The 144,179-nt window shown below is 39.5% G+C and overlaps 4 protein-coding genes across 6 annotated transcripts; 1 reads left to right on the top strand and 3 right to left on the bottom strand.

Moving 5' to 3' along the window:
* Positions 1-11,668: 11,668 nt before the first annotated feature.
* On the bottom strand, positions 11,669-45,128 carry fbln1 (fibulin 1). 2 transcript variants are annotated; one of them, XM_061035854.1, is made up of 17 exons: positions 44,872-45,125; positions 39,317-39,425; positions 37,021-37,150; positions 34,954-35,113; positions 33,675-33,737; positions 33,485-33,571; positions 33,252-33,389; positions 33,033-33,170; positions 31,562-31,705; positions 31,121-31,246; positions 30,860-30,985; positions 30,098-30,217; positions 29,678-29,809; positions 29,420-29,543; positions 23,852-23,997; positions 22,540-22,680; positions 11,669-12,330 (listed from the first exon to the last, which is right to left on the bottom strand). In XM_061035854.1, the coding sequence occupies exons 1-17, from the start codon at positions 44,924-44,926 to the stop codon at positions 12,191-12,193; spliced, it is 2,079 nt and encodes a 692-aa protein (XP_060891837.1). In that variant the 5' UTR covers positions 44,927-45,125; the 3' UTR covers positions 11,669-12,190. The 2 variants fall into 2 exon arrangements, with proteins under 2 accessions (XP_060891837.1, XP_060891838.1); XM_061035855.1 differs by lacking the exons at positions 11,669-12,330; positions 22,540-22,680; positions 23,852-23,997 and adding an exon at positions 26,776-27,884 and having other exon boundaries at positions 44,872-45,128.
* Positions 45,129-47,793: 2,665 nt separating this feature from the next.
* LOC132972801 (transcription intermediary factor 1-alpha-like) lies at positions 47,794-58,627 on the bottom strand. Its single transcript, XM_061035897.1, has 18 exons — positions 58,212-58,627; positions 57,861-57,979; positions 57,416-57,563; positions 57,045-57,177; positions 56,647-56,763; positions 56,273-56,387; positions 55,909-56,055; positions 55,600-55,714; positions 54,820-55,196; positions 52,687-52,821; positions 52,496-52,601; positions 52,345-52,402; positions 52,011-52,143; positions 50,867-51,222; positions 50,452-50,581; positions 49,492-49,566; positions 48,881-49,030; positions 47,794-48,773 (listed from the first exon to the last, which is right to left on the bottom strand). The coding sequence occupies exons 1-18, from the start codon at positions 58,486-58,488 to the stop codon at positions 48,534-48,536; spliced, it is 2,931 nt and encodes a 976-aa protein (XP_060891880.1). The 5' UTR covers positions 58,489-58,627; the 3' UTR covers positions 47,794-48,533.
* A 1,319-nt stretch (positions 58,628-59,946) lies between these two features.
* On the top strand, positions 59,947-63,858 carry LOC132972800 (aldo-keto reductase family 1 member D1-like). The gene is made up of 9 exons (XM_061035896.1): positions 59,947-60,068; positions 60,274-60,441; positions 60,535-60,651; positions 61,087-61,164; positions 61,822-61,944; positions 62,459-62,568; positions 62,703-62,868; positions 63,031-63,113; positions 63,327-63,858. Exons 1-9 carry the CDS (start codon positions 59,976-59,978, stop codon positions 63,367-63,369), a joined length of 981 nt encoding a protein of 326 aa, XP_060891879.1. The 5' UTR covers positions 59,947-59,975; the 3' UTR covers positions 63,370-63,858.
* Positions 63,859-65,399: 1,541 nt separating this feature from the next.
* On the bottom strand, positions 65,400-94,618 carry si:ch211-272n13.3 (ankyrin repeat domain-containing protein 26). 2 transcript variants are annotated; one of them, XM_061035856.1, is made up of 46 exons: positions 94,543-94,618; positions 93,179-93,468; positions 91,755-91,869; positions 91,497-91,670; positions 91,138-91,244; positions 90,894-91,031; positions 90,279-90,439; positions 90,127-90,153; positions 89,805-89,841; positions 89,647-89,716; positions 89,513-89,564; positions 89,225-89,421; positions 86,505-86,694; positions 86,160-86,221; positions 85,979-86,078; positions 85,623-85,727; positions 85,121-85,194; positions 84,966-85,032; positions 84,826-84,870; positions 84,629-84,640; positions 84,181-84,447; positions 83,990-84,091; positions 83,830-83,900; positions 80,880-81,746; positions 79,092-79,267; positions 78,505-78,720; positions 77,876-77,900; positions 77,648-77,789; positions 77,250-77,463; positions 76,669-76,852; positions 76,262-76,408; positions 75,504-75,966; positions 73,895-74,400; positions 73,608-73,760; positions 73,212-73,387; positions 72,941-73,034; positions 72,731-72,757; positions 72,222-72,299; positions 71,667-71,801; positions 71,442-71,554; positions 70,930-71,077; positions 69,937-70,227; positions 69,603-69,838; positions 69,227-69,470; positions 67,330-67,375; positions 65,400-66,685 (listed from the first exon to the last, which is right to left on the bottom strand). In XM_061035856.1, the coding sequence occupies exons 2-46, from the start codon at positions 93,376-93,378 to the stop codon at positions 66,555-66,557; spliced, it is 7,185 nt and encodes a 2,394-aa protein (XP_060891839.1). In that variant the 5' UTR covers positions 93,379-93,468; positions 94,543-94,618; the 3' UTR covers positions 65,400-66,554. The 2 variants fall into 2 exon arrangements, with proteins under 2 accessions (XP_060891839.1, XP_060891840.1); XM_061035857.1 differs by lacking the exon at positions 85,623-85,727.
* Between the last annotated feature and the right edge of the window lie 49,561 nt (positions 94,619-144,179).

The raw sequence follows: 144,179 nt of genomic DNA on the forward strand, positions 1-144,179 counted from the left end.
TACAATGTGAAAGAGTCTACTGGTGTTATCTTCATCTTATTATTGTCAAATCTACAAACATATAAAATTTATCTTATGTCTTGCTGAGTTGCTTGTTCACACATAAACCTGAAAGCAGGAGACTATCCTTATCTGACAATAGGGAGGACTCTAGAGGCAAGGTATGACATTAAAAGGAACAATGCAGAACTGTTTCCACGCTATGATGAAATTTGTTGTCTTTTTATCAATGCTATTCAACAAGAAGGAGGAGAAGAACACAATGGCGAACAGAAAACATAATGAAGAAGCTTCATAAATTGCACGGAGATCACACCAGTCGTGTGCATTCAATGGTTGTGTGCCCCTCTCAGGATATAAACCTCATCATCCTCTCGCGCTCACTTGCAGTGAATTTTCATGAATATGTCCTGCCTATTTTCACATGGGTTCAACCCAACTTCACTTGTAAAATGTATTACCCTGAACATTTACAAAGGGTCTGTGCAAACTTGGAGTGAAATTTTATGCTGTTTGCATTCACACATGCAACTCACCCTGACAATTTCAGGAAGTTTTCAGGACTTTTGTGCAAGTGCAAAAGTACCATTAAAGAGGATTACTGCAGCTGTTGCAACAAAAGCACTGCTTGATGAATATTTTAATACACAGAAAACACAGAGGTCACATGGGTTCATACTGAAAACAGAAAGGTGTACCACAAACTAGAGGTGTAGAAATAAAACCAAATGGAAAATTGTGTATTTTGAGAACTTACGCAGATGGATCACCCTTAAGTAAAACAATCAGTGAAGAAAGCTCAGTTTCTTCCTGTGTCTTTTAGTCTTTCCTACAGTGGCATACTGTGTGGTCTTGAACCCTATTTAGAACTAGTGGGTGACCACTGTACAATTAGGTATGCCATGTTTCACAGCAGAAAGTGGAATTCCTGTCAATGGTGCAGACCTTCTCAAGAATAATGCTCACAGCCTTTCATGGCATTTCACCCAAACTTGCTTATGGTTATTGGTGTTATGCAATATAATAATTATATTTTAAAAAAGACACTTAAGATTCATGTAACTGCAGTTTAGAGAGAAATGTGTTTCTTGGTTTGAAGATGTTTAGCACAACTAATTTAAGGAAGTCGTGGGTTGATGTCAGGTAAAATGGGTCAGCATCTCGATTTTGTGATTAGTTGATTAGACTTATAAAATTTAAAATTCATAATTTAAAATAACCAATATGAAAAGTGCATCTCTATCTGCAAAATGTTACGTTAGGTGCTGCTAGGGTGTTCCCTTGTCACCAATACTTGGGGGGATGCTACTTTCAAAATCATGCTAGTTTTTTGAAAATTACCAACCCTGCCTTTAAGCCTTTTGTCAACTAAAAAGCGCAAGACAGCTTGTTTTTTGGTGGCATTAACAGAATTAGTCCTGGGCGATATGGCCTAAATTTGATATCACGATATTTTTTTGCTATATATATTTTTTTGCTCTCTCCTTATTTCTTCTCTGTGAGAAACTCTTCATACTTTACTTTAGGAGCTCTCTTAAGGGCTAATATGCTTTGTGAATAACTTTTATCTTTACCATGATCTAGTCTTTAACTTTAACGTGTTCCAGCTCCTCCAGCTGTCTGCCACTGTTTCACGGCTGAAACTTTATTCTGTTCTGTTTTCGTCACGCCCTGCTGTCACTCTCAACTTTTCCGGTAATTTCTATTCTTTGAATGCTGATTTTAGCTCAGCTTTTGTCAGGATATGATGGTTTTAAAACCGTTTTACCAAACGTGTGTTTTAGTAGAGAAAACCTGCGCTAAAATCTGTGTGGGAGTGTACAATTCGAGTGTAGCGTGTAGTGCGCTCGCGGAAGTGACAGCAGTGAAGCTGCCAGCAGAACGTGCAATCAGCTGGCCCAGACTCTGTCAATCATTCATCCGGGCCAGCGGGCCAGTTATAATATCGAGCCCTGCGTTGTGCCTTTTTTTGGAAGTAATTTGGCCTCGCTCGCATCTTTCTCTTGCTCCTCCGTGTTGGTCGCTTACAAGAGCTAGGCTACTCAGCGGCAGGAGTGGAGTCTCTTCCGCCCTTTTGTCTCCGCGCAACAAGCGCTGCCGCGGAAATCTCGCGGAGCAACGAAATATCACGAGAAAACTTTGAAGTAGTTTAAAAAATAAAATCGATGTTCCCTTTTCCATATCAAGCATTAATTAAATATCGATCAAATCGAGCTTCACGATATATCGCCCAGCACTAAACAGAATTTAAAAAATGTAAAACGGAAATAACTTACAAGGGCAACTTTACGTCGGATAGAGGTTCTGAATGATGGTTCCGATTCATTTTCGATTCATTTTCCTGCTCTACTTACAACCATAAGCTCATAAGCTAGGAGGAGCCAGAAAACATTTATAGGATCAGTTTGGTAAACTTGCCTAGCCTGCCAATGTAGCCCAGCCATGGACAAGCAGTAAAAATGGATGGATGAAGCATCACATCATTTACATGAATATCAAAGAAAAGACTAAAGGTTAAAAGATCTTGAAGCAAAGCTTCTAGGCAGAAAAGTCAATGCTGATGAATGACAGCTGACAAATTTCCCAACGACCAACAAAAAATACCTTGTCTTTAATGAGTGGGTTAGAAATTTAGGGGGGAAAATGAACGACAATGGAAAGGAAATCACATTATGGTTCAAGATGTTCCAAATGGTGCCATGCTTCATTCATGATGGTGGAAAGAAGACTCAGAGCCTCAATTTGCAGAGGGAGATCTTACACCCTTGTTCGTTTTGAGAAAACCCAGCAAAAGCCACAGCTCTAGAGTCATATGTTAAAACTGTTAAAGGGTAAGGCCCCTTACCACTGTGTTGGTGGGAGGTTTGCTGACAGACCCTTGCAAAACTACTACTGCTTCAACACCCTGCAGCCTATCCTAAAGATTTAACTCTAGATGCCTCCATAGCAGCTCAGCAAAAGGCAAACCAAATGCAATGGCTTCCCAGAATCCACAGTACATTCCAACTGGGCCTACTCGCTCTATACCACACACACAGTCCATTTCAAAAAGAAGCCAATATTAATTATAGACTTTGACTGAAAGGCAATGAGCTCTTTTGCTCAAGTAGTCATCCAAACCTGACAGTCTGTTCAGATCACAAACAATATAGTAATACATTACGGTAATACACACTCGTTAGTCCTTGACCCATTATCAATGAAACATCTCAAAGTCAAATTTGCTCTCAAATGTATTCTGTGTCTTTCCACATAACCAATCTATGGCTTCCTGGCAGCTCCATCTGTTGGACAGTGCTGATCAATTAGATTAATGGTGGTCACTGTCGGTACCACCCTCTCCCCACAATTTGAGGAAGTGTGTACTGGACAGTATAAGTTCTGGGCAAAGAGCTGTGTGTGGTCCATTGAGCTCCCACGACAGTCCAACGTTATTTTAAAAAGAAGCCAATGCCAAATTCACAATATACGTAAAAAAAAACACACAACATTTCCTCAACTTTGGGAAATCAAACATGAAAGTATTGTTTCTCTTACTTTGTAAATGACAATTTATGTGCCATCCAAATTCAATATAAAAATGGAGTATTGTCCTTGTAGTCATGTGTTGGGGGGAAGGCAAAGGCTGCTTTTCGACTTGTGCGTTCCCCAGCCCTTGGGTCTGCTCTTAATTGTCAGAGAGAACATCAGCAAGACTCATTCTATTCTTCATTTCATCCCACAGACACACCAGAAAACAGCTAGTAGTTTCTGCAAGCTTCATTTTCCACGGCAGACAGCCACAAGCCCAAAAAAGCAAAGCGCGATGTCATCACCCAGGAATCCAAGAAATACCAGAAAGTCTGACTTTTATTACAAAAATCATCTGTGAGTACAAACAAATGCGGAGCACAAACATGTCTTTTAATTGAGAAGGCAGATGGTCCCATCGCGGGCGGGACAGCAGTCAAAAAGGACTTTGGAAAACAAAGCATCGGCAGTGACCGCGGCCCTCCATTTGTGCCGATCCAACTGGGAGACAGGGTCTGGGGTTGGAACCCACAAGACTCAAACAGAACTCACCATTGTTGCCTTAGCGAGGCACACGGACAGACCAATTCACAGGAACAAGTTGTATTGGGTTTCCGGGGGGAATATTGTTTATCCACTTCATCATCATTGTTGTGTTTGTCGTCTGCTGGTTCTTTGATAGCTTTGGGAATGTAGCCACTTCAACCCTGACTTGAAATCCAAAATGTGAATAGATATTGGGGGAACAGTTGGTCAAAGCACAACATTTACATTGAAATAAACACAGCAAAGACTCTGGAAGTGAGCTACAGAGCAATCATAACATATAATCATTTTTTCTTTATTGTAATTTGAAAAATTTTGCCAGTTGAAATGCTGTAGATGATTTGTTTAACATATGAAACGTTTTCTGTTGCCTGGGATTTTAACCTACTATTCTGAGGAACTAAATCTCCCCTAAAAGCTGTTTTCCCTCCCAGACTGGGTCATAGTAACTGAATCCCCTGTTTAATAGTTTGCTGTAGCAGGGGACTGCCTGAGTGGTTTCCATTCCGCTGGGCTGTAACCGATTGTCCCAGCGACCACAACAAAGGATATAAAAAGGAAGGAGGGCAAGGGTATAGAGAATAACCCGGGGCTCAGTACAGATTGGAGAACCCTGAGATCAATGACTCAATGGCTTCCAGAATCTCCTCTGGCTTAACTACATTTTAACCCTGGCCTTATCTGCAGCATCTGTGTCCTTACCACAAAACAAGTATGCATAGTTTTTAGAATATTATCATACACTCCGGATATGGTGTCAAACAACCAGTCTGGTTTCTCTGAACTCCATACTAATAGGTCAGAATCAGGAAGGCTTGATGTATTTAATTCATCCAGACATAAGAGGAAAGAGAAAAAGACATCATTACGGCGGTCTACCAACAATGTAGGCCATATGTCCATTAAGTTGGCATTTTGTTCTGTGTTGTGAAGTAAATGTGTGTGTTAATAAGGGTGACTTCTGAGACGATGAAGTGGCTTATATTGTCAAGCCTGCTCTACATGCATCCATACTGTTGCTGGTAACCATTAACTAAACCTACATTGTGTGTATTACAGAGTACTCATAGAAGGAACATTATGATAGATTTCCCCAACCCTGTGAAGTTACAAAGGCTGAAAACACCCTATTGAAAGACAACATGTGATATTAATTATAATTGGAAATGTTGAGCTCTGCTTAGTCAGACAGAGAAAGCTCCATCCTAGTGTGTTAGATTCATAAGCCTTCTACTCATTAATATCACAGATGACCTTTATCTCATTGTGATTCCTAGAAAACGTCATGATCTCATAGCACAACGCAAAAAGTGAAATGAAGTTTGGATCAGACAAAGACAAAATTATTTTAATGGGAAGGAAGGCAAATGTATTGTGTCTGTCACCAAATTACAAATGAGCCTTTTGTTGCCTTAAATCTTCCTCATGATAATTCCCCCATCAATTGGATAAATAATTCTCAGAATATTTTTTGTTAAAATGTGAGTGTATGCAGAGACGGTGGTTTAGGAACAATGACATACAGATGTGCTCTTGACAAATCAGTTTTGAGTTACAAACCCATAAATATAATATCTATCCAAAAGAAAATCCTTTCTTATTAAGATCAGAAAAAGGAATTATTTGTTTCATTTCATCTCATAGTGTCAAATGATTGATCATACTCCCCTCTACTAGTGAAGAGAACAAACTAAGCAGGATTTGTTCTGTTTAATTCATTTGTGTTATTTGTGGTAATTCGAAAGCCAGTTTTTCCAGATTTTTTATATTTAAGGTGTTATCCAATGTCTGCTAATAGGAACTAAGCAGTTAAAGCTTGGTTCATTACACATTCTGTTGAGTGATGTAGTGGTGAATTACAGGGTGTAATGCTGACCACTGAAAGTGATGATTGTAACTGTGAAACTCAAAGGGCAAGTGCAAAGTGAGTTCCTGATGATTACATATTTGACACCTCATATCAAAACATACAGTTGTAATGGTTTCCCTTGTTACAAATGTGCCAAAATCCACTGACAACTCCCTGGGTTTAGAGAGCAAATCTCCTTTCTGCTGATCTGTTCTCTGTCTGGTCACCGCTCAGGGACCCAAAGACATCTGACACGGTACAAGCTGTCCACTGAGAGGTGACAGTTGGGTGTGTGTACTCAGCCACAGACAAAACAACACTTTGGCAGACACAGCAAACTCCCAGCTCATTTTCACCTTCAATGAGCGCTCAAACATTAAAGGTCTGAAGGCCACTTATGTCGGTGAAGCCTTTCACAGACTTGCTTTACAATCATGGCCATTGTCAGGGTGTATGGCTAAAGTCCTCAAGGTCCAGGTCTCACCACTGGACTAATTTTTCAAAGTGAAGACAGCTCCTTTATGATGTGTGTTTGATTTGGGAAACATATCCCCTCAAAACCCTAATCTACAAAAAACTGAAAAATAGCATGGTTGCCTTATCATTAGGGGTGGCAGTCTGATCTTATTCAAAAAGTTGGGTCAGGTATCGGGGACAATGGAACAATCTATGTTGCCGATCTATACAACCCAGTTCTATGCTATTCTTAACAGCAAAGAGGTGTGTAGGTCAGTGTTTAAACAGTGCACTGGTGAGCCTGTGCATTTTGCAAGGTGAAGCTAACATAGCACAGTGGATGCTAACAACAAAGGCTAAGCAGTTTGGATGTATGTGACACTCGTTACACCAACAAGTGATATCTGCACAGCTCATGTTTCAATGGGTGTCGGTTTAACGATGAGTTAAAACAAACGAAGAAGGCAGATGACATGAAAATCAAGGCTTCCCAGAGATGTTTTGAAAGCTACAAAACACTTGAGACCACAGTACAGTTTGCCATCACGTCAATAATTTCTAAAAGCGTTCTGCCTGGCTTCTTATAGAACGTATGAGAAGCTACTAGCTTCACTGCAGATATCTGAAGCTATGACATTACCGTACAGTGCAGTGCTAAAAAATGTCCACGGATCACAAACCAATGACTCAATTTTAACTGCCATTAAGGAAATGCTGTATCAGTTTACTAAAGTTCATGACAATTTGAGAGACATTGCTAGCAACATGAAAAAGCCATGAACAACAAAGAGCTGCTCACCTTCAGGCTGCAAGTGGAACACAGAATGTGGGTCAGATTTTGTAGTCAGTTTAGTATTTATTTATTTTACTTTTTTTTTTTTACAAAGTTTGGAAAAATCTCACAGCTAGTGTGTTTTTTTTTATAAACAATGTGCTTTTTGTCTTTATGAAGTTTTAAAATGCAACAACATACAGTAACAGTAGACTGTACCAAATAAATGCCACGTTAGAATCCACCATTCCATTTCAGAAAAGATGACTATAAGGTCACAGACTATTTTTGGTGGCCATCACACCGCTGTTGTATGTGGTTGGAATTGTTTCCCTTCCTTCCCGATGATATGTATACACTAAAGCACTATAGACGTCACAGTGTTTTAAGAGCTCCTTGTAACAACAGAGAGACTGCACACTGAATTTTCATGAGTACAGTCTCGGTCTATATTCCCAAATGTGATTGATCCTCTGTGTACTCTGGCAACAGGTCAGGTTCAGTAGCGGTTGTAAATGGTTACGTTTAAAATCTGTAAGTTATGGACGGGCACACTTGTGTGCTTTGTGTTTTTCTTTGGGTCAAGGTGGAGCCCCTGTATAATTGGTGGACTGTCTATCACCCTTAACCTCAAAATATTTAATTGATTTAAGGGGAGGCAATAATAGGACTTCCTGGATCACACAGACTGTATAGAACTTCTAATGAAATATAGCCCTGTGGAGCCAATCATTTCTGATCCTATTTCAGGGGATGGTCCCCTTCTACTGTTGTGTAACACTCAGATCAGACCCTCAACATATGCAATCCATCACTTTGTTAAACTTAAATCTGAATCTTAGAGGGTTTTAATGTTGTACTGTTAAGGTACCAATGGAATAAATTCAAAAATGATGGGCATGAATTTCAGTGAGTTTAGATTTTATAGCAAAGTTTGTCCTACTGGATGAAAGGTTAGATTTACAAGGGGATTTTCTTTTTTACAGAAAAGTAAAAAAGAAAAAAAAGAACTGGTCTTATGTTGGCTGTTTCTGTCATTGTAATGTAAAGTGGTGACAGTTGTCTGAGGAAATACACTGTTAAAACTCTCTGCCTGTCGCCTGCCTGTGCACTGTTGTGTTGTATGTGTCTGCCATCTATTGGACTTCCATGAAATACCACTTTGCATGTTCATTTAAAAGCAAACAGACTACAACAATTTGACACAGGTGAATGTGTAGGAAACATGCTTATCATTGGAGATAATGATACTTTGGTAAATGTTTCTTGATATGGGGTGCGAGATGGCACAGAAGCCAAATTTAAAGGAAAAGGCATCTAGAAAAAAAGCGTATCAACACATCATACATAAAAAGAAGTTAATCTATTATCTTTGTGAACATGAAATGAACAGCGAATAAGAGTATCTCATGCAGACGAGAGCAAAACCACACTAAGCTGGTATTGCCCATCTAAAAAGAAACATTTCTGTGTTTATGGTAATGAGAAACAGTGGTTTGTAAAATAGAGGAAAAAAATAAATACCCCCAAATTTATTAAAAGAACTCACTTATATCCTATAACATGTGTTGCGGTGGGAACTGGGGTAGGACGCCAGGAAAAAGAGTGGGTGAGACCAGGAGTCGGCCGAGCACGTGCCTTTCGGAGGTCCTCTGGTCTCTGTCTGGATCAGTCTGCCTCGGCAAGCCCTGGGCTAGACTCTCATCAGACCCATACCCCGTCTACTCTGGGCCAGACACCGCCATGACCACTTGTATTGAGAGGCTTGACCACTATTGTGCCACAGTAGTGTACACAAACAAACAGTGCAGACACACACAGGTCTGCTCCACTGCCATTACGTCGACTCATCAAGCCCACTCAGCTTAGTCATACAATCGCCTTCCAGTGCAAGCAGCTCCCTCTTGGCTTTCAGATGGACAATCTGGCAGAAGACATTTGCTCATTTGTCCCCACACATGTATGTGGTTTGGTAACGCTGCTAGGGACTGCTGCCCTAGCTTTTCTAACTGTCCAGATTCAGAGGCAGCCAGGCCTTTCCTGCGTAACGTCCTACCACATTGTCTGCCTGTATGGCTTTTTAGTGCTCTTTTTCAGCTCTTTTTGTCCTTACAATGTGTTTCAGTTTTGGTATGGAGTAAGAAGGAAACAAATTCCAAGCCTTGTTTCACATTGTTGCTCGCAGCCAATTTTGTTTAAAAGTATTTCTTGACTACAGTATGATTGAAATAAACCTTCTCATTGTCTCACATGAGCAACTGATAAAGAAAGAGTAAAGAAAATGTTTTTGCCTAGTTCTTGTACAAAGGGATGTGGCCTTAATTCTTCTTAAATATGTGTACAGCTCTTTATAGAATAACTTGGTTTTTCGTCCTGTAGATGGATAAAAACGGACACGTTTCGTGATTCTTATAAGCATGAAAAAGAACAATCAATAATTGTACCAAGATCTTGGCATCATCGTGTTTACTTCCTTTATGAATTACCATTAAATCCTTGTGGATTGGGAAAAAATATATATTTCACCTCTTTTCTTGGCCATTTCTAGTAGTTTATATTATCACATAAGTTTGGTTATTTACTTTTAATAAGCATAAAGTAAGTCAATTGTATTAAAGGCCTTGGAAAACATAACCTATAAAACTTTGACTGAAACTGTGTGGTTTTAGGGCTCCTGAGCTAACAAACACACACACACACACACACACACACACACACACACACACACACACACACACACACACACACACACACACATCCAAGCACACACAAAGCATTTCTTCCCTCTTTTCATGTCGACCACAAGGATGACCTGCTGGCCTCTATTTCCGCTGAAGAGGATATCCCCCTTCAGTAGAGCCTTAAAATCCATCACAGCAGACGACTTGAAATCCTGATGTATGCGCCTCCTCCTCCATTGTCTTTGAAGAGTTGGGAGGCTTTGGCTCTGCCCGGGCACAGTGATGATTAGAGTCTCATAGTTAAGACCTTTACTGACATGTGTTCAGCTCACTTTCTGTCAGATTCCCCTCCCCCCCATGTTTGATGGAAAGAGGAGTTCTGGTTCACTGATAAATCTAATTAGGAATGTGGTTGCTGCTATCCATGCCCATGGTCTTTAACTACTACTGCCACCTTGCCCCCCTTCTTTAGTCATTCGACAAAAGAGGATTTCCTGAAAATCCTACCCCCAAACCCCCAAAAAGCCAAAAAAGACCATGAATGAAACCCACAGTCAACATGCACGCACAGTGAGTATCTTGAGTAGAAGCTTATGTGCGTCCTAACTTAACTGAGGGCATTCTGAGGACAAGCTGTGAAAATAAAATGTTACTGCCCTTCAACAGATAGCCTATCATTGGGAGCAAAATACACATAAGATGTCACCATGGAAAACTGACCGCCAAGAATGAATGAAGTAAACTGGCTGAGATAGTTCTATTTGCATGTCTTTTGTTTGTTGGCTAATATTGACATTTTTAAATTTCCTGTCACTGGGTTATGACTGTTTGATACTAATGAAATAAAAGAAAATGTAGGTTATCATATGGGCAAAATTTCAATAAAAACAGTTAAAACAACTGTTATTTTTCCCTATAGTGAACAGTTGATAAAAATTAAGACTCTATGAAATGCTATGATTTGGTGTTTTAATTGGCAGATGTGGTGCACACATTTTGAGGTTACTCTATACGGTTTTTACAACACCCCCCCACACACTCAGTTTTTCAGGGACTCCTTGTTAGCAGCAAGGCACCACAGTGAGCATCTGTGGATTTACAAAGTCATTCAGCTGTCACCATACTGACTGCAGGATTTCTTGAGTTGATTTCATAATAGGAAAAGAGATACACCTGCGCAATAGCTAACAGCTGCGGTAGCTAATATTAGTCATAGAGACACAGCACATGACAACAGTAGCTTACTTTCAGCACAAAACGCTAACTTATAGTCTTAACGCAGCCCGGTCCGACAACAATCTTCCTCGTCATCCTCCTCATTATCCTCCGTCCAATGTCCTCCACCATGTTAGCATCCATACTGTCAGAAGTTTGTGCAACTTACATATGGACTTGTTTCCTTCGTTTTCAGAGGCAAAAGAAAAAGGTAACGCTGCCAATTATGAGCTGGTTAGCTTTAACACACTTGAACGCACAAACTTCTTGAGTTTAAAAAAACTCAACACTTGTTTTAACGCCAATACAAGAAGCTAGTAGAATTGTGTATGTTTGTGTTATCCCTGACATGCAACTCAAACAAACCAATCAAAATGCAGGTACGAGGCTAGGTCAAAGGTAATCATCACTGGCGTTCCAGGGACATCATGGCGTCATTACGCAAAAAATACACAATTACATTTTTATTCCACAGCTCGGTATTTTTCGTGGACTAATGTGTCTCAAGTATTTTGTGTATAAATATATTTTAGCTGGAAAAAAAAAGGTTTTGTATTAAGAAAATAATTTCAGAAAATATGTGTATTTTTTTCTGTAAGTAGCATTGCAAGTGGAATATGTTTATTTATTAACTCCATAAACCCATAAGTGTATATTTATTTAAAAAATAATGTACACATTAATCTTTTCAAGGACATAAAAAATACAAGTACAGTAAATAAAATAGCGTTTATCCATAGAAAAAAATACCTCATTTAATGCATACAGTAAGAAAGGAAAAGTGAATGTTACAAAACAAAGGCTTAAAATGTTTTTTTAAATGAATATTATAGAAATAAATCATCATATCCTTTCTAAATGCATGCACTGTCGGTTTAAATATGTTATGGAAGCCTCAATTTATTATAAGATAAAGCTTCCCATATTGAGCTCCATACTTCCAGATGCAACACAGAAGTGAACTTCTGGCTGAGCTTGTCAAAACATCACAACCTTTCATCAGAAGCAGCGTGTAGCCTTTCATGTCAGAAACTGTCAGAAGTGATCAAACATAACATTAAAACCTTAACACTGATCTATGCATGGCTATAGCAAAAACCAATGTGCACAGCGTTGACAATGTATGTCTCAATAAATGTTGTACAATTTTGAATCCTCTTCTCAGAACCAGAACTCAGAGACAAAAACATGAACATTGACAATGTTCTGGCCGGAGTCCCCCTGAGTTGTCAGGTTCCGCATGGAGAGTTTGAGCACTGTAGTTACCGGACCAATCAAAGGCTTCACCTGGCGAACAACACCTGGAGACAGAAAGGAGAAAAATTACATCAGATAGCAGAGGAAATGAGGGGAATAACTTGGGCATTAAGATACAATGATTGTCCTAACTTTTTTTAAGTATTGGGGATAAACATTCTTTGTAGTTTTTTGTTGATTTCACGACCAGCAATATAAATTTTGCCTTTAATTTTTTTACAGAATCAAATTTATCTAAAAGAAAGACTGTTATGCAGTTTTCATTGAACATACAACTGTCTTTGTGCTTGTTTATTGGGATTATATTGTGAAGGTTTGAGTGTTTGTATGACTATGCTGGTCAAGAACAACCAAACTATTGTCTCTGTTTTCCCTTAACGGTACCAAGAAATGTAGATAGTTTTGGTTTGAGTGCTAAAAAATCACTGACACCACGATACAGTTGAGGCCAATAAAATTGTTTGTGCTCTTGAAAAAATACGAAAATATGAGGATTGGAAAAATACATTTGCCTTCAATGTGTCTTTTCAAAAACAATATGTCTGGTCACAGGCTGTGTTATCCAGACATGCATTTGTTAATAGAGTGTCTCAAGAACATCTGACAAATCATTAGATTTTATTCATTTCAGTTTTACTCAATGCAGCTGTCTTTATTGGTTGGATACCAACTTGCACTTTGTGCTGTAAGACCAAAGCACATCTTTAAGCTGTAGGGCCTTCATTCGTCTGTTTTAAATATGTATCAAGCAACAAGGGTTACCTAGACTCAAGACTCTTTAGAGTTTTTATCACTACTTGGACTGAGTCAACATAACTTGAGATGCAAAGATTTCAATCTGCTTCTTTTGCTAGTTGGTTTATACAAGGCAGTTTTAATAAGACTATGTTGAAAGAAATCTGACCCATAAACTAGATGACCTGTTAAGGTAATACTTGGTGGGTGCTGTGATTAAAAGGGAACAAAAAATGGTCAACGGACTCTAGTAATGCTAACATCACTTACTAACAAAAACTCCTGTGTTCAGGTTTGCCTTGGTATTAGCTTAGTCCTCAAAGCAGGTGGCCGGTTTGATTCCGACCCTTGGCACTTTGTTGCATGTCACTCCCCACTCTCTCACCCCAGTTTCCTGGTCTATTCACTTGACCTCTACAACAACAGTCATACGAAAGCCAAAAAAAAGACATTTGAACGGAGCTGTTGACAACTAAACAAAAGTCCAGTGATGTAAGAACTTTTCATGACAATCTGAATTTGTTTACGCCATGTTTCCAACTTTAAAAGTATTCATGAACAGGAGACCCTCCATCATGTTAAAAACAGATGGGAGAATAAACATACAGCGACAGAGCATTACTTAATGCCCATGGAATCCATTGGGGGCTCTTTTTAAGTGAACATGAGATTACAGGGAGAGAGAGAAAAAATGTGTTTATACAGGCTGTCAGTGGGCCTTTTCTCTGCCGAGAGCTGGTGACATTTCAGCTCTGGCCTGTTTGAACAGCCATCCCCAAAGTTCAGTCAGGCTGAAAAATCACTCCACTGTCCTCCTATCACACCTTTAACACTCCTAATTCTTCTCATGGAGACCTTCTGGTTTCTCTTAATCATCAATGAGTCAGTGATGTGTTGAAGTATTTTGTATGATGACTCATCATGGATTAAAATGACGACAAATCACTGCTTCCATCGATCTGAATTGTGACACTCCCCTCTGTGGTCCTCGAACAAAGCAGTAAAACCCCTTTGGTTGTTGTTCACCACAGGACAAATGATGATCCTTTATGCGCCATCCGCCACGTCCTTTGGGACCCTGGCATTGTGTGACTGAAGATCCCTCCACCCACTCATTCCTTCTCTTCCTCCCCTCTCTTCCCTTGCTGAGGGGGGGCTGGTGTTTGTGGCACCATCACTACGGCCCACAAGGGTAAATGAGTCCCATGTGTTTGATGGAGGGGAGCAGTCGCAGTCACGCGATTCAGCCATGGAGGCATTCCTCCAGGAATCCATCTTTAACTCAGGGAGTGCCGAGCAATGGGAGCTCATACCCTCTCTCTTTCTGTCGCTTTCTTCTGCTCTACCATCCCTTTAAGAATCTGTGGGCGCTCAACAGATTCCAGTAGATTCTGGCGATAAGCACTTGGAGGAGTGTGGGATGGGGCCCATTTCTACCAGGGTTGCCCCCTTGTTTTGGTGTTTTGGTACTCTGTTGCATAGTGACTATACATGGAGGGGAGCAGGGCTCAGATTTGACTGTTTCCGAAGCGTCAGCACCATCAGAACGGGCTGACCTTTGCTTCAACCCAACAACAGCAATATATAAGAATCATCAACATGGAAAAAGAGATTACATTTTGAGCCTGAAAATTATTCTCAGACATACCCCAATTGAGATGGCACGCAACTGACAATAGTTGACAGGAGCAAACTCAAAATGAGTTCAGAAGGTTCATGGATTTTTTTTTTCATGTTCTTGAACCAAAGAACTCTGTTAAAAAGCTTCTGCGCTGGGTTGAGCAAGCGCACAGTAAGGATGAGTAAGATATCATTATGAGCACAATATGGACCACCGCAAAGACAGATGGGCTTCAGTCCACATTAAGGCTGTTTAAATTGCAGGAAGTGTGGACTGTGAGGACTCTAATGAGGACCAAACACTCGGTAATGAGGATCAACTAAGGGCAACTTTTTCCACTGACAATGTTAACGATTTTGTTTCAATGAAAAGAAGCAAAACAATTTTACCGCATAAATATATGATAAAAGTTCGGACAAACTTTGTGTCTTAAGTGTTTAAGTATTTGGTACAACTAAATAGTGCAATATGTGGAATGTGTTTGCGGCTAATTAGTGTTTTGTAAATTTGTTTGTGGTCAAATTAGCACATACAGAGAGAAATACTATTCTCTGAGGAACACAAATTCTGTTACAGTTCCCGATTGCGCCACCAAATACTTAAATTTCAATCAAGCTTACTCTTTGTTGGAGGCATTCCGTGTTTTTTATTTATTTGTATTCATTTTCACACCTAGTAACACAAGCATGTATCACGGAACATGGAGTGGAGCCTAAGTTTATGGTGTGTACAAGAAGATTGCATCGGGTGTGAATTGAAAGCAAGCTGTTTTTTTAAACTTACATGGCATGCTGCATTGTCACCAAGAGTTTATCTTATCGCTTTGTTTGTCATTTCGGATTTGACGAATGGAACCTCGTTGTCTTGAGTAAGCGACAATAGGCTGGTGAGACTGTTAATAAATGGAAAAAAATAAATCACAGAATCCAATCCACGTTCAAAGTCTTGAACACAAGTCTGAAACTAGGTCCCCAGTTCTTCCTTCAGTGTCTTATTTACAAAAATGTCATTTGTTTGAAAGTCACTTCACACTTGATTTGATGATTTGAAACTGTGTACACATTTCCTTACATTTCATACTTTTAGGCATGACAAACCAAGGAGTCTATCTTCACATTTGAGGTGTATCATGGTTACTGTGATTTAGTGATAGAGTAAGAAGCACATCAAATGTCGAAACATGTTTTATTTAACTTTCAGCCTTTTTTTTGTGCTCAGCCTTGAGGGCGAGAAAGCTAATTATGTTATTATGATGTGGGCTCATTTGCTCAATTCTGCACAAAGGAGGTTGATACTGAAGTCAGTGTGTGTGTGTGTGTGTGTGTGTGTGTGTGTGTGTGTGTGTGTGTGTGTGTGTGTATCATGATGACTCTATGTTTCCGTAAGCCTCTCATCAAAAGCACAGTGGTACTGAATGAGGGGAAAGCATCAGCTAACAGCTGGGCCTCTACATACTCACAGTGAACCTGAGGTGAAACCACAACCCGCAAACTCATCTTTAACTTTTTCATCCGGGAAGTGAGGCAAAAAGCCAACAGCAACACAACAGGTATACTTTGATTGGCTGCCATACCACCTGAGATTCAAATAAATAAACACGGGGAAGTTTCCAAAAGCCCTATAGCTGACAGTTTGCCCTGTGTCTGGGTTGCAAGGTCATGCCATTCAGGGGCCTGTAGTACCCGCTCAGGAGATCCAGTTGTTGAGCTGGAAAGGTTTGTGGCGTCTTTCCATCCCACTGAGGTATCTGCAAATGTGACTGCGTTGGCCTGAACGGCAACCATCAAACAAACAGCTGTATAATCTGTCTGTTCTCCAAAAACATGCTGCCACACCATAAAGTAGCCCTTTAAGTAGAAAATAGCCTTAAATAAATGCATGCTGGTGGCAGAGACACTGCCACAAAACAAAGTCCAAAGCCAATGCCAGGAGGCATTTGTCATCCTTCATGGCTATGGGGGCTGCAGTATTGAAGGGTTACATGTAAACAGAACAATTTCAGGGTTTTCTGGTTTCTACAACTCATCGAGGAAGTGTATGACAAAATCCAAAATGAACGGGTTTAACACCAGAGACAAATGAAAAATATGCATTGGCCTCACCACAGTATTGCATAATGACACACTGGTTGTGGCGCTACGCATGCTCACTGCAGTGAAACCACTGGAGAGTGTCCAGGTGGTGTACAAAGTTACAGTTTTGCAAAGACGGTACTGGAGGGCATTCTGCAGCATCATTATGGCTATAAATGTGTTTTGTTTTGAATCTAGCCATACCACTGATGCTTGCCTGAGTATGGCTGCACTTTCTTTTTCAAGGGTTCTTGACTTACTGCATGGAGCTTTTTCTCCAAAAAGTCCATAAAAGCTAAGAGATGTGCCAAGAAATGGCTAACTAGCTCCCTTGTTACCCTATTAGCAAAGCAAACAATTTAAGTTCTGATTATCTGTCTGCCTTGTTACTATATAATCCCTTCAAATGACTGGCTTGATTTTGATGACGATTTGGCTTGGTCATTGGTCACTGGTCTAATGATGTCCAGTCAGGTCAGACTACCCAAACACAACTCTGAACAGTCCAAAGAAAGGTCTGAAGCTATGCCCACCCCTGCTCCAAAAGATCAGCATTGGTTGCTTGATATATGAAGGTCACAGCTGAGCCATATCTAGTTACAGATCTCTCTATTTGCCAATGGGTCATTGTTGGACAGTGTCATTCACTGGGCACTGACATCATTAAATAGTAGTGGGGCATTGGACGTTTCTTTTCTTGGACTTTCTGTTTTAGTAGTTGTGGGCCTGTGCAGCTGAGATGACATAACATGCACTATTATCTTCGCCACAACCTTTTTCGCTGCAATACAAGTGACCGTTCAAAGCCTAAGACCAATAACCAAGGAGCAGAAAATAAACTTGAAAACAAATGGCGAAGAATCGGCAGGAAACATCTGCTATGTTTGCAGTTGCATATCAGGATCTGACTTATATTCATGCCATGTATATAATACATGGAATGAGTTTCTCAGTAAGCTGTTTAAGTACTTAGCTATCTCTTTTGGCATGTTCCTACATGAACATGGATAAAACAAACTCATTAATTTTGAGCTATTACTTAAACAAAGTTACATTTTCTAAGAATCACAGGGCCAGACAGCAGAGAATGAATGGAACAACCAAACCAAGGGAGATAAGTATAACTTGTGAGTTATTGAGACAGTTTTATTGCAAGGAATTATGCTCTGTGTGTACATACCAGTGTGACTTGGACTGTGGTATGTCTCTGGGAGCGTGAAATATCTGAATCACTATCTCTTCATCAGTACATCGATAGGGGACCACCCGAGGGGAGTTTTGTGTGTGTGTGTGTGTGTGTGACTATGGGGATGCTGGGAGGAGGAGATCCTGTTTTGATTAGCTGTACTGTTCAGAGTCCTCATGGGTTTGGCGCTCTCTGGTGGGCCAGCCGCTGCCAATGTCATGATTCATCCCAACGACAGCGGCTCAAACTTGAGGTGCTAGTTGTCTGCTTATCTCCACTGCTGTCTTCAGCTCCTCAGCAGCACAGCCACAAGCCAGAGCCACAAGCTGCACCGACTCTGAAGAAGTCATGTCTCGCACAGTCAGCTCACATTCCTCCAGCATCTGTGGACGGCTGCACTGACTACCTGCACAGAGACAAACTTCCTCCTCCATTCATCTTTCTGTCTGGCTCACTGGCTGCCAGCCCTGTACCCATGGTAATTCAAAAAGAGTTTAGTCTCTGCATAGGATATAAACCGCAAAGGCATATTTCCACCTGCATTAAAAAAATGAATGGAATTTAGCTGCAGTGTCTCAGATTTACAAATTCACCAGAGGTTGGGTGTAATTCACGAATACAGGATGTATTACATGTTGCTATTAAATAATACTAAAATAAAAACGACATAATGGGTATATTTCCTGCAACAAAAAGGGGGATTTATGGCACAGTAGAATCCAAGACATATAATAACCCATTACAAGTCATAAAGTCAAGAGATAGTTCATCATGTTTGACTGCTGATGTAATTGTAGTTTTATTTTTTCACATTGATACTCCTCAACCAATCTCAGAACCATCAGCTATCAGGCACAATGACCATTTTTTAAAGTCTGGAAAAGCCATGAAGGAAATGGAGGCTGAAGCCTTTTTTCCACGCATGTACTCCAGAAAATTTTCGAGGAAATTTCAGGACAGGCTGCCCCTGAAATCTTCCCTGACTTGTTCTCATATGCACCACACAGCACGAGGCTTTCCCAGTCAGACTGGGGGGGGGGGGGGGGGGGGGGGGGGGGGGGGGGTGGCGTTCATAGAGGGAAAAAACATGATTTTACAGGACGTGGTAAAGTGTTGCATAAGCAACAGTGTCTGATGCTATAATGAGAGTTTTTGCCTTTATATCAATGCTTCAGGTAATTTGACTTAAACAAAGTATCAATGAGTGGTAAAGAAAATACTGCAAATAGAAAAGAATATGGAGCGGCTTCATTCCGTGCACAACATTCAGTGCATTGCTGGCCACTGAGAGCGGCTGTGGGCCAGTGGTAGAGTCAGTCGTCTCTTGGCCGAAGGGTTAGGGGTTAGATCCCCAGCTCCTGCAGCAACATGTCCTATGTGTCCTTGGGCTGTGTACTGTATGAATGTGTCTGATTGGATTAGTTAACACTGATGGACACTTTACATAGCAGCCACTGCGATCAGTGTGTGAATGGGTTGGTGTGACCTGCAATATAAAAGCACTTTGAGTAGTCAGAAGACTAGAAAAGTGCTACACAAGTTCAATTTACCTTTTAAGGGCCATGTGGTAGGTAATGTAACATATCAGTGCAGGGCATTAGGGCACAATTAAGATGAGAGGTTTCTTCAATATTGGATAAGTGGTTTGTCAGTCATGTCTTTTCCATACATATAAAATATTTTTCAACCAGTACTTTGTAAAGGTTCAAGCAAAGCTGAAAGAAAACATGAATGCTCAGAACGCTGACCTTGTTACATGAATGTTAAAAAATGCTTCACTAGCCCATGAAACCTTTACCGAGAGTTTTTAAAGACAATATTGATCCCCACAATGATGTATGTTTCTGACAGATTAGAAAACAGGAGACGCAGCAGCATTTTGTCAGAGGTGAGAGACTCAGCCTCGGACTCAACCCTGTGCTTCCAGCAGAGACCACACTGTTCTCCAGTGTTTTCAAAGGGAGGACTCATCCATCCACCTGCTGACTGCCAGAATCAATCATCCCATTATCAACCCAATCCAAACAACCTGTCGCCAATCAGAAGTGGATGACAGCGTTAGCATGAGTAATGCCTTCACTGTTTGTGTTTCTGATTTTGTGTGTGATATGTGTGTTTGTCTTTGTTGCAAGGATGATAAAGACAACTTTGGTGTCTACATAACTGCAGGGATTTTGTGTGGTCGCCCAAGTCCTACTGTTGTTGTCACGAGAATCTGTAAATGTGAGTCAGTTCTGATTGTGTTTCCCGAGTGCTAAAGGAATGGTTGTGTTTGAACAGATGCGTAAGGGTTGTCTTCCAGATGCGATAGTGCTGGGAAAGCCAGTGATGGATGACCTGAACTAGGAAAGACTGATACGGTTCTTACACAGTTTGGTGTACTGTCAGCCTCTATGTGCATTTGCATAAGTCGATAAAGACACTGCATGATTGTGTGCGCAACAGACGGTGTTTAAAACAGCATAAGTGAGCAGAACGGAAAAGAGCGTCAGCCGATCAAACCTTTTCAGATTACATTTTTCATCTTAGTAACAGATTCTTGGGATCGCTAATTGCCTCCTTTGTCCCTTTCGAAAACACGAAAGGGGGCCAAAAACAATGGACCAAAGTTTGCACGAGTTCACGCACTTGTTCATTAGTGGAGCCTCAAAGTCTGCTTCTCCTCACATCCCACCAAGCTGTAATACCACTGTTGGAGACACTGGAGATACTGGAAACTAAGCTTCCTTAAGTGACACGTCAGCGGGCTTCATACAATGGTTACGCAACAGCAGCATCTGCGGGCCAAAGCACCAGCAGCACGGCCCACTAAATAAAACCAAACCAAGAGGGCCTTCACTGCACCGTGGACGCCACACTTCACGGCGTGCAGGCGGTGACCGAAAAGGCTCCAGTGCACAGGGCTTCAATTTGAATATGTGATGGGGAAACTGGTGCTAACATGCAAGAGCTGCGTCCAATAAGCATCCATCAAACGGGTTTGAGAGAGAAGTGGCTCCTCACAAACACGCCTTTCATGTGGTCGTCGGTTTAAGTGCTCTAATGCTCGGCGAGACACTGAGGCCTAGCATGGGGAAATGGAACAATACATTTAACCACATGAAGCAAAGCACCCAGGATTACTTCTGCACATATTTCTCTTTCTCTCTCTTTCCTCTCTCATTGAATCACAATTTCTCTCTTTGTCTTTCTCTCTCTGGAATTTTATTCTCTCTCCTTTTGCACACACACACACACACACACACACACACACACACACACACACACACATATATACTTGCCCTTGCAAACGAGCACCACTATAAACAGGGAATTTCTCCTAAATCCTTTTTACGCACACATAAAGACACACACAGTCAATGAAATATTACAAAATAAGGCTTATCACTAATGCAGGCTGTTCCAGCTAAAACAAACTATTATAGGACAGTATAATATAATTTCAACCGCTTTACGTAACCGTAAATTTTGTCAATTATTGCTTTTTTTTCCCCTCTCATTGCTTTGTCAGAATGTTGGTACATCTGATGAGAATACATCTGTTTCTGCACAAGTGTACAACACTTGCGTGCACCCACAATCCAGCCTGAACCAGCGACAGTCACACTTTCTCCTCCTCCCTCCTCTTCATCTCATTCTGTGAAGACAGATGTGCATACCAATGGGCCATCCCTTCATCCATCAGCGAGAGAAGAAGAAGAAGCAGATGCTGTCCTTCCACTACCACCCTGCCTGCATCTCTGCACGTAACTAAAACAAAAAAAAAAACACCTAGATGGACCCAACAACCTCATCCACGAAAAGCTGAGGCTCAGATCAGCTCTCCAACAGGACAGCCCTGGGTCATCCCCAGACTAAAGGATGGGAAGGGCTTCCACCCAAGAATGGGTTGATGTTACACACCACTGTAGGTGGTATCTGCTGCTACGACTTGAGAGCTACTCCAGAGCTTCTTTTTTTGCACTCTATCCGTGGCTGAACAGGTAGTTATGATGAATGCTATGCTTGTCAAAAGTAATCAATCATGCAAATGTGCATTTGAATACCAATTGCCGGTTTATACACTCCATTACTGTTCATTCAGACCACACTAAGTTATTGTGGAGAGTAACGATCTGCTCTGGATATGCATAGCCATAGATAAGTGAATTAAATTCTGCTTTGTCTGACCACAAGACTGTAAAAATCGATGCCAAATATTTGGTTGGACAGAAACAGGCCTGCGCCTGTCTAGAAGAGCCACTCAGAGGACAACCTTGTAGAGACACAGACGCTGAGATACCCCCATGAAGACGATGACAGCTACATGATGCCACCAGACTGCACAGACTGTAGCAGGCTGTAACTAGCAGATGTAGTTTAGTCAGGGCATCCAGACATTCCTCAGGGGGAGATTTCTCTGTGTCCCTTCTCAGTGTGCACATGTGAGTTTGATTTGCAATAAAAAAAAATAAAAAAACACGTATGTATTTCAAAATGAGGATTGGAAAGGAAAAAAATCCTCCTTTGTTAAAAAAAAAAAACGCAATTTCCAGTCAAGGAGCCTGTCAGGCTGCCTGTTAAAGCTGCTTTTGTTGCTAATGTTTGCACTAGCTTGTTTCATCCAGACTTCACAGCAAAGTCAAATCTCCGTACTCACCCACATACATTCCATTCTCCACCCGCTTTAAGATGTCGAAGGCGTTCTCCACGTTGCCCTCCAGGATCTCAAACTTGACGTCGTAGCTTCCTAAGTGATAGGACCCGTAAGCCGGCACCGTCGTTCTCAGGAAGACAATCTCTGTTGGAAGATAACAAGGAGACACAAAAGCTTTAGTAGCATGAAGCTCTATGGTCACATTGGGATTGCCGCTTAGCTAGTACCAACTCTTTCTTTTCTCCTTCTTTTTTTTCCTTTTTAAGACAAAGGCAATAAAAAGGGAAATGGAAAAGTGTGTGTTTGTTGTACACTGAGAGGGTCACATGAAGGTTGAGGCTTTTCAATGCAGTTTGGCTGAAGGGCCTTGGGTTCTTTGCACCCATTCTCAGAGCTTACGAGAAATGAGCTAAACTTCCCATGACGTTGAGCAAGAGTGTGTCTGAAACATGGTCTACACTCCGGCCAATAGATGCTTGTCAGCTGTCACTTTTTTGCGAGTGATTACCAAGCAGCATGGAACTTACTCTCTGACTGCATGGAGGACATCATGGAAGAGTTAATTCTGGGGTCAGAGGGAGAAGTATGGATTCTGACAACTGCAGGGAAACACATTTGATGGGAGCTTGGCGATTTAGGGAGAGATAGAGTCGAGCTAAAGAGAAAAAAAAGGAGGAGGAACACATTGACACTAGGAAAACACAAGATAGCATGTTGTTTTCAAACTTGTTTCCAAAGAATGTAACAGGATGTTCTATCAGTAATCGAAGCCACAAATTTTGTGTTTTGAGGGATAGTTAAAATGTAGAAAAGCAGGACACAAAGAAAAAGATGATCGGTTGTTTTAAGGCTTGGTTTTTAAAGCTTCCAAGGGCGAGCTGCTGGCTGTGACCCACGGCCTGCGACTGTCCTTTAATCATGTTTTACCATTGATAACCTGGTGCTCTCTTTTGATGTAGCTCTATTGTGTCTGTTTTAATAGGAATATGTTGTTGTTTAAATGTCATTTTTGCACATGCAAGACAAAGACACATTTTCTCATTTTGAACAAAAGAAAGTATCGACAATAAAGCATATTTTATTCTCAAACTCAAGATTTTGGAGGGGGAAAAATTTGCTTCCTCTCTAAAAAATGATTTTATCAGATAGGACGGCTGAAGAAAGACAGGAAATGTTGGGATGAGAGAGTGGGGGGTGACATACAGCAAAGGATCAAGGCGGATTTGAACCCACGGCCGCTGCAGCAAGGACTACGTCCTCTGTACATGGGGCATGCATCAGAACCGCTAGGTTAGCTGGTAAGTCTCCTTCTTACCCTCTGGCCTGAGGAACTCTCTGAAGGTGGGCAGGGAGATGAAGGTGTGGGAGACAGAGTGCGTGGGGTTCAGAACACAGGCGACGTCATTGGGCTGACAGGTCTTTATACAGCGGATGGTGTCAGAGCGTTCAAGCCGCGCCACTCTAAAGGAGAGAACAAACATACACACCCACAAAAAAAAAGGAAAAAACAAACACATGGCCTCTGACCTCTAGTAAATGTCTGCATAAAGACCAAAGAATCAACCACCTTTTAGTTTTCAAAACATCCTTAAGAGCACCCCATGGCGTAATCATGAACTCAGTGGGATAACTCAAATGGCCCACCATGGATAATGGCTATAGCAGTCAACATTAAAAACAATCAGATTTCTTCGTGGTTTGGAGGAATATTAAACCAACAATGGCCCAAAAGTTCATGCTGAAGCCAAACTTTGCAGCCTGTGGAGACAAGCACTGCCATTGATGCGTTTCTGATGCACTTTTTTCAAGCATTGTGGGAAATGAATTACTCCACTCACAGAGAATGATCCACAACCTGCTCAGGAAAATATTTGGATTTGCTGAACATCCCCGGCTTCACATCAGATAATCTCTTGAGGAGGATTTATGTGGCGGGGGAGTGTTCTAAAAGTCTCCTAAATTGTGAGCAACATGACTAGACAACTCCCCAACCTCTCCCCGGGGCAGCTCTCATCCTATTATTTAGGGCTTTGTTTATTCCACAGACTAATCACTGACAGGTCGGAGGGAATGGAGGGCCCCTGCTGGCTCCTAAGGCTAACACCACCTGAAGTATCGCTATTCACTACCTGTCTGCTACATAAGACTCTGAGAGAGGCTCATGCGGCATTAACAAGCTCATACATCAAGGGTTTGTCTTTGAAACCATGTGGAACTTGTGAGCATAAAGCGCTATTGAATCTAAATAAAAGCCCCGACTTTGACATCCAAGATCTTAAATTGAAGCTTTGTCTTCGCAGAGGAGACAAGTCAGTACATGGTTATATTGGGTTATAAAAACAGCCAAGCTGCCATGTATAAGTCCACTTAATGTGCATGGCAGCCTTATAGCCTCATTGTGAGTCATGTGAGCCGTAGATCTCTGGAGTTCCTCAGGGGACCTATAGGCTGCAGCTCAAAGCACAGGCCCGGCTTGGGTTGCAGGGCTCCTTCCATGTTGAGCGAGGAGAGAGAAGCCCCTGACAAAAAGTCAAGCCGCCACTGGGTAGGGGCTTGTAATTAGCAATTAGCGGGTGGGTCCAAGTTTTGCTTTGGCCCAGGCCAAACCCACAAAATGTTCTTCTAGTTTAAAATACTGCAGGCTGAGCTGCAGAAAGGCCAGAGCGGGGCTCTAGAGGACAAGGTGAAAGCTCTGTTGGGGTAGAAAGTAAATTTACGACAAGATAATGACCCAGGGTGAAATGCCCCCCCCCCCCCCCCCCCCCCCCCCCCCCCCCCCAAACACAGATGGGCACTTCAAAGCAGGGACAGCAAGTTGCGCTTACTACAGCCCCATTTGTGTGTTTGTGCACATGTATCTCTGTGACAAGATTGCATGTTTGTCTGTATGAGTGTTTGGTCATTTGTGCATGCAAACATGCTTGTGTATGTATATGAGTGTATATGTGTGTGTGTGTGTGTGTGTAGATGCACAAATGCATGTCTTCTACATCGCTCCATGCCTCACGTGGCCCAGCCCAGGAGAAAAACCCCAATACTTTCAGCCCAGAAAGAAAAACAGACTTTTTGGATGAAAGTCCTCTGGTCAAGCGTAAGGCCTTTTATTTTTTTGGTAATTATTATTTATAGTCGGCACATTGATAACGCCCCAACACAAACACTGTAGGGCATCATTCATTCTGTGCACGGTGATGTTGCTGTACCACAAATTGTTCAGACCACCGGCCAGAGCCCAGAGCCCCATAACTCAATGTCAGAGTGGAGGAAAAAACCTTCTGCGCGCCACTATGTTCTTATTTTAAGGATATCCCCACCAGGGACCGAGTGCATCCTTACTGGCCCTGACAGCTTAGGACAGGAGGAACCTAGGACATCTGAATTTACAGTTATTATAAGCCACAGCCCTCAGGCAGCAGCCTCACAGCATGTCAGACTATTTATACCTTCTCCTGCTGGTGCACATTTCCCTTTCTGTTGCCACTGCATCCCATCGCATGTCACTTACTCAGCCTTCATTTGGATTATCAGTCTGCTTTGGGGTTTACACCCGCAGAATGCAGTGGAAAACTGTGCATTTTACATTAAGCTGAGAATATGACATGAGGTAAAGAGATGGGCATGAAAAAACCTGCCACAGAAAGATGAATTTGCGGTGCAAAGTAACCGATGTTTAGGAAGTGGAAGTAAGAAAGCAATAAAAGCCCCAAACTGGCTCAGTTTTGACTTGATTATTGGAGGTGTAGAGTCGCTTGGTTGATTCCCCCCCCCCCACCCACCCACCCCTGTAAATGCACACATTGAATATTACTCAAGAGTTTGGCTTAGAGATGCTAATATGTATATTTTTAAAGAAAAAGTTTGACACTGTCATTAGAAACATAATTGTTGCGGGAAAACTTGTTCATCAAGAAGCAACGCAAACTTTGTATCAGAAATGTCATTAATATCAATAAAAGCTTTTATGTGGTTGTTTTAAGACCTTGTATCGGGTTTTAAATTACCTTATTTATAGGTTTTTATAGCTGAGCAACTTCCGACGAAAGTAAATGTAACTTTTAAGCTACAGATCATTTGATATCCTTTTCATCAATGTTGTCTGGACAATAATAAGATGATGCAATGTGAGAAAATCTTCATGCCCCCATCTGGGATTCGGCCCTCACATTCCTCACAGCTCCCTTTTCTGAGTAAACTCCACAATGCACCATGATCAAAAACAGGATTGGACTTGAACATGTGTTACTTCTATTTCAGTTTTAATAGAAAACTGTTCATCCAACACAAAAACCATAAAATGCTGAAGAAACGTCAGACTTTATCATGCAACCACCATCCAATTACACTCAGTCACAGGCAGACTTGGGACTTCTTGTTATTTACCCTGACCTAGAATGCCACCTAGAGGCTGTCACGATGCCCTTCCTCCAAGACAATACATTCAAGTGGACCCCATTCCTACTGCTGAATGATGATCCTTAATTCTAGCGTTTAAAAGTTGATTAGGTAAGATGCTATAAAATTAAAAAAAAAAAATAGTGCTTTTGATTTTGTGTGTCAACTATTTTTTTAACCACACTTAAAAAATGATGTGTCAGCTTTGACACAACTTTCAGGCAATGAGCCGAAACATAACAGTCACAAGTAGCATAAATCCATGCATGACTGTTGGATGTAAGGATAATATTCAATAATCAAGAACTGACTTTATATGCACCTGCCATTTCCACCTATGACTGTGGATTTATACAGATAAAGAATTAAATCTATATTTTCCTGCATCTATCTATGCAGTTTGTTCTGCAATCATCCATACACTACAACACATGATACTCAATGTTTCAAAGAACATAATCTATGGTTGTCTTGGATGCATTTTGCGTAATTTTTTATGCAAATTTTGTAGGTGCTTATGACACATCTTTTTTTTAAGAGTGTAGTAACTTGTGTCAGCTTATAACTCTTGTGTTTATTCTAGAAGGGGATTGTAAGGAACTCTGGGCTCCTCCTGGGTAACAAACACCAGCACCTTAGCCAGGTAAGTGCTGAGCGTGCCGTAGCGACGCAGCCTTAGCTCCAGAGACAGATCAAAGTCCTGCGGTTGGTCGATGAGCTTTCCCACTGACATCACTCCGCCAGTGGGCACCCGTTCTGTCTTGAAGAAACCGCCCTCGTTACCGGCGACGATAGCAATCTGGATGTCATCGCCGGGCGCGGTGTGCGAGGGGCCCATGCGGAAGATGTTGGTGAAGACGGGGATGTTGGTGGGGAAGGTGAGGTAGTAGTAGGTTATTCTCAGGGGCATGGTCAGGCACTCGACAGACTCATTGCAAAGCAAGCGTTCGCATCGACTGCAAACAGAGAGGAGGTTGGGGGACAAAAGAAAAAAGGGACGAAACACGACAGAAAACAGGCACAGAGAGAAAGAAAAAGAGAGACCAGGTGTAAATTTCATTTGCCGTGCATGACATGCAGTGGGAGGAACATCAGTCTGCAGCGTAACACTTCACAGGGCAGTCGTGGTGCTCTTTGTGGGGTCATGCAGGAACTTCTGTCACCGGGTGATCAAACGCAGCCTCTAACGTAAACGAGCCAATGAGAAAATATCCATATGCATTTCATCATTCTAAAACAACACAACATGCTACAGCCGAAAACGCTTTTGAAGTCATTCCAGCTGTGTGCAAACTGGACATGCAGAGCCTTGATCCATACATATGAACACGTGTCAGTTTTAAAAGGCCTGGAAGTGTTTACTGGTGTTCAAAGAGCTCTTGATGGGATGATCATTCAGACTTGGCTGTGAGGTGCATGGGCCTTTTATGTGTGACGTTTGTGTTTTCAACATCTATTATTTCTCATTTTACTGTAAGAACAGGCAACGCATAAGATCACATCATCAAAAAAAAAGAAAAAAAGTGCTTCGTTTTGATCCTATATTAAAGGAAAAATGTGCGAGAAAATGTGCTGATTCTGAAGCCTCCGCTCTCCTCCAGCGGCACACCTCCTACACCTCTCCCATCGCAATTGCACAAAGGATTTATCAACAAGAACGCACAATAATTTAGCACCTTTAGGCGCAAGCAGCGGAAAAAATGTACCTTGGCTCGAGCTGCAATTCTTTTTGCCTGCATTGTTGTGTTAGTAGGCTAATGTTAGCACACTTTGGTTCACTCACAGCTTCCTATTGTACCTAAATTGATAGGGAACGACACTTGGGTGACATCCAAATAAGCAGTGAGTAGGTTGTGTTATTCTTCTTTTCTCTAGTCCTAGACTAAAACAGCTTTATATGCAATGTAAACATGATGTTAACACGTCTCTGACAACGGTACAGCTGGCGGGACTCGGGCTTCTCACTCATGTAGGCAGTCATGACTCAGAGAGGAAATTTAATGTGATGATCTCTTGATTAAAATGTAAAAACAAATTCATACATTTTTCAATCATCAGGCTTAAAACGAGCTTTTGGTGGGGATTGGGATAATTTTCTGTTCAAAGGATTGATTTGTGGAAAACTTGATCTGCAGAACTGAGAGTGGGATCATTTTAAACTCAAACTGAAAGGGTTATTTTTAACAGGTGTCAGTTATGTTGTCTTTTATAATCAGGTAGCTTCATGGTATGTGGTGTCTCATTTAAGTACAGTTCTTATTTTGGATTATATAGTTTTTGTAATGTAACTTGTTTTGTTGATTACTTTGTACTGTATTCAAAGGCCTGCCCACATACAGTAGGGAGAGGCATTCACAAATAACTTGTATGCATGGTTTTGGGTCACAAGTTCCTTACTTGTCCCTACAAAAATAATTATCAAGTTAAATGTGTGTCTGTGCGATCTTTTCAGTGACATTGCGTGACACCTAGACAAAATGAAGGTACTCACATCTCTCCAACACGTCTGTAGTTGTTCGGACACTCAAAGGACAGACATTTGAATCCTCCCTGTACATTAAAGCAGCTCTCATTTACGGTGCATGTGTGTGTGCCCGTCACACATTCATCGATATCTGCAAACAAAACAGACAAAAGCTAGAAAAAAAGCAATATTCATAATAGTCAAAAAAATATATTTGTATTAAAAGTGATGTAAGCCATCACATGTTAGTGACTAGTACGTGACAACCCATTAAAGATAACTTACCCTGACAGCTGCGTCCGTTAGGAGCCAAAGTGTAGCCAGTGACAGGACAGGAACAGTGGAAGCTGCCAGGACTGTTGTGACAGCGATAAGAGCAGATATGACCTCCAGTGGGCAGAGCACACTCGTCTATGTCTACAAGTGTCACAGAAACAAAAAAATTCAAGACAAACCAGAGAGTACAATTCAAATATTTATCTCAACTTCATCATTTTTGATATTCAACTCGTTTTGCATCTATTTCCATGAAGGTAGTTACTTAAATGTATGTTTAAACAGATGCAGGCTTTCTTTATTGTAGATTTGAGCAGCGGGAACCCACTGTACTGAATACAGGACAAACTGTCGTAGACTTTGGAATACAAAGGATGAAATATTTTCTCATGTGTTGCTGTAATTTCCTGTTAAAATGGCTGTCTGTACCTTCACAAGTCAAGCCATCGATGTCACTGAGCTGATATCCGCGGCGGCAGTAACACTGATAGGAGCCGTACACGTTGGCACACTCTTGACTGCAGGGGTTGGCCTCACATTCATTCAGATCTACACAGAAAAAAAAGACTAGTATGAACTATTCGTTCATGTACAGATATGATTAGAATGAAAACAAAACTTCACCTTCATAGCAGGGGATCCTATTTGAAAAAAGTACTGATACAAGAACAGCCAAAGTCAAATAGATCACTGAGACACACAGAGTATTTTTATTTCAAATAAACGAATAAGCTAAAAACTAAACTTAAACTTTATAATCCTATTCCTGGAAAGTTTTAATTGTTGTATTTTGATTTTTATGCATATCCTCAAGTAAACAACCAAACCAAAACAGCTTGATTCCATTGCAGGTATTACAACTGATCTGTCAGCCGGGATTGAAGCCAAAAGGTTGTCTACCTCGGATCTGAACAGAAGTAATTATTTTCTGTCACTGGTAATATCTGCTCAGTAAAGTCTAAAGCACACAAACACACTCTGTAGAAAAAGTTGCACTTCTTCTTTAGCCTGAGTTGCATATATCATATATCAAACTGTATTGTGGGCTCATGTTTTTTTGTATGGGTGGGATATGTATGTATATATGTGTTGTGTGTTTGTATGTATGCTGGCTGCTGGAACACCTAAATTTCCCTGCTGGGATGAATAAAGTATATCTTATCTTATCTTATCTTAGGAAATTTATCTTACCGTCACAATTCCTGCCGTCAGGAGATAGTTTAAAGCCGGTGGTGCAGCTACATTTGTAGGATCCCAGAATGTTCTCACACTTATGGGCACACAGACGGCCGGGGTAGTGCCTGCATTCATTGATGTCTAAAACACAGAGTCCAAAAAATGACAAAGTAAGAGTAAGTCAATTCTGATAAGATTGATTTATGTTGTATTAACATGCCAGGAACATTGAGCCACCTATTTGGGTAGTTTAAGTGTTATCTATCACATTCTTACCCTCACAGATCCGACTGATGCTGTTGAAGATGTATCCAGGCTCACACTCACAGCGGTAGGAACCCACCTGGTTGACGCAACCATGACCTTCACAGACCTTCTCAGGACCCTTACACTCATCGATATCTGCAGAGATGAATACAAATGTCAGTCAACACCGTCTTTTTGATCTCATCTGACCCATTTATACTGTTTGTATTTATCACTGCTGTTCATAGCTGCAAACATGACTATGTTTATAGCTTTATATATTCACTACCTGTTTACCATCAAATCATATTTATTCCTCAGGGAAATGCCTTTCTAAGTTATTTTATTTTATTGGTACTATTTTATTTCACATTTAAAAAATTCTAATAATTTATTCTGGCCTCCGAACTTTTAAACATGGTATGTGTTAGAATGCAGTTTGATTTGGTTCGGTGTCTTTATCAGCCGTACCAACACAGCGTGTGCCCTCATCATTCAGGTGGTATCCTCGACCGCAGTTCACAGAGTTCCTCTGGCAGATGTAGGAGCCAACTGTATTGATACAGATCTGCCCTCTGTGGCACGGGCTCGTCTGACTGACGCATTCGTTGATATCTGAAAACAAAGACAAGACAAGAAATTGAATTGTTACATTAACCGAACATACCATCTTTAAGCTTCTGCCTAAATTTACACACAATTGTATTGGCAATGGTACAGCAAAGGAATCTGTTAGTACCAGTTCAATTAGGATACATGTTTTTACTAAATTATATATGAGAAAAGAGATATTCCTGACTCAGTGTGGCAGAAGAAAGTTCATAAAGTATCGAAGATCATCTGTCAGCATTGACTAGTAAAATCACAATGAATGAATGAAGGTCTGAAATAAATAAACCCTAACCCAAATCACGATTAACTGATGCTATTTTGTCCCTTTAGGCGCACCGTAGATACACCTCTGAATTGTCTCCCTGTAGTCATAGTGATGGAATAGAACTACACTGTTGCATCTTTGAATGTCTCACATCACCCTAAAACACTCTCAGACAGCTCAGCTGACCAGTCTGAAGTGATATCCGTTTTATTAAAGGCAGAATATGCAAAATTGTACACATAAATACAGCAGGAATCCAGTATATCCTCTGTAAATGACTCTCTGAGTCATGACTGTCTAATGAGTGAGAAGCCCCAGCTGTGTTGTTGTCAGAGCTGTGTTTACATCATGTTCACATGGACGAGACGGCCTTGCGTATAAAGCTGTTTTAGTCAAGGACTAGAGAGAAGAAGAATAACATAATCTACACACAGCTTATTTGGATGTCACATAAGTGTGTTTAGATCACGGTCATTCTGTGTCAGTTATTGCTCAGTATGAAGCTACGAGTTAACAAAAGTGTGCTAACATTAGCCTGCTACCACAACAATGCAGACCACAGGCAATTGCAGCTCGAGCCAAGAACAACTTTGTCTGCCGCTTGCGCTTAACGGTGCTTAATTATGGTGCGTTCTAATTCATAACTCCTTTTTGTGAACGTGAGTGGAGAGGGCTTGGAGGTGTGCCGCTGTAGGAGAGCGGAGGCTTCAGAATAGCGGAGGTGTCGCCAAACAGCAGTTTGTTTTGGTTTAATGCTGGAACTCAAGGGCGACATCTGCTGGATCAAAAAGTAGCACATTTGTCCTTTAAAATCCATTTCACTTTGTTACATAAAGAGTTACCTACCAGATGGTCTTTACTTTATTTCAAAATAAAAGCAGGGTTTAATTCAAACAAGTAAAGCACTCTGAGCTTAGGACAGTGCAAAAGTTCCAAATCAAATCCAGTAAACTTTTTTATTTAATGTGAAATAATTGAATTTGAAAAATGTGATTAATCGCGATTAACTATTAAAGTTTAGCGGTTGGTATTTATTGGTAAGGGCTGTTGTAATATGGTGCTTACCAATGCAGCTGCCGAGGGCGTCCTGGATATATCCAGCACCACACTTCACCTTAGGGAGGCATCTGAACGACCCCTGAGTGTTTTGGCACTCAAACTGTGGTCCACAGTTATGGATGTTTGTCTCACACTCATCAATATCTATGTCAAAAAATACAGGAGAATTGAACATATGCTGCAGATACACAGTTACAAAAGGAAACTAGGAGCAGGTTGACCGACCTTTGCAGTTGTTGTTGTCCGTGAGTTCATAGCCGGTCCCACAGCTGACCTCTCTCTGACAGCGGAACGAGCCCTCTGTGTTGATACAGCGCTCGCCTCCTCGACAATTACTCGCTCCAAGCAAACACTCGTTGATATCTGTAAGTGTTTGAAAAGCAGAGAATCTCTTTTCATACAAACTAAAGCAAAACAACTTGAATTCAAAAGTGTGAGCCGGGAAGAGGATTGCTTGCCGTCACAGCTCTTTCCATCTGGTTTGAGTTTGTAGCCTTTGGAGCAGGTACAGGTGTCATTGCCCACGCAGAGATGAGCACATTTCCCTGAAAGGAATTTAAAAACCTGATGAATACTGACACTGGACTTGCAGAATGTAATCATTTAAACTAAGAAGAAGTGTTATTGATGATACTGTCCTCTCCATACCATTGCACTGATCAGTTAGTACTGAATTATCTCCATTGTCCTTGGTTTCATCCCGGTTCGGTACTGCATAAAAAAAAAATTAAAAAAAGAACACAGCTCAAAAGTGCTTATGTAAATTAAATGACTTATTTTTAAATCTTAAACCTCTACTTTTTTTGTATTATTATAAAGAAGCAGCCCAAAGACCATCAAATATGTTCAGTAGATATTTGAACCTCCTTCAAGTATTCAATGCAATGAGCAAAATGCAATGAATGTAGTTATCCAACAGGGGGCAGTACTGGTCTATATTCGACAACATCATTAAAACTATCATATATAATTCTAATGTCTCTGTTTTACAGTAAGATGAAGCCCTAAGACCTGTGAATATGGTGCTTACTTGTAACACCCTTTAATAGCTTGAAGAAATGACAAACCGCAACAACTATGTTCATCCAGAGGGGGGGCAATGTTGCCTCATATTTGACAACAACAAAGGCTATCCACAGTGAATAGGCTACTTCTATCTGACACTAAAAGGGAGCCTTATCACCTTCAAATATGTTGCTAATTAACCTCTTTCAATAACTGTAAGTAATTACCAAAAGCGCAATATACCTCCAAGAGAGGGCAGTGTTGTCCTATGTTTTCCAAAATCAGTGGCACTTTCATTTCTACACGTTATGCCTCTATTTCACAGTAAAAAGCAGCAGTAAACAACTTCTTTTTTTTAATTGAAGCAAGATCCAAAAAGCAGGCACCATATACTTCCAACAGGGGGCAGTGTTGGTCTAAGTTTGACAACACCAGTGACACTTGATAACTGAAGATTTAGTTTTACAGTAAAAAAAAAAAACATCCCTGAAACCTTCAAAAGTTTCTAATTTTATAACTGATAATAATTTAAAGTAGCCTAATGACTAATAAACAATGAATGTATATATGCAACACGGGGCAGTGTAAGCCAGTGTTTGACAACAACAGAGATTTTTTATTTCTGCAATACATGTCTCTATTTTACAGAAACAGATGGCACTAAAAAGCCCTTGGTCATTTAAATATATTGTAAAAGGTTTTAAACTATCTTATATAACTTGAAGCAATGATGGAATAACAATGACCATGAACATCCAGCAGAGTTTTGATATCGACACTAAATTGGTCTTCTCTTGTCTGAGATTTAGAGATCTTTAATGCATTTGGTCAAATGACTGTTTTTAAGTTTCTCTAATACAAACTAACTTAAGGAATAAATGTAATATCTAGCCTACTCCATCCTTGTTTTTTCCCCACCCACATTCAGTTTGTCTTGTGGGCGTGGTCTGGTTATCATGGGTTCCATACTCGCAGCAAGCCCTGGATACCAGACCACACTGGTAGCCAACGGACAGGCTGTGGTCACAGGAGAGGCCCTGCTCCTGGGCGGCCTTCCCCAGAAGACAACAGTCACAGCACATCTGCAGAAGACAATAGAAGAAGGCCCATAATGTCAACTTAACCTGCAAAAGGGAAACATATGAGAAAGGAGAGCAACACTACATCACAGAGACGAAAGAAGTGTCAAATAAGAGGAGGCAAAAACTAAAGACTGAAAAAAAAGATCAAGATGTCAGATGATGCTGCTTTGTAAAAATGCTGCAGACATTTACACTGCAAAATGGGGCAGGTGTATTTCAGACAGAAATCCAAGCTCTCAATCAAGCAGACAGGTGGAAAGGAGTTTGATTGAGAAGTCAAGTGGACTGACAGGATTCAGAAAGATTGAGTGACAGAAAATAAGTTGCATATCAGCAAGAAGACGGGCTGACAGACGGTGATAAGATGACATCATCCCCCTCTGGCAGAAGCAAACTCTATCAATCATTATGGCAGCCTGGTAATGTCAGTCCAGGAGGGGGAGGGGAGATGAAAACAGCAGAGTCTGTGTGAAGGGTGTGTTTGTGTTTAAGTTGGTGCAATAAAGTAATATACCTGAAATGAAGCCTTGTGTGATATATCTGGTTTGTGTTATAAATAGTGACTGGGTGCATGCATGCCATAGGTCTGTCAAATATTAAACAGGGGTGCATATCTGTGTCACCTTGACACTGTCCTTGAAAACTTTACGTGTATCTGGCAACTTATGGAAAGACATTCTTTCCGTGGCAGCTTACACAGTAGAAGCTGTATATATTTGAAGGCTTTGCATGTTTGAGAAATGTGCAAACAAAAGTGCCCACATCAGAAAGCTTTACTTTTCCTCATACGTGAGTGTGGTTTTAATCTGCTTAAAATACCATGTCAGCAGGGTTCCCTAAATCAGGCTAGGTCACATTTTGCCTTTACTTGTCCTCCAACTGTGTAGTCCTCCTTACCTCTCTTGAACAGATTTTAACCCCAGAACTGTTTTGTGTATCTTGTTTGTCTCTTTTTAAAGGAATTCAGCAGGTTATTGATTTAAAAAACACAGTACGCTACCTGCAGAGAACTGAATGTCAGACAGACACTATCGCTAGCTGCTGGACATGAATTGAGCCAAATCGTTTCCCACAGTTGTGATCAAAGACAACAAATGTACTTTCGACAGTTTTCCAGTGTATATGAATGTTGTAGGGCAATTATATGTTTAGAGCTTGTTTTTGCTGTTCCATGGAGTCAAAGTAAGTCAGTAAACTGTTGTTGACTTTTGCCTCATGTTAAACATAAACAACAAATTCCTTTTTTGTGGATTTATGGGAAAGGTGGGGATTGTCATTTCTTGATTCATAATGTCTTCAAAGCCTTTGTTACTGTAATTACAATAAAACAGTACACAAATAAAGCAAAGCTATTACATCATCGATTAAGAATGGATGAAACCCGCTCCTTCTCAAACATATCTTTTGTCTTTTTCAGGTAACACCTTTGAGCGTGAGCCAGAAACCTGCACTTGCAAGTGGATCAAGTAAAGACAAGCTGTCCCACAGACAATTATCTCGTCCTTTCCAGAAAGTGTACCAACTTGCATCCCGGCGTCTCTGTACTCTGCCAAGCGTTCATCTCTGTGATGTGTTGGTATGAAATACGTTGTGAAAATAAAGGGGCACTGTGAGGGGAATTAAATAAAAGAAATAGATGGGCTGAAAAGTGCTTGGACGTGCGCCTGCAGAAGATCCCAGAGTCAGAGCTCAATTTACAATGTATCTGACAGCAACAAGCTCCATTCCTCCCCAGAGTGACATGCCTCATCCTGCTTACGCACACATACACAAACTTACACACTATGGCTCTCATTAATCATTAGCCCTCCAAACTGGCTGTCCAGCAGAGTGATATATTGTACACAGATTGAGTTAAGTGGTGTTTTTAAGCCCGTAGTGATTTATTTTGAGCTTTTCTTACACACCTTTGTAGTCTTGGTCTCGCAGGTGTTGGTGAACAAAGAGTCACAGGCTCCTTGGTCTTTGGCCATGTTGATGCCAGTGTTGCACATGTTATCCTCCAGCACTGCAACACAGCACTGCTCCTGCACAATCCTGTCAGCAAGAAAAGAAAGAAAAAAGAAGAAGCACAAAACACAGGTGGTGCATTTATTCTCAGCTCCATCCGTAACCTCCACAGTGCAATACATCTCTGCCTTACAGAGTAGCCCATTAAAATTAGCCCGAGGCACGCCTGATGGGGATCTCAGGGTTGTCACACTAAAAATGTCTTGATGAGTGGGTAGAGTCGGCCCTGTGTGAATTCAGAGGAGGGTAGTGTGGAGGTTTATTGTGATTTGCAGCACTGACATCACTTGGGTTAAACTGGGTTGTGCAGCACTCCCGGAGGCTTTTGCTGCTCTGTTTTTGACCAGAGTTAAACCACTTTTTCAGTCCCAGGATGTCAACCCTGCGCAACTCTTTCTTCGTGTTGACTTTTTGAAGACATAGCTTGTATAATAATAACCACTATAACAAACCGCTCCTTTAAAATAAGCATGCTGTGTCCTGTTAGGACAGATGCGTGACTAACAGTTGCCAGGTTACAGGTTAATGATGTCACTGGAATACAATCGTCTCAAATGTTCCTCAGAAATCAAAGAAAAATCATATCAAGAAAAATAATGCAACCAGCCAACCTTCTGACTTTTGTGCAAATGTGGATCATAAAATGTATAATTATATGAATCAATAAAATTATTCGTATAAACAGGGGTGTGTCCGGGACTTTGTGACTGGGGTGGCCAAACTGTGGCAGTGACCAATGCAGGGGTGGCCACACACACACATTTACATAAACATAAAATAACTGTATAGATTTTGTGTTCCGGTGTATAACTTTTTAACTTGTTAACACAACGGAGTGGCAGTATATACACTTTCTAAGCTTCATTCATTAAGGACTCTAAAGAAGATGTGAGTCCCACGCCATTCAATCACAGTTAAGTACGCCAGGAAACTAGCGATAACTCTAATTGGCAATGTGCCAGTGACAAAAAAATGTATGTTTAAAAGGAGTTGGCTTGTAATATTTTGCAGACTCACTCCTCTTATGTCATATGAAGTATAGCAGACCGGTATAACATTGCAAACTGGTTATTTTAACAAACATTGACAAAGCAAATAGCCAATCATAGCATATTTTGGCATGGCACACAGGGTGGCCAATCAGATTTTAGGCAGACACGACCCTGCATATAAACATGTGAAAGGGAGTCACTGGACCGAGCACACCGAGCAAGTAAATGTGCTCATTATTATCGAAGTATCAGTTGCTTACTGTTTCTATTTGATCAGATTTCTTTGTATTGTCTAGCTCTGGCTGTGTTTTAATGCAGTCCAGTCAGTTAAGAGAGGATGACTGTTTCTGTCTGGTCTTGATCTGTGTCACTGTAATTTTTCCTCTCCGCCTCCTCTCCCTCATTTCCAACAAGCCTCTTTATCAACTCTCACCAGAAACTTCTTTCCACATAAACTACTGGGGATCTCAAATTCACGGCAGGGCGCACACCTCCTCTGCAGAACCTTTTAAGGGCAAAGTCAAGCTCTTGTTTTTCTCCTCTATTTTTTCTCTCATACTTTTCCCCTTTGTTGACTGCAGTAATCGTTCAGATTTCCTGTTATTGCCTCTCTCCTACCGTCCTACGTCCCTTCTATGTCGCATTTCACCTCTGAGGTATTTCCTGGGGTTTTAGAAACAGCCCCTTCTCTGACCCCCCCCCCCCCCCCCCCCCACCCCCTCACCTCTCTTCCCGTCTGCTCCCTCCAAAACCGCTGCCATTTCCCTCTCTACTCCACATTTAACGCTATAACTAAGACAAATTTGGGATCACTCTGGGTTCCTACAGTAAATGTGTATGCTGTCAGTGTTCACAGCAGCAGATCACCCTGGTTTATGAGCCCTGAACCTGTGGCAGCACACCTCCTAGGGTTACCAGCAGACCTGTTATTATCCCATCACGATTAGCGCTTCCTGCTCTCATACGTAGTGAATAATGTGCCTGGAGATTTTGGTAAGGTAAAGTAATCTAGTAGACCTTTTCCCATAACATGGTACATGCCAAATTCCTGAGGGATACAACAGAAAGAGCAGTGCAATGCAAGATTATGACAAAAGTTGCAGCAGGTAATGACTCGTCAATCTGAACAAGCTCCAGGCAAATCTGGTGATGTAAAGATGATCAATCAATGAACGCAGCGTGGTAGATAACATCTGCTTACATGCATGTGGTGGACCCCGAGATAAGAGGGAGTGACGTGCAGTCTTGGTTATCATTTCCCCGCTTCTGGCCATCTTTACAGCAGTCCTCCACCGAGATCTGCTCTGCTCCTGCGGGCATTAAAAAGCAGAGAAACGTTTTTACATGTGTGATCAGATAAAACGGTGACACAACCAATTTACCATGAACTGCCAAAAGAACTATTTCTCATCTGTCAGTTTCTATTTTACATAGGTAAAGGGAACCCCTCTTACAGCATGGTACCTGTAGACCCCAGATGTTAGAATGCAACATCTAGTCTTAAAAAATCTTCATGCAGTCACAAAAGATGGCTCACTTACTCAACTTAAGATTGGCTTCCTACCAATTAAAACAGACATGACAAGAAACACTTTACATGGCTTGGTCTTAAGAATAGTTTAATGAACATAAACTGTTTATAAGAAGCTGACCAAGTCACTTGATTTTAAAAGAGATGCCATTAATGAAGTGCCTTAAACCTGCATTTTTCTGAAGACCAGTGGGGGGCGACTCCACTTGATGTAAAAGGGATTCTGGCTCTATGAAACCAGATGAGTAAATTGGTTGAATTTTACATACTGTAGGTAAACATTTTCCAAACAAGACTGTGGTCACAATTACTCTCCTGTAACTAAGCCAAAATGTGCTTCTTTGTTTTTTCTGACTTTAACTTTATGTCAAATGAAATTACATGTAGCAATGATCATGTATTTATTTGCATGTTATTTTAATACTAAACACCAGGTGGAGCGACAGCACGTGGCAGGCTTAGAACTCCAGCTGTGCGTATTGAAGCACCCAGTGATTGACGGGCGGTGCAACATGTCATGAGTTTCATTTGAATGTATGCTTTTGTATTGGATTATTGGAACCACCTTTATGTATGGAACTGTAAATGAATGGATTGAAGTGTTTTTTTTCTTAAGTAGAAAGTTGCAGAGGACATTGTTTGGATTGTTGAGTTGTTTGGTCAGAACACGCGTCTCGATCTTGTCCGCCAATTTGTCACTCAGTCAGTGATTTATTTGGACAATATTTGGTTTGTTGAATTAGTCTTTAGGGTGTGGTTATGATTAAGTGTGCCCTGTCAAACATGATAGGGATGTGGTGTGCTAGATAGCCAAACATTTATGACGCACGCCCCATGTGAGGAGGCTACAATCCTCATAGCAATAGCCGTAGGATCTAATCCAACCTCGGCCCTTTGCAATATGCATCCAGCCTGCTTTCCAAAGATGGCAACTTGTTTTAAAAGAACAGTGCTGCCACTTATTTTACCCACTTTATCGTTGCAAGCATTATTTATTCTGCAAAAAATGTAACTTATACATGATGATAAACATGCTGATAAACATGCTCTTTACTAGGAAAGTGACTTGTGATCAAAATTCAATTCTAAGCCAAATCAAGAAAGGGTGTGCCCTTTCCTTCTGAAAAAGCTGCTCTTTAAAAGATTAAATCTTTGCAAATCAAAATGCCTTACGGCATAACTTTTGCCAAAGACAATGAATCATAGATATGTTGTGGCAGACAAGAGAAGCTCTCTACCTGGAGCTCCACCAGCTCTGTGGTTATCTGGCTGTTTATTCGTGTGGATTACAGCACGTGGAATGTCTCGACTCTGTAAACAATCAACCGTCGAAATCAAATCAAGTACATTCATCCGTCTGTGGTTTTTGTTTGATCAGCCAAACATGAAATTGTTTTGGCAGATTGTTTCCTTGGAAATGTACTTAGCCTCCAGCTCAAAACAGAATCAGTGCATCAATTTGTTAATAACAATAAGTCCCTGGAGAAAAAAAAAGAGAAACAAACTCAACATGAAATCGTTTTGTTGATTCATAGTAAAAGAATACCAGTTGTTGCTGGTTACTCGCTGAAACTCAGAATTAATAGAGAAAAGTGATTGTGAAATGCACTGAGCAAATCCAGCTGCTTGAGACAGAGTGTCTGCTGTGAAAAGTCTGGCAAGATTTAGCAACTTCAGATAAAATGTAGATTTGGTAGGGAGGACAAGTGTCTGGAAGAGCAGACCTCAGTTTCATTGATTTGCTGCTTTCTCCCCAAGGAACAAGAGGAATTTTATTACACCCATTAAATCAAGGATGAAGCACAAGCAGGAATAGTCATCACGTCACATACTGCACTGATGAACTTTGTAACAACACTATGGAAGCAGCAGTCGCTGTAAAACTTTCAATTTCTCAGAGAAAAAAGTCAGAATTAAAACTTTATGGCCATTGCAATTACAGTATGTGTATCAACCTGGCAGAAAGGACTAGATATGTGCTGAGTATTAAACAGGCTATTAGCTGACTCACTACTGACTTGTGGAAGCCTGGCGTTTCCAAGAATCCTCTGGCCAACAAACCTTGTAGGGGCTGGATGAAATGAGATGGCATTTTAAAAGCTTTTAACATGGGCCTACCAAGTGGGTTGTCTAAAAGTCTCTCCCTGTCTCTAAATGTGAAGGGCTTCTGTCTGTTTGTGAAGAATGATGTTTCAGAGAGACCATGGCAAAATAGGCCTCTCTGTGCTTGAATTATATGATAGCATGTATGGAAAATTGCACTGAGTGCCTCATATGAAAGTGTTAATCAACTCACACCTGTGGGCAAATCATCCAAGTTCCAGTGTCTATTAGCATAATTGCTGGAGATGGTCCAAAACCTGATACTGATTGCAATACCAACATGGAGTAATGGCAATTGGCTTAAAAATAAACGGAAAATATACAGCAGATAGCTTTAATTATAATCCTAAGGAAAACAAACCTAATGGCAAGTTAAGATCACATCAGCCATAGACTGACTCCTGATGCCAAGTGTCATTCCAAAAGAATTGATTTTTAACAAGAGGCTGCTTGTGTTTTCAATGGTTTTAAATTAGCTTGCATATACATTTAAACTGACATACAGCCTTAAAATTTGTGATTGGAAGACAGTGTTTGCCAATGTTTCGCTAGCTTTGCTTTACTTCTCACTCCGAGCTCAGTTATTCTCTGCTGATTAAAAGTGTTGACTGCTTCTATTTGTGTTTTAGTGCAATAAAAGTCTCAGCTAGGCCTGTGCAGTAAAACAGTGCTTTGTTGGATGACATTGTTAGCTAACTTTTTGCTAGCTTTGCTATACTCCTCATTACAGGCTCAGACATTCTTTGCTGATTAAAAGTGTTGATTTTTAACATTGAACTGCTTTTATTTGTGTTTAAATGTAATAATGGTCTCAGCTAGCCCTTATACCGTGCTTTGTTGGACGACACTGTTTGCTGACCTTTTGCTAACTTTTCTCAGTTTTCACTAGCAGAGTTCATTCTTCTTTGCTGGTTTTGGATCATTGCAGTGCTGATAAACCACATTTCAGGTAATATGATAGCATACTAGCATCAGTAAACAACTCTGCAGACAGCTTTTTGACATAAAAACAAATTTGTATTAAAATATCGAAAGGGATAGTAGTCACCATTCTAGATTAAAGAATAACAAATCTAAAATTTTTCTCCCTGGGGATGCAGCATGTAAAAGTTGGTCTCATACTGTAATTCTCCCACTTCTCTGTCACTTAGCTTTCTCTTAAATGTAGCTCTCCACAGCTGATAACTAACTCTAACCCACCAGGCATCACAGACGCCACAACCGTCTGCTGCTCTGAAAACATAAAGTGAAAGACCAGAAGTGCCTTTAAACTGTGTGGTGCTGGTTTATCAAAAGGAGTAAACCAGGCGCAGCCGTGTCCCTGTCTACATAAGAGTCTGCCCGGTTCTCCGGCCTCTGTGATGCATTGTCTGTGAGGAGAGGGCTGATTTCAATCTTGGATGGCGGTGCTGGTTGTGAGGGCCATTCTAGTCTTGGCAGAGCAGCACATGGCTTGCCTGTGTCTAGACGCCTCATGTAAACAAGGCTTAATGATCCCAGCGGTGGAGCTCCGCCCAGACAGAGTTGGTCTTAGCCAGACATCACAACAGCAGTGTGTCTCTTTCACAGGCTCCCCGCTCTCCAGGGTTTTATTAAGATGGTTCTTGCTATCTAAAATAAAGATCTGGTTGCACTGGAAGTATGTGTTTTTCTCTGTCTGTATGTCAGTCCATGTATTTGTCTTTCCATCTGTATCTATAGATCTATCTTGAATAACGCAATCCAAGTTCCTCAGTGTAATACAAATGTACATAAGATTGTTGGTCAAACACTACTGACATTTTGCTAGCTTTAATACTGATACCAATACAGGTAGTGGAACAACTCTTCTCTCTATGGACACATTTATCTTTCAACCTATCTATCTGTCTTTCTCTATCCCATTCAAAATTCCTACTTGAGTATTTGCTGATACCAATCCCTCCAATACCAGTACCACTAAAACAATATATTGGTGCAAATATACTGAATGATGTGGACATTTTCTAGCTTTGACTTATAACACCATCTGCTGCAACATACTGTTTTTTGTCATTTGCACATGAAAAATTTACCTGGAAATTTGATTTTTACAAGGTTGATTGGTAATGATGTCGTTGGGATGCACGGGCTAGTATCATGACTGTAAAATCAAATATTGGTATTGAGGCCACTCTGCTATCAATCTATCCAGCTATCCATCCAGGTACTTCTGGGAGTTGAATTCATGTAACTGGTTGCGTTGATATCTGACCTGTGACACGATCCCACCAAGAAGGCAGCTTAAGGAAAAGTAGTCCCGCTGACTGTGAAAACTGTCCCATGTGTGTCCAGGGGACCATGGGGGTTTGGATATGGCTCCTACCCTGCCTGCATGACCCTGCTGTGGACGCTTTGGTATAAATCACACTTCTGTCTCTCCTGGTGAGACGCTGATCGTTCTGCCACAGCATCGCAGCATACCAGGACACTTGGCCTTTGACTTGGAGAAAGTCAGACTATATGGGTGGTGAGAACTCTTCCAACTTATGTGGAACTGCATTTTAACATGTTTAATGGTATGTCATTCTTTCTTTTATCACTTGGCTGAAGTATGAACCACATCTAATTAATGACACACAAAAAATCAAGCCACAGGACTATTAACTATCCAGATTTTGTGTAACACAATGCAGTGCACAAATAGCATTCTTTATGACTGTTAAAGATGGTTTTGTAGAACATTTTACTTTCTGACCTAGTACAAAACCATGAATGAGAAAACAACCCCCCAAGTTGGCTTTTTCTGAAGCAATCTGTTATTTTTTTTTTTACATTAGTTTTGTAACACAAAGGGGAAATTTGAGCCCTTCTTCATTTCTAGACAGACCTGAAACACTTTGAAGCACCCAACTCTGAAAACTGTGCTTTTATCACATGCCCCAACTAGTCCTATGGCAGACTCATCACCTCCATGGGTCTTACTCTTTGCCAGTTTGATTCTTACGATCACAGTCTTGATGATAAAAAGTATCCTTGCAATAAAAAAATATTAACATACAATCATAAAAACGCAACAAATCCAGCCTGCCGCTTGATTTAGCTCGCCTAATTACAAGACAACCCGCGGTATAAACAGTTAACACTTCAGAAAGGTAACTTACCTTGACCAAGGAGAACTCCGAACAGAGAGCACAGCAGCACCACACACGGACCCATTGAATGAAAGTACAACTCAAATAAAAGCGGGTTTCAAAGATGTTTGAGGGGTTTGAGCGTCTCAGTGCTGTGTGCTAGTATGCCTGCAGGATGTGTGAACAAGCAGCAGAGCTCCTTTGAAAGACAAAGCCAGAGTCCGAGGCAGAGAGGTGGATGTGATGGAGTTGGGTGAGTCGCAGTTGCAGCGTGACTGAAGGAATGAGCGTCTAATTATGGCACAGTGAGGGGCGGGCTGGGGCCACAGACACCGACCACTTATTGCTAATCATATCAGATTGTGCTTTTATTTTGAACTCCAAATGCAAGTCGTTAATCGTGTGCTATACTTTCAGTTTATTAAAATAAAAATAAAAAGAAACATAAAAGTTTGTTAGGCTGACATGCACACTGAAATTTACACCAGAGGTGATTTTATGCAGCATATGGCTATTCCTAAAATTCTGAAAGGACTGTTTAAACAGAAGTCCAATTCATTCTCAAATGTCCAATATGATTGATTCATTTATGTTGGGAATAATAAGACCTGAAATACTACCTGGGGAGATGTGGGCTGCCTTAATATTTATAGCCTGGCGGCAGGAGGACTTGCAAGTGTCTTCGGGCTACTGTGCTGTGAGGTATGCATGCACACATGGAAATTGTCTCCCCATCAATGCCAGAGTACACTCTTTTTTTTTTTTTTTTTTTTTGCCTGTGACTAATGACTGTGCTGATTATTCAACATCTGGAGCCAGTTTTGGGGTATTTAAAAAATCTGTTGTGGCTACATCCAGACTGATACATTTCGAAACCTTTGAATTTTTTTTCATTACAGGAAATAAAGGGATTCAATTATCTCTAAATAAGCATCTCGCTGCTATTTTAATGCAAACTTTGGGAACATATGGGGAACAACGCTGTGTGCTGTTGCATCCTCCATAATATCCTCTACTGATACTGTATCCAGTATTAAATGTCTCTGTAAACTCTCTGCTGCACCTTTATTTATCTCAGGTTACTGAAGTTCACAGCTGTTCCAAAGAAAATGAGGCATTTTCCCTCAAAGTTAATGAATTAAAGCGTTTGTAAAAGTGCCACAGATGTGGGCTCACCATCAGCCAAAGTGATCATGAACTGTGAGAGGGAGCTGGGTATAAACAAGCCACAGACACACATACACACACACATACACACACACACAGGAGTCTACCAGAGTTGGCAAGAAGTGCAGAAATAATTGCGAGACTGCATTATAAACATTTTGTACCAACTAAAGCCCTCTGCAAATTCAATCAGTCTGCTGACTCTGGGCATGGTGACAGAGAGAGGTTAAATGATCGTCTAATCAGAGCCATATGTCTCCACCACCAGTCTAGCCGGTCTAGAAACATCACCAAAGACTTGATATCAGGACACCACAGACATACAGGGAAGCCCACAAGTAAATGGCAGTTATAAATGGGTGACTGGTCTGTTTTAGTGGACTGTGTGATGAGTGCCGTCTCAATCTCGGTGCTCCTTTAGTCCACCACAGTCTGCACTTTCTGTTAGTAATTACACTCTGTTTACAGTCTTCTTAAAAGACCACATTTTAACAGAGCATGCCAGTGTTTTGAATGTTTCAGCCCATTTAAATGCATGATTTACATTTACGAATGTTTTTCTAATTTTCCAGACTCCATTAACAAAATCCTGTAGCATCACTATTAAAGAGCTGGATTAGTTTATGTGGGATAAGGGATTTAAGTTTGACTTTCAGGGTATTTGTCTTCCTTATTCAGACGATACAACTGCCTTTTCCAATACTGATTTGTCCATGATTCAATTTATTCTCATAATAAGCTACTCGAAAAACAACACACTGTGGTGTAAGAATGCAAGTACTTGCTTGGGTCGGTAATCCATCACAATAAACATTTCTTGTTTTTTGTCCATGCTCTGCAGTCGCATGGTGAATCATGAAAAATCCTTCTGCAATGACATTGCCAGGTTAAAATATGATTTGACTTGACATGATAACAAAAACAGACATCGTGTCTGATATAATGGATGACCTATTTTGAGCAGGAAGGTAGAGAAAAGCACATCATACCATGCAAAGTAGTATAATAAAGAATTAACAAATAGAGTTAGATTATCCTGGAAACCCATTTTAACTGTACAATAGGACTTTTAAGTTTAGATTGTTGCTGTAGAAGCATTTCCTAAAGATATATATTTGTCAAGGATGCCCTCACTTGTAGTCTAACAGTTATCACAACAACAGAGACCATCCTGTCATGGCTGATCTCGCCTTTATCTCATCTTTGCCGTGGTGTACTGTTGAAAAGAGTTAATAGGTGTTTACAGGCAATAAAACAGATGAAGAATGCACCAAAATAAGAGCCAAGCCAGTGCTAGTCTATCAACTCTCCAAATGAACATCTTACGCCAACTTCTCATGTCTGCTAACTTTCCAGAAACTCCCCCCCCCCCTTCTTCAACTCCAAATCCACTTCTGGGCTTTAACAGGAACCAGCAGCGTGCACTGACCTCCGCGCTCACAGGTGGAGGAAATTGGAGTGGCCAAGGTCGCATTCAAACAGTGTTAATCTTGTTGTTTAGGTTGAAGTACAGTTCCTTTGAAGCTCAACAAAGCTTGTCCTGCCACGTCTGTGTCAATCAGCAGAGGGCCACTGACACAGTGGGGCAGTCAGCATGCTGCACCGTGGGGCCCAAAGGACTCCATCGCTGTTAGGAAACAACTGTGGAGGCTTGTTAAAGGAGAAAGTAGCTTTTCTAGCCTGTAATGTGTGACTTGGGATGAGGCCACTCATACTTTTTAAGTAGGACATAAATAAACTAATGTTCATTTAACAGGCTGAAAACAATTGCATATTAATGAATAATCATTGACCAAAATGATTTTTATTGAACCCTTTAAACACCTGTATGACACCTCCATGAAAGCAGGTTTAATGTTCTGGCTCTTTGATTTGACAAGAAAAATTATATATATATATATTTATAGAAAACGTCACAATAAAAGTATTTCCTTAAATAAACGTACATAAATAAAACCTAATAAAACAAACTAAACCATTACAACATCAAATGTGTGGTATTATCACACAACTTTGATTCCTCTGATGTTCTCATTTTACCGGTCTCAAGGAGCTTCTTGACAGATCCTACTCCTCATAAGACATTAAAGCTATCATCCTTCCTGCCATGACTTCTATTTACCCACAAAGAGTTAAGCAGGATGAAAACCTGACCACACCATCTATTGGCAGGACTGATATACAGTATACTATAAGCAGACTTATCACTCGGTAAGAGCAAACTGATTCATCAGATTGATTATGTTACCAATAAAAGGAAAGGTTTAACCCTGTATACACCAAAAAGAGCTGCATGTAAGTGCTTTTGAATGAATTCCAAGTCTTTAACATTTAGCAAGAGAGAAAAAGTACTTCAACTGGTACGCTTGCAATTCAACTTAATCATTAAACATATGAGAAACGTTAAAGGTACCTGAAGGTAACTTTGTATTATAAATGCTCGTTATAAACCGTAACAAACCCCATATGAACTGATGTTGGCAGTGTTGTCAAATACCATAATGATTCAAAACGATTTTTTTTCCTCATACGACTCCCTTCTCTCCGTTGGGGCAGTTTGATGTATCCTGGGAGTCTGAACATGAGCGCTGGCACTTTGCAGGCTGGGGTGTACCGTCAAGAGACGAGAGTTTGAAGTCAGAAGGGGCAGCAGGAATCATCTCCAGTTTGATTTCTGGAAAGGTCTGGTCAGGGAAAGTGATTTTAAGATGCTCTTCAAACAGATCCTTAAGCTTCCTGCCTGCTATGGGGACCTCAGTGTCAGCCTGCCAGGAAATAAGAGGAAGGAAAGAGGGTTAAAACATTTGATTACGAGGTGTGAAGAGCTGTATAATACTGTAGAGAGGGGCTTCTCGCAGACGGCTCTTTCTACCTCACTTTCACAGTTCCCAAGGACAAGCCTGACGTCTGATACAAACTCTGCAGGGCTTTGGTAGCACACACTCAGTTGAGCCTCCAGTCGTTTTCTCACACCGGGAAGGTTCAGAGGTCCCTTTATAGACCGCCTGTCATTAGCACATACCTACAGTATTTAGAGAGGGAGAGATAATGCACCAATAAAATGTCACTGGGCGAAGTTGCAGCAAAAATGAAGATTAATAACTCACACACAGTTTATATTACATGTCAGCATTATGCACAAGAGGTTACCGATTTTACCCCCAATTTTGTTGTAAATGTGCAGAAAAAAATGGCCCAAGCTGTTAAATGCAATGCACAAATATGACATCATAGATATTACGTAATCAATCAGAGTTAATGTGCAATAACAGTCCCTACACTCTCTGTGCTAGCAACAGAAATACATGTTTATTTGTGTTGTCTTGTTAAAGTTGCTCTGTCACTGACTCATACTCATACTTCCTCTTGCTTTATTGATAACCACGGCATATTTCACATCATTAAAATGACAGTTACAGTAACACCCTGCAACATTAATCTTGTTAACTTGTTGTCTGTGGTCAGCCATGCTTTCAGACTCACCGAGGGGGATACGGGTTCTTTGAAGTCTGATGTCAGGTCACTGCAAAGCAAGAGCAGCAACAGCCTCTCGCACTTCTGCAGCCAAAAGAAAGACGTCTGATTTAATACATGTCGATAAATAAAGGAAGAAAACGTGTACAACGGTCTGTTGCATCTGTTTATCACTTTAAACTGACACATGACAATAATGCTGAAGTTTGCATCTCAGATATTTTCTTATGATGGAAAAGATTGCTGCATTATAAAGTTAACATTTTAATACTAAAAGAGACACTAAAACCTACAATCTTTCATTCCCTTTGGACTTACATCTAGATTTGATCAATTGGAATATTGATTGTAAGATTCTTTTTCAGTTAGTTAAAATATTTGACTTAGCTTCCTACTTTCTCAGAGCAAAAATGAGGGCATAAAAAAGCATCATGACTCAAAAACAACTTCTCTACTCCATCATCAGTTCTTTTGTGCAGCTTTTGTTTTTTTAGCAACCTAAGCCTACAGTGCTAAGGTTGTCAGTGCTCTTCTGTATACTCTAGAAGAGCACTGCCTTCATGAACATTTGTGCCTGACCTATATGTAAAGTGCACAATTGTGCCTGACCTGAATTCACAGCACCAACAGTGCCCCCAGTGGAGAGGGGGGTCATTACAACGAAAAAAAATGATCTCAGGATTTCCCTGAATCGATATTGAATTGGGAAAATAATGCATTTCAATGCATTGATGAATCGATTTTTTTCAACCAGCCCTATGAGGTAATTTGACCTATGGGTCTGAAATAAAGTAGAAAGTAAAGTAAGAAAAGTTAATCAATAAACTGAGAATGGATATTAAACCGTTTTACTTAAAACCAAACTGGATCTCTAAGACTTACTTCACAATTATTTCTTTCTAGTTACTGAAATTCCATATTCTCTTGTTGAAAGCAAATCATTATTTTCATTTGAAGATGAATACTGACTCTTTTGTCCACAGGGGGGAATCCGCCTTCAGAATCAGGCTCCCTCTTCACTGTATTGGCTTCAGGTTTGCTTTCATACTCCATCTCAGGCACTAACAGGTCACGACAGAGAGAGCAAAACCATTCCCCACTGGAAAGAGACAATCCAGACACAATAAATCAACGTTAGAGCTGGTTAGCAGGAACTTCTATTAACAAGAGCACAGCCCTACAGTCAGACGTAAATCGCACAGCTCCACAAAGTGAAAAGGTCTTGTCAAAAAACGTATTGTTATACAGCTGGAGGCTCGTATTTCATTCCACAGAGGATCATAATTCTTTGATTCTGGTATAAACTTGACATTGAACAACAGCATGAGTTATTGGTTTTCCATCTTAGAGCAGCATTAAATACATTTCCCCTGACAGAACTTGCCTGTGAGATTTGAGGAGAGTTGGAACGTGGCATGAAAGGTGGAACACCTTGGGACACTTATCGCAGCACAGCAGCTCTCCCCCAGTCCGACACACAGCACAGACGACTTCATTAGAGGCTTCTAGCGGCGCCTGGTGCTCGTCTGCCTGCTGCACTCCTCCCAGTGAAGAGATATGGTTTGGAGCATTGGTCGTACTCTGGTCCCAGGGGATGTTTGGAGGCTGTGCTTGGCTTTGGGGTTTGTCATCAGGGCTTCGAAGAGGAGTCGGGATTTTGCTCGGCTCGCCTCCAGCACAGACTTGTTGGGGTTGATCACCTGTGCTGTCAGGAAGGCTGGCCCTCTGGTTGGCATGTACCTGGAATCCACAAACAAAGAGAACACAAAGCTCTGTTAATATTGCAATCAATAAACCTAGCAGTGTTCAGGTAATGAAACAGAGTGAAATGATTACTGATACAGCAAGATGACCTTCAAAAGCAAACGAGACCATCATCAGTGACCAGATCACTGTGGTCTGTGGTTTTTTTAAAGCTTGAAGTCATACTATCAATCGTTAAAATAACAGAGATGGAATTAAAACATGTGGTATTACAAAATACAGAAGTAACAAACATTTTTACAACCTTATCATGAAGGCAGTTTTTTCTGTCTAAATGAGGATTATTTCATACTTTTAATGTGCCCTAATCCTGGTATTACCTCCAGAAAAACAGATTTAGAAAATCTTGACAAAAAAACTCAGTTTTGGGGGCGCAGATGGCCTAGCTGGTGGCACAAGTTCAAGTCCGACCTGTTGCTCCTTTCCTGCATGCCACTCCCCACTCTCTATCCTGATTTCCTACTCTATTCACCGTCCTATCAAATAAAGGCAAATAAGCCCAAAATTAATCTTATCTTATCAAATGTATCTTTCCCTGCCCCTAGTTCATTGTAGCAACGGCCCCTTTGTTTCCAGATGTGACCATTGACTGTGGATAGTACAGTATTATGACAAACACAATGATGATGGCTTACACTCCCAAAATAAGACCTGAGCTGTTGTAATTATGCAATTCTATTTTCAATTCCCACTTCTTAAATGTCTAAATCAAAATCTCCAATAAAGATAGAATACTTTTTGGACTGTTTTAATTGTCTCCTTACATAGCTGCTGTCATCATCTGGCTCATCTTTAATGACTATGATGGGCCCTGGTGACGACCTCCGTCTCTTCTTAGCAGCTGATCCCACTGCTCCATTAGCCGGCTGTGTTTCTGGAGGTTTCCAGGAAACACACCTTGGGAGAAGAGAAAGTACCAATCAGAATAAAGCAAAATTCACAGGAGAGAACAAAAGTCAAAAAGGGACATATGCTGTTTAAAAGCAGTATTTTTCACTGAAGCAGAATAATTAGAAAAAAAGAGAGAGAACCAGTGCTTTTTGTGTGAATGTGTGAGTGTGTGTTTGTGTGGTTGTGCGTTTGCAGCTGCGTCCTCACCCTGGTTTCTCCTCCTGGGATACAGCAGCGTACCCTGGTGAACACTGCTGTGCTTGCCCTTGAGAGAATTAAAAATATCCTTTAATAAAAATCCTGCTTTATACACAGTCTGCAGAAAAACAAATCAGTGATACCTACGGCACAGACTTACCATTTCTGTGTGGGATAAATGGCAGCAGGCTCTGGGGATAGTTTGTTTTCAGCATATAGACTGGACCACCTGAGTCATTCCTCCTATTCAGATATGTAGGATCAATCTAAACACAGAAATGCATGTTGTTGAGTTCACTGATAATAAATAACATGTCAATATGGTTCACATTTGAAGGTGGAGTCACTTGCCATGAGCCTGGATTGCGATGAGCTGACCCCTCCATTAACGGTCACTGGTGTAATGTGTGTGTACAGAGGTGAGGAGGAAACCATGTCCATGGGTTTTGGTTGGTAGCTGGGGCTGCTTCCCTTCATCCTCAGAGGCTTCAAATAAAAGAAGGACAAACAGAAGAGATGAATGGAAATGATGCCATCATTCTCATGCTACATTCCTGTCATGTTAGGATGGAGGTGGAGATGAAAGGCTGCACCTTTAGTACCCTGATGCTGGCTCTGTGGGTCGAGGTCCCCTGGCAACAACCGGAGCAGAGAGAACCAAAGAGCAAGGAAAGAAAGGAAACACCCAGGAGATCCAGGTAGATCTTTTATGGACTGGGAGATGTTGTATATTGAACATTATTGTTGACTAATATATTCGCATACATGCTGTAGGTTTTCATTCATGGAGCTGATCATCTTTCTTTAGCGAAAGGACAAAAAAAAAAAAAATAATAATAATAATAATGGAAATAATATTAATGCACAGGTCTGATTTACTTTTGTACATCACTTAAAGGACCATAGCATAATTTTTAAAGTTTATAATCTAATTAATCCAAGCACTATTTTAAATCACATACACTTACTTAAATGGCATGTAAACCAATTTTCTAAATAAGTTTATTAGCAAAGCTGCCTCTATGAACACAGCCATTCCTGACACAGTTTAAATTGTTTCAAATAACAAAATATTTTAAATCTGAAACCACACCATGAGTTTATGGGTTTGTTTGATATTGTTTTAACTTATTTTCATACAGGCTTATATAATCATGGAGACGCTGGACTTGAGCTTGTACAGCACTTTTCTAGTCTTCTGACTAATCAGAAAATCTTTTACACCACAGGTCACACCTACCCATTCACACACTGATGGTCGAGGTTGCTATGTAAAGTGCTCATACAAAAAATGTCAAAAAGGCACACACATCCGGGAAAGTTTAAGTACTGGGTGTTGGACAAAAAACATCCAAACATAGAAAAAGTACTGTCTGATGAAGGGCGAGGGCCCAAAACGTTACATGTGATATTCCATTAAATTCAATTTAATTGGAGCAGCTTCTGGTGTGACGTCTCAGTACTTTTTCTACTTTTGCTGTGTAATCAGAAGTAACTAATCCCATTCACACATATTCATACGGCGCAGATGATACAGCGGGAGGAACTTGAGGTTAAGTGTCTTGCCCTAGGACACATCGGACATGTAGCTGCAGGAGCTGGGGATCAAACCCCCTTACGGTTGAGAAACAACTGACTCTACCAACTGAGCCACAGCCGGTGGTTATGTAAACCATAACATGAGGAAACAAAGTATACAGTTTTTTTAAACTAACCACTTTCTATGGAATTCATCATTTCTAACATTTTCTGTCAACTATTTGACAACCATATTAAAATCCTCTTTAAAAGGTCAGAAACTTGATAATAATGTCAGCTCTTCTATGTATTAAAACGACATGAATGCTTTAGTGTCTCTGTCAGATGAATCTGTGCCTACAGCTGCACTCACTAACAACACAAGAACAGGCATGCTGTGTCCTAAACTGATAATAAAATATAAAGAGAAACAACAGCTAAAGTATCATATAAAAACTAACTCAGGAATGACTACAGCATGGAGCCCAGCGTGAAAGTGAAACATATAACCACTGGCAATTTCTTCTGTAAGGAGTCCATTATGCAATGATAGCAGCTTGTTCACATCGGTACAACACAGCTTATGTGTGTGCACACACATTCAAGTATTGTGTGTGAATGAGCCTTTACTTTAGAGCTGGAACCAAAACACCCTGTAGAGTAGACTAAACAACTTGGATGACTAGATAATATCAACGCTTTTTTATTTAATCTTTGGCTCACCCTCTGTCACATGGTGGTCCCTGTTGCACTGCAGATTTAGCTATTTTATTAATGATTTTGAGCCGTAAACTTGTCTTAGATTAAAATCTATCTTGACAAGGAAAGACATAGATTGCCCAGGATGTGAAGGCTGTCAGCTCTATTTGGGACAGTGCCATCTGCCGTCCAAGCGTGTTAAGAGGACTTGTCTGTCAAACGGACACTACACAAAATGCACACTCACACACAGAAACACACACTAACCTGGGGCGTAAACCCAGGGCTCGATAAGCTGCTGGTTGGGCTGACATGACTGGGAGGAGGCACCGTAAACCTGCGGCCTGGTGGGGGCTGCATACTGTGGGAGGGAGTGGCTCCTTGTAGGGACCCCGGGACAGTTCTCTGCAGATGGACACTCTGGTACCAAGTCCAGGGAGGAGGAGGTGGTTGGGGCTGCCAGCGGACATGCCTATTCAGCTTGTCCACCTGCATTTGGAGCTGAGCCAGAGTATTATGGGGGGCTCCCACGGCAGAGCTGTTGGGCGAGCCCGAGGGTGCCTGCCCAGAGTGGCTTCGGGGATGAGGAATGCCCTGAAATCCACCCAGCTGGTGGCCTGGCACATTCTCCACCACTAAAGAGCCTGAGAGAATATATACGCAGAGACAGGATGAGCATTACAAGTAGGGATGACAAATACACAATGAAGAACAAACTTTTGCAGAGAACTGTGTGAAAGACAAGACTTTTTAAAGTTTACTACAAAACACTCAAAATCAGTGGTTCCTCCTTACACATACATTTAAATCAATTAACCATGTAAATTATTGTTTACATGTGAACTTGAACTACTGCAGATAAACATCATGACATGCATTTAAGCTCCCACAGTCTGAACTTTTGTGGAAATGATCGGTCTGGTCAGACGGGCTCAAAATTGCTGGTGAAGTTGAGGTATTGAAAACTACAAAAACATACAAAATAATTACAAACGTAAACAATGTACAGACCTAATAATAAATTCTGGGGCTCTAGGTGTTTCTTACCCAAATCAACATTTGAGGCCCAGTACGAGGCTCGACACTGGAAGCGAGCAGTGCTCTGTGGTACAAACGAGGTACTGCATTTTGCCCGCAGGAGGTTTCCAATCTGAAACAGAATCTGCAACAGACGGGGTGGTATTAATAATTTTCAGAGTGGGACACTTGTGAGTTACAAAAAGCATATGTTCCCACTTCATCACATCTAAATACACCAGATTCCAGACTGACTTTTAGAGCTGAGGCGCGTTTCAAGCCAGAAAAAACAAGACCGTGATGAATGAGTGGATAAATGATGGGACAACCAGTCCTTACCAAACGTTTGCAGTGCAGGAGCCCCGTGCCCCCACTCCTGGCTGTGGCCCATTTGGTGAAGTTGATGACATGATCCAGGTGTCTGGAAAGATAGCCGATGTCCTCCTGTTGTTTTCGCAAGACACTCTCATGATCCTTTGTTACGGCCTGGAAAACATGAATAAGTGAACAACTGCAGTGTTCAAACAGCTTGAGGGTATGCGCTCGAGGCCTCGGGGTAAAACAGTCGACTCAGATTGCTGCATGTAATGTTCTTCTGGATTCAACAGCACAGGAAGATACAGGAAGTGTACAGCACGGGGTAAAAGTGATGCATTATTATTTTCATGATCTGCTGTAATATACATCAAGGTTTTAATCATACCTCAAGGTGATTCACCAGCATCTTGCCCTTCTTGTTTATCTCCAGAATCAAAGTGCAGATGGATTTCTTGATTTGATTATGCACAGACGTACGGTTCTGATCAACCTGGAGGAGTCTGTAAAACATTCATCAAATCTGTATCTGTTTTTTATGATTCTATGCAGAATCAAAGAGTTCACATTTTGGAGTAAAGACAACTCCTTAACTCCCTACATGTTTTCTTTCTTAATGAAATTACCAGACGTTCTTGTTTATGAAACTTAAAGGTCATTTTTTCTAAATAGATCTTTCAATAAAACGAGAGCTGAGAGCTTTCATTTTTTTACATGTTCTAGCATTCTTATCTGACTATGTAATCCTGTGGAAATACATACCCATTGTTGATGGAGTTTGATACCTCTCCAATCACTTTCTTTTTCTCCTGCAGCTGTTGGGTCAGGTTCTCCATGTGCTGTTTGTGGTTGTTATAGGCATCTTCAAGGAACTGGTAACTAAAGAACATCAGCATCAAGTCAGCATACAATATCAAAGTTACCTTGACAGAAGTAAAGTTGATTAGAGAAGAGTTACTGCAGAGCAAAGGCAGCACTCCATAAACTATTAGGGGTTCAGTGACATATTCGCTCAGTGAACTATCAATTGCAAATCATGTACATGATTAATGTTTCCATTTATCATAATCAAAATGCACATCAGTATGATTTCAACTGTCCACCCAAGGTTCAAATCCTTGATATGATGTCTACTTTAGGTTGTAAATTGTCAACTGTACTTGTGCTCCTTGTGTTTGGCCAGTTGGCAGTCACGACAGGTGAGCAGGTCACAGGTCTCACAGAACAGCTTCAGAGGTTCTTTTTTGTGGATGTCACAGAACATCGGCCTCAGAGTAGAAACACCACGGACCTCTGGAAAAAAAGAAAATACAAGTTTCATCATCTGGGTTACATGGCAAAAGCTGTTCCATCTCCATCCATCAATTGTTGTTGGATTTAATAAAACAAAAAAAATCTACTCCCAGAATAAATTGTGAGACCACAAAACTGATCCCACAATAGCTTTTTCCTTTGCCATGGAAACACCAAAGGTATTCAGAGAGGAAAACAAAGAGAAAGAGACAAACTGGTTAGAACCAGGTTAGAATACCTTGTGATACGTCTGCTCTCTGCCTGATTGTGTGGTCTCTGGTGAACTTGACTCTCTGGTGGGCCTCCACGCAGGTGGCACACAGGTACTCAACACAGTTCACACAAAATCCTGCCGCTTTGGTGTTGTCATCGCAGGTCATACAGAGCTACAGGTGGATGAGGCAACAATTCATAGCTGGCTGAGTCCACAGATAGAAAACAAGGTGACAAGCTATTGGGTACTGTATGTCATTAGTCCTGCGATGAAGCAGTTTCAATTGAATATAATAAAACAAGAATATCAAGTGGAAAAATCAGACATATTCAAATACCCCATTCCTTCACACCTTCCCAGTTCAGACCCTCCAAGCACAAGACCATGCTTATAAATCACGTAGGTGTATTATAGCCATTCTCCTAGTAGCATTGTTGTCCATATGTAATAATGTATTTTGCTAACTTACCTGGACAGCCTTCTCCACTGTGCTGCTTGGAGCCTCAACTGAGTCCTTCACAAAGATGTTTTCAACCACATCTACCTCCATACACTCCTGTCTGCACACAGGGCAGCGGATCACATTCACTGCAACCACAACAGAAACACATCACAACAGAATCTCGATTAGTATGACTGGATTTATGTGTGACTCATGTATAGTAGAACTGACATGGTACCAGATACAGTCCACAAGCATAACTAATTTAAAAGCATTTTCAGAAAAAAAAAAAAAAAAGAAGAAATTCACTCTCTTGCATGAATGGAAGGTTAGCCCTTCAATGATCCGTCGTCAGTGTTTGTAAACAAAGTGACTCACGTGGTTTGGTCGCCCTGTCAACCTGGGAGAGTGGCGGCTCCGTCATGGCCAGATTCCTGGAGGGTGGAGGTAAACATTTCTTGCAGAAGGAGTGTAAACACGGGAGAAGTTTGGGCTCGCGACTGTGGAAGTTTAGACGGCAAACTGGGCACGTGTCCAGGTAATTCTGCCCGGTTGTACCGGACCTTCCCTCGTGCACTTGCATGCTCTCAGCTTCGTTCTCCACAATGATGACAGCAGCATCCGTCGAGCACTGCTGCTCTATACGTCCCTCCATGTTTCAACCCTTTTGATTTTTTTTTTCTGTGACTACGAGATATTCTCAAACAGGTGAGCAGAACAGACTCAAAATCCTTGTACCGAGTTGAGCATCTTCACACAACTGCACTCCATCTTCTCTTCCAATTGTTAAAACCGGCTGTGTTTGCCAGGTAGTCTAAATATTGTACTCACGTGTCAGACTCTCGTAAAACGAGGACTGGCTACATCGCCAACAAGACGTACCTGAAACCAAAAGATGACATGTCTCCATGAGAGGATGCAGCTCACTGCTGTGCCGCGGATGTTGCTCAAATTGCACCGCTCGCGCTCGTTGCGGCACGAGAGGGGTGGGGTCAACGAGGAAGCTGCTCGACGCTGATTCGTTTTCCCGACGCGTTTCTTTTGTACTAAGGGGGGGGGAAGAAACCTCAGATTTTGAGATTAAAGTCGTAAATTTACGCCAATAAAGTCGTAAAAGAAATTAAATCATAAATCAACGGGATTCAAATCGTAAATTAACGAGATTAAAGTCGTAAATTAACGAGATTAAAGTCGTAAATTTGCGAATTTAGTGTTTTGCATTTACGAGATTAAAGTCATTATGTTATTCTACTTACATTAGAAGAACAGCAGCCGGAACGTGAAGTTGTAGGCTAACAAAGATTGACTTGAGTACTAACTCTCTGTGGTAATGACTTGCTATAAAACAACAGTTTGAAAAGGTCAGAAAAAATAAATCGGTTTTACTTGTGCAGATATGAAACTACACATTCTTTTGGCACATCAGCATCACATTGTAATCAGTATCAGGACCCTGAAAAGATACTGCAATAAACTGTGGCTTTTCCAAAGAAAGAACCACAATGATTGTCTCTTTTGTGGCAGAGGAAATGGCTCTGAGGATTCCCCTTTCATCATTTTCCCGCAGGCTCTTCTAACCTTTCAGAATAATAATTTTAACCATAGCCTAATTTGAATCGATTTATTTATTTTCGTAAATTTACGAGCTAAAGACTTGATCCCTGTATATTTACGACTTTAATCTCGCAATTTAAGAGAACAAATCTTTAACGTGGCCCTAATACTTTAGATATCTAGGCTATAGTTCTTTTAATTTGTATTATAACTATATGTGACTGTCAGGTTGTACTGCTCTACACTTCTGATAAAGATATAAGCATTTGGCATTGGTCTGACTTAAACACTGCAGTTTATGGAACATAATTAAAAAGTTATCCATTAGCCACCGTTTTATGGCCTCAATAAAGAAAATAATCTAAACTTTTCCAAATGAAAGTCATGATTTTAGTAGATTAAAATTGTAATTATGAATGTGGATCATATTAAAAACCCAATCCAGTCTGTTCTCCCAGAGGATTTTTCTGTTTGCAAGGTGGAATTCAACTGGGCCGCTCCTCTAAAGTGTCAGGGTTCAAATTTCATGGTCCCTGAATATATTACCTATTACCTACAGCACACTTCAGTTCATCAGTGTTAAAGGACATGAATCTGACTGCAGAGAGCCACAGTATCCCTCTCAGTGATGGGAACAGGATTCCACTGCTGGGACTGGGCACCTATGGGGACCCTCGAACGGTCAGAATATCATTTGTGTTGCTAGATTTGAATAAGAGCTTGGCTTGATAATATCTGCTCTACCACTCTTAGTATGTAGGAGTGCTGCTGCTTATTGCTCTCAGGAATTGGGAATTAAAAGTTGTTTAAATCGTCTCAATCTGAAAGCAAATCTCAATCCAAACCAGGTCAAATGATATTTACATTTTCTGTGGGTTTTCAATAGACGCCCAGAGGCACAGCTCTTGAGTGTGTCAAGCTGGCCATAGATGTGGGTTACAGGCATTTTGATGGGGCTCTGGTGTACTTCAATGAGCATGAAGTGGGTCAAGCCATTAGACAGAAGATTGCTGAGGGAGTCGTGAAAAGAGAGGACATCTTTTACTGTGGAAAGGTAAGACGATTTGTTACTGTGTAACGTGCTTTGCTATAGGTCATTTTTTATCTTGTTGTTCTTGAAGTAGCTCTATTTTTTAATCTGCCCTAGCTCTGGAATACCTTCCATCCACCAGAGTTGGTGAGACCAGCCTTGGAGAGGACACTGAAAACCTTAAAACTAGACTATGTGGATCTCTACATCGTTGAGCTCCCTATGGCCTTCAAGGTATCTATACCACTTTTATATAAATGTTAGTGTATTAATCAGCCAGCTGTCCAGTGTCTGAAAATGTTCTTAATGCGCAGAGTTTATGTTTTATTTTTATAGATTTGATAAATATCAGTCATGGTAGACCATTTATTAAAACATTTAAATCTCACAGTTGTGTGATATGTTGCTGATGCAACTCTTAAAAGATTGGACATTCATGCCTATGTTTGGATAAGATCGGAAAAGTGCAACTTGGTGTTTAGGTCATAGTCTGATATTTGTTTATTTAGTCAAATGAACCCAACATCTCCTCACCTTTAGGATAAGGTGCTGTATACCTTTATAGGGATATTCCCCTTCTTTAATAATAATCACCATGGTCAGGTTGTTTAAGCAACAAGAATATGTATAAATGTTCTCACAAGTGTTTGAATTATGCTTCAATTCCAGCCTGGCAATGAGTTCTATCCAAAGGACGAGGATGGAAAATACATCTACCACCACACAGACATCTGTGCAACATGGGAGGTGAGGTCTGTTGAGGTCACAGTGGATGGTCCCGGTGTTTAATGACTTCAATTCTTTCCCCTGTTGTAATGTTCTGAGAGGGTATTTTCTCACTTTTTGTAACATTCATTCATACATTTATGTGTAACTCTGTTTCAAAGAATTATATACATACAGTATAACTTTGAATATTCAGACACAACTGAGCATGGTGAGATGGTGATTAACTGCATAGAGTTTATAAAGTATTATATTAAATTAAACTAGGGGTTATCTCATGAAATGTCAAATTTCATTGTGCAACATGACTTCGGTTGTTCCTTTCTCCAACCTGAAGGCTCGGCCAAACTTGTCTACATTTTAGACGTGCTGGTAATGACTCATGACTGCCATCCTGAATTAAACCAGACATCGATAATTATGACAGTAAACAGCTTTAGAATTGGATTAAAGGAAAACTAAGTATGTGGTGTGATATTCCTCTGAACTTAAAGGCTAATGTGTAAACACTCTGTGATGAAATATCAAGGTCAATGTCATAAACAGCCATTGTGTGTTCAAAGGTCTGATTGTTCTTCTACACTGTGTGCTGTAGTTTTTTTTCTCCACTATCTCAGTAAGTCTGTATAGATAATCGCGCCCATGCTCTGCAAGATGTAAATCTTTTCCTCTCAACAGGCCTTGGAGGCTTGCAAAGACGCAGGATTGGTCAAATCTCTGGGAGTCTCCAACTTCAACCGCAGACAGCTGGAGCTGCTGCTGAATAAACCCGGCCTCAAGCACAAACCTGTGTCCAACCAGGTGACTTCCACTTTAGATCCCTGACACCTGAATGGTCAGAGTCATTAACAGAAGAGATAACAGTCTCTATAGAAGAATATTATGGCAGTATATACAGCAGTGTATTAGACATGAGGGGTTCTTAGCTTGTTGTGCTTCATTTAAGAACTAAACTTTACATTTTATAAGAAAATTCTGACAGAAAAAGTGACTTTGTTTAAAGGATTATCCTTTACTGGTTGAAATTACAGGAAGTATTTTCTTCTGTCAGTCTACTTGGATAGATTAGTTCTTTAGTGGTCTTTGCATGATGCTGTTATTCCCACATTGAAAGAGTTTTCTGAAGATGTTATATTAAAAAGGATACATGTAGCATACTGAGTACTCAACAGATATTATCGATTAAACGTTTTGTCACAAATTACAAAATATTCTTTATAAATAATAATGATTGGAAGTCTTTATTCTATTCTCATCCAACTGTCAACCCAATGTCCGACCACTTTGGGCCAAATGTCTTCTTACATACCTGTAGGTTGAATGTCACCCATACTTCACACAACCCAAGCTCATGGAGTACTGTCGCCACAACGACATTGTGATTGTTGGATACTGCCCAATTGGCTCCTCCAGAGATGCATCCTGGTATGTAAGATAAAATGCACTTTTTAAAGCAGATGTGATACTATTAACAGAAGATGACGTTAAAGAGGATAAAGAATCAATGTCTAATGACACAACTAAGCAGATAAGTGAAGTTTTTCCTCTCTCTGGTTCAGGGTGAATGTGAAATGTCCCCCCATGCTGGAGGACGAGCTGCTTGTATCCATCGGGAAAAAGTACAACAAGAGCAGCGCTCAGGTGGCTCTACGCTTCAACGTCCAGCGAGGAGTCGTCGTGATCCCCAAGAGCTTCAGCCCCGAGAGGATTACACATAACTTTCAGGTGGCTTTTATCAAAAATGATTACCTGATCAGAGCTTGTATCAACTGTACACAGTGAATACACTTATCAATTAGATAAGTTATGTTGCTAAAATTCATATTTTATGCAGTGATTTTAGAGTAGACATACCCTGGTTTAATCAAATCACATATTTTGTTCCAGATATTTGATTTTTCACTCACTGAGGATGAAATGAAAGCTGTTGAAGCACTGAACAAAAACATTCGATTTGTTGAGCTGCTGATGTAAGTATAAGCATTTATAGGTTATAGTCAAAGGAGAGTTCAGCCTAATACTGTACCTAACCTGGATGTATTTATATAGGTCCTACTTAATACTTTAATGAATTGTGTTGTGTTTTTTGTTCTGAAATGCAAGAACAGTTTTATTGAAGTCTTATTAGTCCTCATCATCGTCCAGCTCAGAAGTAATAACACTTTTTGTTTGTCCTAACACAGGTGGAGTGACCATCCCGAGTACCCATTTCATGATGAATACTAAACTTTGGGATGTTTTTCTGCCTGAATTCACTAATAGTGTTTACAATGTTTACACTGAACACTAGAGGGCACTAGTTCACAGTGCATGAAACGTACAAGTAAAGGAACATTTAAAGGGGTTTACATACAGCTCAAATATGTGACTACAAAGTTGTTTTTTACTTTCAGTTTAATTGGACAATCACATGTTGCTCATTCAAATATATAAATAGATGATTGTAAGTTAAAACTGATTTAAATGGAATTAATGCAACTTCACACAAAGCTTTTGAATTCACATTGGCAAAATATTCAGTTCAGAGAAAAATACCAATCACAGCAATCCAGATTATCTTTCAAATATTTTCAGATATGCCAGCTACTGATGTCCACATTATCACTATAGTATATTTTAGTTTGAATGTCACGCTGATGTAGAACAAAACTGTTTGTAGGCAGTTCTGTTTGTAATGTTGGTTGTGTTAAAATACAATTAAAACTTGTAACTTTGGTTTATATGTTGAATGTGTCGTTCCTAATTCTTATTACACACATAAGAATATCAAATGTAAAACATGTACCGGTAAATAACACACATTGGCAGATGAGTGCTCTTTGTTTCCTGAAAGGTTTTTTTTTTTCAATTCTGTTGAACTGAAACTGCAACAGGAGCCAAATGTTCCATGGTCACAGATGTTTTGGAATTAAACATTTTGTTAATGAATCTGGAGAGCAACCACACCAAGGTTCGAGATGTTGCATTATCCAACTTGCACAATGAAAATTGAACCTAGGAACAGTCTCCTCTCCTTACCTTGGTTCCTGATATGGTTTATCTCAGTCCAGACTACAAATGAGTTGTAGGCAGACACATCTAGCACGTTATAAAACATCACCAGTGAGACATGAAGACACTGGTAACCTGCATCAAAACAAACAAACAACACAAAAACTCAGTCAAGGATTGAAAATTGCTCAGTGTATTGCAAAAAAAAAAAATGCAATGCATTTGATAAGCTATTTTTTATGCACATTAAATCTTGCAAAAACATGGTAATACCTTGTCCAGGTTGTCCACTGCCCCTTTGTTCTTGTTGTAGTCCAGGATGATTTGGGGCTTTTTGTCTTCCTTGCTGCTCACAGCAGTTTCTCTGTGTAAAGTGCTCATCAGAAGCACATTTCCTCTTCTTTTGGGGCAGTAAGACGCGAGTGTATGTGTTGCAGAGAAAGCAAACTTTGATGAGAACGAGAGTGCCCTTTCTCTGGCTGCCAAAAGTGCAGGGGGAAGCTCAGGTTTGTTCTTCAGAACTGTTCCCACCATGGTCAACTTTCTTTTTAGTAACTCCTGCCAAGGGCATGTGATGTGAAGAAGTTGTTGCACGTGATTGTGTGTCCGTGGAGACCTTCTGTCATCTCCAGGACCACTCGTTTGCCCGGATTCTTTTCTGGTCGTCCATCAATAGGTTTACAGGTGTAAATTTGCATCTTGCAGGCGTAGCTTGTCCTCGCATCGCAAAGCAACCCAGATTTTTATGCCATACTTTCCTGGTTTACTTGGCATATACTGTTTGAAGGCACTGCAACCTCTGGAGGAGACCAAGCGCACCAACTACTGTCACATCGGCTCCAGGATTAGAAATCAGCTGCAGGGCCCAGCTTTTCAAAAAGTTTAAATCTGGATCAGAATGATCAGGATAGGATTAAATCTCAAAATTGGGTATTTCAGAATAGAAATATAATTTCTAGAAGCTCAGTATTCAAGGGAAAATTGTAATGAAAGCATTTTGACCTATCAACCTTGATGTGTGTGTGTGTGTGTGTGTGTGTGTGTGTGTGTGTATGGGTCTGTGTGTGGGTACATCTTCAGCAAAGCTGAATTGGGTGACCTATTGCTCCAAAGCACCCCCCGAAGTGGACAACAAAAGCTATACTATTTTACAAAACACTCATATACCCACCCGTATATATATATATATATATATATATTGATCTTAAAGGGCTTTTGCAAAGGTTGTGATAGAGAACCATCCATGTTATTTTTAGGCAATGAAATGAAAGTAGTCCATATTTTTTATTAAATGTTTTTTTTGAAAATGGCTCAAAAATGACCCGAGAACAAAATTAAGGTTAAAGAGCTAGCTTTAGCACTTAGCAGGGGGTGACTTATTAGCCCCGAAAAAATATTTCAATTTTTGGCAGTTATGAATCTATTTTAAATCTTAGAAGAAAAGAATCTCAGTTTTTCCCACTTCTACTTACTAATGCTCACTTGCATTGTTAAACACATAACACAGTCAACACATCTGATGTGACAATTCATCGAAATTAAAAGAAATTAAAACTGTAAAGGTTTTGAAAAAAAATAAAACACCTCTAACGATAAAACATCCTGAAACGGCTCGACTCTGTGATTGGTTTGTTTTTTGTGTCTCATGTCCACTCAGTAAGCAGATACCAACAGTTTGTTCAAGTTAAAGGTCTTTCAGTTTTATTTACATCTTTACAGTCTTCTGTAATGTACAGGCGTCAAAATTCTTTTTTACTATACTCATTCTATTACAGCATCTGTGAGTAATGAAAAATAACAAATATACTGGGAACAAAGTAAGTGTTTTTAACTTAAAGAGGTCTTAAAATCAAGCTAACAAAAAGCCGAAGTGATTGTTGTATAAACGTGTTCACCCTGTTTCACTGGCCAGAGAGAATTCCAGCTCGTCTTATTCAAGTATATCATTTTAATAAAAAAAAGAATAAATAAAATAAACACATAATAGTCCAATACTAATACAGAAAAAACCAAGACAGATATTGCACCATATGATGGCACGTACCAAATGTAGGATCTTGGCAACAATAATGATGCAGACGTCAAATACTTACAAATTTAAACGAGTAACCAATATTCACAAATGAAAAGACAAACCACATTTCTGTTTATATATAGTGTGCTAAAAGAAAGTTACAGCAACAGGTTGAACCAAACGAGTAAAAAGGAACAAATACTTTCCAGGGTTCATTCTAATTGTACCAACAGACATATGACTCCTGCCCTTTGCTCCTGAGTGGTTAAGTGCAATGTGCATTATGTTGACTTTTATCTTCAAAGAATAGAGTAAAAACACATAAAGTTTCTTTCTTTCTTTGACTGAGTCTACTTATATTTGTCAATAGATTTGATATTCTTATGGCTGGAATACAAACGTGTGTTCAGATCATATAGTTCTTCTTGAGTACCTCCAAGTACTGCTCCGTGGCCGTGCTGACGGGGTCCAGCTCCGTCCTGGAGGAAGAGCCCCCTGTTGACATCCGGGCTGAAGTGACGTACAGCTCTGCTGTGGCTGAGGACCAGAGAGAGAGAGAGAGAGAGAGAAAGAGGGAGGGAGAGAGAGAGAGAGAGAGAGAGAGAGAGAGAGAGAGAGAGAGAGAGAGAGAGAGAAAGAGGGAGAGAGAGGCCACAGTTACCATGAGTGAGCAGCTGCAAGTCAAATACTTCTACCATCTAATAAATTGAGGTTGGGCAATATGGACCAAAAAATCACATCTTGATTTTAGTTTTCTGAATCGTGATACACGATATATATATATATATATCTTGATTTTTGTTGTTGTAAATAAGTTAAAACGAAGTTAAATCCAGATGGGCCACATTGAAAATGTCACACAGGCACACTTAACAGCCAGCTGCATAATGTCAACATGTACGTGGAAAATGATTTAAAAAAAATGAACTACTTGATTGTGAAATAATAAATAAGAATAACTACACATATATTTATTTTGATATTTTATTTAAGTTTTTCTCAGAGAGGGAGAGAGGCGGGGCAGGGTGAGACGTATAACTTTGTTATAATTCATATAAACGATATTGTCTTACCCTATATCTCCATAGAAAAAACAACATATCTTAAAAGCTTGATTTATTTCCCTGCCATACAATAGGTGAAAGATGTTGAGTCAGCATTCCCAGCTTCAGTCCACTCACCATTGTTCAACTCTTTTGATATGTTTTTATCCAACTCACTCTGCATCTGAACACAAAAAGGAAAAGGTTGAGTTAGCCGTTTTTTTGCCATCAAAACAGAAAAACAAAAATCTTTCATTAACTGAAATGAATGGCATTAAGAATGTGTATTCACATGTTTTAAAACTTGGAAGGCAACTATGCAGAAAGTATCGAGAGTAAGCTGAATATTGAATGTATTCAACTGAAAAAATGCCAGAACTACTCCGCACAAACACACACACAAATCAACCTTTCTCTGTAATTTGTTTTTAAGTAGCTTGTTAGATTAAGTTGTGGAAGACTTCTTCCTTGGGTCTGCAGTTGACAGACAAGTGGTAACGATTTCATTTATTTTCAACACTAAAAAAAAAATCAGAATTAAAAAAAGAGAGTTGCCTACCCAAGCTTTAAATAAAGACACAGATATGGTATTCACCACCAAGTACGATACCATAGTAAAAAGTTAAACACTTCTGACATAAAACCATAAGAGTTTTTAAAAACATATCAAGAGTATGAGATGGAACACAGCAGAACATGCCAAGCATGCCATGCTAGCGCTGCTTCAGTGTGACATTCCTTCAGGCTTTTTGACACTTCTGCTGATGCTTCTATCAGTTTGGTTAACTAATACCAATTTCTTCAAAGAATGATGAAAATATTTTCTACAAGATGCAATTAAAATGTATCATAACTTTGGTTTAATGATGGAGGAAACGACAATTTGTTTAAAAAAAGTTACTTCAAGAATTCACATCAGTAGGTTTAATGGGCTGAGTTACTGCTTTATTTTTATTTTACTATTCCAGAATGAGAGTGCACCATAAGGGGGAAATAATATTTTTTGTAAACTGTACTTTTCTTAGAATTGTTTTTTTAAAAAAATCATAATTATAAGAATAGTAAGTGGTATGTGATACAACTGGTAGAGGTTATCACACTTCACTTTTTAAATCAGTTTGAGTAGGCGAAGTATCAGAGGACAGTGACCTCCTTCAAAGAACAAAAGGCCAAATAATCTCGACTACAGCATGAAGAAAATGAACTCAGAGCAGCGTCAGAGATGTCAGCTGGAACAGACAGTCACCAATCACACAATGCAAACCCCAGGGTTCATTCACATTTGAAAATGAACATTTTATACAACGCCTCACTTCTTGGATGTTTCCTCAACATTTGTCATGTCCACTTGTTACATATTTTTGTTTGATTATAACATTAACTGTTGAAATCCTTAAAGTATCGAATTCCTCAACAACAAACATGGACAGGCTGAGTAAAAAAATGGACCACTGTAGTAGAAATGTAAAACACAGTCCTAACTTTGTAATTTTACGTTTACTTTCAGATATTTGTAATATATATATTTGAGATATGAAATGAAATCTCAGTCAAAATGATCATTTCAAATGCTTGTTCTATTTAAAAACAACATCTGCAGTTTGTTTCTTCACTGTGCCGACACTGAACATCACTGTTTGGATGTGAACAGAGCCATAATACACAAGCAAACGAGTGAAGGGAACAGCAGCCAATCAGTCACTGAGCTACACACATCTACACACCTGGTTATGAGTCTGGCTGAAGAGAGGACAGATGAGAGACAGACTTTTGAGCTAGAAGCTAAAAAAGTGAGAAATAGAAGACGGGTTAGAAGGAAAGTCCTGCTACAAAAAAAGTCTGAAGATAGAGAGAGGAAGAAACAATGTGAAAGAGGGAAAAAAATAAGAACAAAGTGTGAAAAACACACTTCTCACACAATAACACCGACAACCATGACACTATGGAGATGAATATGGCCCAAAGTAAGTAAACTTCATCTTTTAAAGTTGCCTCCTCTGACAGAATGAGAGTATCGATTCATGACTGTACAGACCTTGGCTAGGTAATCCTCCACCCTGCTGTTCTGTCCATCAGTCACAGGACTGAGGAGGGACAGTCCCAGGCCGAAACTCCTGTTAAGGGGCCCAAGTGTGTTCCCGTAGTGTGCAGGGGAACCCAAAGAGCCAACGTCCAGCGAAGGCCCTGCGAGGCTCCCATTTGCGATGCTGCTGGTGATCAGAGACCTGCTGCGCTCATTGAGCAACTTAGAATTGGCTTCTGAAAGACGAGTGTTGGCCCTATAGGGAAAACACAGCAAAGGTTTATCACCATCAGCAGTGTTGTCTGATTACACCACAGAATCAGGTATTGAAGGATTGGTCAGAGTGTATCCTCAAGAAAATGTGGAAGTTTTACAAACAAGCTCAGACCTTTCTAGTTTGGCAGCCAGGGACTTGCGGAGGCGTAGCTCCTCAGCGTAGAGTTGCCGGTATCGCTCTAGTTCTGTGCGTGTGGAGTCTCTTTGATTGAGGCTGTCATGGTGGGTGGTGCGGGCCCGGCCCAGGTCCCCCTCCAGCTCCCGGATTTTCTGCTCCAGTTGGGAACGCAGGTTAGCCTCATTGGCCGATTTAATCTGATCTAATGCTTCTTGTGATGCTGCCTGAGACTGGTGGACAAACATATACAATCATATTAAAACTTGATGGTTTTAGAAGTGACACGTGCATAGCAACAGTTTTTTTTTTTACCCAACAGAACTTTTACCTGCAGGAAGAGGTTGACCTGCTCCAGTTTCTGTTGGATCTCCTGACGTGCCCTCTCCTCTGCATCACGGCGGTACTGCTCCACGTGGCTCTGCTCCGAGTGAGCTGCCTCCATTCGACGCCTCAGGTCCAGTACCTCCTCTTCCAACTGCCTCTTACTCCTCTCCTGCTGGTCATTACTGTGGCTCAAGCCTCTCATGGAGGCTAGCTGATCCTTAAGCTCCCCGTTCATCCTCTCGAGCTGACTGCGGCGGGACGTTTCCTTCTCCAGCTGCACCTGCAGATCCTCCACCTGGTAACAAAAGAAGATGGGAAAACTGTTGGAGGCCAATGTCTAACAGCTGAGTTTTGGTTGCTAAGCACAAAGTTTCCAACTCGTAAAATTAAGTGTACAAGACACACTTTTATTACCTATTTTTTCTGCATATATTTCAACAAGCGCAGCTACTATCTACTGCGCTCGACCTGGCACTATTACAAATCCGCTCCCATTCATTGTGTATTGCAAGCAGTTGCTTCACTACTCTAAATATGCTGGGATACATAACAGGCCCGGACCAGGGTGGGGGCGGCACTTGTTAACAGCTTTTCTACCTCATGAGGTCATAAACCTCTATTTAAGGAAACCTGGTATACTGTAGAGTAAACACACCTTGTGGAGCACAGGTTTAAATTAAAATGATTCCTCAATTATTAACGTGACCAGCGGAGGTGGGCAGCATGACTCGTGGGCTGTGGCTGTTCTTCACAACTATCATTGTGGGCTGAGAGCTCAACTAGCATATTGGTAGCTAGCAGGAATGCAAACTCCGCATTGCAAAAAAATAATTTTGAAAAAACATTGCACAGAAATGGCACGTTCTGGACTCTCCTGAACGCATTGGAAATCATCAAGTAGGAAGACAGTGTAAACCTTTGTTCTCTCTGGGAGACCACCACAACAGACTGCGTTTTAAATACTGGTGCAACTTATTTACAGTAATTACAGACAAACCTTTTCTTTCATTCGTCCAAAGGAACCCTCAGCTTGGCTGTGTTTCCCTTGGTCCATCCGTAAGCTGCTCATTGGAGAGCCAAATTCTGCTCCACCTGTGTCCTGTTCCCGCAATCTTTTCTTTGCATTCTTCACTAAAGTACGCAACCTTAAACACAGATGAAAAAACACTACAGGTAAGCAAAATAAATTTGTTGATGCAACAAGTTCTGATTTAAAAAAAAAAAATCAACACAGTAAACGCAAAAATTCTAACACTTTACTCAAATTGGACATAAATGTTTGCCAAAATGAACTTTGTAAAGAACAAAATACACAAAACAAGACAATTAAATGAGCACAAACATAAATAAAACCACAAAGACCACAGATACTTAAAAAGATACACACACACTGGTGCACCACTGCCACAGAAGCCAGGACAGACTGTGCTCTACTGGATCCTAGTGGTGTTTAGAGGGATGAAGCTCTGCCGAGGGTGAGGAAGGAGCGAGGAGGAGGTTATGAGTCACCTGTACATTTCTTTTTGAAGATCTGTGTTTCTCTTCATCTCCTGTTCCAGCCGCTCATCAATAGCCTTCTTCTGCTCTGCTATTTTCTTGGCTTTCTTTTTTTCTATTTCCATCTAGAACACAGGCAACAGACCAACATCTCTTAGGACACTAAACACAGTTTTTAATCACCAAACATTTTAACTTAAATCACCAGCCTGCACGTAAATGTCTAAGTGTGATCACCTGGGTGCTTAAATCTCCTTTTTCCTTTTCCAGCTCTGCCAGACGTAGTCCTAACTTAGAGCGGCTCTTCAGCTCCTCCTCCCACAAGGCCTTCGAGTCCTGGGCTGTGTGAGATAACACGCTCTGCTTCTGGACCTAAGAAAGACAGTGAATATGTTAATAATAACATCTTCTTTTAGCTTCTTACATTGATCACAATTTAGACATTGATATCAAGAGACTCTAAGAAACTCTTAGATATACCATAAAATGTAATCCAGGTTTGTATAAGCACTGGAATACCAGAGTAAAAATGTGTAATATGTGTATGATTGAATGTGTGAGTAGGAGAAAGTCTAAAGAGAATTTGCCTGTGTCTTAATTTTCCCCAACTGTTACTAAGTTTCTCTCTATTTTTTTAATTGGAACACTGTCTAGGACATTTGGCTGTCATTTATGAACTCCCTGCTCAGACTTGACAAATATATATAAAAAGATTAGAAAGTAAGAATCGAGTAAGAAATGGACATCTAAGCTGAAAGTTTGACTTGTAAGGAAACAAAACATGCCACCAACCTCCCTACTGAGTTGGTCTTCCAAAGTCATCTTACTGCTCTGTAGGTTTGTAACCAAGTCCTCCAAATGAGTTCTGACCTATAGAAATACAAAGAATTGTAAAAAATAAGTGTCTTTCGAAACGTTTCATTGAATTGCTGCTGATTTTTTTGTTGTTGTTTATCTTTTAGGACAGTTGAGATACTGCTTTGGACTGAAGGAAGAAACATGCATCATGCAGCTTGAGACTCAAAGGAGAGAAAGACCCCACACACCAAGATCAAGCTAAAAGGAGAAAATACGTGTTGATGTCACCAAGAAAACCCAGACCCAAATGGAATCAAAGCTCTTACTTCATTCATATATCTAAACTCCTTCTCTAACAGATTGTACCAAAATAAACCACAAAGTCCAAGTGCTACTTATTCTTTACACCCATACACAATGTGAGTTCAGTTACATTAAAGTATCTTTGGGAGAACAGAGGTACAGCCACACCAAGAAACTAAGTCTACATCCAAAATACCAACCCCTCCTCCAGGTGAGCAGTCAGATAGCTGAAAAAAGATCAGATGGCTTAAAATAATAACAATAACCTCACAATGTTGATACCTGAAGAGATGAGTCTAATGATCACAGAACTGACAAAAAAAAAGCATAGTTACAGAACCAAACATGTCCTTTGTAAAATGACTAATGGTAGATAGTTTCTATTCATTTATTCATTTTGCAGGACTCACCATGGCAGCTTCTTGAGCTCCTTTTTTAAGTGCATCGATCTTGTTGGACTGTTGCTTTGCAGCAGCTTCCAGTCTTGCATTCTCGATCTCCAGCCTAATGTGATATTAGATTGATATGTGTCAGTAATTTATCTTTATTATTGTGCTACGGAGTTAGCATTTATTAGCCCTGTTTTACACTTATTTTGTTAATGTGAGATATAATTTAAAAAAAAACAAGAGATCAACATTCAACCAAACTGTGAACAGCACATGTGTTCACAGTACATACCTTTGCACGGCTTCCTCCAGCTGTTTGATGGTGGAATCAGAAGCTGCTGAAGTAGACAGCGCCTCCTGCAGTTTCTGAGCAGCTGTGATGAGTTCTTTTTCCTTTTCATCCAGACTACTCTTAAGGCTGTTAATCCTTCTCTCAGCCTGCACATACTGGTCCTCACTTTCCTCCAGCTAAAAAGACAATCAATCACCTCATTAGCAATGTTACATTAGATTGAACAGTGAGTTCATTGATGACAGTGATTGTTGCTTATAACTTAATGACCTTATCATAAAGACAATGAGCCATCTGATTTCAATACAGTGTTTTTCCTTCATAAGTACTGGTACAGCTAATACAGAAATGTAGTAAAGTTTTCTTCCACAAGGGGGCACTGTTTCCTTCCATTACCTTTCCTTTGAGCCTGTCCAAGTCTTTAAGGAGCCGAGCCTTCTCCTCCTCCAGGTCACTGCGGTAGCGCGTGTTGACCTCTAGAGAAGCTTCACTCATTGACAACTTCTTGAGGGAGTCGGCGAGCTCCTGCTGCAGCTGCCTCAGATTAGCCTGAATCCAATCAAGATGAGACAGAATGCAAAGAAGGCAGAGTTTTTATGATTAAGCATGTGGAAGAAAGGCTAAAACTTAGTCTGGAGGCGGAAATTGGTTAATCCTCTTACTCTGAAGGCCCCTAATCTTACCTCTCTTTCGCTCTTCTCTTCTTCTAACTTGTAGATCTGATCTCGTAGATCAGCAGCCTTACTGGCCAGCTCCTTATTTCTCTCCTCCACTAGTTGTGCTCTCTCTTCATAGTCCGAGCGCAGCTTGGACAGAATATCTTTGAAGCTCTGTTGGGCGTCAGTCACAGCGCGCTCCTTTGCCTCACCTTTGTTTTGGGACTCACTGAGCTGTTGCCTTAATAACATTTCCTCACTCTTGGCCTGGGCCAGCTGCTCCTTTGCGGCCTCTTCGCGTGCTGCTGCACGGCTGACCAGCTCCCTTTCAGCATGCAGAGTCGATTCCATCTCTTTGACGCGTACAGCTGCCTGGTCCTTCTCTCGCTGTAGGACCTCCAGCAGCAGGCCTTTTTCCGTCAGCTGCAGGGTGACTCGGTGCACTTCATTCTCCATGCTGTTTGCACGAGCCTCTGCCTTGGTCAGCTTCTGGGACAGGCTGCTCACTGCTTCACGTTGTGTGGCTGCTTCACCTGTAGAAATAAAAACATTAGGAGCTATAAACATTCTTTCAATCAAGCAACACATAAAAATTGTAGGACAAAGATGTATGAAAAAAGAGACAGGCACTCTGAGATCACAGACCTCTGACTAGTCCAGTGGTTCTTGAACTTTTACTGTCACCCCCCTTAGAAGAGGGAAGCTTTTCACTTGTAGTTTTTTGCTGAGTTATTCATAATTCCTTCAGTGAGAATGCAGCTAAAGAGAGTGAAGCAGTAAACGTATCTGTTTCTCTTACTTGATTTTTATGAGGTACATTAAACAACTTAGGAAATGGAGTGTTAATTATAGCTGTTTAAATCCTTTTACAAATATAAAGAGTAATACATATAATACAAATATTGTGGGATAAAAATCAACAAAACTACAGAAAATAACAGGTTAAATACTCAACATTATTTGGGGGAGATCTGTTTGAATGAGAATGAAACATGTAACCTAAGGCAGTATCAATGATGCTTATTTAGTTTCATATTAAATGATATTCCGCAGACATCTTGTTGATATTATTGCTTGCTTACGGGTTGGATCCTGGATTTGCTTTAATATATAATGGGTTCTTCCGACCTCTCTACAACATCTGGCCAAGTTACAGGCCAGCAGTTTTCTTTCCTTTATCCTGCTGAGGATGCGGAGGTGATAATCTCCTTTAGGTAAAGAGGTAAAGAAAGGCTACTTATGCAATTAAACACAAGCCACTAAATCCTGTCGATACACAGCAGGAGGTCAATTTGTTTTGTTCAACCAAGGATGATACCAATAGAGGCAACTGGATCAATTAAATAGTTGTCAATGATTCAAATCTGGTTGCCAGTAGTAGCTGCTACAGTCAAGCTCTTTGTACCTGATCCTTCCTTATATACAAAGAGCAAGAAGCACATTTATTAAGTGACACAGAGAAGTGAACTGATGATACAAAATGTTTTCCCAAACTGGTGAGCATGTTTGACAAATACATTCTTTAAAACTGATATAACAATGCAAACAATCTTTCACAGTTAGGCACTGGTTTGTGTTTCACAGAATAGCAGTTAATGAAATAATAGCTTGGAACTGTCCAGACATGCCTACTAACCTGTGAGTCTGTCTTTGAGACGCTGGTGTTCGTCTTTCTCCCTGAGTAGAGCTCTCTCTGCGTCAGTGTGAGCTGCCAGGCAAAGCTCTGCCTCCTTTACGGCTCCAGCCAGGCGGGTGCGAGTGGACTCAACCTCTGTCTCTAATGTTTCCCGAGTCTTCCGCTCATTTTCAAAACGAGTCGCTGTCATAGCTAACTCAGACTTCAGGGTGGTGATCTGGTTATTGCAGTTGAAGACAGTTTGAGTCAGGGCTTCATTGCTCAGTTTGAGATCTCTTCGAGCATCTTCGATCTGTTCCTTGAGGGTCTCGTTCTCCTCCAAAAGGTGGCTCTCCTTGAGACTGCTGTTGGCCTGTGAATGCTGATGGTCTGTTCTCAGGATGGTCAGCTGCTCCTGTAATGTAGCCGTTTGTTGCAGCAACTCCCTCTCCCTGTCACTGGCCTCGGTGAGCTGAGACAGAGCCTATGAAAAAAAGTTAAAAAACAAATAAAAACATGTTAAGATAGCCTCAAGTCTGCAGATTATACTTCCAGATTTGACTACAAAATGTTTTATTTATTTTCAAAAGTTAACAACAAGCAATATTCTGTTAACAACATACTACAACACCCTGACTTTGAATCCCTTAAATCTAATTATCTTAAACATTATCTGTTCATTTACAGCAACTCAAATGAGGGTTAGGGTCAGTGGGTGCAGACTGTTCCAAAACTGTTCTAGTTTTTTCTTTCTAAAACCAAATGAGGGTGAGAATTACCTCGCTGCTCTTGCTTATGTTTCGTTTGTTCTCGTCCTCGATCTCTTGCTGCTTACGGAGATGACTGTTGAGCAGGTTCTCCTGCAGCGTCCGAGCACTTCTCTCCTGAGCCAGCAGTCTCTGGGTCTCACTATGGTCCTCTTCAAGCTGGGTTGTTGGCATAAACAGCAAACCAATTGTGTAACAGTCATGTGCACATTATGACGACAATAGGACAAGATAACTAACAACGAAAAAATCAAATGTTTCCCATCATATCGCCATGTTTTCCAAATAAATAATGTATTATAAATAACAGTTACTAATAAGCTACAAACTACACATGAAATTATCACAACATAAAGATAGCTATATTGATAGTTATAAAAAATGTATGAAAGTTTGGATGGTATTTTGTAACTAAGTACCTGCTTCATGTTGTTAACTAGTGTTCTCATCTCCAGCTCCAGATTCCTGAGTGTGAGCTCCAACTTCTGCCTCTCCTGAACCTCAAACTGATGCTGCTCCTCTGTCCTCCTCAGCTTATCTTTGGTGTTGTTGTACATCATGGTGGCATTGCGGCGATTTTCCTGCTCCTGTTTCATTTGAAATCTAGACCAGGTGTCAGAATAAATAGTTTGAGTCAATCAATCAATCTTTATTTGGATATTAACAATTCATAACAAATGTCATCTCAAGAAACTTTACAAAAAGAGCAGGTCTAGAGCGTACTCTGTATTATATTATTTACAAAGACCAAACATTGATCCACCATGAGCGCAGCACTTTGCAACATTAAAAAAGCCCAGTAAAAGTGGACATAAAGAAACTGCCTTTTGAGAGGCAGAAACCTCGAGCAGAACCAGTAATTAGAATAAAATAAAATAAACGAACAGGCATTTGCACAATATCATGATGTAGAGAAATATTAGAGGGGAGACCAAGCCGAAGCAAAGACGTGAATATGAAGTGAATCAAGCTTTTCAGAAAAAGAAGACAGAATTCTTACTTGATATTTGTGACTTCAGTCTGCAGTTCCAACTGGTTGCGCTCCAGAGCAGACTTAATATCTTTCACTTCCTCTAGAGAGCTCTTCAGGTCTGTCCTCTCCATTTCCAGCTGGCTCACTTTGTCTACCAGGTACCCATGTCGGCTCCTTGCCTTTTGGATGGAACGCTCATACTCGTGGAAAATGTTCTGCAGCTTCACCATGCTTCTCGAGTCTGTGAGAGATAACATAGCAGAGTTTGTAAGGGAGCTTTCCAAGAGTCCAGAGTTGGATTATTAAAAAAACCCACACATTTGTTTGCTAACTATATCAATGAAATTATTAAGTTACAACATTCTATTGAGACAGAAATTGACCATTAAACAAAAAGATAACATTTCAAACAGATGAATCAGTACCAAAAGTGGCTGAGTCCAGCTTCTGAACGAGGAGTGATGCATGACGATAGCCCGAAGTGGGAGAGTCCATGTCATCTGTGGCTGTGTCCGATGACTGAGTGAGTTCATCAAAGTCTTCTGCCATTTCCTCTTCTCTAGGGTTCTGAAAAACAACATGGATTCTGAACATTATCCAGCTTTTTGGTTCTGTTTTGTGTATTCAAACTTCAGTTACTTTTAGAGTTTTACCTCATTTTTCTGTCCACTGGTTGATCTTCGCCCAACACACAGAGAGAAGAAAATCAGGAGTTATTAGGAAAATGACGAGTATGTTCTCAGGTTATTATAGCTGCTGTTATAGCTGAAGAGTTGCTTGAAGCATAATGGTATAATGCAGTATACTATTCTAGTTTGGGGAAATTAGTGGTTAGTCAGGCAACTATGTGGGAAGGAAAGTAATTCAATGTAAAAAGACTGCATCTTAATCATGGCCCACCACCAGTACAGTTAAGGTTTGTTTAGACTGAACACAAAGCTAAATTTGGTCAGACAATTTGACTTCTGGCCTTTTCAAGCGATCAGATTTTACTCATCATAAACCACCTATGCACAAACATGACCTTTAACAAACAACTCTCATTATGTTGTTTTATGTTCCTTTTGTTTCTCTTTCTATACATGCTCATTATAAAGTATATTTAATATCCAATTTGATACATTCTTCATTTGCACAGAGATCTTTATTGGCTCTCGTGCAAGCCAATCCCTGAAGTGCTTCTCAGTAATGCTGTCTGCATGATTCTCTTGATGTTCAGACTAAACACACCTAATGGTTAGTAACAGAGAGGTGAAAAGAAAACAGCATACTGCATATATACCTTCCTTCATCGTCCGACACATCACTTAAAGTGCTATCGTCAAACACTGAGAGAGGATCTCCATTAATATGGGTGTTGGTCTGAGGGGCTCTGCTGTGCCGGGCCCCTCGGACCAGCTCCAGCTGTAAGGTCCCCTCTATAGCTTCCCATTCCTGTTTGTTGCTATTGAGGGTCTGCTGGAGTGGAAGGTGCAATTGCACTGGTGCCTCGTTGGTGCTATGGAGAGCAATAAATCTAGTAGTCAATGATTTGTGACAACTACATTTTGGACACCTTGGAGGTATTGCTTACAACATCAAATTAAATCAATAAATGAGAGTTAAAACTGGGCTCTTTACAGTATGTTGAATGTGTGACCAACAGGTGGATTCATTTAAAAAAAAAAAAAAAAAAAAAGAGAACTTAATATGACTCACTCACACAAACAAAACAGAACTCAAATCTTTTCTTGTAGATAAAATCTGACTTCTAAATTTAGGTAAAGGATTGTGGATGTGTTGCTATGAATTTGCTTTAAAAGCAAAAGTCATCATTTTCTGATGAGAATTGTCAAAGACTAAAAATGTGCAAAAGAAAATAATGCATACCTCTTCATAGCTACATGCTGCTGTTCCTGGGGAATGGCTCCAGCTTGGCTCAACTGGGATCCCAAACTGCTCTCAGGTTTCTCAGAACTCACTTCTTCCAATGCTGCTCCACCAGTATCCCAGGAAGTACTGGATTTTTGAAGATCCATTGCAGTCTTTGCCGTCTCTTGGACTACCTGAAAAAGAGAGGGTTAAATATTTGATAATGGTATGTGAGAGATTATTCCTATCAGAAACAGTTTGGGGCCAGCCTTTTTAAGATGCATGTTGGAGCAGGGACTTGTACACTTTGTCATACATAATTTAGTGTCACCCCTCCCTTTGGAGACCTAACACCATAGTGTGCTTACTCTATTTGACATGGTATTTTTAGGTTAATTACATGCATGATTCCAGCATGCCTGCTATAACGTTCTTAATACCTGACGTGAATCAAATATCAATCTCACAATTAAGTCAGTATTGGATAACTTAAAGGTCACACATCTTACTCATTTTCAACAGGTTTAAATAAGTCTCAGAGTCTCAGTCTCCCCAAAACTTGTCTGTGAAGTTTTTTTTTGTTAAAAATCCACTCTGATCCTGTATTGGATCATGCCTATAAACCCCTCTATTTCAGCCCTGCTCAGAACAGGCTGTTTCTGTGTCTGTATCTTTAAATGCAAGTGAGCTGTATCTGACCACGCCCCCCTCTGGAAGGGGATCTAGCTCTGGCTTTCTCACTCCATGCCTGACTGTTTACGGTGAGAAGGCAGACTCACAGGGCAGAACAAACACCTAGCTGTGGGAGTGTCACCCACCTGCGGGAGGGATTACTTCTTTTTGTGATGTCACGAATGGAAAATCTCCAAACGGTCTGTTTTAGCACACGTTTTCTGAAAAGTGGAGCAGGCAAAAGACTTTTCTCATAATTGGGGTGTTTGTAAACAGGCTAGGGACCCTTATTAGTGTTAGAAAAACATGCTGTGTGTATTTTGCATAAAATGTGACCTTTAACATTTGAATATGAAACAATTATAAGAGTTGGTGGTCTAGGTGAGCTCTTTTTGATAGTGTAGTGTACATTTTTTAGAACACCAAAGTAATATTTTTTTATCTATTCTTTCTTCCCACAGAGACCTCCAAATACTCAAAAAGGCTGGCCAAAATATAAATCCATCCGTATCATAAGGTTTCAGTTTTCAAGAAATACCTGCAGGAATAAAGACAACCATCAGTAGTAACTTTCACATCATCCATACAGCACTTCTTTTTAAGGGACAAAAAGGAGGCATATATTTTTAGTCACACCACAACACCTAAAAATAGAGAGTTTAAACAACAGTGCATATTCAACATCAAGATTCATGCAAAGTTCATGCATGGGCAAATTAATACAAAAGAACACACAAGACTGAACAAATGTTTGTCGCTGCATGTCACGTTCAAGTGCAGAGCAAATGTTCATTAACAATGTGTTATAGTTTGTTAAAAACAAACACAAAAACACAAGAGAAACATGCAAGAGCAACTCTTCTATTTGAAATGAAAACTTCAGAAAATAAACATGGAGGCGTGGGAAAGGAATATCAAACGGAAGGACATCAGATTAAGTGATGATATGAGGCCAGTGCATGGGCACGCTAAAACAGATGATTAAAGGAAATTCAATTAAGCACACGGATAAAGTGAAGGAAAGTGAGGCGATCTAGAAGAGACTGTTTTGAGGGGGCGGCCATCCTCTACCTCTTTCTGGAGTCTGGCTTTTTCTTTCTCCATATCCAGGAAGACAACCTTCAGCATCCCTACCTCAAGTTTAAACCTTTCCATGTCCTCCTCCAGCTCTTCATCAGAAACACCTGGGACCGATGAGGAACGCCTACACAGCGACCGGTTGTAAGATTCAGGGAAATCCTCAAGATCCTCTCCTGGACTTGTACTCTTCTTCTCTGCTTCACTAGCATTGGTGTCTTTACAGGTATGGTTCAGATGTGTGTTTTTCATTAGTTTGGCCTCATCTTGTAAGAATGCACCATGGCCAGCAGAAGACACAGTTATGTTGTGACCATCAGTAAAAGTTTTGGTAGCCATCTCTGTGCTGTCTCTCTGTGCTCTGGTGAGTTGTGGTGAAAGAGACCTGCACTCTTCTTGAGCATTATCAACGAGCAGATTTTGTTCTTGATACAGGCTGCTCTCACGCGTTGGACGCTCATAGACCTGCATCCTGTCCTCATATGCTGACCCTTCAGTTGATTCTGTCGCTGAGTCCTCCAGTCCAGATTCCCTCTGCTCAGGGATTGTGAGGAGGACAGTACTCCTCGCTCTGGCCGTTGGGCGCACAATGATTTCCCCTTCTTCTTCATCACTTGAAGAAGATTCAGCCATTCCCTCTTCATCTTCTGCTGGAGATCTTGACTTGAGCAGTTCCCCAAACTTCTCTTTTAATTCACAAGCAACATTCTTGAAATTTGATTTTACGTCTCTTTTCTCCACTTCTACCCAGAGTTTCTCGTATCGTTTCTCCCATGGGGGGTCATCGCTGGCTTTCCCTCTTTCATCAGGTCTGCATTGATCTCTGAAGTCATTATCCTTTTCTCCACTGTCAGAGCCTGTGTAGCCGGATGCGATTGGGCTGTCTAAATCTAACAGACTGGTATCTACGGAATCATCTTTCTCCTTTGATTTCATGGATGGACAAGGAAATCACAAGACAGACAAGACAAAAATGCAAAAGCAACAATGGACTTAGAATAAGAAACAAAATGTTCAACATTGCTTTCTCGTACCCTAACTTAAAATGTTAACAAACTAAATAATTCAATTACAGATCAAAGATTTACTGGGAAAAATTGTCACTTGCTTATTTGATACACATAAAACCTGAGAATCCTGACGAAGTAAAGATCTGTCTTTGCTAAACATCTGTCAGAAGGTCGAGTCAGAGTCAAAACTGTATCAAAAACTACAAATTTGTAGTTTTTTTCCAAACATGGCAAATGCATACTTTAAAATGTTCAACCTAATTGTGGGGGCGACGGATTGACCAACTTAGTTATTGACAACAAGCAAAAGCAAATACACTATGGGCCAGATTTACTAAGCGCCCAATTACAGAGTACTAAATTGCGTGTTCACTCCAAAAGTTTGCACGTTTGGTTGGTGGGCGTTTTGCAGGGTGATCTAGAAGAAAATTTGCGTGAATGACAACAGGTGTAAACCTTGTGGAGGCGGTAGTATTTAAGTTAGGCTTTTGCGTGTTCTACTGGTTTACATCACAGAGAATGGACAGAAACCAGGATGACTGCAAGCGCAAAAAAGGTATTAGTGGGAGAGGCAAATAAACGCACAATACTTTCAAGTTATAGGATATAAATCTGAATATTACAAAGAAAATTTTGGTTATAAGAAAACATCGGCATTAAACAGGGCCTCTCTTTTCTTCCCTTAATCTTAAGAATGAAGTGCCATACATTGCGCAGGAGGTGCGAGCTGCGTCCTCTGTGGCACCGGCGCTCTACACTCGCTGTTGTTGCGCACCAGCAGCTGGCCAGTGCTGTGTCTGATCGGACGTAAATGCCCTGGAAAGAGGTATCGAAGACGGGGGTACAAACAGTGGTGAGGTCCCCCAATCCAAGCGTCCTACAGAGTAGCAGCAGCGGGCTTTAGAGGGAGGTGACGCGCGCATTATGGAGAGGAGCGCACCAGAGGGGGCGAGCTAGGGGAGAGATGTGCGACCCAAGAAAAAGGAAATCCCCAGTTTAAAATGTAATGTTGTCGAAAAGAGGGAAATAGGAAGACATAAATGTCAATGTTGAAATTCTATAGAATGCAGAGGCTGTGAATGTTCAGTTTTGTTTGGCTGTAGGCTATGGCAACAATAGCCTGTAGTTTAATCAGGTGTTTCTCTTCCTTAAAGATTAGAATATTGAATCAAATTAAAAAATAAATGCATGCCATTTATTTTTCTGTCATTTGAAACATGTAAACACGTGGGGAAAAACGCAATCTTTATGCCTTCTTTTGTTGTGCCTATGTCTCCTCCTAACTTCAATAACATCAGCCTGTTGTGAGTAACACTGGCCTCCTGGATTAGCATGTTCCTTTCAAAGGTGTTAAATTCAGACACCGTCACAATCACCGCAGTTTTTGTCAGGCTTGGTAAATCACAATGCTTAACTCGTTTGCATTTTCTCTTCCCAGTATTTTGCACGTTAGGGTAGAAACGCCCCATATTGCATATTCATTAAGGCAAACGTACTAAATGGTCAATGCGTGTTGTTTTGCTCATATGAAAGACGCAATCCTCACTGCGCGCCATTAGTAGATCAAATAGCACTTTTTTTGCTGGTGGTATCAAGTTTGCACACGTTTTAAGACACGCAAACCTTTAGTAAATCTGGCCCTATGATCTTAGAAGTTATAAGTACAAATAATTTTAAGTGTAAACATACTGAGCCAATAAAGCAGATTTTTATTTCACTTTTTGAATTACCAGTAACATGGTGAAAGGGAAAACAAATATTTTGTGGATCCTCAGAGTCTCGGCAAGTAATGACAAAATGTTTCTAAATTTGGAAACCTTGTTTCTAAAGAGCAGAAAAACTCTCTGCTTTGAAATAGGCACAAAGTTATAAATATGAAGTGATTTTGTATTTTAATTTACTGTGACTAAGATACAAGGGATAATGTTACGTTGTGGAAAAAACATACTAGTGAATTAAATAATGGGATAAGTGCATTATTATCTTAGAATTCTCACCTTTTTTTGCTGCTTATCAGACTCAGCATTTCTTTTTCTTTCTCCGACCCTCGGCGAAAGCTCAGGAGAACCTTAGGAAGAAGAAAGTCTTTAACTAGAGCGCTTGAGCACAGGAATGTCTTTAGACCTTTTTATTAAAAAAGAAACCGATGAGTCTTACCTGGTGAATCCATGACTTGTAGCTCAGCAATGTCCTGCTGCTGATTGTCAACTTTGGTTGTATTGCAAGAAGTTGCCAAATTGTCGGGCTCCCAATCTGAGTCTGAATGAGAAGAATTCATAGTAAGAAGGAGAAACATACTGTAAACATCACCTGCAGTTAAATTGTAAGGACATGTAAAAAGGTCATACCTTCTTCACTCTCTGGTTTCTGAAGCACCATCTTCCTTGCACGAGGTTGGGGATGGGGCACTGGTTGTGGGGGTGTGTTGGGCGGTCTGTCGTTGGAGTTTATGGTTCTCTCTGGTGTTACGGGTGCTTCTGACGCCACATCTTCATCTTCCTCTTTAATTAGTGGACTGGAACATTCTGGGAGCTCCTCGATACCAGGGGAGGCCATTCTGCGGCCAGGCAGGGTTCTCTTACTGGTGGTACTGGCCGAGTCCCAGTCTGATGCATCTGTGCCATTAAGACAAGCAGCTGTAGGTCAATAACCACTACCTCCCCATGCCATGATTTTATTTATGCACAGTGGCTGCTCTATCAAGCTTCTCTATCAAGTTGGGGTCTCAAAAAAGGAACTACAGTGACAACTTTATATAGTTCACCTCATCTAATCAGCTCGTTTATTTTTACTGACCTGCTTTGTGGGCTTCAAAAAGGACAATGACAGGAACATACAAAAGGGTTATAAAGTCATCGTTGCATGCAGACAGACAGCTAAAAGACACTAACTGCTTCAAAGTAAACTATAAACATATTGACGAAAATAGTTTCATTCCAGAAGATCAAAATAAGCTTGAACAATTAATGACAGAGAAGAACTGTTCATTTTACCTTCAAGATCATCAACATCTCCCAGACCAAGCTCCTCCATCAGGTCTGTAAAGGAGATACAAAGTAAAATACAGAACTCTTCTTTCAATGATTCTTACAGTTCAGAAATAACAGAACCTGTGATGTCCCAGAGTAATTACCTGTTTGCTCTTTTTCTCCTTGAAGTTTGCTCAGGACACTAAGTGGTTCCCATTTGGCTTTTTCTGTCTGATAGAAAGAAAAAAAACAACACATTCATTTTTGCAACATATTGTAATGTGTTTAACCCTTTGCTGCAATTAGTTGCTTAACCTACCTCTTTCTGTTGGGCACAACCCTGATCAACCTCCTCCTGTTCCCCTCCGTTATCATCACTTTTATCGTTTGCAACTGTAAGAGAGATGAAAAATGTTTGTCATGTTTTAAACTAAAACGGTTACCTGTAAAATAAAATGCAACATTCTGATCAAGCAAGATGAGTTTGAGCAATGCATTCCCATACAAATGAGCTGATGGTTATTAACCAAAACAATGCATTGTTAATAGGCATAAAACAAGCATACAGATTCCCTGCTGGGGTTCAGCATCAGCAAAGAATGCTGGTACTCACCTATTAATACTATCTGAGCTAAAACCTGAGAAAACCAAGCAAGCTGAGAAGAACCAGTGGCCTTAATTTTGGGAAAATGCAGTTAAGTGGTAACAGGCAAGGTGGAGTATTAGTTTGTGATACATGCATTCTCTTATGGTGAGCATGAGCTGATGGTCAGGCCCCTGTTAGGTTAACATGCTGTTCCTACAAGTCAAAACATTCATACCCCCTTCCTGGCTGCCTCTTGGCCTGTCTACATTCCTCCAAGGTTCTAGCACTGCCATCCTATTGCTTCCTTCCCCTCTTAAGAAAGAGGGAATATAAAAGAAGTCTACAAAAGAAATGTAGCATAAGGTTGGAAAGACTGCTTTGATCAATGAAGATTACATTAAATATAAAATCATGTCAAGTCTAACAAATGAATGTTTGAACATCAGACTGAATTTATGCAGGCATTACTTGACCAAGTATGGTTTCCTACAATTATGGTTAACGGAGGTCAAACTAATTCTGCAGCATGAAATGATGCATGGAATGATTTGACTGCTTTGGACAAAAAAGGAATAAAGAAAATAGATCTACCTTTTTGAATCTCTTCCTTAACAGCAGACATCTTTTCTTGATCCTGAGAACGTAAGCTTTGGTTCTCCTTTTGTGGCATTGTTGGGCTTTCAGAGTGGGACTGAAAGAGAACAATCTGTTAGGAGCTTTTATGATAATCTTCTATCCCAAGCAGGTGTTCCAAAATGTATTATCGTTATACCTCAGAGTCCCAGGTATCCTGCTCTTCCTCCCCCTTCTCTAGACCCAGCTCAGACAAGAAATCTAGATGCAGAAAGATATAGATTAAGAACAATGAAATAAATTAAAAGCAGTGGTAGCTTCAGCATCATTTGCTTGCTGTTAGGACATGATATTTAACTCTATGGGTTTTGCATAGTACACTTTGAATCATTTCAAAACATGTCTTGTTGCATCTTTATCCATTCACATGTTTACAGTTAATACTTTTCTTAATGTACGAGTACATTAACTATGGTCTATGGCGATAACTACTGACATGCAGTTCTACCTGACATGTTCTATTAAGATTTGCTCTTTACAATACCTCTTTCCTTGTTTTTAGAACCTTCTGACTCAGGCACAGGCAATGAGGCTGGAAGGGACCCCGGACTCCCTTCAGGTTGTTCACTTTCCTCTGATAAGTCTTCTTCCTCCTCTTCATCATCATCATCATCATCATCTCTCATTACCTCATCTTGTTCTTTCTCATCGTCATCCTCAGTGTACTCTTTGTCCTGTGTAAAGAAAATAAATGTTGTCTGTTGTGTGTAATCTGTAATCTTGTTCTTCCAATCTATTTATACTACTGGTGTGTCCATATGCCATTATTGATGAATAGACTAGGGAGTTCAAAGGAGAAAATTCAGGGTTTATTGGGGCCACACCACAAACTGCTACACTACAGTTAAAAATCATCTTTTCTACATCGATTTTACCTGAATGGCATGCTCTTCAACATTTCTGAGCTCTTGACTTGGCACTTGACCTACACTCTCTACATCAGGTGAGTCTAGATCAACATCATCAATGTCAGTCTGAGGTAACTCTTCATCAGACAATGTGCTCCTGTCTGAATCATGGAGTTGACCATCAACGACATCTTCTTTGGTGGGAGGGCATGACGAAATATTTTCCCTTATTGGCTCTTTATGGAGGTCATCACTTGACACTCCTTCCAGGGGAACAATGGCACTTTTAGTTTCTAGTGGAACATATGCAATCAATGTAGCCTCGTTTTCATTGTCAGATTTGTCACCTTTGAACACACACCTATCATCGGACACTTTGACTGTTGCGGTAGCAAAATCGTACTGCAGCTTTTTGTCCATGCTGTCAGAGTCCTCACTTGGTTCATCATCTTTGCTGGCATTGTCTTTCTTAACAACCAGCTGTTGTTCCCGCTCATCCCCTGAAGTCTCACCATTTCCTTCATCATCGCCTTCATCTTCCCCAGGGTCATCTAACTCTGCTTCATCCTCTGGCTTTGTGTTGATTACACTTGAGGGCCTAGACTTTGGGGACAGCACATTGGATGGGGTAGTAGGACATGTCTTCAAGATGTTACCACATTCTGCTACTTCATTCTTCACCATCTTCTGCTGTTCTGATTCACTTAGTTCATCGTCATCATCCCAACTATCATCGTCACCTTTCTCATTCTCTGAGTCTCCTTTTCCTTCGACTTGTGATAACTGACTAACTGGTTCCACATCATCATCATCTGGCACTTCATCCTCAGGTGCCGGCGACAATGCAGGGGAGGGGTCATTTGACTCTTTGTCAATACTTTCTTTCTCTTCATCTTCCCTAGAGTCATCAGAACATGGCTGCTCTCTAGTCTGGTTTACTGTGACAATATTTGTTTCAGTATCTGGTGGAAGTACATCACCTCTAGTGATGAAGCCATTATCATTGCGGTTGTTGTTTTCAGAGGTAGAATCCCAATCTGATTCATCTGCTGTTGCTTTTGCTGGTCTGCTTTCAGGCTTAGGAGTGCTTGTTGGAGATATCGTCAAAGAGTATGTAGGTTTATCTACTGCCCGAGGTGAGGCACATTTTGGAGATTGTACCACTGCTGAAGAAATATCCCGGGAAGTATTTACAGGGTCTTCATTTGGATGAGATAACGTTGACTTTGAGTGCAGTGTTGATGGTTCTGGTTGTAAATCTGATGGTTGAACATCACTTTTGTGATCTAGAATTGCTTCTTGGACTTCATCTTTTTCAGGCAGCTCAACGTCGCTGTCCTCCAAGGAAGAGCCCCATGAGGATTTCTGTTTATTTTTTTTGGAAGCTTCTTTTTTAGATCCAGCATCAGTGGAACCGTCTGTATTTTCCTCCTTGTCCGCAGGCAGCGCCCTCATTCGATTAGCAAGGACAGTCTTGCGACCAATTCCCCCTATTTGATTTTCATCATCATCACTGTCATTCCAAAGTGTCTCACCACTGTTTTGTTCATCAATCCAGGAGTCATCGTCTTCTTTTTCCACTTCTCTTTCACAGTCTTCCTCTTTAATGGGGCCTTCTGATAAACCCATGTCTGAATTAATGTGATGGGCTGATGACTTTACAAAGTCCTTCCCAAGACTATCATCTTCATCAGAAAATTTTGACTCTACCCTAATCGCTGACACAACACAATCCTCTGCTACATTTAATGTTGCTGGTATTGCAAAACTTTCTGTCACAGCTGGGCTTTCATGTTTTAAGTTCTCTGTTATGGAGTCTTTCTCAGTCTCACCAACAATACCAGAACCAGTGCCGGGTACATTTTGAGGATCAGAGCCATCAAGAATCTCAAGGGCACTGGCAACAGAAGGTTTTTGGTTATTTTCAAATTCAGTAGTTTTGGCCTCCACAGTAGCCACATTGTTCTCATCCTCCTCCTCTTCACATCCATTTTCTTCTTCATCCTCTTCCTCACCATCCTCCTCACTTTCCTCATCATCCTCTTCATCTTCATCATCTTCTTCTTCTTCCTCCTCCTCTTCTTCTTCTTCTTCCTCCTCCTCCTCTTCATCTTCATCATCCTCTTCTTCCTCCTCCTCTTCCTCTTCTTCTTCTCCATCTTCTTCCTCAGACTCCTCAGGTTCTGGGCTTCCTTCTTGAGGGTTAGATCTCGCTTTGCTACTTGATGGTTGCTCTGAGCATCTGCTTTTCTCCTGCTCAGCTACACTGTCAGCTTTTTAGAGTAGGGGAGAAAAAATAGGGAGGGAAAGATGTCTTAGACATGCAAATGGAAAAGTTGTCAAAACTTTAAGTTACCTTTCTATAGCTTGGAAGAGGGCTAGAAGTCATCTGGGGTGCTTTGGAAAAGAAGGAAACAGGAGAGGGATCTACTGGTTGCTGCTGAGTTTTGCTTGATGGTAAAGCGTGTGGGAGGTATGGGATTCTCTGGACTCTATTTTCACTCTCTGGCTCTGATTCTGTACCACTCAAAGATCTGTCAGGCATGGCAGATGCTAAAGGCAGGCAGGGACAAAAGATTACTAACAAAAAACACAAACTATGGGAAGACACTAACAAAACAGTAAGTTAAAAGATATTTAGTACCTTGTCCTCTTTCCGATGCAATCAATTTTCTTAGGTTTACCCTCTGTGGTTTCTGAAAGACAGCATATCCTGTGAACACATTTTTGGAAAATCACACCAGAGACACACATTACGAGAAAAAATGATGTACAAACCTTTTCAATTAAAACCGAATCATCATCATCATCTGATGAAGGCCACTCATCTGCTGCACTTTTTGAAACCCTGATGGAAGGAGAAAAGTGGTTTGAGTTTTGATGTAAATTGTAACTGTAAGTAGCAGTTCTTTGGGAAAAAAAAAAACTTTGCTCACCGGCTTAGTGACTCAGACTGAGAATTGTCTTCAAAATCTGCAACAAAGCATAGGAACTTATTTCCAGCGAATCACCACTTAACCTCATTTGAAGAGGTGATGTCATATCTTAATGTCAAAACTGTCAAAATATGGAAATTCAGAGAGCTTCTACATCTAAAAAACAGAAATTGTTGCACAGGTCAACAGTTCTAGCAGCAAAACAAATAGCTTTTCCTGCAAACAAGAGAGTTTAGAGCACCCATCCTCATTAATTGTTTCTGGAAAGAAATGCAGTCTTTGACTAAGTTTGCAGACAAGGTTCATCTAAGCAAAGTAATACCTCCCCCTGCTTCATTTGATCCATGCTCTAGATCCAGTCAAGAGGTAATGCATGAGGAATGAATGAAATAATCAAAGTCAATAATGAATAGACACAAATGTATCCTCGTACTACTACGCTCACCTTTATGCACTTAAAACGAATATCCTTACCATCTTTGTCAGTGGCTGGTCCTCCCAAAGAAAAGCCTGCTTCAACATCCTGTGAGGGACTTCCCAACAAGGTTTTTTTCTTCTTTTTGCTTGGGCCTTGAAGTGATAGGGAGGGCCCATCGTTCCTTTGGGTACTGTGCTCAATGATCAGGAGGGAACATCTACAAGAGAATGAAGACACAGTAAATGTCTTAAGCCTTAACCTCTGGACTATGACCCTACCTACTTTGTCAGATTCAGGTGTGTGTCAAGGAAAATTACAGAAATAATGAAGACCAAAACTGATTCCTTAGGCACTGGTTTAGCTCAGTGCTTAGAGGTCGTGGGTTCTAACTGGTTTAGCTCAGTGCTAGGCCGGGTTCTAATCCGACCACTGCCCTTTATGAATGCTGCATGTCATTCCCTACTCTCTCCTCACAACATTTCCTGTCTCTCTTCAGCTGTCCTATCAATAAAGGCCCAAAAACATCACTTAAAAAAATATTTCTTATGAGAAAATTTAAACTTGATAATAAATTGTGTTTCTTTTTGGGCTTGCTCGCTTTCATTTGTTCACCTTTACTGAGGAAGTACCACTCAAGGAACATAAGTGTAAGAATAAGAGGCAAAGCTTACGGATGATGGCCATTCATCACTGCATAGTCATCAGCTGACCATCCTTTGGTATCCTTTAGAGTGATATCTGCTTCGAATCGCAACAGCAGCCGCAACATACCGATTTGTCCATTGCCGGCAGCTATCATTAATGGGGACCTGCAGGTAAGACCCATGATAGCAACATGACCAACTTTAAACTAAGAATTCTCACATCTCAAGTTAGTGGACATTTAACAGAAACGCATCATTATTTAGAACTCACCTTTGGGCTTGGTCGATCACATTCACATCAGCACCCTCCTTGAGAAGAAACTCAGCCATTTCAATATGGTCCTCACGGACTGCCACAGTCAGAGGTGCGAATCCCTCCTAAAATTAGACAACAGTGAACATTAATTTAGCAGCAAACGTCACTAAAGTACGTGAATAGAATATCAAAGTTTATAGGGGGCAGAAACATTCCAAATTACATTCAGGAATAGAATATTTTCAAGTACTTGTTTTACTCACAATTCAAATAAATATGCTTTCATTTCACCAGGTCTGTTTGAGTGGAAAACAACTTGATGGTTGGCCTAAGGCTGAGAGGTTGCATTGTGGTAGACAAAAAGATAAAATCACCTTATTTTGAGCATTGATGTCAGCTTCATGCTCGAGCAGAAGGACAGCAGTGGAAATTGAAGGGATGTTTGCTGCCAGATGTAGAGCTGTATTGCCATTGATATCCACCAGATTAGGCTCGGCATGATTCTCCAGCAGTATGCTTACACAGCGTTCATGCTGGCCTTGCACTGCCTGAAATATGTAATTATGATCATTACGATATTTAACATTTAATAAGGAATCATTCTGTGTTGGATGTTCATCGTAGAGTATTACCTTTTTCAAGGCGGATCTGTTTTGATTGTCACATAGGTTAAGCTTGGCTTTGCTTTCGACAAGGAATTGCACCACCTCAACATGTCCGCTGGCGCAGGCAATATGAAGTGCGGTCCTAAAACAGAAAGGAGAATTTCTCAGATGCAGACATTCTTGTTCTTTAACATTTCCTCAGACATTTGTTATACCCCTGCATTACTTTACTAGTCCCCTATCCAAACAACTTAATGACTTCAAAGTTCTATGTATTCAATGCAGAGCCTGTCACATTCCGCAACATCATTTTAAAGAAAATGTAAAACATTTTCTAGATTTAGCCTCTTTAACCTCAGAATATATAATTTATTTATCTTAAATAAATGCAAATCAAAGTTTTTTATGCTTTGTACCATATGTGGTCCATGCAAACACACACAAAAATAAATAAAGGTATTAATATGAAAAATAAAAAATAAATTCAAAACATCAATTTGATCTCTGGGGAATGTATTAAGGTTTTTTTCTCCCTTTTTTGACATTTTGCAGACTAAATCATTAATCGCTTTTATCATTAAAATAATTGGCATATTATTGAATTTAATGATTTGATAATTATATGATGAAAATAATCATTACTGTCAACCTATTCAATTCATCCCTATATTTGTTGCTATATCATGTTCATTCCACTTACAATTTTAGATGCATGTAACACAAGTTTTAAAGCTTGACATTTAAATGGTTTAATAATTATTGATCAACGGGAACATTTCACAAATTCTGACAAGCCATTCCATATTTTCACCAATTCCATGCATCCGGGCAAATTGACTCAAGTAAGCCACTTACACTGCTTAGTTACTTTTGACACATACTGATTGCATTTGGTAACTGGATCTGACTTTGAAACATAAGTAGTAAAAAAACACAGGGGTGTCATGTACATTTCAAACAGCAGGTAGAGTGCCGTTAAAAGTTTTATAATGGACATAATTTTAACCCAACCCAGCTCAAGTATACAAAATGTGTTTACATACCGTGAACAATACAGATACATTGTCTGTTTTAAATAGCTGCAATTAATGAAATAATGTGCATTTCTGCAGTCATATTTAAATGGACAATTTTGCTGGTTTTCTAAATATACTTATGAGTTCAACAAAAAAAATCCCTGAACCATACAGTATATTACAATTATTAGAAAAGCTGTAACTTTTTCAGATAAAGGAAAACTTGTATGTACACTAATGAAAAATGTGTTGAGAAAAAAAGATACCAAACGTGTCCCAGGAGACAAGAGGATAAAATGATCATGCCAAGTAATCATAGCATTTAAAGAACCATTTACATAGCATAAGGTATTATGCTAGAGTATTGTAGGCAAATAATAAATACAGTAAAGCAAATTTCAAGAAAGAGACAATATGTACTGTTATCCCACATACCTGTTCTCCTTGTCAAGTTGATTGATATCATTCTTTTTAGCAAGCTGCTTCAACTTTGCCAAATCACCCACTGAGGCTGCCTTGTGAACCTTGCCAAGGTCCTTGTCTTTAAGTTCATAGCCGACTGAAAGCACACTCCCATTGTCAGGGGTACCGGACGGGTGTTTCTTTTTCTTTGTAAAGCTGAATATCTTCTTCATTTTACACAGCAGCACAGCATTGCTTTTTGCACCGTCACTACCTGACAGTCGTCTGGTGCTGGAGGATCACCACAGGCGGTTCTTCCATCCCTATAAATAAGACGTTCAAAGCGGATTAGAAGCCTATAAAACCGTACTTAGAACACCGCAGTGTTGCTTGAAGAAATATTACTTACTGTATCCCTAATAATGTCCCACACAGTTATATACAGTAAGTAGCTCTAGCGCATATATGGCAAAGTAAACAACTGAATATAGGAAAGCTTTGAATACCATTTAGTATCTAGCTAATTACTTAACCACAGCGTTAGGTGATGGTTAAAAGACAGTTTTCAAGCTAACGACAGCGGTGAAGTAGAGGCTTAGCTTCGTACACCATCATTTACTTGACCGTACCTTCAAGCAGGACGTCCTTTACAAGGTTATTCAAAACCTTTGCTTAATGAAAAAAAAGTAAGTACACAATAATACACAGAATTTGATGAAATAACGATGCACAAGAAGCTCTAGTTTGCTAACGTTGCTCAGCGTTGTTTAAATGAACGTAGTTAAGCAAGTGTTATATCTTGTGGCTTGTTACCATGGAAACTGACTGTGCGAGAAGTACGCTAACATATAATATCCTAATTGCTAATGATAAAATTAATAAATGCACCTTTCTGTGTTACTGTGCAATGCAGCCCTCGTCGATTTATTTTAAGACAAAGTGTGTTACAGTTTAATACGACGTTACATCCGTATTTATGTGCAGAATAATATGTTGCCTAGCAACATAAAGGTTAGCCTCAGTTGGCTCCGTGCTGCGCCTCCCACGTCGTCACTTCACAGTTGATGCAAACCGCCACATTTAAACTGGATTTGTAACGTAAACAGAGCCGAGCACCGCGGGGAAAGACACTGACGCAACCTAGCAAGACTCGTTTTCGGTTCAAAGAGACTTTTGCTGGGTTCGTTAGTTGCTAGACTGGATGACACAAGATCAACCATGCTAACTCAAAGCTAATTAGCGAGCATTGATGTTAAAGCCAAGATGCTAACTAAATCTACTTTACAAAGATCGGTAAGGCGAAGGCAAGGGAGGTACGCGGTGGTATAGCAATATTTTTCTTATAACTATGTGTGTGTAATTAATGCTAAAAACAGTGCATTAAGTCAAACACCAACCTGTTGATTATCGGACTTAAGACCACCATCAAAAGCTACCTAAAGCTAACGAATATATGCCCAAGGATGCATGCTGGCTGTTTGGTATATAATGAACCAACCAGAAATGAGCTTGGAGGAACCACCGATTTCCCTGACCAATAGGAGCCTTCGGTTTCTGTAAAAAGGTTGGTTTACAAACATGGTGGTTGCTTGCTGGCGAAGTCTTATTGTGTAATGGAAAAGGTTTACCACTTGATGGCAGCATTTGCATTGGAAGTTATACTAAGTTTTTCCCATCAGTAGCGCGGTAGTTCTTAGTGCAGGGGGGTAGAATAAGTGTTCAGACCTCCCACTTAACTAAAAATATCAATAGGCTTAAGTAAGTAAAAGTAGGTTATTAATAGACAAAAAAATCCTCTAAAGTAAAATTATACATCTGTTTTAAATATTGCCTGTCAGTGTCTTACTATTATACTGTGGATATTACCTTATTTTATTGTAGATGATATGTTTATGTTTATTTTATCTATAGATTAATCTAAATCACAATCTGTAAAACATTAGCATGTTGGTAGTGTTGCGGTCTTGTAGTGACCATGAAGATGAATAGCCCTGTTTTTTTTTTGTTTTGTTTCATTATCCAACTAATCTAGCTTCAAATTGTTTATTATAAGAAGTGGGGTCATCATTTTTCTCAACCCAGAGAGGAACACTTAATCTCTGAGTTTATCTTTCAGAATCATTTATTTTTCCGTTGGCAAATTTGGAAATAGGCCTGGGTAAAAATTGTAACCAAAGAAGAGCTAAGTTTAGCTTTCAAAGAGAAGAAGACAAAGTGTAATATTTTTTATTTTCTAGTCTTAGGACTCAACAACCAACTGCTTAATTAGAAACCGTGACCCAAAATTCTGATATTTTTCAACCAACAAGATTTATTTACTGGCAAAAAGTGCAAATTTGGACCTCAGGTGGCACAAAACATGTGACAGAACAAAGACATTGTACTAAACAATCATGTTGTAAAAGTGTATAATAGAATTTTGGACAAATTCTTTCCCATGCACACATTCGCAACCCACAGAAAATGGCTCTGCGACCCACTTCTGTGTCCCGAGTCCTGACCCAGTTGAGAACCATTGCTTTAGGGTGTCTCTTATGTCCACTACTAGGTCCCTAATAACAGGATGCTGACCTTGGCAATTAGCTTAATTTCTGTTCATAACTGTTTGAAAACCTTACCTTTAATTATACCAATTGTTTCTTTAATATTTTCTTAGAACCAAAGCTGCCCTTACCCATTTTAACGTCAATGCTTGAACTGTATACTATCTTGTCAAAGGAGTAGGTGCTAAATTAAAAGAATAAAATAAAATAAGCTGTTTTTAAGTTGAAATAAGGGACACTGGTGGCGCAGGGGTTAGTGCGTGCACAGAGGCTATAGTCATCCAAGTGGGCGGCCCAGGTTCGAATCCCACCTGTAGCTTCTTTCCCGCATGTCATTCCCTACTCTCTCTCCCTGATTTCCGACTCTATCCACTGTCCTCTCTCACTATCTCTCCATTAAAGGCACAAAAAGCTCAAAAATAAATCCTTAAAAAATCTTTAAGCTGAAATAAAAAAAAAATTTCTTATTCCTTTTACTAACACATCTAGTTAACCTTTTAATAGTTCGTCTTATATGCATGTTCTTTGCATACCAGATTTTGTAGTTGCCAACTAAGAACAATGATACTTTAGAAGGTAAAATATTAAACATCAACAATTCACACAGTTATAGCCCTGACAGGATAAATGCATAGCAAGATAGCAATGTGATGCATTTGAAAAAAAAAAGGTTATAAATTGAAGCCAATTGAGTGTTATTATAGCAGGATGTCAAACAAAAAAGCGCCTCTGCCTGGCTTTGTTCAGGTGTCATATGTGAGATCTTAATTAGAATTATAATGGAACAATATGCAAAAGAGATACAAATCATTAAATTGGAATACGTTCACCTTCACTGGAGCACATGTTCAAAATTGCTTTGTGCTGCGTCTTAACGTGTAGTTTCAGCCCGGTTACATATTTAACATTAAAGAATCATCAGGCATCTGTGTTGTTAAGCCATGTGAAATTGTCTCAAGAGGACAGGAACGTAAGAAATGAAAGACATGTACATTTATTCCAAAAGACATACATAAATAGAGAGCACAGGAACATTGTCAGACGTTTTCCAGTTTTGTAATTGATAAATGTGTAAAAATGAAAATTCAGTCTTGTGTAGCTTTCAGGGAAAATAAATCTAGTTTAACAAAATAAAAAGTTAAACAGAAATTAGTTTGAAAGCTTTGAAGAAAAATAACTCAAATACTGCAGTTTAATATTTATTTGTATTTAGAATAAATGAATATAAAAATCAAAACAGTAACATAAAGATGCCATAAATATTAAACACAATTGCATTCCCCAACATTTCTTTCAAAAAGATAAATAAATATAATACCAGATGATGTACTTGAACACATCTCACCACAGTAAATTACCAACTGTTGAGGGACACTTGAAGTTATCACTGCAGGCCCATCGTGACCCACCATCCTGTTTTTAGAGGCAATATCTTGAGTCAACACTCAGTTGAACTCCCATGCTGCTGATGTCATGAGTTGCTGGAATCTGGGATATTTCTGAGCCAGGAATCAATGAGTCAGAGTCATATTTCAATCCAAGAGCCAGGTGAGCATTCTCTGTGAACTGTTGAAGGATCTATGAGATACAGTAGCACATTATCAAGACGTGAGGCATATCCTACCTACGATCAAATGAAAGGAAAAGGGAAAATATTTTCTTGGTTCTGCAGTGGCTTTGGCAAATACAAGTAGTAATCATTTTTAGAAGTCTGATCATCCCATTGCGTCATGAGATTTTGATCAAAACACAAAAAAGTGTTTACTGAGGTTCTTTGTTTTTTTTTAAACATGATCCAGGTTAACTTTCTGCAAGTCACTCACTCTCATACAGTCTTCATGTCTGTGTGTTGGCCAGTCCTCAACTGTCATTATGTCTTATTTACATAACCTACTAAATCACAAAAGACCATCATTCCTTGACATTTTTCTACTGTATTAGTTTTGACAAGTGACGTCAAAGTATTGTCAAGGGGTGTCAAAGTCATAGTCTCCATGCTGCAATATATGTTTCCTAATCCATCTGTAAATCAAACTCACCATCAAATATTTATTTTTCACCTTCATTATAATGCTTCTCTGCTATACTCTCTCCAGCACACCTTATTCCATTAATCATGTCATTATTTGGGTTGGCAAATATTAAAGGTTAATTCCCAAGGTGGTTTTATGTTTTAGTCTGGCTCATGATTGACAAGCAATTATCCTGTTTGGAACCAGTCAACGCTACAGCAACAAAAGAAAAGAAGATAAGAGGCTATTATAATAATGAGCTACAGCAAGTCTTTGTTCCGTAATAGAGGACACAGTCAATATTTATTTTATCAGAGTCACACTCTAGTTCAGTGTAACCTTTGCTTTTCTTGGACCAAAAATGTATCACAGTTTGACAAGTGGGTGGATCAGTAGTCAAAAAAAGACCATGCGCCTGTGGCTCAGTCGTAGAGTTAGTCGTCTCTCAATCGGAAGGTCGACTGTTCATTGGTAAATGGTTAATGGACTGCTTGTATAGCACTTTTCTAGTCTTCTGACTTCTCAAAGCGCTTTTACACCGCATGTCACACCTACCCATTCACACACTGATGGCAGTGGTTGCTATGTAGTGAGACCATCAGAAGTAACTAATCCCATTCAAACAGATTCATACGCCGCCAACGAAACAGCGGGAGCGATTTGGGGTTAAGTGTCGTGCCCAAGGACACATCAGACATGTTGCTGCAGGACCTGGGGATCAAAAACATAAACGCATAGATGCACATTTTTGTCACATCTCTTGTTCCCTTTCCTCCCTTGTTAAGAGGAATATTTCACTGCAGACGCACTACCTGTATTTTCACTCATCAGGCTTCCCATCCTTAATAAGCTACGGTCTCAAATGAAGAAGGACGTGTCTAAAAGCAATCCACGCAGGTTTTGTGATTTAAAGTAGTAAGCTAAAATTCAGATTTTGCTCATCTGTTTCAATTTTTTATAAAAGGGCCAAATTAACAGTGCTACCATTATCATACACATAAATATGTTTTTTGTTTTTATCAATGCAAACCTTATAATGCAGGAGACTGAGGGCGATAACAACGTTGTCTCTACACTCTGCCATTTCGTCCAGTCTGTCACTTGACAATATGAGTTTGTGCACAAGATCACTCTAATCCACCATAATCCCAAAGAACATATTGTGTGCTCCATTATGTACACAAAGTACAATATCCTCTTTGTTGCATGCCCGCCGGCACGTCAGGATGCTTTATTTGTTCCCTCGGTTGTATTAAAATTCCAATGCTGACCTATACATAGCAGACATAATAACATCCTTATTATTTCAACCTATGTCACACTAAATCGGTCATGTTCCTTTATGTGGCACGAACATGTTTAGCTAAAGTACGTAACATGAAGTACAATACCATACCCGAATCATATACTTAGACCTACTGAATCCTTCATTCAGATAAGACTTTTAACATTTCAACATTGAGTGTCGTTGTCAAGGCCTTTCGCTCGTATGCTGCTAACCTCAAGGTGGTAAGAACACTCAGGTCATGACTCTTCCTTCTCAGCCCCCAGCTAAATAGAACTAAAACATGAGAAATTAAACTTCTAAATGTTTTGTTTGATTCAACCTCAGAGGAGCTTGAACATGCTTAAATAATGTCAAAACAAAGCAAACAAATGATATTCAGTATTCACGTCTTCCCATTAAAACAGGTAAACAGAGTACAGGGGTTATATTTGCCGATCTCACTTATAATTCTTAATGTGCATTCTTGCATAAGGTTTCCAAATAAACAAAACAACCAAACCTAATAGAAAGAGTGTTCTTTCACTCAGTTTGCACGTGTTTACACAGAAACAGCTTGAACATAAATTCATCACAGCCCACATCCTTCTCACGTCATGGGAACCAGTGCGTGTTTTCCTGTCAAAACACATCTCCACTGATGGACCCAGCGCTGGCTCACAAGAGCTTTCCCTCACATGAAGCCAATCAACTCTGGATTGATTGACAGTCAACAAATGGTCCCTGTACCAGAGCTGTGAAAGGTGTTAGTGTTAAACGTGAGTGTGTGTGTGTGTGTGTGTGTGCGTGTGTGTGCGTGTGTGTGCGTGTGTGTGCGTGTGTGTGTGTGTGTGTGTGTGTGTGTAGGGGGAGGGGGAGGGGGGGAGGGAGTAGAACAACATTCACATGAGAATTCATCAGTAACCTTTTCAGTGATTCACAGTTTTCCCTCCCTGAGTGAAGAGCGGGGAACTAGGAGATACTGTAGAGCTTAAAGTTTTGTTTTTAATCCATTAAAAGCAAATGATTGATAAATGCATTAAAAAAGGACATCTTGGATTAAGTGTCCTATGTACCATAAACAACATTCAATTTGTATTAATCTGATCACATCCTGCTTCAAATGCAGATAAATTGGCCTGTTTTCATTTGTCACATGATCCGTATTTATTTTGCAATTAATAAGCCAGGAACTCAAAGTTTCTTTGACGGTATAAGACAGTGAGTAAGCAAAACAATCTGGACGTTTGGAAATAAACTGTGGGACTTTATTCCCATGGAGCTGCCTTTTGTTTTTAAGGCCATTTGGTCGAAAGCAGGAAGTCAATTATTTCCCTTATCTGGGCCATCTGTTGTTTGTCATCAGAGAGCTGATGTCATTTATGTTAGCAAGGCATTTTGGGGTATGGTAAATCAGAATAACTGAGGAGGCTTTACACTTAAGGCCGCTTCATTTTTAGCTCAGGCTAAGCTTTCAGGAAGTGTATGCAGAAATATTCACTTCCACAAATTGTCTCTTCCTGCTCTCTCTGTGACCCCAAGAATCCATGGAAGGATATACTTTGAATACTCGTGTATACAACATGTGGTGAAATAAAGGGTAAAGAATCATCCGCAGGACACACTGTCCCTGGTTATAGAATTAGAACAGTGTTATATGGAGAAAAAAATTCTGCATCAATATCCTGGAAAAGCTGAATTGTCCTTTTAAGACACCATGGAAAACTTGTTGGATCAATTCAATCAGCACCCACGAGCACAGCCAGGCAGGGCGTTGCTCGATGGATCATTGTGTATACAGTAACTTGTGTCAGCTAAAAGATTGCAGAGTTGAGTTGCTACATTGATTTGTTTTGGCTTTCTTAATAACAATAATAAGTCAAAATACATGCTTGTTGCTTCATCACGCTTCTCCTTAACAGATATTTCTCCTCCTTTCCCTGAAAAATGGTAACCAAGACAAGTCATGGCTTACATAGATTCTGCTTGCAACTGTTGTTGTGTACAACTTTTTCCATAAGGGATGAATCTGCTTTCTATTGTTAAACTGTAGGATTGCTTGAGTTGTGATGCCCACAACTGAAGCATACGTCAGTGTGCTTTCGTGGTGACTTTGATTTGCATGGTGATTGATTGTGATTGCTTCACAAATTTGAACTGGCTTTGTACTTCAACTAAATTTCATTTTAGCTTTAATTCCTTAGATATTTGAATCCTGTTTTTCTGTGGTAATATTGTGCATTATTGCTTGTCAACTACTGCTACAGAAGCTCAGTCAGGTGTGAAATAGAGAAGCCCAGAATTCAGGAATACGTGTTTTGGAAAGTTATACAAAAACCTAAATGCATGTTTACTTGCCCTATTAACTCCCTTGACATTCCCCATCTAGTTTGGGGTCAAAATCGCATCAGTTTTTAAAGCTCAGGTTTCCCATTAAATAGTCGTTTATAAGAATAGACAGAAGCTGGGTTTGATTTCATACCTGTAGTCAGACACGCTCGGTTGACTCAGGCAGGTGTCAGCAGAGTTATCTCTTCTTGCAGGAGTGCATGTCTGTCTTGCCTGAGTTCTTGAAAAAACAATCAAACTTGCCAACTGCATTCCCAAGGTAAACCCACAACTGCTTTTTCGTTTTCCGAACAAAACAAATATAAATGAAAAAAGTAATTATGTATAGCTGGAAATTATCTTCAATCCGCTTGTGAATGTCAAATGTCACCAAAACAATTTTGATTTGATGTTTTATATGAATATGAACATTTATGTTTTTGTGATGCCTACTTTATTTCAGGGCTTTTCTAAATCATTCATTAGGTAAAGCAGTGGTGTTGGATGTTTGACAAAGCTGGTGGAATAGTATTAAAGCTTTAACAGCCCCAAGACCCTAATTGTACAGCACCAATAAAAAGTACAAATCTGGAAAAACCATTAGATTCACCAGGGGATCTTCTCTGTTTATTACCCCTCAGTCCAGACATATAGTTTACAATTTGTTAGTTGCTGTTGCCTGAATACAAAAGTAAGGAATTCAATTCAAGGCTGCTCCAATGGAGTCATTGGAGGCCAAAAACAAAATGGAACACATTTTCACATCTTTGCTACATCACAGCCTATAAAAATCCATGAAAGCCAGCCCATAGTGGATTAACCTGCACCAGATTCAGCCAATTAAAATATGTATATATATATATTAGTATCAGAAAAGTATTTTATCTTATTTTTATTCTGTCCAACATCCAGTACAGAAAGTACAACTGCAGATTGACATGATTCATATTACTCTACTGCTATAATAAACACCTTAAGATGGAGTGTGGTACCCTCTGACATCGCAGCTTCGCACTTGCTGCCAGTGTTGAGTGCTAATATACATTCATGTATTTATGGAGACTCTAAATATGGTCCACATCTGTATGCTACCGTGTTTCTGTCCGTGTTCAACTAGCTGTGATACAAAAATCCCTCTGAGACAAGTCTTAATATATTCATGACTGGGTCCATGAGTGCAACATTTGTTTTGATTTTATCATTAAATGAGATGACATCCTTGCACTGACATTGTACTAATTAGTAAAGCACCAATGCTGATGAAAGGATAGAATAAAACTGATGCAGTGACATGTTGGAGGTTGAATAAAGGTCTAAGCTGAAGTGTTGTTATGAAGAAATTATTGAAGGCGTTTGTAACAAGTGTACCTGAGATATCTCACAGAGCTGCAGGTTGCTGTCCAATAAGTGATGATGAAAACCAGTAGCAGAATTACGAAATGTGCTCAAATACTTTGACCCTCTTCCAAGTGATCCTCTCTGGAACATCCTGACCTAAACTCTGCGTAGTTTCTCATATGAGTCTGTTTCCTATCACACACATTTGAAAGCAGTTTGTGTTGAACTTGGAGAAGCCTGTGGACAAAGCAGTACTTAATATCTCTTTGCTGATCTTATCCTGTGTAAGGGGTATTTTGTGACAAAAATTCACCCCTGTTGTATTTAACAGTTAAATATATTTAAATCAGGAGAGACTTAAGTAAGAGTTTACAATTATTTATTAATCACTTTAGGAAAAGAGAAATGTACAATGTCTTTGGTGAATGGACTCCGTCATCATGACTTCATGCACTCAGAGGGGTAGCGATGCCGACTGCAGGATAGGATTCCCCTATGGAGTCTAGACACCGGTGATGGTGGTGAAGAATGCAGGATGTGATGAGGAGTGGGTTTTCTGAGGCTGTATCTGAACTCTGCTGAGCTGGAATGGAGGTGACCGAGATGGAGGAGGGTCACAGCGATCGAATTGAAATGACAAAGTGACTAAGTAATAAACCAGCCAGATTCACAGCCTCTCTCAACCGATCATCCTGCTGCAGTCCAATTTTAAAATCTGTTCCCTCTCTTCCACAAAGAGTAAACACCCCAAATCAGCTGATCACCATAGCAGGAAGATGGTGGAAGTGGTAGAGAGAGAAAATTGATTGAACGTGTGAAAGAATATAACCGGTCTTCCTGCTTGAACTTACGCTGAGCTCCATTAGTCTCTGCTAATGTCATTAATTTGGGGTGGCAGGTTTTTCTATTCCAGTGTCTGTTGACTTTCAACACAGACACATGTGATTTTACTGAGTAAAGTTGTTGATCACGCTGTAATTAAAAAAAAGCAATTTTCCAAAAAGACTTGTTTCTTAACTCTTCATTAGTTCATTTGTTTTCTGCTGTTTAAAATTGAGTATGAACTTTTTTTTTTTTTTTTTGCATTAGTCTCGGTCTGAAAAATAATGCATCTTGTTATCTTAAAGAGAAGTTAATTTCTACAAATAAAATACCTGAAATATTTTATTTGGAAGTTTGGAGAAATGTTGTAGACAAAAAAAAACATAAATGTTCATCTTACTCAAACACAGACCTAAAAATAGTGAAACTAGAAAAACATATCTTTGCAGTAGTCTCTTTCATAGGTATAACATGTTCCCTCCTGCCTCTCGTTTGTATGGGCATGGTAACTGCACCGTTGGTCAACCAAGGACTATAAAAGTTCTGCTTGTTTAAAAAAAAAAACCAAGCATGACAGAGTGTTATCTTCCAGTAGTGTAGATAATTATGATGGGTTTAGCCAATACCATTTTAAGTAACATGTGCATATCTGGCTGTGCAAGAAGAACCATTAATCAATTTCTCTTCAATGATTCTTGCCCATATTAAAAGCAGCAATTTGTTATTTTTATTGCAAAGAAACGTTATGCTCACTTGCCTGACACAAGCATGGTGGCCCACACGTGTGTTATAGGAAAAGGCAGGAAACAGTAATGCAAGTAAGGACAGCTATATATTGGTGCAGATGTCTGAAACCTCAAGAGCACAAGCCACTAATTCTAGGTTTATTTTTCTATCACATAAAGTAGGAGTCTTCTCTGTTGGGTCTCAAACAATATTCCTTTCATGCAGTGAAAAGATTCAATCTGATGCAATGGTCAGATGTACTTCTCTCATTCCCCTCTTTTTTAAGTAAACATTGTCTGCTGGTAGCATAAATCCAAGCTCTGTGCACTGACGGGTTTGTGTTATTTCAATTTATGAGGCATCCGCAGGGTCAGGGTGTAAGGCCACCATCCTTCTGGGGCACCAGGGGAGGGTCTTTCTCCTTTCGAAGGAAAGGAAATCAGCTCTGTGTTTTCGAACTCCTCTGCCGATAAATGAGGGCCGTTGGTTGAAACATCTGGAAAGGATTTGCCTGTTTCTCATCGTCTGCTCGGCTGGGAACCTTGGCATGCTGTCAGGAAAGCACAGCATTACCCAAAGTCACATCAGCTGAGAATAAAAGAGGTGGGAGGGAGTGTAAGACCCTGCATTTACTCAATGGAATGGTTACTGTTTAATGAGACAACAGCGACCATGAGAAAACACTTTAAGGACAACTGGAGCAGCAGAGTCTCACAGCAGTGAAAGAGGCCATCGCTGAAATGGACAACCCCGGTCACAGCCATATTTTGACCGTCATCCTCCAGACTTTACTTCATTTAAGCAGAATTATTTATATCTTTGAGCAGAGCATTGTGGGTGCATCAGTGAACTTTGAGCCTGAGAGTGGAAAGAGGATGTCCTTGTTAAAATGTTGAACGTTGGCAAGTTTGATACATACTACTAGGGATGTTATAGTGACTTATTTACCTGTCAATTAAACACAAATCAAATGCAGGCTAATCTACTAGTCAAAAACCAAGAAAACACCCATAAAGTTAAGCAGTTAAGTCTTTACAGTACGTGGTATTAAAGCATCTGCATGTAAACAATATAAAAGTGTTTTGCCCAATAGGCTAACATTAGCAGTGCTAGCAACGCCAACCCTTGGTCCTTCTTGGAGGTTTAAGTCAACATGCCGGTGCTGGTAATCGCTCCCTTCCAGAGGTTATATGCTAGTTTAACCTGACACAGTTTACATACAAATGTATCTCAATTTTCTAGATTACAGCCTGTTTACATCCAAGTAGTGGGGAGTAATGCAGAATGGCTGTAGTAACCAGAACTACAGCCCTGGCTTGTGGTGGGTGGCTGCTTTACAGTTTACACACAACACTTGACCAGCATTGCAGGTCTGTATTAACAAAATGACTTATTAAAATTAATAATTAGTTCAAATAACTTCTGGGGCTGACTAGCGAGAGTGACGATGTTTAAATGTTTCGTCAGCTAGTCGTGCAAATCCCCAATTCAACAAAAACTCAAGCCAATGCAGGTCATTTTCTTTCCAAGATGTTTGCGACTGAATAGATAAGCATCTCAACTTAAGTGAAAAATGAATCTTCATTGTATGATAGTTCATGAAGACTACAGAAATGATTATCCTGATCTAAAGATTGGGCGCATCCAAGTACAATTAAAAAAATTGGATTTTGAAAATAAAGATGGACTCAAACCATAAAAAAAACAAAAGCTAAATATCCAAAATATTTTAGTATTTCCCTTTTCTTTTCTTTTTTTTTTTTTTTTTTTTTTTTTACAAATAGCTACAGAATTTAAAGCGCTACTGTAAAACATCTTGAAAAGCAAGTTCTGTTTTTCTGAAATAGTAAATGCTAGAGCTTTTAATGCTTTGTAAAATTGCACAGTATTTTCTTCTTGGTTGTCAGTTTCTATGGTACAACTCACCAAGATAATTTACGACATTGCTTAATATAACCTGTATTAATGTTCAGTTTTTGTTGGTGACATGTTTACGAGGTATCGATGCAAATGCAATTTTCTAGTCTGTAATTTATAGTGCCGTTGAATTTTATAAGGAAACTGTAGAAGGAATCTAAAAAATGTTTTCCAAATAACTTACATTGAGGGACGACTTTATAATAGAGACACATTTCTGTGTGTGAGCGTGTGTGTCTGTGAGAGTTTGTGAGTGTGTGTATGTGTTACAAATTGCAATCTCATTATTTCCAAATGGCCAACCCATAAGAAAATATGTATGACATGCATAATATTGTTTAGTGTGCGAATGCAATCAAGATTCCGTGTTCCCACCATTTTCAAAACAAACCCTCATGACCCACTGATTCATAGCAACAAACATAGAAACAGTAAATCCCTGGCAACCAAAACATACTTAATAACCTCATAACATAAACACTTCTGATGAAGTCCAACTGTTCCCACCTGTTGTGTGCTGAGTGTTTGGGGAATCAGTCATAGCGGGAACCCTGGCTCAGTGAAGGAGCTATTCATCCTCACATTTTCTCATTGGAAGCCAGTCCGCCACTCAGCCAACGTCTGCCAATGTTCTGAGCTAAAATAAGACCATATGGAAGAAGACAACAACACTGTTCATGGATGGGACCCAAGTGAAATCTAAATGTTACGTTGAATATTCCTTCAGAGGCATTGGGGAGAAATAAACACCCTTTCAAGTTTGGATTCAGTATGCTGTTTTAGAAGATGAACAGGAAACACTCATCACATTTCAAACAGTAAACATCCTTATGGAAAAAGTATTCCCAAACATTGAATTAAAAACAGTTGAGCTTCCTCAGTAATATGTTAAACAGATCTGATTTGGTTAGCTTCTTGTCGTGCCTACTGCAGTGACAGTTGTTCAGAGGTAAGTCCTGAGACATTGCTATACAATACTTTTCAGTTTCCACATTGAGTACATACATTAAATGGTTGTACACAGCTTATGCAAGAGATAAATACTCAACTTTAAACTCATCAATGAGGTTTTTTTTACTGTAAAGACTTCTAACAAGAGAAGATGTCAAATATGCTGATTGAGATATCATCATGAACAATGGAAGCTTGTTATCATATAGGGCTGTAATGTAAACAAGTCAGAAATGTGAAGCTCGATGAAAATCTAGCCAAAACATTTTTCCATACTTCTTCTGACAGATGGATAAGTAAACCCTGACCTACATTAAAGAAAAACGGGAACTACAGATCCAGAGCTTTCAGAAGAAATTGGATGACTATAATGTTTTTATTATACACAGAGAGAGAGAGTGTAGGTAAAGGAAAGCTCCTGTATATAAAGCTGTGTGTTGGTTTGGTGCAACCCCGTCCTCAGTGATGTCTGAAATCTGGTCAAAAATCTCTGCACAGTTTTATTTTCAATATTGATGCATAGCCTAAAGCCAACACACATGCTTAAGTTTTTTGCCTTTACTCTGGGTCACTATTAGAAACCATTTGCATTGAATCCCATCTGATTACAACTGTTGTCTTTCAACATCTTGAGTCTAGAAGCACTGAGTGCTGGATATAAAATATTTGTTATTAGAGGATTCCTTTCAGAATATATAAACGATTGTGGTAATTATTAGATAGGTTAGAAAAATCAAACTATATGGCACATAAAGTATTGGATGGCTCACAAAGAGAAGCTTTCCGTGTTGCTGACTGCCTCAATCTTACTTTTTCTTTCTTTTTATGAGGGCCATAAGACTTCCTGCTGGGGAAGTAAATGTTTCCAGTGTACATATATTGCTATCTGCAAATGTATTCATGTAAGTCCTATGAGGGGAAGAATGCTCATTGTGGTGAAACCTTAAGGGTAAATCATCCGCTTGTTTACTGTGTTGTATAAGATGAGACCTTAGGATACATACATTGATTTAATGCTAATGCACCCTATACAGAATTACTGTTTGAACTGTTTTGCAATTAGGAAAGTCTGAGCCATTATTTGTGGTGTGCTTCCAGTGCTACATGTTCAACTACAGCAGGGTTCACTTTCTCAATTTAAATTACCTTACCATCTTGAACTGCTTTAGCGGTTACCACAGTGCCAAGAGTAAATCATCACAATTTAATAGTGAGGTAATGGACTGGGAACACTGACTGTTCTTTGCCTCTCTATGTGAAAATGTCACAGCTTTGTCTGTGACAAAAGTGACTCATTTGAACAATCAATAAGCCCGGCAGAAACCAAGACCAAGCAACAATAAAATCACCCATCTACTTTTAGAAATGTCAGCCAGCCACGCTAAGTATGATGCACATGAAAGGGAACAGATACAGCCAGCATTCGCACAACATGGTAGGTTTCAGACACTATTGGTTTCCGTTCATTTCGGTGCCCCCTGCTGTCAAAGCGGTACATCTTATTACTTCTCTTCTCACTCAACCTGTCTTGTAGATGTCTATCCTTCCATTATCTATACCGCTTTTCCCGTTCGGGTTTGCAGGGCTGGAGCAGATTGTGCGAGAGGCAGGTGTACATCCTGGACTGTTCACCAGTCAATCAAAGGGCTGACAAATAGATTCAGACAACCAGTCACACTCACATTCACACCTACAGCAATAACCATTGCACCACTGTGCAGCCCTCTTGTAGATGCGTAACGATTTTTTCTGACACCTTTCTTTTCCCAATCCAGTGCACGACCCTTCTTTCTTTAAACTGTCAACTGTATCACTCTCTCAACCCTGACAGAGGTTTTAAATATTTGCCAAATTAAAATTAAAGCGCATACTTTGGTTCAAATGGCTTTGTGCATTGACAGCAACGCAGTGATTGAAGTGTAGCCATGCATTAAATTCGCAGATGCTTCCATCAATGAGGTTAACAGCATCTGTGACTGTGCCTCAAACTTCATTATCATCAAAGGTTTCCTCAAAGACTTTTCAATTGTGTTCCCTGACCTGAAAAGGCCAAAGAATTCCATTTGGCTCTTTACATGAGATGACACTTCACATGTTAGTCTCTGATTACTGTGCCTTTATAATCCATAAGAATACCACAGTATTATCTCTACATTACCACACCTCTGGAAAAGTAAATACTTGAGGATTATTATTATTACCGGACGTAAGGCAGCTGTTGAAGTAAAAGTCACTGAGCTGGGAAATAGGATGGAGGGATGTGCTTTATGTCCATGGAGGGTGAAGATCTGAAGTGACAGGACGGATCGAAGACATTACTTCAGTCATCTGGTTTCTCATGAAGTAGGAAGCAGTGGGGCTAATGAAGTAACCGCATTAAATAAGTGATGTCATGTGTATTGTAAGGAAATATTAGTATCTGTATTTTACTAGCAATATATACTTTCTGAACATGACTAACCTTATTAGACTGCAGAAAATCTAAGCTTGTTTCTTCTGGATAAAAAATATCAAAAGAGGCCATTTATTAAATTACTTTATTGCACAGCTCTAGTAAGTACTCAGTGCTGATTGGTCGCTTACGGCATTTTAAGGTCAGCTTATCCTGTTAACCAGACCACTGCTATAAAGGATGCAGCTCTGATTACAGCTCTGGAGGACTGACTTTCACAGAGAGAAGTCAGTTAATTTAATGTCAGTCTGTTCGCTTTGGCAAAACTGATAATAATCAAGAGAAGAAAACGGAACAATATAATAGAAAAAACCTAAAGACATTTACAGACAAAGAACTTGATGACGGAAAATGTGTTGAACTTGGAGGTGATATCTAAAGCAATCACTTAAATGAACCCATATTGGCAGTGACTGAGTGGTAAACCCAGTTAATGGAAAGGAAAATGTCAAAGACACGCTGGCATGTTTAATTTGTCTCACTTAATCTTCAGTAACCAACCAATGTTTGGTTTAATGGGTGTTATAACAGCGAAGACGGCTAATCCTACAAAATCACATGGTTTTCAACCAATGGAAACGTTTAAGTAAATATTTTGTGTCAACTTATTTTAACTATTTAGGAAGTAAATGTGTAACATGTGGGATGATAGACAGCAAGCAGGTTTTTTATAACTGAAATAAACCCTTGAAGGCTAAGACAAGGTCCTGTGGTGGTTCCATTCTGCTATAGAAATTTGCTTAGTTTAAGCTTTACGTTTTTCTTCCTTATCAAATGGCATCTTTCTTTGTGCTGTAAACAACATTCCCATGCATACTGGGGTAATAGCATGTTTGGGTTGGAGTAGTCTTGACCCAAATTATATGGATCATTCACTTAAGTCCTACAGTTATAAAGAAGAGTAATGTGTCTGGCATTATGCTTGACACTAATCTCTTTATAAAATGTAGCCTATATTAATTACAGGATTTAATTGACATAATTGGACAATAGTTGGACCAACATTGCACAAGACTCCAAACTATTTGATCACTTGTTTGGTTTTCTAAAAGCACACGATGGATGGTAATCACAACAGAGGGTTTATATATTCAAGAGATTGTTTTTAGAGAGACATTTCCAGATATATATAAATATATTCAAGGCCGCCCCCGTGTGACAGAGCTGAGGCCCTTTGCTATTAATACCATTAACTGCTCAACAATATACTGTATGTAATAATAGAGTAAAACATAGAAATCAAGTAGTAGTACTCAAAGTGAGATGGATGGAGGAGGGGGCGTTGATATCGTAGCGTTTAAGCAGCACGCCCCATGTTTGGAGGCCAAACTCCTCATCACAGCGGCCGTGGGTTTGAATCCTAACTCGGCCGCTTATGTGTCCTCTCGCACACTCTCCTACCAACATTTCCTGTCTCTCTTTAGCTTTCTAATAAAGGCTCAAAAAACGAGAGTACGGAGCTGTATGGTTGGTGCAACCATGTGGGAGAAATTTCAGGGAGTGTGCAAAAACCTGGACTGGAATATGTGGGTTAAAAAGGTTCAGAGTGATTGCAGAACCCTTGTCACCTTCAAACAGTATTTTTGCCTGTTTGTAATTACTAATAATCACAAGGTGGTGGCTTTGCCAACACAGTGATCTAACACTGTGAGACATTTGCTACTTTCACTGACAGCAAAGACAAAAGTGTAGAATGAGTCATGGCATTGTCACAGGGAGAAAAAGCCCCCGGGAGGGTAATGAATTTCAAAGGTTCCACGTTTTTGTCAGCGTCCATTTAGTTCTTCAGCAGATGAAAGAATATGGAGGCTCAGGAAAAAAACAATTTATAAAGGCACATCAGTCTGGTATTTTCCGAGGAGCAGCGCGGTTCACGCTGTAGTGAACTGAGAAATGACAGTAAGCCCTCGAGAATCAAACAAAGAAAACAATTAATTCTTCATTGGAACAAGTGTGTGTAATCCCCATTGCTTTGGAGCCAACCCTGAAACTTATTGAGGACACATCAAATGTGTGTAAGCCAAGGACTTATCTATGAAGTGGTGACAACAACAAAGAAGTCAGTAATCCATCCCATTGAATGACCCTTTTTCTTAAGAACCCAGACAAGCACAACTCAAGCAGGTCTGTTCAAAGTTAAGGCACCGGTGACCACAGACAATGAAATCAATACAGCCGTCAGCGATCCTTTCACTCTTGAGCATTTTACCAGCAGGATGTCAATGGAGTGCATTGGCTTGGTATTTTCGGACCCTACTGAGGCCTTCTCTTGCCACCAACATTCCTCTCATCCCCTCAGCTGCTATGACAGCTGGTGAAATACACAACTTGTTGATTCAATCTGAGATGACATTGTGAAAATTAGGTCACTGTTTGAGTTTACATATACTTCAGTTTGTGCATTAGCAAATGTTGATTCTTACTCTGTGATATTTCTTTATCTTTTTAATATAATTAATGTGGAAGTGTCTGTCTCCTATTTCTATTATAATGTGTGGTATTGTAACAATGTGTTGTACAAGCAGGAGATAAGGACCCAAGTGTAGGTGGTAACAGGCAGACAGATGTAGTTTTCCGTGGATAGATGACTTACAAGCATGTATTGGTAGACAGGACAACTGGTAACAAGAAAAAGACTAGGCAGGCAGGTATAGGACCAGGCAGGCAGGTATTGGACCAGGAAAAAAGTAAGACCAAATCCAAAAAGGAATAAATGGTAACTATACATCAACGGAGCAAAGAAACCAGGCAATGTAACCAGGATAACAACTAAACAAAGAAACAAGTCCAGTATGCATTGAACAGCCTGGGAGAAATGTTGGAATGTGACTAAAAGAGAAACAGGGAGATGGACTGTCAGTACATTAACATACATTTAGAAGAAGTTGAGTCAATCAATCAATCTTTATTTGAATACCGCCAATTCATTACAAATCAAGACCCTTTACAAAAGCTGGTAAAATACCTTTGTTATAGTATCTACAAAGACCCAACAGTAATCCATTATGAGCACTAAGCAAGAAAAAACTTGGCAGAAACCTTGAGCAGAACCAGACTCATGATGAACAACCATCTGCCAAAAGACATTAGAGTCTTGGCTGGAAGTCCTTCATCGCTAACTGCTGGCTTCTCCAAAAGCCCAGATATGTCGCCGGTCACTCCCAAAGGTTATAAAATCATCACTTGGTTGACATGCAGCAGGTCCTGAGGTTTTTTTTTAGCTGTGTAGTTCCCTAATTGGATTGCAGTTGGTGGATAACAAAGGTAATTCTAGTCAGCACTGTCATTATCAGAATCTCAGATTTTAGCAGGCTAAATGTTTACCCGAATCATCATTCCAATGTAGGGTGATAGCACTCTAACATGGATGAATCATTACTTAAAGATTTCCACTCAACATTATTTTTCATTTTCAATCTGTGCTATCAACACGTGAATTTACCAGAGGTGTGGGTTCAACAGTGCTTAATATAATTTCTGAAATATGCAATGATTTGATTGGTGAGGAGACATTTTTATATGGGGATAATCTCATTGTCTCTCCCCGGCAGATCATGACCAAGTGTTTACAAAGAGTTCAACACTTGGAAGGATCACAAAAATAATAAATAATCATTAAAGTCCTTGCAAAACATTGCTAAGTACTGAAGATCGTGGAATGATTCGAGGAATTTGGCAGGGTTGTTGTTTATTGCAGCTGTGGATGTAAAAAGCCTCCCCTTCTATCATTTCACTGGTCACAGAGAATAAAAAGAAAACCTCTGCACAGAAATATGAATTTAAAAGTAGCCAATACCATGCACATGCTTTCCTGTTAGTGATGTAGTTGTTCAATTTAAAGCAAGAGCTCAGGTAAATCACATCATGTGTCATTACCTCCTGCTGAACCAATTGATGATATATACTAGCCCAGTGTTGACCTTCTTTACTGTGGATTCTCTGCACGGCCTCTGCGTGTTTCATGTTTCAAAATGATTGAGTAATACCACCACCGAGTCCAGGATTCACTCAACAGACTCACAATATCATAAATTTACATCGCCTGTGGGGCTCCGTAGTTCAGAGGAGGAAAAGAAAGGCCCTAAAACAGCCCATTTGAAATCCTACAAGAACCATATTGAATATCTCTGCCGCACTGTACTTTAATGCGTTTGGCACAACCGCCGTTCAATTATCATATAAATGAGAATAAAATGACCCTGTGCGGTAAACACAGGGAGTCAAGGCGCATAAAATGAGAAGACCATGAAAGCCAAGATGCTTCCTGTGCTTGCTTTGTCATCTGGAGTGATGCTTGACCTAAGGAGCCAGGGATTAAAGGGGATTATGGGTGAAGGGAAAGGTTGGTGTCCATGTTATCGTCTCAGGCATGTTTCCATTTAGCTTGGCCTTTTATGTGACAGTAAGACAACTGGCCACGGAGATCACAATCACACTGTTTTCTACAGTGGTTCCCAACCTTTTTCTTTGCTGGCCTCCGTACTTGTATCTAAGAAAAGCTGAGCCCCACTACCCCCCCCCCCCCCCCCCCCCCCCCCCCCCACACACACACACACACACAAAAGCCCTAACCCTAACCCATTAACATTTCTTTCAAAGACTAACAGAAATGTAAATGTTTTCATTGATAAAATTCAATCACAATATGCCTACACACTTCTTCTTACGAGGGCCTTTGTATACATTTCCCAGTAATGTTTTAACATGATTATATTTACCATGTGCAAATCAAGTTACTGGTGCAGTTCGCCTCACGGCCATGCGGTATCGCTACAAATGCAGTATTTTTGAAAGTTACATATAGCCCCTTTAATAATACAAACTCTGTCTTTGGCAAACTCCTCCCACTCTGCCACACTGAAATTACGAAATCTGTAAGAAACCCATAATTACATTGTCTGAGCCTGTTAAGGTGAAGTGAAAAATATAGAGATACTTAAGCTAATTCACAGTCTCATGAAACCACAGCTTTGTGGCCATATTGTACAGAAACCAGTAATAATGTCACTATGTGACCCACTAATAAAACTTAATACATGAAAATGCATATTAACTGTCTTGTTTAATAAGTAATCATTCAGATTTCTACCACCAAATATTTTACAAGAAACCATCCTTTGCTTCTATAGAGTGCCTATAATTTTTACAGCTCTGCTGGGAACAGTCTGTTTTGCCTCTTAGTTTCTGTTGCTAAAAATGAGTTTTATCTTTTCACCTTAACTTTGCTAAATGTTGCTAAGTGCTGTGCTTAGGATGGATTAATGCTGGGTCTTTGTAATATAGCAATGAGTAAAGTCTTTTACCTGCTTTGTGTCTTGAGATAAAGAAAAGGAATTAGAACTCTACAAATAAAGATGAATTGATTGACTGCTTTTGCACAGCACAATATGCAGTGCACACATTTATGATGAAGGCATATGTCGGCTCTTCATTTCCAGCTTTGTTGACTTCAATAATAACTTTATCTGGCAGATTAAGAGCAGCCCTTCAGTTAATGTTTTAAGGTTTACTGGTTTTTAAGTGTTTGTCAAACTTTGTACTGTTTCGAGCAGTGTTGGCTGGAGCTTCTGGAATTTCAACTTCCTGTAATAAAATGAAGAGCAGATCAGAGCTGTTACGCCAAACTCAACACTTCTCCACTCAGTCTGAAAGTATTACACAGGTTGTGTCAGTGGTGAACAACTTCACAACATACCGTACGTTCAGATTTTACTGGGATTGTGCTGTGTTCAATCTCGGTTTCCCGAGTCCCAACAAATATCTATAAAACAGTAATATGCCCCAGTTTTGAACAGTCCCAGTCCCAGTTTTGACCAGTGTAAATACCAAAACAATACACTGGGCTCGCAACGCTGATTTGTCCGTATCTCAATCAATGTCGTTGCTACGGCAGTTGCTGTTTGAGCTAATAGAAAAACATCACTGATGAACCACCAGTCAAAGTTCAAAATAGATTTATCTGCTTAGCTAGCCTAGCTTGTCATACTAAAAGGACGACAGGTAAGCTTACTGTCGTGATGAAAAGGAAGTCAGCATTTTCCAAAGTGCTCCAGGAGAGTTACAGCTTCCTTTGAAAAGTAACTGCTAATGAATATGCTGCGTTTTGCACACAGTGAAAGTGTCCATTTTCAGCCCCCAGACGGTTGAGATGTCGACATACAAAGCCGTAATAAAACAAGCAAATATTGACAGTGTTAACAGGCTGGAAGTACAGTAGCACTGTTTCGATCTACTTCAGTGAGACCACTGGTGACAAACAACTTAAAGGAGGGCATCTTTACCCACTGTACCACCTTGTGTGACCAGTGCAGGTCAGACATCGGTGGATCGATAAACGGGGATTTGTGGTACAATTAAAGTGTCTCAATATGAAGGTTTGAAAATATGGTCACCCTACCTATAACCCCACAAATAAATGTCGTCATGTATCCTGCTCGCGTTTCTGTTACTGTCGCAAAGTTAGCAGGTGTGAAAAACAATAAAACAGATACTGTTTAATGCATTCCTCACACTTTTACCTCTGCCAAAGACAATGCGCTTTTATTGCCGTTTCTTTGTATGACTGTCTGCAGGTTTCTGGAAAAACAACTTGCCAAAATGTCATATCACTTGCAGGAAGGATGAAAGGTCGGCCAAGGAAGACGCCATTACAATTCGGAGTGTTTCTGGATCTAAGTCATAAAAAAGCAATAAAATTGAATCCTGCAGGAACAAGATATAAATGTGGGAAATTGCAATACTCGTGTTGACTCACAAAGAAGCAATTTATAGTGACATATAGGGGATGAAATCACAAACTAACAAGCGATGGTAAGCAATGGGCAATTAATTGCGTTTCAATTTCAAATATCACGAAAACAAGACAGTTCTTATGCTTCATGCTGTGCTCATTTTGTCCATTGGTTTAGTCGTGTGGTAGATGTTTTCAATTGTGTGTTGTTATATATATGCACAACACCACTACCTCAAAAACACAGTTTTTTAAAGACTTATTTTTGGCTTTTGTGCCTTTATTGCAGAAATAGGACAGAGGACAGAGTTGGAAATCAGGGAGAGAGCGAGTGGTAAGAATTGTCATGCGGGAAAGGAGCCAGGGTCGGATTCGAGCCCCGGCTGCCCGCTGGTAGGGGGTTCTTCCACCTTGCGCACTAACTGCTAGGCTACCGACCCCTTTATATTTATGTTTTTTCATTAATGTACTTCCATTTAGTGCTTGTTTTACTGTGTTCAGAGTGTTTGAGTGTTAAAAGTGTTTAAAATAAATGCATGTGAACCAGATGTTGTTAGTCAACTAGTAATTCAAGTGGAATATGTTCAACAGTAAATAAAGCCTGTAAAGTGTAGTTTCTTCTTGTAAAGCAACCACAAAATAACAATGAAGTATCGGTTTCAAACAGCTATATACACAGCTGTAATATTCTGAGATATTGAAAGCTTGACAAACAAGTGTGCCTACAGTTATATTTGCTGGGGCAGTGATTAGATAATCCCTGTACTGGTTTAACTGTAGCTCTGATTATTGCGCTTTACGACAGCACACATACCAAGGATTGTACCTTGATACCTTGATAGTAAAAAGATTGAATGAGTTTCAAAACCATTTAATAAACATATAAAGTTAATCATTGATCTCTTTCATTGTGCTTTTGTTACTGATTACTAAAATAACTTTGGATGATCAATCTGGTTTTGATAAAGCCTTCTGTTTGGTAGCTGAAATTCTTCAACTCTTGCTCCAGGGTATTCGATGAGAAAATTCTAAATCTGTCAAACAAGAGCCTGAATGATTATTATTATTTACAGATGTTTGCCAATAATAATTTATCGGTTGATCGTTGGCAAAGGATGCATGAAATCCAACATGGGAAAAAGACAATAACTGTCCTTCAAAGTGTCTTTAACCAAAGTGGTCAGAAAAGCTGCAATGAGTTGTCCTTTATCTATCTACCTACCTTGACCTTACTATTTTGGCGAAAGTATAATAGGGATGTTTGCCATTGATCAATAACAGTGATGCTATGATTGGTTTGCCAGATGTTGAGACTTTTGCTGGGTTGAACTCACTCTGCTCTTATTTTGTGTTTGGATGACGCACGCTCAGGCATGTGATCTCAAGCCAGGAGGCAAATTATCCAATGTTTTTTTTTTTTTTTTATTGCAAAGTGTTTTGAATTGTGAAACGTTTCATTATCCTCAGCAGATATCATTGATTTCCTGATGGGTCTCTGCTGCACTTTATTTCACCACACATTGGAATAAAAAACAGATTGTGCCAATCACTTGTGATTTTGTTGCAATGCAGAGGTCAGTTATGGATGATTTGATGCACATTTTTAATGGATTTCTATTTTGAGTGCAACATATGGTATTGCTTTAGAAAGAGCAGATGGTGGTTCTACTCCTCAGGTATTTAAGATGGAGACTATAAAACAATACACAACATAGACAACAACAGGATCATCACTCTATCGACTTTGTGCTTCTCACTGCTCAAGACCAAAAACCTGCATCTAAATCAGTGCTCTCCAACCTGGGGCCCTAGACTCCACCAAGTTTCACAAGATAAATTTGAGGTTGTCGAAGACTTTTGAACTCTTTCCCCATCATGTGGTTGTCCACTCACTGCTCTGGCTTTTTATGCCTTTATTTTTTAGAGATATGCATTCAGTCATAAATCAGGGAGAGAGAGTGAGAGAGAGAGCGTGGGTATGACATTTATACCAGAGGCAATCAAAGACATATTTAAACCCCTCTTACATGTAAAATTATTTTTAGCATGAGTCAGCTGAATCATTTAGTTTTAGCTTGATAAGCTAGTGGTGAAATCTAGCAGGATCGGTTTTTTTAAGTAAATTATATTAATGTGGTTTGTCATGTCTGCCTGTTTTTACTTGGCATTTTAAGCATTATTAGAGTATATCTGCCCATTTGAACAGCTGAGTATTTTGCCAGAGATACAGTTCTAAGATGTTAATTCTTTGACACATTTTCCAACCAAAGTAGCAACAACCTCCGACTCGCTTGGTGCTGAATGTTTGAATATACCTGTGCACTTTGTATTTAAGGATAAAGACAACTTTCAAACCAAGAACATATTGTACAAGGCAGTCAGATAAGTTCTTGTACTGGGTGTTACAATACCATAGAAATAGAAATATAATAAGATTCCTTTAAAGTAGAAATTATGTTTTTCTTTCATAGGTCACAATTTTAAAAGTTTGAGAACAATTGTTCCAAATGACCCTGTTGCCCTTTCACTGACTGCACAACATGAACACTTTTGCTTCCACAGCCCTTATAATGGAAGTGTAATGAAAACTGATTGGATCAATTACAGCATCAGCACTGACTCATGGGAAGATGAGGGACCGTCTGTGTCTCAGCTCCTCTGGGTTGCTGTTCATAGCGTTTCTTGCAAGGAATACACATTTTAATAACGGCAAAAATGTAGCAGAGGACAAATGAAGGCTTGTTCTGTAATAACACCACTATAATGAAAACAAATGAGATGCTATCAAAAACCTGACTGTGTGCGCAGCCCCCGTCATTAACTCCGAGATGAATCCAGAAAGGAAGATAAAAAGAAAAACATAAACATTAATTCTTTTCGAGCTTATTGGATTTAAGAAAGGTTAGTTGGCCATTCTCACGGGGCTTCAGAGCATCTCAGTTTTTCTTGTTATGTCTTGATGACCGACACTCTGATATGAGAAAGAAACTTTTGAATGCATACAATTTCCGGAAATTTCTTGACAATTGTCTTATCTCGTCTAAAGGACTGCAATGCTTTCTTTTATAAATCTCAAACAGATTCAATTTAGCTTTCAATTTACATAATCAAAATCAGGATCACAATCTTTATCAGATAACATTTTGCACATGTCGTAAGGAAGACAAAAAAAACCCTCAAAGACAACGCCTTGTTGAGGGGCGGCGGTAGCCTAGTGGTTATTGCAAGCACCCCATGGTGCTGTGGTCCTCCAAGCGGGTGGCTCGGGTTCGAATCTGACCTATGGCTCCTTTCCATCACTCCCCACTCCATGTTTCCCTGATTTCTGACTCTGTCCCCTGTCCTATCTCTAAATATAGGCATAAAAAGCCCAAAAATAAACCTTAAAAATAATGAAGATGACAAAGTGCTCTTTTCACCAGAATTCGCACTTTGGAAAACAGACAGAAAAATAACAAAAACATGTTATAACAATAGTCAAGTTTTAATGATGGAGTTCATTTGCACAAATTATTTGAGTATTGACCGGGGATGTCCCTAGTGACATAAATCTGTGTGTTTACATGTCCAAAGAATTATCCAAAAGACCTGAATATCATCTGCATATCTCACAAGTCTTACTTTAAAAAGGCCACACATTTACAGTATAGGAGGCCTTATTCCAGATATCTAAACAGAATGTGCTGTTTCATGCGCTGCTTTTTTTGCAGAAAAGGATCAAGCCTCCTTGATAACTTTGACTTATTTAAAGCAAAGTTCATGATATGCACTGATATAGGAATTTTCTAACACACTTTGCAATAGTGGAAAGTCCTCGTGCATTTTCTTGTATTGTGTAGCAAAGCTGTCAGTACATTTACATGATGCTGTTTAAAGTGGCTATATGTAACTTTCAAAAATACTGCGTTTGTAGCGATACCGCATGGCCGTTAGGTGAACTGCACCAGTAACCTGTTGCTCGCTCTCCCTCGCGTGCTGGTTATATGTGCGCGTACATACACAAACGAGCATCATCATCGGCCGCGAAACACTGGATATTTACCGGCATAATGTTTACAGAGGAGGTAAGTGGTCATACACATGTGAAAGTCTGTGAAGGAGTCTGTGTGTCCGTATTCATTCTCCATCCTACAAACGACAGTCTCGGCAGGCACTGGCTGAGAGCAGGAGTGTGTGATGAGTTTGTCCATCTTTGAGAGCTCTTAGGGCGGATAGAAGTGTGTGGAAGGCGGCCTCTGGCTGTAGCGGGAGTGTGTGATGAGTTTGTACTGTTGATCTCTGTAAACAGAGCGGAGTGAGGAGGACGTTGAGAACGTGCATAAAATGTCACTTCCTGGAGCTTTCGCAGAAAATACAACCCGGGTAAACTTTTTATACAGGCAACACAGATAGACAGTGAACATCTACTTTTTCACACCAGTTAACCGTTTGCTTATTAATGGGTGATAAAAAACGATTTATACATGATGTAAAAGTTACATATAGCCCCTTTAAATGATGATGATGTTTAAATTTAAGACCTAAAGGGATTGTGAATTTAAACTGAAAGTAAAATCAAATCATGGATGGCCAGAAGACAGACTAAGCATATAAATGAACCTTTGTTATCCTCTCAGTGAATCAAACACACAAAGGAATTTACGTATGTCTATAGCAGTACAACAGCTGCATGTGCTTTCATTGGGACATGTTGTAAGCATTTCAGTGATGCCTGATGTTCTGTGGTTTGACTTCAAAGAAACTTTGGCTACAACAGAAGGTCAAGTTTCCCAAAGATGGAAAGCAGCCCGGGTTCTGATGTTTCCTGAATGTTGCCGTCGTATAAACTGACTAGACATGAAGTTGATTTAATATTCATATACTTTCTTTATGATCGGTTCGGTAATTCACAAATGTATTCACTGTCATTTGGGTATTGCTTCTGAAGCTTTTACAAACCCAATCAGATAAAAACAGTGAAGTCAAACTGTACCTTAAGAGATGTCCTTGATTTAATGCCTTCCACATTATTCAGTATTCCCCTCATGGCCTGTTGGTTCCAGCCTACAAAAGGCGGCCATCTGTGCGATTACACAGAATGTATTACAGAGTAAATTGCAGCAATTTGTGTTGTCATGACCTAATATGTATGAAATGTCTCTGCTATGTAATGTGTGGCACTAGTGTAGCCTATTCATGGCTGTAGCGAATATTTCCTCAAACCTGATTCTACTGGGATTGCCAGACGGTTATGATGTGCGCCCCATGTACAGAGGTTATAGTCCTCGACCCTTTGCTGCATGTCATCCACTCTCTCTTCCCAACATTTCCTGTCTCTCTTCAGCTGTCATATCCAATAAAGAAAGCAATGGCCCTAAAGTGTACATTTATATTTCTATGTTATTGTGTTATATTGAATATTGATGATACTGATGACTCATCAGGAATCAAGACAAAGGGTTGAAAGTTCAACCTTCGCAGCAAAGCCGCTCTGTGTCACAAGTGTCATTGTAATTTATGTCTTTACATGTGTTTTTAGGAACATAAAGAGATAAACCATGACATTTCAAAGACGCTACATCTAGTTCAGTCAGGAAGACTATAAGTGCCTTCACGGTCGGGTCTTTCTCATTCATCCCTTTTTGCACGCTCACTCGCGTTTCCGCTGTCTTTCTCGAGCTGTCATTTTCTAGGGCTGTCATTGGATAATCAGCTGTCTTGTCAGTGGTACTCATCTAACGTATGGCATGGCGTTTCTCCCTCATTTTCAACGTACTGCTCCTTTTTTAAATATGATTCTTTCTCTGCCTTATTCCCTCCATGCTGATGTTTTGTGTGTCCCTCCACCTCCCCAACACCGCCCATCTTCGCAGAATCATCAACCATCTACTGTTCACCAAGCCGGTTTCATCAAGTCATCAGCTTCACCGCCACCAGTGTCTGGACTCCATGGGGGGGATTTTATTCTGTCGACGCTCAGAATTGTCATTTTCCAAACACATGAAGTATTTCTGTCAAGACACATTTCCATGTTTTTCATTGTAATAAATAATTGTTTTAATTCACTTTTCTGTCCTGATTGAAATCTACAGCATGCCACCCACAGCAATGATCTTACTTCAAGAATAAGATAAGGTATGCATAAATCCATCATTATTCACTAAGCTGTACAGAAGCCATCTGTGTCAGTCTAAGGCCTAGGTCACTTGTTTACTGCTGCTGCCATTGGCTGCTGTTCATCCAGCACTTCAAAAGCTAAACCTCCACTTTGAAGCATCCACCTGTTGGATCCACCTGCTCAGAGTCCGACCCCGTGGAGGAGAGACATGTATCTGCTTGTTCTTCATCACTCCTCTCTCTCTGCTGTTCTCTCGTCGGGAGAAATGAGGTCACCGCCTGAGAATGAATGCTGTAAATATTCTACTTTCACATTATAATCTATTCCATATGACTTGGCAAACAGAAGCGTCTTCATATAACTTTTAATGTAAACTGATAGAAAATGGCCTGTATGAGGAGCATAAACATCTGTACATTATTATAAGATTACAATATATGATTTCTAGGAATTCAAGAGAACATGTTTTCACAATCATGTGAAACATTGTCGAATATAGACACAGAAGAACTCATGCTTTTGTTTTTTTTAAGGCCTCTGAATTCTCTTTAGAGTTTTGTATTTATGTTTCTGTGTTTTGAAACTATTTTCTAAGTAAAGAGAGCCTGATGTTTTATTGGCCGATATATCATCATGTTTTTTACCAGGTCTATTTTTATGTTCTTATATCTACTCTAAAGGCTTTACTTAAAAAAACAACAATGTGTTTGTTTTTCTCTCTCAGTCCTTACAGCATTCCAGCGTCAGGCCTTAAAGGTCTCTTGAGATCTGCACAACATCCACATTCATAAAATTAAAAAACTGACATGTCATGTTACTCTTGGTCTCTCTCTGGTCATAAAACTTTTGAATCCACTGAAGTTGCAGCCAGTAACACAGAGTTCAGCCTGGTTCTGTTTACATATCTTAAATTGTAGAAGCTGGTGTTTTACTTTTTTCAGCATGAAGCTCAGATTTACACATATGCTACCACGAAGCACTGTTAATGGTATGCCATTACGTTACAAAGGGTTTTAAACACAAGAATGATGTTCTTGTGTTTCAAATACATGGGCCATCGAACAGACTGGGGGGGATCTGGTATCTTTAAGTTCCTCCTCCTCTTTTTGCATTCTTCGTACCGGATGGAAATAAAGTAACGTTTACATTGGTTGCTAACGCTGGGTTATAAAATGTCTGGTTTTATTAAATGGACTTGATGTATAATTCCAATTCGGCAGGAAATTGCACTTTGAGAGAAGCACATAAATGCAAATTAAAAATACAAAGTCATTTCCTTCCATTATATAACTCCCAGGATGTACAATCCTCTATGATTACGATCAAATATTTCTGTAAGACATCTTGAGTACATTACATTTGATAAAACCTTCAATTTGTAGATATGTGACGTTGGATTATTACAGCAACAGAGGCTAGAAATAAAGCCATGCAAATGGCCTGCTGTACAGGATATTATTCAGTTGTATAACAAAAGAATGAGAACTGAAAGCATTGTAATTAAATAATGTTATTTAAAAGTTGACAAATTAATTAATTTAGTGTTATCCTTAACTTAACAAGAAATGTTCAATTGAGATGTAAAAGCTCTTCTGATGGGAGTTCTCTTCAAGAGGGCTCAAAGTTTTAAAGGTCACATATTCTACTCCTTTTCAACAAGTTTAATTAAGTCTCTGGGCTCCCCAAAACAAGTTTCTTGCAAAGAAATCCAGTCCAATTCTGTATTTTATCATGCATATAAACCCCTCTATTTCAGCCCTGCTCAGAACAGGCTGTTTCTGTGTCTGTAGCTTTAAATGCAAATGAGCTGTGTCTGACCACGCCCCTCTCTGGAAGGGCTTCGGTGCCTTGGGCTTTCATGCACCATGCCCTATTGTTTACGGAGAGAAGGCAGACTCAGAGGGCAGAACAAACCTAGCTGTGGGAGAGTGAATTTTAAACAGCCGACATTTGCTTGAAGGTGATGCAAAGACAAAGTTTAAGATTAAAGATTGAATTAATATCTTGCAGTTGAAACAACCACAACCACTTGTCAAAACCTACCCTCAGTTTTTCGTCTATGGTTTGACTTGTTGCTGTACAAATTTTGGGTTGAGATCAGGCAGTAGTAAAGTCATGTCAAGTTTGTTAGTATAGCTTAGTTTCACTTTTAACGTCTCAAGGGGTTTTGTAAGCCAACAACAGCATGACTTCATGACCCAGCTCTGCTCTCAGATGTTAAAGTCCTGAAATAACTTTATATATAAAGTGAGTGCTATAAAGTGAGTCGAAGAAAGTCCAGTCCTCTGGAGAGGCAGGACAGTAGTTTGACACAGGGGTGTCAAGTGGTTTGCCTGAAAGAAGCAGTGTCGGATTTTCTGGCACAACGTCACCTACTACCAAGGTAAACAAAGAGTGGAAGGCTTGAAGAGGTCAAAAAGCTCCAGCAACACTTTTAGACTGACACGTTTTGGCTTGTGGCCTTCATCAGGGTCATGTGGTTTGCTTGAAATCAGTTTTGTTAACAGGTAAGTTTAGTATGTGACATATATCAGACTCTAAATGACTAAAAAGCTGTTGGTCCATTAGAGAGCCTGGCGACCAAAGTGGCTTCAATGTCAGCAAACTAGTCCTTCATGGGTTTACTTATGTCCACTGATTGAATTCTTTTGCCACTGAAAGGATCAGATAATTATTTTAGGTGTTTGTAGCGGTCAAGTCCTCAAATAGCAGTGCCGCTAACACATCACTCCAATTGATTGTTACAAATCATCAGAGTCATAGTTAAGGAAGGAGACTTGTAATAAAGATATCTTGGGCTTAGCCTCTAAATCTCGGTTACACCTCTGGTACTGAGAAATTCAAGTAATGGCTAAAATAAAGTCTGAATATAAGGTAGAATTGAAAAACTTTGCACACGCTTTCGGTGACAATTCTTTAATCAGAGCTAAAAGCATTAGTGCAACACTAGTTCGTAACCATGGCAACAATACCAGTACTTGTCTTTATGGTAGTTCCGTGTCGGGCCATAAATGTCTCCCATTGTCTTGCTTTATTTGCTTTTGTGATGGTTAAAGTAATTATTTATCTGCAGCGGGAACAAAGTGTCTCAGTGCTATAAGATGTAAGCAGACAGGTTGTGCCGTGGTCCCTGTCTGTGGCACATTCAGCTGACCTATTTTAACAGCAAGCAAATAATGTCCTCCCCTGTCTGTGTATCCACAGTGTCAACACAGATTGCCGTAATGTATTTGCGCAGGATCTATGCCAATGAACCAAATGCGGACACAGAATAAACAAAGAGCAGGAGAGTTCATTATCATGTCTGGCTACCACTGTTACCTCACAGATTCAACATGTACCAGGCTGGTGCAGGTAGAGGGCGTAACACTGTCAACTTTTTCTGCTTTATTTATTAATTTTGTTGAGACTGTCTTCTGCCAATATCACATAACCGTAAACATAGAAATGTCTGTACTCTACTCCTGTGAAACCATTTGATTATTCATTAATTAAATAGATATCATTAAACAAGCTTCATGATGTGTGGGGTGAAGTGACTAAATATTAGCTGTTATTATAAACTGTGTTTGTCAAAGGATTTGATATGAAAATGCGTGACCATCAAATGTGCAAACAAAGCTTATTTTGTCCTTCAGCTTGTAAAACATGTTTTGCCTGTTAAGCTGCATTAAGAATACGTGCTATCACTTCAAGTACTTTTATCACAAAACAATATTGTGAAACATTTCTTAGCTATTCAGAAAGTTACGTTACTTAAACCGGTTTTAAAAAGCTGACCTCAGCGTGAGTTTCTGATGCTTCTACACATGCTGTTACTATATACAAAAGTCTATTATACAAAAGTCTGCACAGCCACAGTGATGTCAGCCATTGGTTTGCAGACTTTTGACTTAAAGCCTCAAATTTTTTAATTTGGTTGGCAGCAGCTTGCCAATCACAGGTAGTAATGAACTAAAACAGGGTGCCAAACATCCGGCTCAGATGGTTTCATCTGACCTCTGAGATGCTGTCGGTACACTTTGGAACATTTCTTCATATATTTAAACGAGATTATTATGAATTAGAATAGATTTGTTACATACTTTCAATCAGTTGTTAAAATATATGTATAATTGGCAAAGCAATCTGTTGATATGATGACACAATAAATTGATTAAATGTGACACTTTGATTTTTCTTCCCTGCCGTCCCTGCAAAAGTCAGGCAGTCACCCAGTCCGAAAAGTCTGGATTCACTCCTATATGTCATTGTTACTTTGGCAAGCAGCAGGGTTCTGTTGATGGAACGGAGGGGGCAACATGTTATGACTGGGACTAAACTTTCACCAAGCTTAGTCTGACAACTTCGCAACCTTCATCAATCTCATCAACAGTGACTGCTGCTGCTACTGGTTTAATAGCTGTAAAAGCATTGCACACTGACAAATCTAAGAGACAAACATCGAAAAAGCAGGAGGTAGTGCTAAAAGTTCCTCTCCTCTACTGATCTGTGTCAACCTCTCTCTTTTTGGACAGCCGTTTGATGAGCTAACCATTGCAGCAGCAGCAATAATATAGGCACGGCAAACGGCTGTCCAAAAAGAGAGAGGTTGACACAAATGAGTTTTCGATGTTTGTCTCTTAGATTTGTCGGTGTGCAATGCTTTTACAGCTATTAAATGAGATATGACCAGTAGCAGCAGTCACGGTTGATGAGGTTGCGAAGTTGTCAGACTAAGCTTGGTGAAAGTTTAGTCCCAGTCATAACATGTTGCCCCCTCCGTTCCATCAACAGAACCCTGCTGCTTGCCAAAGTAACAATGACATATAGGAGTGAATCCAGACTTTTCGGACTGGGTGACTGCCTGACTTTTGCAGGGGAGACAGGAAGTTTGTGTGCAGATAAGAAACAATTACAATTTATTAACTCTTACATTATTATTATTATACACCTCTTATATTATCTACTTTGCATTGTATATATGATTGTTCAAATATGTAATTGTGTAATATTTAACTCTATAAAGTATATGTTCTGTTATAAGCCAAAAAAGTATATAAAAACCTCTTTGTTTTGTTGAAGTTAAGTGAAATTTGTTCCCCAAAATTAGTTCCTTGTTCCCGTTTAACTGCAGACTATGTCTGTACAAACCGAAATCCTCACACTCTATCACTAAAGTATCAACTGGGACAAAAGACAGACAAGGTCTTTTGTCTGCCAAGATTTGTGGAGATGATAAAATGATTAATTGAGCCTCAGGTGGCATATCAACAGAGACAAAAACAGAGACAGACATGACTGCAAATTAATGTTCATCTGGTAGATGACAAAGGAAAACAGGTTCAAGATACATTTTTCATCTTCCCTGCTCAGACACTGATATTTAAAGCCTAAAACTAGCCAAAAAACTCAGACGCAAAAACAGATGAATACCTAATGTAAAGTGTTCCACTGCCTCATGTTTCTCATTACCCATCTATCTGTCCTAAAACTGTCACAACTAAAAATAGGTTTAATGCCTTCATGACAGACGTAGTGAAAAGAGTGAGAAAACTCTGCATTAATAATAATGTCTGTACTGCTGGGTCCTGGAATTCATATAGTATGCTGAAGCAAGTGGAAAAAACTGCTTAAGCATGTCACTGTGGAAGAGTTTGCTGCAGGATGTAGGTTGTGATTGCTCAAAATGTAAACTTAGATGGAGTTTATTAAAGACCCTTCATACTTTACCAGCTCTACAGAATGTATAAACTGTTTTGTTGGAAGAATTCATGTTCGTTTTAACCAAATCTCTGGTCATTTTTGGACAAGCCATAATTTTGTTCATATGAACTTAAAAAGGCCAAAGCTCTGAGAAGTATTTTGTAAAGATCCTGCTGTCATAGTCCTCACCTGCCCCTCCGCAATAATTTTTCACTCACCTTACCTTCTGTCTTCCTTCCAGCAACCTCCATGTCATCAGCAGACTCAGCTCACCTGTGCACGTAGCTGCATTCCATTGGTAATAAAGCAAGTATTTAAGCCTCTCCTGCTCACTCACTCATTGCCAGATTGTTGTCAGGCAAGATTCTTCTGCACTCTTAGTGTTCCTGGTTCCCAGGAAATTAGCGTTTTCCTGTTTACATGACTCTCTCCATGTTGCTACACTTGTTACTGTAGCTGTGTCCCAATTCAGGGATGACAGCCTTTGATGGACTCAGCCCATGATGGTCCCAGCCTTTGTAGCCTTAGTAGACTGCTCCGGCTGAACTGAAGTGAGACTGTTTAGTCTACAGATTTTCGGTTTCCGCCCTACATAGTAGTAAGTGCCACTCTTGTCATCTAGCAACAGCTCAAACAGAGCTAGCTAATATGACCAGCATCATGTTACCCTGTTGGCTCCGGGAACATCCACCTGGCCGCGACTCAAAGCCTACTTGTTTGTTTGCTTCAACTGAGTGCTTACCTGGTTTTAGACCCGTTTCCCCTGTAACTATCTCCTGCGTGGTCCACAACAGTGCTGTTGCCTTTATATAGACTGTTGCATGAGTGTATTTGCCAACACCTTGCCACACTTACCTATCCCCTGGTTCGGCTTGCCCAGTCTGAGCCTCTGGCCCTGTGCAGAGACTCAAACGGCTCTTGGCTATTAAACTGAATTGTATTTATCTGCCTGTTTGTTCCTGTACCTGCTGAATTTACAAGTACACTCAAAAAAATGATTCTTGGCCCTAATAAAAGATACGTTATATTTTCAGGTAAAATGTAACTAAATTAAACCAAATCAAAAGTTTATATATAATATTAACTAAACACAACTTAAATATGCACTAAATAAACTCAATTAAAACAATTCAAGTAAACTTTATGTGACAGATTGATTATACTTTAGATTAAATCAAATAAAATTATACGTTAGTTTATAATATTAACTAAACACAACATAAATATACTTTGAATAAATGTTATTAAAACAATTCAAGTAAACTTTATGTGACCGATTAATTATACTTTAGATTAAATAAAATAAAATTATACGTTAGTTTATAATATTAACTAAACACAACATAAATATACTTTGAATAAATGTTATTAAAACAATTCAAGTAAACTTTATGTGACCGATTAATTATACTTTAGATTAAATCAAATAAAATTATACGTTAGTTTATAATATTAACTAAACACAACATAAATATACTTTGAATAAATGTTATTAAAACAATTCAAGTAAACTTTATGTGACCGATTAATTATACTTTAGATTAAATAAAATAAAATTATACGTTAGTTTATAATATTAACTAAACACAACATAAATATACTTTGACAAAATTAAATGAAAACAATTCTAGTAAACTTTATGTGACCGATTAATTATGCTTTAGATTAAATCAAATACAATGATAAGTTAATTAATAATATTAACTAAACACAATGTAAATATACTTTGACAAAATTAAATGAAAACAATTCTAGTAAACTTTATGTGAGAAGATTGGTTATACCCTAGTTTTCACTGAAAGGCGGCTATGCGCATGTGCAGGAGTAAAGGTAACATCGCGATGTCCCCAAACATTGAACGTGAATTTGGTCTTTCGCAAAATTTTGGCTGAGCGAGAAGACGCACATGCGGTTGCAGGTGAGTGAAATCGTTTTCCATCTGTTATATTATGATGCAGGGATACTTCATTTCATTAAGTATATTGAATTAAAACCAGTCTAAGCTGTAGTTTGACTAAAATGACCGTTTTTGAGTCGCGGATGAGTAAGCGTGACGCTAGCATCGGGTTGAACACGGGTAGCATCACCGCTTCGACCTCGGTTATGTAGTCACGTTGGTCGTAAAATATGTCTGCTATCTTTGGCGGGGACCATAGACTGTAAATATTAGGCGGGGACATAGCAGAGGACCTGCTTGCAGAGCTTCCTGCTGATCCGGCTTAGAGGCCGGTTACCCAACCTGAGTCAATGCACGTAACGCTGCACATGGCTAATTAATATTCATGTGGACCGTGGGGGTAAGCCTAAAGATGGTCAACCGTAACACTCAAATTTAATTTGAACTACTGAACTGTAACGTGATGTCTAACAGACTGCCGGTTAGGTATTTGGAAAGAGTATGCCATTTGTTGCTGACTTCTGTATTAATGTTATTTGGTTACTGTAAGCTGTCTGTTGATGGGAGTAGCTAATGCGCTAAGGTAGAGCTAAAGTAAAGCTAAGTGCTACTAGTGTTCGAGTGCAGCTGACGGCATGTGTGTGTATTGAATCTGGTGAGAACATGCCTTTAGTTTGTGTTCACAATTTATATACAGCCAAACTAAACACGGTAACTCGCACTCGGCTCCGGTTTACACACTCGGGTCAGGTTTTAAAATGGTTACTGCTACTCCAGCAGCTGTATTTGCTAACAGGGTTGCATTTTCTATTTTCTGCTATGAATGAACTGTACTGCTTTACTCGCTGATCCGCTCTTAAAGAAACCTTGCGTATTAAGACGTGTTGACCCTGTTGTAATTTATTAACATTTGTTCATAAAAGCGTACTAGATCTCTGCATTTTGGCTGGATAGACTACTCTTCTCCCCATGGGAGATACGTGTTCACCATTAAGCGTTTTGTTTTTTTACCCATGTGCAGTGCTTGTGAATATGACATTAATGATGACGCTTCTGTCAATGTAGACTGTATTGAAAATTGTAATGTTAATTATTTGTGTACACGTGTAAAACTTCTCATTTCGGAGCTGGCTACATCTCATTTTATAGGCAATCTAACCTTGTAATATTTTTAATTTTTTCAGGTATTACATCATATCCATAGTACTTAAACCAAGGACCTCTAATTGTGTACAGACACCTCTCTATTAAGGTGAGTACTTGTGATGATTTTTGTCAAATATTTATTAAATATGCTTGAGTTATGATAAAACGACAGCTACAGCCTGACCTTGTTTTCTTTTCTCTTCAGGTTGAATATGTGAATGGGCGTGTGGGAATGTAAGGTGTGTGGAAATTCATGTGTAAGCAGGTATGAATTGCTGAAACATTGTAAACTTAAACATGGCCATCAAGGAAACCGTTTAAGACATCCCTGCCCGTACTCCAACTGTCCTAGCACGTTCAGATTATGGAACAGTCTTTTGAATCATATATATCGTTCTCACCAAACCCAGTCATCTTCAAAACCACCTGAGTTAACTACATTTTCATGTCAGTTGTGTACTATAGATGAGCTTTCAAATGAAAAGGATTACTTTGGTCATATAAATGAACATTTGCGGAAATACGAAACTGTAACATGCATGTTTAAAGGTTGTTTGTTTAAAACTAACATCTATAGTACATTTCATACTCATAAAAACCGAAAACATAATTCCCATACTTCGTATGATTTTAAAGCTGAGGTTGTTACTGTTAATGGAACACAAGAATCTGAAAGCTCAGTTGTTGGTGTTGCTTCATGTGCTGCAGACACAGAAATAGAAACTGATGTAGATGCATATAGTAATTGTAATACAGAAGATCTACAAAAGCTCATTGAGCAGAAAATTGCCTCAGTTATATTAAAGTTGGAGCATATTTTGTTTGTGCCAGCTACAGCAATTGATGAAGTACTGCATGAACTACACTTTCTGTTAAGTTCTTCATCCGTTCATGTCACTTTTAACAACTTGTCTAACATTTTGAAAAACCATAGTGTTCAGATAGAAGAGTCAGTTGTCAAAGAGCTTGCTGAAGTAGCTTGCAAGTCTAACCCATTGGCCAAAGCTTTTGCAAAAGGTGGCCCTTTGGCTACATCCTACAAAAGAAAACAGTATTACAAAGAACATTTCAATGTGGTGAACCCAGTTGAGTACATCCTTGATCCTAAAACAAATAGGACATTTCAGTATATTCCCATTTTGAGTTCTTTGCAGCATTTGTTGACTAACACTGACATTTTAGAAAGTGTTGTCCAAACCAACAAGGCACAGAGAAATACCTCAGCCAAAGAGCAGTACAAGTCTATAAGAGACGGGATTTTCTTTAAAGAAAATATTTTTTTCACAGGAGAGGAATTGAAATTATCAATATCTTTATATGTTGATGACTTTGAGGTGTGTAACCCCATAGGCACATCCAGAAAGACCCATAAACTTTGTGGTGTGTACTGGATTTTAAATAATTTACCACCTGGATCTCACTCAGCTCTATCTTCGATTTATTTGGCAGTATTGTGCAAGAGTACTGATGTTAAGTTGTATGGATATGAACACATTTTAGAGCCCCTTTTACAAGATTTGATAATATTAGAGAAATATGGTGTTTTTATTTCAGGTGTTGGAGAGTTTGTGAAAGGCACAGTCCAGTCGGTCATTGCAGATAATTTAGGAGCACACGGGATAGCAGGCTTCATTGAAAGCTTTTCTGGCACCTACTTCTGCAGGTTTTGTACAGGTGAGAGACCAGACATTCAGGATAAGGCTGTTCAGTCAGGACATTTTACACTAAGAACTAAAGACGTACATGACACACACATTAGATCTGCAGAGGACAGCTCAACAATCTGTTGTGGAGTAAAAAGAGAGTGTGTGTTTTCCAAGAATTTGTCTTATTTTCATGTCACTCGGGGATACCCTCCTGACATTGCTCATGATTTGTTTGAGGGAATTGTACCAGTTGAGCTTTCTCTCTGCATTGGAATATTAATTTCTAAAAAGTATCTGTCTCTTGACACTCTAAACAAATTAATCCTGAACTTTCCATATAAGTGGGGGGATAAAACTAACAAACCGCATGTTATAGCTCGCACTTTTGCAACTACAAAGACTATCGGAGGCAATGCCCACGAAAATTGGAATTTAATAAGGTTGCTCCCATTAATTATTGGAGACTTAATACCAGAGGAAGAGCCTGCTTGGCTTGTGTTGCTTGATTTAAAAGACATTGTTGAGCTCGTTGTGGCCCCTGCTTACAATAAAGAGACCATTGCCTACTTGGAATGCAAAATCACTGAACACAGAGATAGATTTTTGGAGCTTTTTCCTGCGCGACTCCGACCAAAACATCACTACATCGAGCATTACCCTCAGATGATTGAATGTTTTGGGCCTTTAGTGGGGCAATGGACTATGAGATTTGAGGCAAAGCATAGCTTTTTTAAGCAGGTTGCTCGTCATACAAATTGTTTCAAGAATATACCACTCACATTGGCTGCAAAGCATCAACAAATGATTGCCTACTATTTAAATGCTTCAAACCTTAAATCAATATTGGAAGTTGGAAATGTCACAACCCTGCCTGTTGATGTACTAAACAAGGAAGTAGCAGAAAGCCTCAAGCAGAAATACCCCAACATAAGTGAGGTGCATCTGGCCAAAAATGTTACCATGAAAGGAATCTCCTACAGAATTGGCATGCTAATTCCTTACGGCGCAACTGGTGGTCTGCCTGAGTTCGCAGAAATTCTTCAAATTTGCATTGTTAAAAACAATTTGAGCTTTGTTGTAAGAATATTGTGTGCCTGGTATCATGAGCACTTCAGAGCTTATGAGTTGACCATATCGCCTAATAGAGAGGTTGCCCTGGTTGATGTTGAGGACCTAACCGATGCATATCCACTCTGTGACTACATGGTTGGCCTGAGACGTTTGGTTACCTTGAAAAGGCATATCATTGTTTAAGGTGGGTTTATAAATTGACTATCTCACTGATCTTAAGACATTTAACTTGTGATTTGTCAATAATCTAAAAAGTAAATTACATTATATAATATATTTACAACATAATTTATTCAATGTTTTGAATATTTCAAAAGGTTTTTATAATTCAATGATTCAGAACACAGTTTTAAAAGTGGGTACTGTTTGGTCATGCAATTAAGGCTTATTTACAATCCAGTGAATGTTATCAGGCTGAAATGTTCGGTAAGAAGAAATATTTGCAATTAAGTTAAAGAACATACAGTATCACTTAAACAGTATTTCTCACACAACATATTAAATCCTGAACAAACGTTTTTTAATAAAAAAAAACTCGAGAAAAAAGGGGGTCCATGCTATTACAACCACAAAACAATTTCAGTCAATAGATATATATAAAAAAATCTATCTGGTCAGTAGAATGCCCTTTTAAGACTGAGAATGACAGCCATTAACTTGAAAAATAACTATCAGTTTTAGGCGAATGCTTATCACTGGCATGCCCAGATGTTGTGATTGTTTAGTCTCCCTGGAGCCACACACACGACTGAGTCACGTTATGAAGTGCTGTGGTGAAATTCACACTTGTGTGATCAGCCTGTGATTTAATTTTTTTTTAAATTATACAATGTTCTTCCTTAAAGATTTTACACTCTTGTTTATCAAGAGCCGATGTGTACCTTAAGCGTTCCCTTTATCACTTTTAACGGTATATTCAACTTTAATTCTTTGATTGGGCTGCTAGATCTCATAGGTTCTTTGAATCTAAAACATTAAAAACTGATAAAAATTACCTTTGTAGTTTCTCAAAGCTAAAATGTGCCCCTTAGGCTTGCAGAATACACAATGTAACAAGGGAGTCCTTTGATCAAGTTCTTTTGGAGTGATCCGCTGGAAGTCATCATTTAACTTGTGAAAAAAGTTGATTTTCTCCTGATTTTGCAGTACGGTTAAGTTATTTTCCTAAATGTTGTTTTTTGTATTTGTTGTAGAAGAGTCAAAGATGTCCGGCCCGGCTCACCTGAGAGTTGTTCTTGGTGGAGACGACGCAAGAAAACTTATTCTCATGTCAGGGATACCATCTACTGTGGATGAACTTGTTGAGGAGATAAAGACTGCTTTTGGACTTACACAGCCGTTCAGGCTCCAATACAAGGATGCAGACTTTGGCAATGAATATGTCAATGTTATGTCAACCAGTGAAATAAGAGACAGGGACACTTTGAAAGTCATTTATTTTTCCTGTGACAAAACTAGCCCCAGCACTCCCAGGACACCACCTTGCAGTGCAAGCACACCAATAGCTTCTCCCACTGCATCTCAGAGCTCTATGACCACAGGATCGACTTCTGCAAACCCTCTCAGCTCTCCATCCCTTGACCAGGACTGTGTTTCTTCTGACCATTCATTTGGCAGTGCAGACACTCTCCTTTTGGATCCAGCTCCAGATTCTAGAACCTGTTCTTGGCCTCCAGTCTTCTTTGTTCCCCGATTTTCATATTTTGCTGACATTCAGCTCCAAAGAGCAGATTCAGAATTCAGAGCAAATGGAACTCTTCTTACCCCTTCACCAAAGCTAAGAATGGATATACTTGAAGGCATGGCTGAAGAGATCTTCAAATACACAGCATATCCCAGTGATTCCCAAATTGAAGAGGCTGCTGAGATGTTGGTTCATTCCCATCCATGCCTAAAGGAAAGAGGGACTCGAGCCGGCCATGAGGGATGGAAACAGTATCTGAAGACAAAGGTTGCCAATTTTCGCACAAAACTTCACAAGATTGGACATCCTGAAGTCAGTGTGAACTCTCTAAAGAACAAGCGCAAAGGTCAAGAAAAAGCAGCTGCTAACATAAAAAAACCACGAAAAGCTGAGGTCAACTTCCTGCCATCCCTCCCGTGCGGCGAAACACGAGAGAGTCTTGAGGACGCAAGGGTAGCTCTCCTGGCTGAGGTGAAAAAGAGAAACAATGATGCAGTGATCAAAGATAAAATGCAGAAGACCTTCTCATACAGACGGCAGGAGGTAGTCCAGGAAGCGCCTGTGATATCTGAATTGGTGAATAGATGGCCTGCTTTGTTTACAGTGGGTGAAGTAAGTATTGATATTGATTATTAATGTACGACTTTTCTAACTGAACAACAACCTTCCCTAATTATGAACTGACACTATTTTTCTCTTAGGAAAAGGTTCCTTTTTTTTTTCCAATCAATATTATTTGTACCCGTAATTCATATTTCAGTTAATGTTTTTTTTATGATTGTTTATAGAATGATTAAAAAAGAGTGCACTTGTACTTTTATATTGACAAAGTTTAAAACCATAAGAGTTGCAAATAAGTACCGTAAAATCCAAAATATAAGACGCACCCTGTTTTTTGAAGGTCTCCCAGAAAAAACTCTTCCTTTGTGACGATTTCTATTGTGTTCAGTGTAGTCAACAACGTGCATCTTCTGTACAGCTGTTTTCACTTTCGGGAGTTTGCTCTCACACTAGCTACAATACAGTAGTTTAGCTCTCAGCCTGCAGTGAAGGTTGTGAAGCACAGATCTCTAGCTTGCGAGCTCTCTGCTGGTCACTCTTTAATTTCAATATAGGAACAATATATCACCGTTTTCTGTAAATGTAGGGTTATGACCTTCTGGGGGAAAAAAGATGCAAAATAAAGTCGCGCAGCCAGACTGATCTGTGTTGTTGTTTTTCCGAGCACAGAGTGCAATCAGCTTTCAATGTTTTTTTAATAGCGTCAGGTCGCACAGGGATAGTGGCGGCTGCACCCGCTTAAATGAGGTGTATAAGACGCAGCCAACTTCTAAGATGGAAAAATAGGTTTTAAAAGTGCGTCTTATACACCGGAATTTACAGTTACACATTTGACACAACGTTCACAAATGGGACTAATTTCTTAATATCTACAGCAACTAACACTACAAATTAGGGTACTACGTTGTTCAATACAGACAGCTCCCCATTTAAAGATGTGATTATTTTTGCTTGCAATTTAATGTGCTCAAAGTTGCTAAAATGCCACAGTGCCACATCTTCTAGTCCAGTGTGTGTGTGCTCCTGTCCTTTTTGTGCAGTGTTCCCTTACAATATACATTTTCATCACTTGCTCATGAATGTCACTTTTTTCCTTTTCACTGTTTCCCCATAGATTAACGCAGAATTCATGCGAATCACAACTTTACCACTTCAAGCGAAGTTCCTGGCACAACTCGACAAACACACCCCGAACCTAATCAAAGTCTTCAGCAACAAAGGCGGAGCAGCTGGAAGAAAGATCCGACTCCTCATGGCTCCCACAGCTAAGGCATGTACATCATACTTTAGATAATTAATCCTTGTAGCCCGCTTGACTATGTTTTGGTCATTGACTTGTATTTTTCTGCTTTCATTTTGGCTGTGATCAATCAATCAATCTTTGTTTGTATAGCGCCAATTCATAACAAGTGTTATCTCGAGACACTTTACAAAAAGCAGGTAAAAGACCTTACTCTTTGTTATTTAATATTACAATGGGATCAATCCTCAGACTATATATTAAGTAGAGGTTGGTAGTTTTTATTGGAGTTTGGATTTCTAAAGAGTTTCTAAGCTTTGTTCCAATTAAAAAAAATACTCCCCACTAGATGTAGCTCTATTATTGCTTTTCCCATTACCTCCCCAAGAGGGCACCCTCGTACAAATGCCCACCCCATTATAATAAATAGCTCCTGAGAGATATATACAAATGTTCAACTTGATTTTTGTGTGCATTTACTGATATTAAAGTGTTGCATGTGAATGTGTTTGCGTGTTTAAGTATGTGCATGGGCACACATGCACCTGTAGACTTATTTTAGGAGCTTTTCATCTGGTGGTATTTGATACAAATTGGTGTGTAAAGAAGTAATTTATTAATTTGTTCAAAGTAATGTTGATGTAATTTATTCAAAACATTTTATTGATAAAAACAAAAACCAGGAGAAATTGATCAAAAATTACTTCACAATATGGTCATAGTGGTAAATTAAATGCATTGAATAAAACCTGTAATTGAACATTGTTGTGGGTTCTTTGAACCATGTCAGGCTGGGATAATAATAGCAGAATCTCATTACTTGTTAGTTCCAACAGCTTCTTCATTAAACTGTGTGTAATTTTTAAAATAGGGGGAAAGTGCTTGAAGACCTTTTCCTCAACAAATTTGTTAAATTATTCCTGTACTTTAAAAAAATATTTTACAAAACCACTGTTACGATGTGTTCATATCAAGTTCTTACTAAAAATATTTGAACTTGTAAAAAAAAAAAAAAAGAATATTAGTGGTATACAATACAAAGTTAAATTTTTATTCCATTAAGAAAAAAACAAACTTGTTTTTTTAAATCATGAAAGCAAGGACAGCTACAAAATGTCCTCGGAAACATCTTGAACAAAATCTTTTTATTAAAATAATGTTTTATTTTTTTGTAGAGTGAGGACATCAACCTCAAGAGGGATGCAGTCATTAAATGTCTGTGCTTGTATTTAAATGAGGACAGCAACGTTCTCATCAAAGAGTACTTGGTAAGTAATTCAGATTGAGGTTAAACCTTGAATCTTTTCTTCTTGAATTATTTTAATACTCTATTTCATATCCATCTATTTTTTCCACAATTAGAACATGAACAGTGAGGATGCTGAGAAGGAAATGTCACAGACCACCATGGGGGTCTTTGTGATTCACACAGAAGGTTCGGACAAAGAAGACGAACCAGAAGATGTCCAAGTGGTGATCGAGGGTGTGGAACTTCTGAGCAATCTGGGAAGCATTTCCTTTGGCTGCATCATGCTGTTCGGCCTCATTTACACCCTTAATTTGAGCTATCCTCCTGAGCTCAAATACACATTTGAGTTCTTCCAAAAAGTACTTATGAACTTGGATGGTAACAAACTATCCCCAAAGGTGCAAGGACTGAAGATAAAGCTGCTTCAGTGAGCACAACAGACTCAGGTGGCTTTTTACTGGAGGAAACTTCTCTTACAACCTTTTCATGTTTTGCAAAGTTTGGGGAGGATTGTACTACTGTTCAGTTTGTAATCTACCAGGTGTGCCATTGTGTTCAATGTCAGGAGCACATTTTGTTTTAAGCGCAGCCTTAGTCGCACTTTATCTTTTTTATTTTGATCTTTGAACTCAATAGATGGCTGTCAAGGATTTGTTGCTTCTTGAAAGATGTTTAATGTATTTCATGAACACTGTTAAAAGAATAATAGAAACATGATACTGTCATTCTACTTGTAGTGTGCCCAGACATTATTGTAGTGCTGATGGGTATGCAGGAGGCATTCACACTATGAGTGACATTTTGAGTTGCTGTGAAAAAAGATTCTCACAAATTATAACAGCCTTTGAGTTCAATGTTTGACTTCGACTTTCAGGGTGATCTTGAATCCAGCCCTCAATGGTTTTGGTTTTCATTGACCGTTTATGTCGTTTTGTTCTTATGTTATTATTAAGTACATCGGTGAAGTTTTTACACTTTAATAAGTTCATTAAGAGCCTATGTGTACCTAAGTGCACTGAATTTGTTTGTATATTTCATTTGCCTTAAAGAAATGTGTTTGTGCTGAATTGTGTACATTTACATTGTAAATGTCTTGAAAACGAATGGAGTGGAAAGCCTTGTGCATTGTTTATGAATAGGAAGTTTCACAACTCTGAAAAGTTTGTTGAGTACAAAGTTTAGATTTAAAAGCTGGAAAAACTTCTCGATAAGGGTACACATTTTATACATAACTAGTTTTTAATAACTAGGGATGGTTAGATAATTCTGAACTCGTATTCATGTAGGATGTATTATGAACCCCTGTTCCTCATCAAGTAATGATGGAATCACTGACTTAACTTCATCTCCTTAACTCACTGTTACTTCATACATTTGTTGGTTGATATCACAGTAGCTGGACATGAGTTTATTTGTTAAATAATTATGGTCCACATACAAACTTATGACCAGTTAATGTGGTCCATACTGACTGACAAACTATAACTGATAATATATGAAAGACATGCTGGTTTAATAAGGTCATAGTGGCTCCGTCATTACTTAATGTTGAGCAACAGGAGTAAAAACATCCTTCAATTCATACATAAAATAATTGTATGAATTAATTAAAAAATATTTGAGTATATAATTTGTACCCTTTTGAAGTATTATTATTATGGAAACATAAGAGTGCACATTTGGAAAGTTAATGCAAGTTTTTTTTATTGCACGAGTCATGATAATTTAACGCATGAATAAAAGTAGAGTATACCTTTAAATCCTGTTGCTTAAATGGTGATACGTTTATTCATGCTTTAAATTATCATGACCCATGCATTACTTAAGCAGTAATTGATCGAGTTTATACCCTTAGTGTAACGTGTTGACCTTCATTCTGCTTTTACTGGTGGTTCTTGGCAACTGAATGCCTTATTTGGTCTTTTTGTAAAGCTGAAGCTACATTACATTTAAAAATGGATGTTTTGAAGTCTCCTGTTGCCATGTTTGATAGGAAATGGCAATAAAGTGTCAATAACCATGGATTACATCATTAGATTTGTTTTACTTGAATAATTACGTAAGGTTTATTTATAGGATCAATTCAAGTTAAAATGTATAAATTAAATAAACACATACGTTTTATGTTAAAGATCAACTAAGGTTTATATCAATTAATTAAATTAATTAATAAGGTTTATGTTAAAGATCAACTAAGGTTTATATCCGTTAATTAAATTAATAAGGTTTATGTTAAAGATCAACTAAGGTTTATATCAATTAATTAAATTAATTAATAAGGTTTATGTTAAAGATCAACTAAGGTTTATATCAATTAATTAAATTAATTAATAAGGTTTATGTTAAAGATCAACTAAGGTTTATATCCGTTAATTAAATTAGTTAATAAGGTTTATGTTAAAGATCAACTAAGGTTTATATCCGTTAATTAAATTAGTTAATACGGTTTATGTTAAAGATCAACTAAGGTTTATATCCGTTAATTAAATTAGTTAATACGGTTTATGTTAAAGTTTTCATTAATTTAACTCAATTAAATCTGACTAAGTTACTTAATTCATTCAAGCTGCAGCAATGTGATATTAAACTTTAGACTTTAATGCAATATTTTACCTTGAATTTATGTAATAAAAATACATGGAAAATTTACATGTGATTAAATCACTTAAAGTCTATGTTTTTGGGTTAATTATTTTTATGAGTGTACCATCTTCTCTCAAGTATACAGCATTTGGTCCAAACACACCTGTTACACCAGCAAAAACTCTTCTGTAAATCAATATTTTCTGTCGGTTTTTTTTGTGACAAAAAGTTGAAGTTAACCAATTATTCTGATCCCCATTTTAAAATGCACCTACAGTATAGTGTTACAATACTGGATGCCCATACTAAACGTGGGTGGAGTTTCAGCTCATGAGGTAAATGTATGTTGGAATCCCAGGATATCAGTACCCTGATATGAAACCAAAAATTTCATGAGACGGCTTCAAGTCTCTGCGTAGGCTGGTGAAGCCCATTACTTTGGGTGTTCTCGCAGCCCATGAGAGCAGCCCTCCACTGGAAGCCCTGCAGCGTTTTGCCCATCGGAAGGCTTCCAGAGAGCTGGCCAATCAGAAGAAAGTGGGCAAGTGGGGAGGGGGGCCTTAAAGAGATAGCAGCTGAAACGGTTTCAGGCAGAGGCTGAAAATGAGGGCTTTTACAGACGGCAGTATAACACAAATAAGAGGGGTTTTCTTTTGGCTGTAAATCATGCAGAGCTACTCTCTAGGTTTAACAGAATGACAACATGCGAGGTGAAAATGAGTATTGTATGGGATCTTTATATTATTTCATTAAAAAATCTTCAAATAAAGTCCACTCCTTTTTCTTGTTGAAGTCTGTAATCTGAAGTCCAGAATCTTAAATCAGTTTTATTCTTATCGTATAGGCTAGTACTTTGTTTATAGACCTGTTGTTGATCTTACTCATTTAAGAATTTTTGAAAAGACGTAACAAATACGTACAGATGGCTGTAAATGTTGACCATGTACTGCACAGCCAGATTGAATCCCTTTGCAGATACAATGCTGTGTACTGTTACTTCATTTCTGTGACCCTTTATGTATTTGATTTCCTTACTGGGGTTTGGTTGAGTGAGGAGTGTTAAAGCGTTCAGCATCCTGTCCACTCAGTGCTCTTCCAGGCTGGGTGCATCAACAAAGCAGCAGATGTGGGTCCAGATTACAGCCACATTATGTCGTTAGCGCAGCTTTCCTCTTTACCCTTAGGCACTTGTTCAGCTCTGTTACCAGAAGATTAGAAGAAGTCACCAGTCTGTGTGAAAACAGTGAAGCTGAACAGGATATACAATTACAAGTTTTTCCTCCCTTGAGGGCCAGGACTTATTTTTTTCTTTCTCTGTCTTGGTGTAATGATTTAGGGAACCTAATTTTCAAGCAAAAAGTCGGAGCAGAGGCAGACCTTTCCTCTAAATTGTTCTTTCATGTTGACCAGAATTGGAAGGGGGTTTTGATAAATGAAATTTCCTTCTTTTTTCTACATCTCAGAGATATTAAAACGGCCCGGGGTCAATGACATAAACAGCCTTTGCTTACTCATCTTTATTGGGTCACTTCTGTTGATGTTGGAGAGCCCAAAGTCACTGCAGGGATTTGAGAGTATGAATCATGAGGCTTTTTTTAATATGAGCTATGTAAGGGAATGGATTACCTTGGAGTAGGTTATCTAACCAAGATTACCTACTCCATCACAGAACAAAAGAATGAACCTGAAAACAATATTTAAGAACTATCATACAAAAAGCCCAGACACCAAGTGATCTAAAAGAGTAATTCCTACAACATGAAATAAAAAGTCATAGTAAGTGATACAACATCTGTTATAAGAAATTATTGAGAATTTCAATGGGTCAATGTGTTCTTTATACTTTTTTTTATTTCAAATGGTGCTCAAATTTAACTTTCATAAAGCCATCAGACTAGCTTAATTAATCATTAGCACACATGACACTCAACTCTTAGTTATTGGTACATTTTACATTAAGGAACACAAGCACATTTATTCGTCATCATAATCAATTTATTAATGACTTAGTTTAGCATAATTGTATTATTTAACTACTAGGCCATTTTAAAGAGTTTCCCCCCTATAACTGCTTATGATGGTCAATTTGAAGGTGCTGTACTGGACATGAATTGTTGTTTTTATTTTGCTTAGTATTTCTGATCTGCAAACTTACAAGTTCTTCAATGAAGGATATAAAGTATTTTAGGTTATGAATATATAAACAACTTCCTTTCATTCTATCAAAAACTATTGATTGGTTATTCAAGGACAAGTCTTAGTTGATGGCTCGATGGATAAAGAATACACACCGAATAAGACATCAAGTCTTCTATAATGAATATTCAAGAGGAAATGAGTGAGTAATTTGTCAATGACAAATGCATGTATAACTAGATCGTTGATTAGGACATGATGTCAATATGTCATCTACTCACCTGGGGGCCCAGGTGGAGTCCTTACTCTTCAGCCACTGACTCCCCTGTTGGGGTGGGCCTTTCCTCGCACTCCCATCTCCCAGAGTAGCCTGGATGTTGATGTTGCTATATACCCTCTGCAGCATACTACAACCGGTTGTACTTCGGCCTTCTAGCCTCATTGCTGCATGTCGCCTGCTTTAACCTAATAAAGTTTAACCAAGTTTTTGCCTTAGCCTAGTTGACTTCAATAACTGTTAAAAAAATGGATATTGTTATAAAAATTTCTAACATTTTGGAATCAGCAAACTTCAAGTCAGTATCATTCTAAAAATGTGTTTTCTCCTGTCCACGACCTCTTTTTATGTGGTAAAACCAAATTTGGCATATATTACAGACAAATGCCATTTGCATCCATTGATCGACATACTGCAATGAGAGTACACTTGAGCAATGCAAGTGAAATTCTAATACTGGTAAAGATTGCTTGATTGATTGGTTGAATGATTGATTGATTGATAATGTTGATCTATATCCAGGCAGCTAGACATCAAAATGTTCAGCCAAACAGCTACAGAAGAGATAGATTGCCCAGGCAAAGTTTTTGACTGCAGCCTCAGGGATGCAGCGTCAGTTCAAGCGACCAACAAGAAGCTTTGAACTTGGTTAACCGCAGTAGTAGGTCTGGCTTACCTG

The sequence above is a fragment of the Labrus mixtus genome, chromosome 4 (assembly GCF_963584025.1).
Source record: "Labrus mixtus chromosome 4, fLabMix1.1, whole genome shotgun sequence".
Classification (NCBI taxonomy): domain Eukaryota; kingdom Metazoa; phylum Chordata; class Actinopteri; order Labriformes; family Labridae; genus Labrus; species Labrus mixtus.

What these genes read in the sequence shown, in the direction of transcription:
- LOC132972800 (XM_061035896.1), top strand. Translation starts at nt 59,976, where the DNA reads ATGAATCTGACTGCAGAGAGCCACAGTATCCCTCTCAGTGATGGGAAC. An exon ending in CCTATGGGGACCCTCGAACG is followed by an intron (nt 60,069 to 60,273) that starts GTCAGAATATCA and finishes GGTTTTCAATAG; the next exon opens with ACGCCCAGAGGCACAGCTCT. An exon ending in ACATCTTTTACTGTGGAAAG is followed by an intron (nt 60,442 to 60,534) that starts GTAAGACGATTT and finishes AATCTGCCCTAG; the next exon opens with CTCTGGAATACCTTCCATCC.
- si:ch211-272n13.3 (XM_061035856.1), bottom strand. Translation starts at nt 93,378, where the DNA reads ATGAAGAAGATATTCAGCTTTACAAAGAAAAAGAAACACCCGTCCGGT. An exon ending in ACTGAAGTCACAAATATCAA is followed by an intron (nt 76,853 to 77,249) that starts GTAAGAATTCTG and finishes CACCTGGTCTAG; the next exon opens with ATTTCAAATGAAACAGGAGC. An exon ending in TGGAGGATTACCTAGCCAAG is followed by an intron (nt 67,376 to 69,226) that starts GTCTGTACAGTC and finishes TTTTGTGTTCAG; the next exon opens with ATGCAGAGTGAGTTGGATAA.
- LOC132972801 (XM_061035897.1), bottom strand. Translation starts at nt 58,488, where the DNA reads ATGGAGGGACGTATAGAGCAGCAGTGCTCGACGGATGCTGCTGTCATC. An exon ending in TCAAACTCCATCAACAATGG is followed by an intron (nt 56,388 to 56,646) that starts GTATGTATTTCC and finishes AATGTTTTACAG; the next exon opens with ACTCCTCCAGGTTGATCAGA. An exon ending in TCCTGCACTGCAAACGTTTG is followed by an intron (nt 55,715 to 55,908) that starts GTAAGGACTGGT and finishes CGTCTGTTGCAG; the next exon opens with ATTCTGTTTCAGATTGGAAA.
- fbln1 (XM_061035854.1), bottom strand. Translation starts at nt 44,926, where the DNA reads ATGGGTCCGTGTGTGGTGCTGCTGTGCTCTCTGTTCGGAGTTCTCCTT. An exon ending in TGAGGGCACACGCTGTGTTG is followed by an intron (nt 31,247 to 31,561) that starts GTACGGCTGATA and finishes TCATCTCTGCAG; the next exon opens with ATATCGATGAGTGTAAGGGT. An exon ending in AGAGTTCCTCAGGCCAGAGG is followed by an intron (nt 22,681 to 23,851) that starts GTAAGAAGGAGA and finishes ATCTTCCAACAG; the next exon opens with AGATTGTCTTCCTGAGAACG.